Source organism: Cnephaeus nilssonii (assembly GCF_951640355.1).
Source record: "Cnephaeus nilssonii genome assembly, chromosome: 1".
Lineage (NCBI taxonomy): Eukaryota > Metazoa > Chordata > Mammalia > Chiroptera > Vespertilionidae > Cnephaeus > Cnephaeus nilssonii.
Window position 1 is genome coordinate 114,383,410 of NC_137072.1, and position 142,300 is coordinate 114,525,709.

Sequence of the window (142,300 nt, forward strand, 5' to 3'; positions counted from 1 at the left end):
AGCCTCCAGCCTGGGGGGACGGGAGAGGGGGGACCAGGCTGCCTCACCTGGCCTCAGCCTCCAGCCTGGGGGGGCGGGGGGACCAGCCTGCCTCACCTGGCCTCAGCCTCCAGCCTGGCGGGGGGTCAGGGGGGGGACCAGGCTGCCTCACCTGGCCTCAGCCTCCAGCCTCCAGGCTTTGTCACTGCCTGAGCTGAGGACAGGGGAGCCTCAGGGGTGGAGAGAGCCCGCCTGAGTGTGTGGGGATTTCTGGCGGAGCTGGGCCTCGCTGGTCTGGAAGCTCAGGGGGAGGGGCCAGCACGGAGGGCTTCTCCTGGTCCTGACCCAGTCTCCGGGCCCATCTCGCCCTGAGGCGCAGGTGCAACCGGGCTTCCTGGGAAGCTGTCACCCTCTCGGCCAGCTCCATCCCTCCCGGAACCACCCAGCGCAGCCAGGACCAGAGCCTCCCTAGCAGGCGCTCAGGCTCCTCTCGAGGGTGTGCGAGACACGCACACACAGGCACACATGGCATGTGCACACATACAACACACACGTACACACACATGGACACGCACATACAGTACACACGTGCATATACACATATGCACAACACATGCACAATGCAAAATCACACATGCACACGCAAACACACATATGTGCACACATGTGCACACACAAGCGCATACATGTGCACGCCCACATGCACACACAGCCCCAGTGTCACCGAAGCTGGCTGCCACAGTGGCAGAGCAGGGGCTCCGGGTTCGAGTCTGGGCCGAGCCACAGGTGGGGAAGGGCTATGACCATGCCTGACTGCACACATCCATCTCGAGGACGCTAATCCCTGTACAGTCTTAACACGGAGCCTGTCATGTGAATGCCATCGAGTGTCAGCCATGAGCATCCCGTGCCTCAGAGTCATTCTGCCCCCCCACCCGCCACCCTCCCCACCGCCACCAACTGCCAACGAGCAAGCATTTTGGGAGCTGCCCACGCCCCTTTCTCTGAGCTGTAATTCACCTGCCACAGCACTCACCGCCAAAAGCACGCGAGGCACCGGGTGTATTATGTTCCCGGGGCCGGGCCACTCTCGCCTGCCTCAGTGGACACTATCTCGGCGGCACCCTCCGCCCCTCCCCCGGCCCGCCCCGCCCCGCCCCCCACCTCCTCTCCGTCTCGTGGGTTTGCCTGCTCCGGGTGCCTCCCTGCGGGAAGCGTGGCCTCTCACGCAGCACCCCGGTGAGGCCCGGCTGTGTCGCTGCGGGTGTCGTGTGTCGTTCTGTGACCTGCCCGTGTTCATCCTTCGTCAGCGCGGGACATCCGGGCTGTTTTCACGTTCCAGCTTTGTGATCAGGGCTGTCATTCGCACTCACGCACCGTTTCTGTGGGACCGTGTTTTAATCCTCCCCCGGGAGCGGCACTGCGGGGTCCGGCGGGGTGCACCGTTGTACATTCCCGTCAGCAGCGCGGGCCTTGTCTTCCCATCTCGTCGCCACGCGTTCCTGTCCTGGTGTTACAGCCCTCTGTGCCCTCCGCGTCTGCGGCCTCTCCTCTCCACGCCTCCCACACTCACCTCCTCCCGCGGGGCGCGGGCCCGGGTTCCTGACCTCAGCCGGTGAGCGCCTTCCCTTTTCCTCTAACACCTGCAGAGCCTTCTGGGCGGCGGGGAGGCGGGTGGGGTGGGGTGAGGAGTACAAACATGTTGATGCTGTTTGTGGCTCATTCCCTGGTCTGTCGCTCAGTTTCCCCACCTGTAAAATGAGGTGTCGGGTGCGATTAGGGTCTCACGCTCAAGGGCCTACAGGGGCCAAGCGGGTTAGGTGGCCCCAGGTGAGTGACGCACAGACCCATCCAAGGCAGGGGCGAGGCGGGCAGAGCCGGGCAGAGCCGGGCAGAGCCGGGCAGAGGCGGCCAGCCATTGTCCCGTTGCTGCCGATGGCTGCCATATGGCAGTGGTCGGCAAACTCGTTAGTCAACAGAGCCAAATATCAACAGTACAACGATTGAAATTTCTTTTGAGAGCCAAATTTTTTAAACTTAAACTTCTTCTAACACCACTTCTTCAAAATAGACTCGCCCAGGCCGTGGTATTTTGTGGAGGAGCCACACTCAAGGGGCCAAAGAGCCGCATGTGGCTCGCGAGCCGCAGTTTGCCGACCACTGCCATATGGGAATGCCTTGGTTGTTAGCTGACACCACTCTTCATAAGAAAGCAGGCGCCCCAGCTGGGCGGCTCGGTTTGGTCGTCCCGCACACCAAAAGGTTGCAGGTTCGATTCCTGGTCAGGGCACATACCTGGGCTGTGGGTTCCACCCCTGGTCCAGGCAGGCAGCTGAGCCATGCTGCTCTCTTCCATCGATGTTTCTCTCCCTGGCTTCCTCTCTCTCTCAAATCAGTGAACGTACCTTCCAGTGGGGATAAAAAACAGACCAAAGGAAGTGGGAGATCTGGGTGTGCTGTGAGCGCTCTGGCTCTCACACATCCCCCATCACTAAACGCAACGAAAAGATGCAAAGAAATGAACCGTCTGCGTGTCCAGTGGAGCCCGTGTGCAGAATTCCAGTTTGCAAACGGGACCCTGCGCTTCTGAAACCCGAGTGTGCGGGAGCCGCCCGAGGGCTTGTCGAACCGAATCTGGGGTCCAGCGGGCCCGGGGTGGGGCCTGAGCATCTGCAGGTTTACGTTCCAGGTGAAGCTGATGCCACTGGTCCCGGGACCCCAGTTTGAGAACCACGGCCCTGGACGAATGCTCTCTGAGTCCCACCCCAGCTCTGAGGTGCAGGCGCGGGCACTGGCCTGGAGGGGAGGGAGCCGCCGCCCCGGGTGAGGCTGGGGCCAGGGCCCTGGGAGTGCCTGGGACAGCCGGGGGCAGGGACAGTGGCTCCCAGCAGGTGCACACCTTCAGCTACCAGCTTGAAGCACGGAAATTCACGCTTGGGCGTTGCTTTGCACGCTCTAAAGAGCGACTTAAAAAATGGATGTGATGCTGAAATATGTAACGGGTTAAGCTCTGTACTGCAGAAGCATTAAGTGAGCGACTGGGGCGGTCGGACTTCTGTAACGGTTTCCTTGGGCTTTCATCATGAAGGACCTCAAACCGGGGTGGCTTGAAACCACAGGAACACCTTCTCCCCGGGTTCTGGGGGCTGGAGTCCAAAACCCAGGTGTCAACAGAGCGGGCCGGCGGCCGCCCCGGCCCCCCAGCGGCGGCTGCGCACCCAGCTCCGCCCACTCCTGCCTTCTCTGTGCCTCCATGTCCTCGCTTTGTCTCCTGAGGAGACACTGGACCAGTCATTGGACTTAGGGCTCACCCTAAATCCAGGGTGATTTCATCCCAAGATCCGCAACCAATTACATGTTCAAAGACCCAGTTTCCAAAGTTACACCCTGAGGTTCCAGGTGGACATGAATTTTTAGGGGACATGATTGCAGCCCTCTTACTCTTCTTTAAAAATACTAGAGGCCCGGTACACGACATTCATGCACGGGTGGGGTCCCTAGGCCTGGCCTGTGATCAGGGCCGATCAGGTTCCCCGCCTCCCCGCCTCCTCCTTCCCTCCCCACCCGCATCCGTCGCCACCCCCCCCCACCTCCCTCACCCCCCGCCATTCCCCATCCCAGCCTGGGGCCCAGCCCTGATCAGGTGATCGGGACCTGCCGGCTGAGGGGAGGGACCGGGAGGTTGGCCAGTAGGCCTCATTGGTGATCGGGGCCTGCGGGCTGGCAGCAGTTCCTGCGTTGAGTGTCTGCCCCCTGGTGGTCAGTGCGCGTCATAGTAACCAGTCATTCAGGTCGTTCTGGTCTTTCCATCATAAAGGTTGCTTAGGCTTTTATCTATATAGATATTTTTATTGATTTCAGAGAGGAAGGGAGAGGGAGAGAGAGATACAAACAACAACGATGAGGGCGGATCATTGATTGGCTGCCTCGTGCAGGCCACTCACTGGGGATCAAGCCCGCAACCCGGGCATGTGCCCTGACCAGAATCGAACCCGGGACCTTTCAGTCTGCAGGCCGATGCTCTATCCACTGAGCAACACCAGCCAGGGCCTTCGTCATTCTAATACATTTGGCGATTAGAGTCTGCTCACAGCAAACTGGAAGGAGCTGATGGGGCGAGTGGCGAGGATGGTGGCAGCGACACTGACCAGGATGGAGGTCCCAGAGACACCAGGGAAGGCACGTGCCCTGTGCCCTAGCCAAGCCTGGAGCCTGGGGACTCGGGTGGGCGGTCCCCAGCCCTTCGCCCCGTCCAGCTGTTTCAAGCGACCCCACTCTTTCCAAGTCCTCTGTGTTGGAAGGCAGGGCGACGTGCCTTGCATTACAGAGCGACTCTGGTCCAAAATTAGGGAAACTAGACCTCGAGGGGTAAAGATTCAATCTCTTGGAAAATCTGATCATGAGGAACTCACCCCCATGCCCCAGCTGGACCTGAGAAAGAGGGGACTGTCCCACAGGGGAGAGGACACACAGGGCGGGCGTCTGAGAAAGAATCCCGCCCCCGCCAGCAGCCGGAGCTCAGCTCAGAGGGGGCCGGGTCAGCTTCGCGCTCTCTCACTCCCATGTCTCCCCAAACCCCGGCCCCGGCCCCAGCCGCGGGACGGAGACAGCACAGACAGAAAAGGCCCCTTACGTCCCACCCAGCTGCCACCCCATCTGCCAGTGCAGCTCAGCCCCGCACAGAGCTGCCTCCAGCACCCCCCGGGGGCCCCGTGCATTTCAGCCACTCTCCCAGGGACCCTGGCTCCACCGAGCGTGAATGAATTGCCTTCGCCCATCTGTGGGCTTTTAAAAAATCCAATAATTAATTCGAGCGGACAGTGATATCGCTGCTATTAGGATTTGGCCTTCCTGTGGTTCTTTACTTTGGCAAAGTGCTTTTCATCATTTACCAGCTGAATAATTTAACACGAGCTACGGCTGTGCGGAGACCCGGGGTTCAGCTGGCGCGGGGCGATATTGGAAAGCTAGGCGGGGGAGGGCCGGGTAAATGACACAAAGGCCCGCGTTTCTCCCCCTGGAACTGGGCAGCACCTCGCGGACCTCCACCTGCCCTCTGTCCTCGGTGCTGACCCATCGGGTCGTACTTGTGGTGGTGACAGTGACCCAAGTCAGGGGGGTTTTCTCAGCTGGAGGGGAATTAAGTTATTGCAACCCAGCCCCTCATTGTATGGGAGGGGAAACTGAGGCCCGGAAGAGTCGGGGCGTTGCCCAAGGCCACTCTGCTGATATGACTCACCCACTAATGAGAAAGGCCCGAACTCAGGACCTGGGGGTGGGGGGTGCAGGGGGCGTCAGGTTTAGTGTATCCTCCATTTGGGGGCCAGCCGTGAACTTGGAGTCCAGAGGTGAATCGGGGGTCCAGCTGGGTTCCCCATCACATGGTATGAGTGCGGGTGCAGGGCAGGGCCTGGAGCAGAGGGGAGGGGCTGCATTTGGGGTTGGGAGCCCACCCTGTGACGAGCTCTCAAAGTGTCTCTCCCTTCTTCTGCCAGCGTATTTTCCGACCACCGTCTTAAGGACCATGTGTCATCCAGCCTCAGTGGTCTCCTCTGCGAGATGGAACCGTAATGGGACCCGCCCCAGAAGGAGGTCTGAGCTCTCGTCAGCACTCACACATGTTCGCTGTGATTCATACAGTGGCTGCAGCCAATTCTGATGGCTCCGCTCTCTGTAAAATGGGTATAATCATACCTCTCTTTCCTCTTTACACTCCGTACAAAGCTAGGAAGAAAAAAGGTACCGGCAGAGAAAGTGTTTCTCCATCATCATCTTCACCGAAGCTCTCCCTGCAGGAGGGTAGGAGGGGTGTCTTTCTGGAGGCTGCAGAGGGTGCAGGCGGGGCCCAAACATTCCCCCTCTGTCTGTCCCTCGGCCCGAGGCCTCAGACGGGGAGCTGGCCTGGAGCTCTATGTCAGGGACAGTCTGCAGGGGTGTGGCCAGATGTCAGCCACCTGATTGGGCCAGCAGGAGGGCAGGGGGAGGGGGCGGGCCCCGGAGGACCTGAAGCTGCCACAGAGGAGCTGTGACTTTCCCTGAGGGACAGGAAGGGGCTGAGGCGGCCTGGGGGCAATTCCCACTGGTTCCCACTGGCCGGAGGGTGTGGGGTCCATGAGGTGGGCACGGGTGTCTGCAGGCAGCTCCCGCCCGGGGAGAGGGTGGCACGCGGAGGGGTCCGGAGGGCGCAGGGGGCATCAGCTCCGCAGACTCCTCCGTCACTCGGAGCACTAATCCTGCCAGGACACGCGCCCACCTCCTCGTCCCGGCTCTGGCCTAAGCCTCCAATAGAAACCACAGGGTATGGAATTAGAGGTCAAAGCCGTAATCACAGCCCAAGCAGGCACTGTGTGTGTGTGCGCGCGTTTTAAGATGTAATAATAACCCCTTTGATTCTCGTAACACCACTATGATGGAGGTATTATCATCTCCATTCTATAGATGGGGAAACTGGGGCACAGAGAAGTTAAGCAACCTGTCTGAAGTCACACCGCGAGGAAGGGGAGACACAGGATTGGAAATCAGACTGAGCCCCCCTGCCTCCTGCTGTAGCAGTCAGCACTCCAAGCGGCGGGACAAGGGAAGTGGCGACAGGCTTGGACTTGGAAGCCGCGTCCTGAGGCCGGGGGAGCAGCCGCTGGCTGCCCAGTGCGGGGTGGCTGGGGCCGGGTGGTTGCTATTGCTCCAGCAGTGAGGGGCCGGTCCCAGGATCGGGAAGCCTAGGAGAGTCTCTAAGAGTCATTCGGAAAAACCCAACGCATGCCGAAAGCCCGGCGAGGTTCGGGGGTTAGAGACTGTGGGCGCTCGGCCCAAACCAGGGTCCAGCGGGAGCCCAGGTCCTGTCGACCTCGCGCTGTGCGCTGCAGATACCTACGCCTGCCTGTCCCGCAGCCACCAGTGTCCACTGTCCCCACGTCTGTGACTGTGGCCTCTTCAGCCCGCCCTCTGGCCCAGACCCTGCCCCTCTCAGAGCCACCCGCAACCCCGAGTTCCCCAAACCCCTGCACCCACGCAGTCTGTGCCCACAATGAGCTCCATGCTGCCGGGACCTGGAGCCACACCTCATTGGCAAAAGATGTGATTAGGCCGAAACCGGTTTGGCTCAGTGGATAGAGCGTCGGCCTGCGGACTCAAGGGTCCCAGGTTCGATTCCGGTCAAGGGCATGTACCTTGGTTGCGGGCACATCCCCAGTAGGGGGTGTGCAAGAAGCAGCTGATCGATGTTTCTCTCTCATCGATGTTTCTAACTCTCTATCCCTCTCTCTTCCTCTCTGTAAAAAATCAATAAAATATATTTAAAAAAAAAAGATGTGATTAGATTCAGGACTCTGGGGAGAGAACCGTATTCTGGGTGATCAACGAGTGCCTTCATGAGACACTGTCTAAGGAGGCGCGTGACCCGGAGGCAGAGGCTGGAGTGATGCGGCCACAAGCCAAGGCATGCGGGGGGTACCCGAGGCTGGGAGAGGCAGGGACAGGCTCTCTCTACAGGCAGTGTGGCCTGCGGACGCCTTCATTTTGGATCTCTGGCCTCCAGAACCTCGAGACCACGCATTTCTGTAGCTTTAAGCCACCAGGTTTGTGGCGATGCCTTGCACATTCTGTTCCCCACCTGGAACGCCTTCCCTGAGCACGAAGTCTGCCCCGCTGTCCCCCAGGCCTCTCCAGGGGACCTCATCCTTCATCCACAGCCCCTGCGTGCAGGTGACCAGTCCCCCCACTCCCCCCGGGCTCACTGCTTCCCTCCAAGACTGGCCAGCGGTTTCATCTCCCTCCCCGTAAGCTCCCGGCGGGCGGGCTGCGGGCCACGCCTTGGCATTGCCTGTGTCACTGTCACGGGGCCTGGCACAGTTTGGGCACCCCCAAAACCCACAGAACGCAGGTGCCAAGTCCCAGTGAGCAGCGCCAGTCAGAACCGGGGACAGCACCGTGACCGTCCACGGCCCTTCTTGTCTCTATGTCCTCGGTTGACAGAGACCATGAGGGGGAGAGGGGTCCCCTGGAGTTAGGACAGCCTGCCCTCAGCGACCCGGATGGGATTCTGACCACAGCGTGCGTGTGCCTGTGAAACACTGGCACCTACGATGGGGACAAAGCCACTCCCTCCCTGAAGCCCTCGGTGATAGATCCTCCCTTCCCCCAACTGATGGACGGAGTATGACGTAACCTGTACCTGCAGCATAGACATTCCTGAGCACCTAACCAGGCACCTTGTATGGACTGTACATTGAACCACCAATCAGCACCTGCCAAATACCCTAAGCCCCCGATGCCTAAGTCCCTAGGTCCCTAATCATGTGCCTTACATGAAACCACCAATCAGCGTGTGCTGAGCGCCCTAAGCCCCGTCCCTTCCCTTTCCTCCCCTCAAAAGGCGTGCTCTTTCTCCCTCTGGAAGGCAGCCCGGCAGGGTCTTCTCCTCCAATAAAGCCTGTGTCCTGGTCTCCTGGGCTCCGGCCCTCTGCCTCATCTTTCACTCGGGTGCCTCCTGACCCCTGACCTTAGTATGCCAGGACATAACCCAGCCGGGTCCTGGGCAGCTTCTAACCACTCGTCCTCGCCCGCTGCCTGGGCCCACGTAAGACACCGGCACACAGAGCCGCCTCGTCAGTGCCAGAGTCCCTTTCCAAGGGCCTTTGAGGAAGGATGCCGAGGCCGGCGCTGAGGCTGCTGGCAGGGGCGGCCGCTGGGACACCGCCTCCCAGGCTGCCAGGGGCAGTGAGCCGAGAGCCGAGCGCCGGGCCCTGCAGGCTGCCCTGTATCCAAGGCCCTCGGGGGGCTGCTGGGGAGCTGAGGTGGTGAAGGGGAATCAGTGACCTCATCTGTGACAGGGGGGGGGGCCCTCTTGGGGGTTTTGAAATCAGGGCACCCCAGCCAAGCGACTGCTGTCATGGTTCCGGCTCAGGGCACAGCGGGCAGAACCAGGCCCCCTGGGTTTAGTGTGTGTGTGTGTGTGTGTGTGTGTGTGTGTGTGTGTGTGAGTGTGTTCTCTCCCGGTTCTCCGTCGGCTGGTGGGAAACCGGGGGCCATGCCAGGGCAGGGGGACCCAGGCAAGGTGGTGAACATACGACTTCGGGGACAGCATTTCTCCAGCAGCCGCCTTCCTCCCGGGCTCCTCCATGGGGCTCCCACAGCCCGGCTGGTTGGAAGTCTGCAAAATGGGGCCTTACTGTGGGCAGTGGCGCCCCTCGCTGGGCGGGTGTGTGGGGGCGAGCAGGGCAGGCTACACCCGCTCCTTCATTCCAGGCCGTGCCTCCTCCGGAGGCGCAGGGATGCCGGAGGCGGAGGTTGCGGAGAGGGGACCAGAGCAGAGAAACCTCTCCCTCTCCCCCCAACCGGTGTGCGCGCGCGCTCTTTGCCGGGAACACCCTCCCTCTTTCTACCCGGGGCGACCGTCCCCAGCTCTGCAGAGCGCCCCCCACCCTGCACCAACATGGCCCACCTCCTCTCCCGTCGGTGCCCCCTCTATCCACGGACGCGCCCTCTTTGCTGCCTCCTCCCCACCCAGCTGCGCACCCAGGGAACGCTCCCGTCCCTGCCGCCTCCCTCCGCCTCCTGTAATCTCCCCAACCTTTCACATCCTTCAAGACACCCCCCCCCCCACGCACCCTCCGTCGGAGCGGCTGCAGACGGGGCACCCTCCCCCCCTTTCGGGGGTCACTCCATCCCTAGGATATCCCCCCTTTTCCGCTACGACTCGCCTTGCGCCCCGGGCACCGCCCCAGGGCTGCGCAGCCCTCTTTCCACGTCCCGCATCCCCGGCCCCCAGCTCCGGGGTGCCCTTCGCCGCGGCGACCCCGCAGCCGGGAAGCGCTCCCATCCCCCCGCTCGCCCCTCCCCTCAGTTTGCAGCGTGGGGTCTCCGGGGAGCGCCCCATTCCCGCCCGCCCCAGCTCCTTTGTGCGCCGGGCGCGCGCTGCGTCAAGGCGGGGGGCGCCCGGCCACACGCGCACACTCACCCGCGCACGGCACCCCCGGGAGCGGCAGGAAGGGAGGCGGAGGGCGGGGAGGGAGGGCGGGCGGGGAGGGGAGGGGACCGCCGAGCCCAATCGCTCGCTCCCGCACGGCCGCGCGCGCCGCCTCCGCCATTGCTGCGAGCAGAGCGGGGACGCGGAGCGCGGAGCGGGTCGGAGCCCAGACCTGCGGGAGCGGCGCGGTGAGTGCGGGCGGCGGCGCCGGGGCTGCGGCCGGGCCCTTCTCGTCGGGGCGGGCTCGGGGTTGCGGGTCTCCCCCGGCGGGAGGGGTGGGGGGGTCTCCGGGCCCTGCGGCGCCGGGACCGGGGACGCGGAGACTCGCCGGCAGAGGCAGCGCCCCACACCCTCCCGCGGGGCGCCCCGCGCTTCCGCCCGCGGGACCCGAATCTGTAAAGACACCGCACCCCGCCCCGGGCCGTGACCGCCGCGTCCTGCCACCCCTCCCCCGGGAAGAGGGGGGCTGGCGAGTGGGGGACAGCGGTGCGTGCCCCTCGCGGTGACTCCCGCCCGGCCCCTCCGCAGGCGGCACCTCGGTCCCCGGAACCATGGTGAAGTTGGGGAACAATTTCGCGGAGAAGGGCGCCAAGCAGGCGTTGCTGGAGGACGGCTTCGACACCATCCCCCTGATGACGCCCCTCGATGTCAATCAGCTGCAGTTCCCGCCCCCGGATAAGGTGAGAGGCCCCGCGCCCCGCGCTGCCGGGTGCGAACCCCGAATCTCGGGCGGCGGCTGCAACAAAAGAAACCCGCCGCGTGCGCTGGGGACGCGAAGTGGGGCGCGCTGGGGCGGGGGGACCCACCCCCAGGATGGGGGTTCCGGATCGGGGAGCCGGGCCCTGAGAGGACAGCTGCGCGCAGACAGCGGAGCGCCCGGGAAGGTCCCCTCCTGTCCGAGCGGTGCCCTGCCCCTGCCCTGCCCTGCCCCTGCCCCTGCCCCTGCCCCTGCCCCTGCCCCTGCCCCTGCCCCTGCCCCTGCCCCTGCCCCGCGGTGCCGGGGGCTCTGGGTCTGGGGTAGCGCAGGCGCCGCTGCCCCTTGTGCCTTCCCAGGAGGTTCCCTTTCAGCCGATTTGCCCCTTTGCGGAGGGGAGGCCAGCCTGTGGGCCGGGGGTAGGGGAGGGGGTGGGGGTGGAGGTGGGGGGCCCTCCCAGGGGCTGAGCCCCTCCCGCCGCCGAGGATGCTCTCAGCGCTCCGCTTCCAGCCCCTCCTTTGTTCCTTTGTGAAACCTCCCAATGCCGCCCCTGCCCCTCCGCCTTAGCAGCCCCAGAGGTGGTTTCCCCTGAATTTAAAGAATCCTGTCTTTTGCTGAATGCAGCATCCAGTCAAGTCATTTGTGTTCCTTAGGGATAATGTTTTCAGGAATTATCGCTTAATCAGGTAACTAGGCTGCTTAAAAGTCGACACAATTGTAAAACACGAACCTAAACAATAAACCAGTGTCCGTTCTCACCCCCTTGCTGCTGCTTCAGCCCACCCCGGCCACGGCCACGGCCACGGGCACGGCCACGGCCACGGCCACGGCCAGGAGGGAGCACGCTCTGTTCCCAGCCAAGTACAAGTACATTTGCATTTACTGTGTCATTTAGTCCCTGGGGAGGAGGTTCTGGCTGGGGCTTGGCTGTTTCCTGGGCCTGTTGGCGGCGGCCGTGGGGCTGGGGATTCCTTGGGGGGGGGGGGGGTCCTCGCTTCCAGACCACCCCTTTACTGCCAGGGGGCCCTCTGAGAGGGTCGCTCAGCCCTCCCGAGGGGGCTGACCCCCAGCTGTATTGTCTGTTCGGTTGGGGCGGGCTGGAGCGAGGTCGGCACAGGAGTTTCAGGTGAGGAAGGCCACACCTGGGCACCTGGGCACGGGGAGCCACTGGGGCCCCCCTGATGGTCCAGGAGAGGCCTGGCAGGAGGGGCCTGGCTGCCTGAGGCCTCAGCCTCCCAGCTCCTCGGCCCTGTCCAGGCATCACGCCTGCCCGGTTAGCACAGCCTGGCCCCGCTGCCCCCGCCTCGCCCTCCCGCCTCACCCAGAGCAGCGGCCTATGCCAGGCCGCCGTGCCCGAGGCGGCCTGTCCGGTGGCCCCCTCCTTCAGCCGGGCCCTCCTCTTGCTCCCTCAGTCTGTGCCATCCCAGGACCGGGTGGCGAACAGTTGGCTTCTATCAGGGAGGAGGTCAGGGAGGTAGAACGTCCGGGACACCCAATGGCGTGGCCCCGCAAGCTAACGAGTCCCCCATCTCCGGGCCTGTGAGAACCAAGGGGCACCTGGCACGGACGCCCGGAGACAGGAATCGAGCGGGGACTGAGCGCTGGTCTCGCAGATTCCTGAGGCCACAGATGAGGAAACTGAGTCTCGGAGAGTTACGTACAGGACGTGGTCCCTGGGCGGTGGACAGGCCCTGCGCCTACGGGCCGTGTGGCCTCGGCCCATGAGCCTAACCCCTCCGCCCCTCAGTTCCCACAGTCCTCCGGGGCTGCTGTCAAGGGTCACTGACCGGTCACTTCTCGGCAAGGCCTGGCACCGAGGGGGTGGCCAGGCGGAGGTGGCGGTTCTGGCTCTGCCGGTGAGGGCTTCCTGGCGAAGCGGCGACCTTGGGCGCGAGCCTCCTCCTCGGCAGGTGTGTGTGAAGGCCCCCGGCTGCCCCGCTGACCACACGTCTGCTTCTCCCCTGGACAAGGTGGTCGTGAAAACTAAGACCGACTATGAGCCCAGCCGCAAGAAAGGCAAAGGACGCGCCCACAGGATCGCCGAGTTCACGGTCAGCGTCACCGAGAGCATGTCCGAGAGGTTCAAGGTGAGTGGCGGGGGCGGGCGAGGCGCTGCTGGGCCCCGGGAGGGTCCCGAGCCGCAGCGATGACCCGGCGGGGACTGGATAGGACAGGTCTGGGCTGACCCAGCTGCGCCAAACCACTGGTGGTTTAGAAAACTTCTTCATCTTCCCAAATGGTCACATATTGCTTAGTGTTAATCATGGGGGGAACCCACCCCCAAACTCTCCTTTAGACAAAGGTCGTACACGTGAAAACCACTCAGCACGCAGCAACACCGACCCCACAGGCCGCAAGGAGGAGTGGCAGGAGGGTGACTGTTGTCCGTGTTCCCTGCCCGACACAGACCGCGCCCTCACTTGCGCCAGCTCATCTACACAGCCCTCCCGCGGGCGGTCCTGGCGGGGTGACCCATTTTGCAGATGGGGAGATCGAGGCACAGAGCAGTCACAGCTCTACGTGGCAGGGCCAGGGCCCAGAGCTCTGTGTTAGCCTCTCCTTGCCGCGCGCCCCACGTACACGGTGTGAGGGTGAGGCTGGCTGCCCCCTGCTCACCCCCCCCCCCCAACGCGCTCACTTGGGGAGGGAAGCGATGCTCTGGGCGGTTTCCCAGGAGGCCCAGCTGCTGAACGGTGGGTCCCCGCCAGGCCTGGGGTGCTCTGAGGGTGCACACTGCTGTGCTGCTTGAGGGACAAGGTCGGATGCTGATCTGGAAACTTCTCTTTGGGAAACACAGATGGTGAAAGGGAGGCCCTCACTGGATTGAAAGGCGTCGCCTGGCCCTGAGGGGTGGCCCGGGCGCGCTCCTGGGCGCGTGAGCTCTGCACTAGAGTGTCTGCGCATGGAGTCCAGTCCCAGCTCCGGGCAGCCCGGGGGTTTTGGTTAATAGTTGAGAGCGAAACCGGAGGAGGTGAGGGGGCTTGGCGGGTGATCTTGAATCCCTCCCCTTCCCGTCCCTCCACGCTGCCTCACTGGGTGGAGAAAAGCCCTTCAGAGGCCTGCCTGGCCCAGGGGTCCCATCAGAGGTGCTGGGGGACGGGGTGTTTCCCGTGTGAGCTCATCTCCTCCTCCCACAGCCCTCCCCGAGGTAAGTGCTGTGAGTCAGCCCACCCTGCAGGCGGGGAAGCTGGGGCCCAGAGCCGCCTGCAGCCGTGGCTCCTGCCGGTGGGCTAGGGAGGGCCTGCGGCTGGCGCTCTGACAGCTGCTGGCTGACGGTGAGGCTCAGGACGGGACCAGGCTGCACGGAGCCGGGGTCAGCACCGCTCTCTCTCCCTGGCCAGCCGGCTTGGCCTCACCTGCTGCCCTGCTGGGCCTGGGACCGTCTCCCGGTTGAGGCAGAGGTGACCTGGATCTGAAGGTCACGGCGGCCATCATCCCCTGGGGGGTGCCACCTGCACACCTGAGTCTGTCTGGGTTTCCCATCCCCGGTTGGACCTTCGCCTCTCCCGGCGCCGGCGTGTCAGGTCCACGGGGGGGGGGGGGGGGGGGCGGGTGCTTGAATGGCTGTCCCTTCATCTGCCGAGTGTCCCTGGGTGCCAGGCGGTCCCCCAGCGCCGGGTCCTTCGCGGGTGCCTCTCCCACACGTTCAGCTGGTGCAGGTCCCCAGGCCCCTTGCTGAGGGCATGGGTGACGCACCTTGGCACCGGGGCGCTCGGCAGCCACGGCGGGGCCTCCGGGTGGTTACCTGGCTGCGGTTGCCCAGAGCCTGGGCTCAGAGGACCTCAGAGGCCTGTGCCCGTCCCAGGGGACCGGCCGCAGTGGCAGAACCTGAATCCTCTCTGCTCTGTTCCCACCTGGGGGAGTGGAGGAGGCGATGCGTGCAGTCGGTGCTCAGCACCTGCGCAGCAGGGACCCCGTCCCCCCGCCTCGTAGCCAGCAGGCCACGCGTGTTCAGGCGCTCAGCACCGATGCACAGCCACTACGAGGGCGCATCATGAGCCCCTTTTACAGATGAAGCTGTTGAGTCCCAGGTGGTCCCCGGTGGGGAGATGGGGTGCTCCCCACGACCCCCTGTCACACACACCTCCCCGGGCCTCCCCTTCCAGCTCAGGAATCACCGCCCCCGGGGAGCCCTGGGGATTGACTCGCCCTGTGTTCCCACTGCCCGAGGTGAGGAGGTGGCCACAGGTCTGACCGCGTGGAGCGCTCTCGTGAGCCAAGCTGGGTCCAGCCTGTACGCGCATTATCTCATTCGTGAAGTGTGCCAGTGACTGTCTCTGTTGGACAGTGGAGGGGAAACTGAGACAGAGCTTGAACCCAAGCAGCCCGCCCTGACTGGGACACCCGAGGTCACGTGACTCCCGGAGCACCGTTTGCCGGGGAGCTCTCACCAGGCCCCCTTGGGGTGACTGTTCTGCACTAGGGACCCTCCCCCTTTGCTGACTTGACACCTGACGGTGAGCCCCACAGAACCAGGTCACCGTCCTGCGCCCTCCAGACGTGTGGCCTCCCCGGGACCCCGAGCCCTCCCAGTGTGAGCATCATTTTCTCTCGTACCTTCCTGCCCTGTCACGGGTCCTGGCCCCCTCCTCTGGGGCTGCCCCCGCCTGGCACCTCCTGCTGGGAGGCCTGTGACGGTCCTGGCGAGGTCCGTGGGGCCCCCGGGAGTGGAATCGGCACATTTCGGCCCCTGTGGCCACGTCAGCCGGGAACGAAGGCGCCGGATCCTGGTGGGGACGCATCCCCTCCCGACGCCTTCCCCTCAGCGCCGAACCCCCCATCCCAGTGGGACCCCTGCTGATGACTCTCAGGCCGCACCTGGCTCAGGACTCGGGGAGGCGTGCGGGGCCCACGGAGCCCCCCGGGCCTCACGTGCGTGTGCGCCCCTCACAGGTGACATCACTTCGCACCCAGTGGGGCCGGTGCCCCGCCCAGTGCCACGAGGTCAGCGAGCGGCCAGGCGGCCCAGGAGGCCCGCGGGCGGGCTCACCCAGGGGAGCGCCCTGGTCCCCAGCGGCACCGCGTGCCTTTGCCCCAGGCCCTTCGGACGGGGAGGGGGCACCTGGCTGCTCCCTGCGCACCTGCCGGGGGGACTAGCATGGGCCCGGCCCGGGAGGGTGCTGTCACCAGCTCTCTAGGTGACCCCTGTGGATAAGCCGGGGGGGGGGGGTGTCCTAGCCCCAGGTCACGGCGGGCTCGGAGGGCTGGCGCTTTCTGGAATCGCTGAGTGCTCGCCCTCCCGGAACATTCTCTCGGCCTTTCACTGCCGGTCTGTTTCTGGCCTCTCTGAAGGCACTCCCCTGGGTTAATCCTCACCCCAGGATATTTTTCCATTGAATTTTAGAGAGACTGGAAGGGGGGCGGGGGGAGAGAAACATCAATGTGAGAGAGACTCACCGATTGGTTGCCTCCCACATGGGCCCTACCGGGGCCAGGGCTGAGCCTGCAACTGAGGTACATGCCCTTGACTGGAATCGAACCCGAGACCCTTCCGTCCCAGGGCCGATGCTCTCTCCACTGAGCCAAACCGGCCAGGGCGGGTGGGGGGGGGCGCTCTATCTGACGCCGGGCACCCCTCTTCCTCATCCTCCTGGTGACGGCCCCCCGTGTGTCGCCTCGCTCTCCGCCTGTGCGAGTCTCAGGAGGGAGACTGCCTCTCAGCTGCGAAGCAACAAGTAAATCGCGTCCCTTTGTCCCCAAACTGGCTTGAGCCTGCTCTCCGAGTGCCGCTGGTTGGCATCCTTGAGACCAGTGTCCTCTGGGCGGTACTGCACGGTGATCACTCGGGGATTAATCCCTTGGCCGCCAGGTTGCTAGGCTGGTTGCTAGGTAACGGCTGGCTGGGGACAGGGCTTCCTGAGGCTCGGCCACTCTGGGATGGCGGGACGCGTCCCCCGCGGCGGCCAGATGTCAGTGCCAGCCAGGAAGGCCGTCGTTTCTGTGTGGAGGGTGTCTGTGCCGAGAATAAACATTTTTAATTGCGCGCCTGGACTCACCCACGCGGGCGGCAGTCGGCGATGCTGGGGGTTGCTGCTCCCCGCCCTCCCGTCCAGGCCGCAGCCGGGCCTTGGCTGGGCAGGTCGGAGGCCGGTCCACGGGGCTCGCCAGCCCCTCTGTGCTCTGTGGCCGCCTCTCGGCCTCCGAGGTCCGCCCGCCCTCTCCCTGTGAGCTGTGGTTCGGCTGAGCAAACCACACCGCTCCCCGCCCACCCCTGCCACGTTGCCGTCCGTGGGCTGTGATGAGATTCCAAGGTCGGCCCTGAGATTCCAATGTCTTTCACGGTCCGCCCAGAGTGGGAGAACGTTCTAGAAGGAGAGACCACGTTGGTGCGGATGGTGCCCATTGTTGGCACTTCTTTTTAAAAATATTATATTTTATTGATTTCAGAGAGGAAGGGAGAGGGAGATATGGAAACATCAGTGATGAGAGAATCGTGGATCGGCTGCCTCATGCATGCCCCCTCCTGGGGATCGAGCCCGCAACCCAGACATGTGCCCGGACCGGGAATCGAACCCGGGACCCTCAGTCCACAGGCCGACACTATCCACTGAGCCACACCGGCCAGGGCCATTGGCACTCGCTGCTGCAGTGGTGGCGTCTTCCCCTCGCGTCCCTGAGGGCCTGGAGCACCCTCTCAGGTAGCCCGGGCGTGTTCAAGCCGCCTCTGTTACATGTTCATGAGCTCGGTCAGCGGGGCCCCGGAGCCCCTCGGGGTGCAGCTGGACACCCCTAACCTCCACCAGCTTCCACGGGACTCAGTGCCGGCCGGAGGGTGCCGAGCCCACCTGTTCTGGCCCAGCTGTCGAGTGGGGCTTCCTCCAGGAGGGAAAAGGAGTGGGTTGAGTTATCTCGGGGTCTGTGCTCACCTTTGGCGGGTTACCTAAAACATGAAGGCAAACAGCTGCCGACACCGGACAGGGTCAGGATCCGTCTCATTTTCTCACGGTTTGTTGACTGCCTTGCTCAGCGGACAGGCACGTCTCCTTCCCCTCCCCCGAGTGAGAACAGCCCAGCCGCCATCCCCCCAGCGCCCCGCGGTCCCAGCTTCTCCAGGGCTGTCTCTTGTGCTCTCAGTCTCCAGGGTTGAGCTTGCTGTCCTGATGTTGTAGGGCAGTGGTTGGCAAACTGCGGCTCGCGAGCCACATGTGGCTCACGAGCCGCGGTTTGCCGCTCTGTTGACTAATGAGTTTGCCGACCACTGTTGTAGGGGATTATGGTCCGGGCGGTTAAGGAGCAGCCAGAGTGGAAGTAGACTGGGACCCAGTCCCTCCGACACCGAGCCCAGCAGCTCTGTCCCCTGCACCGTAGCTGCAGACATCACGGCTCCCACCCTGCTGGGCAGTCACCCCGGGAGGCCCCGGGACGAGAGGAGGCCCCGGGAGGAGAGGAGGCCCCGGGAGGAGAGGAGGCCCCGGGAGGAGAGGAGGCCCCGGCTAGGAAGAGCGTCGGGAACACAGCACGTTCCCTGCCGCTTGAGTCCGTCACCTGCAGAACGGGAGCCTCCTCATCCCAGCTCGTGGACAGCAGGCTGGCTCCGGGCCAGGCCCTCCTCGTGAGCTGCGGGGCCCAGCGGGCAGGCTGAGTGAGCGTGGGCGCAGGCCTTCGGGGTGCCCGGCCAGGAGCCGTCCGCCGGGACTGCCCGAGCACCTGGGACACATCCCCTCCTCACAGACTCCCTGTCCCGCTCCCACGGCCCACGTCCCGTCTGCGATCCATTTCTGGCTGTTTTTTCCAGAAAACGCCGAGACTGCTCTTGCCCCCGCGCAGGGCCGCTCTGGCTGGGCTCACCGTCTTGTCCTGACCCCGCCTCCTCCCCGTTGGCAAAGATGGTGGTAAAATGTACATGACACTAGGGGTGCCCTGACGAGCGCGCCACTCGGCGACGGCCGGTGCATCTGCGGGGCGTCCGGCCACAGCGCTGTGCCCAGCCCCAGGCAGCGCCGACCGCTCTGCCTCGGGGCTCCCGCTCCGGACGCTCCATAGACACGGAGCCACAGCGCGTGGCCTCTGTGACCGCTGCTCTCACCAGCGTCGTGTCTTCAAGGCCCTTCCGTGTCGAATCGGGTCAGCACGCGTTCCTCTCACGGCCACTTTGTGCGTCTATGGTCCGCGGTGGACACGGGGTGCTCCCGCCTCTGGCCCGTGTGACCCGCACGGCAGTGGGCGTTCTGTTCAGGTTTCTGTTTGGACGCCTGTTTTCGGGTGATTTCCGGGAGTGCGACTGTTCCTTCACGTGGTGGTTTCCCGTTAACGTGTGGAGGGGCTGGTTCCACGGCAGTGGCACCTCCACCTGCTCGCCGGCGAGGTGGGGGCTCCATCCCTGTCCTTACCGGCTGGCCCCTTACCTGTCGGTTTTATTCCGGCCGTTCAGGGCTGACTCTGTGCCGGTGGTTCACGTTCCCCAGCGGCTGCTGACGGCGAGTTGTTTTCCGTGGCCACGTGCTCCCTTCCTTGCAGAAGCGTCCACTTTCAGTCCTGGGCCGTTCTCACGGGCTGGTTGTCCGCGGGGTCGGGCTGTGGGAGTTCCTCGTCCGTCTGGACACAGAACCTCACCCAGTGGCACGTCCTCTGCCAGTCTGGGTGTCCTTTCACCTCCTTGCCAGTGTTCATCAGTGCACACAGCTGCTTCATCCGGGGGAAGCACAAACCTATATAATAAGGAGAGAATATGCAAATTGACCATCACTCCACCACAAAGATGGCAGTGCCCACAGCGGAGGCAGGGGGTTTCCGTAACACAAGATGGCAGCGCCCACAGCGGAGGCTGAGTTCCTGTAAGGAGCCTTAACGAGCAATCAGCAGGGACCTGAGGCTGCGCCCTCCCTCTGCCCCCATGGGGCTTGATAGGACCTCAGGCTGCGTCCCCCGCCCTGGCACCAGGCTGGGGGACCTCAAGGTGAGCACCCCCTGCCCCAGTGCTGGGCCAGGGGACCTGAGTCTGCGCCCCCTGCCCGGCGGGGCTTGACAAGCGTGAGACCAGCTGGGTCTGGGTCTCGCACAATTTTGAGGCACACGTGGGTGGGTGGGGACTTGACTCTGGGTCCCGTGGTGCACCCCAGACTCTGACAGGAGGATTTTCATATACGTTTTACTAATTTTCTTTCATCTCTGACACCTCTATTATAGAGAAAGGGCAACTAGCAATATTAAAATATTTCTTCTGATTCATCCCCTTTTAATGTGCATGAATTTCGTGCACCAGGCCACTAGATTATTTACGTTTGTTGTTGCGTGTGCTTTGGGTGTCATGGCTAAGGCACCAAACCCAAGGCCATGAAGATTTAATGCTTAGGTTTTTTCCTAAGAGTTTTATGGCTTTCGCTTTTATTTATTTATTTATTTTATTTATTATTATTTTTTTAAAATATATTTTATTGATTTTTTACAGAGAGGAAGGGAGAGGGATAGAGAACTAGAAACATCGATGAGAGAGAAACATCGACCAGCTGCCTCCTGCACACCCCCCCACTGGGGATGTGCCCGCAACCAAGGCACATGCCCTTGACCGGAATCGAACCTGGGACCCCCCAGTCCGCAGGCCAACGCTCCATCCACTGAGCCAAACCGGTTAGGGCGGCTTTTGCTTTTAGATTCAGGATCTTTTTGTTCCGTTGTGAGTTACTCTCCGTGTGTGGCGGGAGGGGAGGGTCCAGTTTCATTCTTCTGCAGGAAGATGCCCCGTCGTCCCCCCGCCGTCTGTGGAGGAGGCTGTTCAGCCCCATCGGAAGGGCTGGGTCCCCGAACTGAAGATCATTTGACCAAGGACACGCGTGTATTTTGAATCCTTGCCTGAGGATTGACTTTTGTGAGGGTGAGGAAGGGCTCAGTACAGCTGGTTTTCTTTGCATGTCTAGTCCCAGGGATAGTGCCTCAGGCGTGGGGAGCAGGCTTCGGGCGGCCAGGGATGCGACTGGCACACGCCCGGGGGACCCTTCCCCCTGCCCGGCACTGTGGGCAGTTTAAAGCTGTGGGCGAGGGCCCACCCTGACAGCCTCAGCTTCATCACAGCTGCAGAGACCCTGTTTCCAAACAGAGGTGGCCCCAGGTGCCTGGGTTAGGACTTCTGTGATTCGGGGAAACAATTCTCCGACACATGCCGTCCACCCTGTCATTCTCCCGGTACACGTGTAAGTGAGAGGCGTTCCCCTCGTGGAGGTGAGGTGCGCGGGCGACCAGTGTCACTCGCCTGGCAGGTGCAGGTGACGGAGCCGGGATCCAGTGCCGAGCCCTGGGGCTCCTTCTGCAGAGGCCCGTGGCCTCTCCTCGGACCACGGTAGCCACAGGGGGACTAGCCACGCCCTCCTCTTCCCACCGCCAGCTTCCGAGGCCACGGGGTTTGCAGAGTGAGGGGGGAGCGAGGCCACTGGCTGCAGGGAAGGGCTGTGTCTGCCGCTGCCTCCTGCTGACTCCGGGATTTACTTCCTTGCCCTTCTCCCTCGCCTGTTCTGGGGACTGTCCCACTCTCACTTCTCGGCTTCGTGAGCTCCTGGACCATGAGACCCAGGATCCCGGATGTGGGGAAGTGGTTCCTGACAGCCCATGGGGAGAACTGGGATTATTTTTATTATCTTAAAAAGGTTTTTATTGCTTTCAGAGGGAGAAGTGGGGAGAGAGAGAAGAGAGAGAGAGAGAGAGAGAGAGGGGAGGGGAGGGGAAGGGAGGGCAGGGGAGAGGAGAGGAGAGGAGAGGGAAACATAAATGATGAGAGAGAATCATGGATTGGCTGCCTCCTGCACGCCCCACACGGGACCGAGCCTGCAACCCGGGCCTGTGCCCTGCCCGGGAATCGAACTGTGACCTTGTTCATAGGTCGATGCTCAACCCCTGAGCCACGCCGGCCGGGCAAGCTTGGGTTATTGTTAAACCTAAACAGATGGGGTGCCCCGAACGGAACTCTGACGAGGCTCCCAAGTTCCCGTGACAGGTTTAAGGATGCCCCTCCAGGACTGGAGGTCGGATTCCGTGTGGCTTTAGGCCGAGATGTGATTGACAGGAAGCATTCCGTCAGCTTCAGGAGCGCCACGTGAGGTTCAGTGTGTGCACACCGGGCAGTGGTCACCACGCCACGCCCAGTTAACATCCGTCACCTCCCTTTTTTTTGTGTGTGTGATGAGATCTTTTAAGATCTGCTCTCTCAGCGACTTTCAAACACACGTACAGCGTTGGCACTATGTCCCCATCTGCACGTCATATCCCCGGGACATGCGCCAGGTTCCCCCACGACCTGAAAGCAAAGGTTCCTGTGGAACCGTCTGTGAGCTGGAATGGCCTAAAGCAGAGGTGATTACTATTGACTTACACTGAGTGGCCAGATTATTATGATCTCTGAACGCATAATAATCTGGCCACTCAGAGTGTGTGTGTGTGTGTGTGTGTGTGTGTGTGTGTGTGTGTATTAGAGGCCCGGTGCATGAATTCGTGCATGGGTGGGGTCCAGCCAGCCTGGCCAGAGGGAGGGGACATGGGCAGTTGGCCAGCCTGCCTGCTGGTTGAACTCCTGGTCGAGGGGACAATTTGCATATTAGCCTGTTATTATCTAGGATGTACACTGAGTGGCCAGATTATTATGCGTTCAGAGATCATCATCATCTGGCCACTCAGTGTATATGGACAATTTTTGAGCGTTCCCAAGACCCCGAATTCAGTGCACACGCAGTGTCTTGATTTGGTTCATGGCGCTCGCAATGCCTGATCACATTCAGTATTATGCTGAGCGTAACACCCTGAGAGCGTGGGCTTTCTGATAGCGCAGACACATCTTGCTGACAGATGCACCGAGTACACGGAGATGAAGCCAGCTGCTCAGACAGCTCACAGCTCGAGGGCTGGATGCTGCGACGCTGGCGTGGTTCTGAGGAAGGAGCTCTCGGCCCTCTTGCTGCTCGGGGGAGGCGGGGGGGGGGGGGGGGGGCTGTGTCCTGGCTCGCTGCAAAACGAACGCAGTGCTTTTTCTGCTTTTCACCTTTGCTCACAGAAATGAGAACCCTCTTCCGATTGCTTTCCATTAGTGAAGACTTCGACCCCATTTACTTGTATTCTGCGACTTAACTGAATTGTTGACGAATTCTAACAGTGTTTTGGTGGAGTCTTTAGGGTTTTCTGTGTATAATATCATGTCATCTGCAAATAGCTTTACTTCTTCCTTTCCAGTTTGGATGCCTTTACTTCTTTTTCTTGCCCAGTTGCCCTGGCTGGGACTTGCAATACTGTGTTGAATAAGAGGGCAAGAGTGGGCATCTTGTCTTGTTCCTGCTCTTAGAGGAAAGGCTCTTAGCTTTTCACTGTTGAGTGTGATGTCAGCTGTGGGCACGTCATAGCCGACCTTTATTATTATCTTGAGGTATGTGTCCTCCATACCCCCTTTGTTGAGTTTTTATCATAAATGTCTGTTGACTTTTGTCAGATGTTTTTTTCTGCATCCTTTGAGGTGATCGTTTAGTTTTTATCCTCCGTTCTGTTAATGTGCTCTGTCACAGTGATTGGCGTGTGGGTGTTGAGCCATCCTTGCATTCCTGGAATGCATCCTACTTCATCGTGGTGCATGACTGATGGACTGTGTTGTTGAATTCACTTTGCTAGGATTTTGTTGAGATTGTATTCTCACAGGGGTTAACCTGTCGTATGCCATGGACCTTTTTGTAATAGTGCACCCAAAATATAAAGCGTTACAAAGGAGATCCTTATAATGCAGCTCTCCCGACAGAGCCCGGGTGAGGCAGCCCTGCTGCTGTAGTCTGTGGGGACCCCCGGAAGCTGCCTCATGGCTCCGAGGGCTGCAGCAGGGGCTGGGTCCCTGGCAGGGCAGATTCGGGAGTGAGTGTGGGGAGGGGGCTCGGGTTGGATGGGTGGTGGGCTTGGGGGAAGCTGTGTGGCCGACACTGAGAGCCCAGCTCTGCACCTCCCAGAGTGAGCGCGGGAAAGACAGGTGACAGCTGCAGTGCAAGAGCAAACGCCTCCTTCCTCCTCCCTCCTCCCTCCTCCCTCCTCCCTCCTCCCTCCTCCCTCCTCCCTCCTCCCTCCTCCCTTCTCCCTCCTTCCTCCTTCCTCCTTCGCAGCGTCCACTGGCCCAGGTGCTGGCCTCAGCGGCCCAGGTGCTGGCCTCAGCAGTGTGCATTGGGCCCTCGGCTCTCCCGCCAGTCTGGGAGCTGGGTCCTCTCCCAGCCAGTGGCAGGCAGGAGCCCCAGCCCAGAGGAGCTGAGCGACAGGAGCCTGGCTGCAGGGGCTGAGTCTCTACCTCGCCCCTCCGAGCTCCTGGCCTGCAGGGTTCCTGCCCTTGTTGGAAAGCCCTGAACCTGCTTGCTGCTCCCTCTGGGACTACCTGCCCCTGGGCCCACTGCCCCTCCCATCTCTGGACAACTTCACCTCCTCTGTCACCCAGCCTCACTCTCTGCTCCCTCTGCAGCCTCCCTGGGCTGCCCGGGGCGAGGTGGCTGTGTCCCTGCCCCCGGAACTGGATGGCACTTCCCCTGACCCAGCCCCGGCTCCATCCTGTCAGTCTCCAGTGCCAGGCACAGGGTTTATATGCAATAGAGTCTGGGCCCTCAGGGAGGGTCACAGCCTGACCGTGAGCAGCTGCCAGGCCCAGGTAGGGTCCCATTGTCCCCCAGGCCCCACGTCCCCCAGCTGGGGCAGGACCTTCCACCTCTGTGCTCTTCCCACACGCCATTGTGCATGTATCTGCAAATGTTAGCTGAGCATATACTATGTGCCGGCTGGGCACGCGGCCTGCAGCGGGGATGGAAGCCGTGTCCTTGCTCTGGAGACTGCCCTCTGTGGTGGGGACAGACGCTGACCGAGCAGGCAGGACACTGGAGGGCAGAGGGGTAGGGCCCGGGGCTGCCTCCCGCTCGCTGGGCCTGCTCAAGGGCACGGCCGGCGGCCAGGCCTCAGGAGACGTTTGAGGACAGCTGATGAGCTGGTGGCTGCTGCGTCACCTGGTGATGGCGGCAGTCAGATGGGCAACCATCCATCACGTGTCTGAGTGTCCATGAGGCTTAATCCTATTTGTGCCGCAGCTCTCACGGAAGGGCCTGGAATACTAAAAATAGCTAATTTATAAAATGAAGGTGACATGTGGGTCTGGTGAAAACGAAAGTGGTCTGAAGAGTTGTTCAGTGAAAAGTGATTCTGCTGCCCTCCTTCCGAGCTAAGACAGTCTCTGCACACACTGGTGTGAGTGTGTCTGTGTGCGTGCGGCTGTGCGTGTGTGTGTGTGTGACTGTGTCTGTGCCTGTGCCTCTGTCTCTGTGCCTATGTGTGTGTGTGTGTGAGAGACACCCATGTGTGCATCTGTCTGTCTGCCTGGCCCCCGGCCCCGGCCGCCCTGACGCCCGCCTGCCCGCAGGTCTCCGTGCTGGTCTTCATCGCCCTGGCCTTCCTCACCTGTGTCGTCTTCCTGGTCGTCTACAAGGTGTACAAGTACGAGCGCCTCTGCCCCGACGGCTTCATCCTCAAGGTAAAGCCGCACCCACTGGGGACCCAGCACCTGTCTCACTCGCAGGTCCCTGGGGAAGTCCTGGGGGAGGCCCTGCGGGGGTGGGGGCAGGGCGGGCGGGACCTGGGGGAGGAGACTCCTGGGAGGGCCCGCTGAGGGCGTGGGGAGGCTGAGGCCCAGAGAGGGAGGCTGCCCACGGCCACGGGGATGTGGGAGTAGGGCTGGCACCGAAGGGGCTCGGACTGCGTCCCCTGTCCGCCTGCTGCATCGTGGCCCACGCTCGTGGGCGCTCACGGTGCTGGTGTGGTGCCTCCTACCACAACGCCGGTGCGTGGCACGCAGTGCGCACACACACACACACACTCACACACACACACACACACACACACGGACAACAAGGCAGGGAGGCAGGACATGAGGGGTGTGGGTGAGAAGGTGAGCTGGGGAAGGCCAGTGCGCTGGCTGGACCTGCTCCGGTCCCCACGCCCTGAGGCCTGGGCCCACGTTTGGTCCTGAACCTTCTAGAGCCAGTGCGCCGAGGAAACGCCATCATTTCCAGGGCGTGGGTGCCGGCATCACAGCAGGAGAGCCCAGCACACACACACACACACACACACACACACACACACACACGCACATGGTCACTTGTGTCTGGGTGTCGCGGATGGGAGGGATGCAGGGCCCTCGCCCAGGTAGCAGGCCAGGCTGGACCACGTTCCTGGCCCCGCCCCGTTCCTGGCCCCGCCCGCTGTGCGCTGTGCGCTGTGCTGCACTGTCCGTACTGTGGACTCCGTAGGGCTCCCACACGCCCTTCCCCCACTGGCACTGGTCCCTGCCCGCCTGCCTCCTGCCTGGGCTGGGGCGGCTGCTGTCCCAGGTGCTGAAGCAGCAGGAGCCGCTGGGGAAGGAGCCTGTGAGCCTGCCAGAGGCCCCCAGACGCCCAAGAAACATGAAGGCAGTTGTATACCGAGTTACAGGGTTGTAAGTGCTGGGAAAGCAAAGCAGTATGGGGCGCGGCTTCTAGAAGGGGGGTCACCTTTGAGCAAGGCTTGTAGGAGGCTCGGGAGGGAGCGAGCGGGGACTGGGAAAGCGCCTCCAGGCAGGGCGTGGGGGGAGCCCTGTCCACACCCTGGGCCGGGGCTGAGTTTATAGTCTGTCCGGAGGCTCAGAAGCCTCCATGGTTTGAAGCAGGGGTGGGGGCCGTAGCCGGTTTGGCTCAGTGGATAGAGCGTCGGCCTGGTGACTGAAGGGTCCCAGTTTCGATTCCAGTCAAGGGCACAGGCCCGGGTTGTGGTCTTGATCCCCAGTGTGGGGTGTGCAGGAGGCAGCCGATCAGTGATTCTCTTTCACTGATGTTTCTCTCTCCCTCGCCCTTAGTCTCTGAAATCAATAAAAATGTATTTTTAAAAAAAGCAGGGATGGGGAACATCGACTCGCAGGCCATGTAAGGCCCGCAAAATTGTTTGGTCTGGCCCTGCCAAGGCATGAGGGTGAGTTAATTAAATGACCAAATACAGCAGGCTGGTTTTTTTTTTTTTTTAAATATATTTTATTGATTTTTTACAGAGAGGAAGAGAGAGGGATAGTTAGAAACATCGATGAGAGAGAAACATCGATCAGCTGCCTCTTGCACACCCCACACTGGGGATGTGCCCGCAACCAAGGTACATGCCCTTGACCGGAATCGAACCTGGGACCCTTGAGTCCGCAGGCCGACGCTCTATCCACTGAGCCAAACCGGTTTCGGCCAGCAGGCTGGTTTTTAAGTTGATTTTGTATGGCCTGAGGATGATGTTATAAAAACCCAGATGGCCCTTGGCAGAAAAAGGTTCCCCACCCTGGTTTAAAGGCAGTTGTGAGGAGGGGAAGGCTGGCCTCACCCACGAGCTGGTGAGCAGACCCTGCGGGCTGAACCGGTGGTTGGGGGAGGAGCAGCCCACACAGGTGACGGCAGGGCGTGCTGGCCCAGACGGGGGTGCCAGGCAGAGGTCCCTGGAGGAGGGGAAGTGATGGGTGGTCCTCGGTGGCCTGGGAGGCTGCCGGTTGAAAGCCAGCGACAGGAGGCAGCGAGGTGGCCGGGGCTGCTGCTGTGGACCGGGAGGAGGAGAGGGTCTGGACTGGCCGTGTGCTGGGCACAGAGGAGAGACTCGCGTGACATGGGCCTGGACAGAACCTGGAGGCAGGGGTGGGCAGGAGGTGGCACCTGGTCAGAGCTGGGGACTCGGAGGGGCAGGGATCTCACAGGAGCCATGGCCTAGGGGACCCCATGCACAGAGGACAGCCCGTCCCCAACCAGACAGACGGCTCACAGAGAGCAGGACAGCAGCCCCACCAGGGGCGTCTGGGTCTCCTTTCTGCTCCTTCTCCCTGGGGCTGGGACACTCCCTGCTGGGGGAGGGGCAGACCCCTGCATGGCATCGTCTACTGGGTGCCGCCCGGTGATGCTGGCGCACAGCCAGCCCTGGGCATGTGGCGGCAGCCCTGAGGGATTGTTCTGCAGCTGTCTCGGGACTGGCATCTTCCACTGGCATCTCATGGGGAGGTGCATTCCTGGAGAACGCGGTGGGGGGCCGGGAGCTGCTGGTCCGAACCCCAGGCCCTGGTAAAGCTGGAGAGGGGCGGGTTGAGTGTGGGAGAAAGCCCCCCCCCCCCGCCCCTTTCTGCATGTTTGAGTGCAGGCTTCCCAGGGCCTTCGCCCCAGATCTCCGACGGCTGCCAGACACCGTGGGGGAGCTGGACACCCCACTTACCACAGGAGGACGCAGGGCAGACAGTCGTGGTGCCCCCGGCCACGCCAAGGCCATCCGTATGTTCAGCATCTATTTCCTGAGTGTGGTCCCCGTGTGGTGCTGGGAGTACCGTGTGGGCGGGTCAGCCTGGGCCCCACCCTCACAGCAGCAGCAAATACCGACAGCTCGGGAACTACCATGTGTCAGGACGCGGAGAAATCAGGGGACCCCAGAGCCTGGGCCCCCTCTTCCCTGCCTCAGAGACAGCAGGGACATGGCCCAGCCCCACAGGTTTCCTTCTGGGCACGCCTGTCGGCTCTGCCCGTGGCCACACGAGCTCTCCTTGGTGGAACTCGCGTGTGCGGAGACTTGATAGTGGGGACGCACTGTGCGGGGCTGCTGGGAGCACGCTTCCTTGGGTGGCCTCACTGGCCCAGGCCGCCTCCCAGCATTTTCTTCCCGCAGCCCCGTGGGGTGGGCCGCACCCTAAGCGGCTGCTGGTCCCACCCTGGGCGCGTGGCGCCCGGCTCGTTGCTCAGCAGGTGTTGCCCGCCTCAGGTGGTCTTGTGGGTCCTTGTGCGGGGAGCGGCAGGTGGACAGAGGGAGGGAGGTGGCCGTGCAGGCCGGGCACCACCAGAGCCCCCCAGGGCGGCCGGGGCAGCGTGCTGCACTTCCCGGAGGCCCCGCCCCCCACCTCCACATGGCCGGGGTGAGGACGGGAGGATGGGGGAAGGGCTTCACTCGAGGTGCGCCTTGCGGCTCTCTCTGTCCTGTCCACCGTGGACCGTGGCCACGCCCTGGCTTCTTCCCTGAGCTGCGGTGCCCTGACCTTAGTCCTCGCAGCACCCCGGGAGGCGTGACTCATAGCCCATGTTAAAGGGGGGGAGCAGAGGCTCAGAGCGCGGCCTCGGAAAGCACAGGCCCGCACAGGCCCGGCTCCAGAGCTGGCTTCTCCCAGCCCCCAGCCCCCAGCGCCCAGCCCCCAGCCCCCAGCGCCCAGCCCCCAGCGCCCGGCCCCCAGCCCCCAGCGCCCAGCCCCCAGCCCGGCGATGAACGCACTGCCTTTGCCAGTTCCTTGGTCCCTCGGGAAGCAGCTGCTCACGGAGGAGCCCGATCTCCCGCAAAGTGTCCAGAGAGCAACGTTTCACACGTAACCTGCCCTGGCCTGAGGCCTGTGGGGACAGCCTCTTCCTTGTCGGGGAGTTTGTGCGTCCTCTGAGGACCTCGGTGACTTCCTGCTGTGCTGTGGACGGCAGCTCCCACTCCCCCTGCCCAGCAGGCCCTGCAGGTGTGGCCTCACCCTCGGACCCTCCCCTGGGCTCCCAGTGCTCTCCCTTCGGTCCCTTTCCTCCTCACTCTCGCTCTCGCCACACCTCCCCCTCCCCTTTCCGGCCTCAGAGGTCTCCTTTGCTTGTAAGCTCCGCCCCCCCCCCACCCCGCTGCTATTCCTGGTGGGCGTGTCAAAAGTTTCATTGTTTTCCAGATTTAAAATAGGTGACAACTAGTGTAAGGTCTTTCGTGAAGTGTGAAGTGGGAGGGCCTGTCTCCCACGCCCCAGGGGCCCACGCACCTCTCGGGCCTGCCTGTTAGGTCAACTGTCACATGGTGACTCAGGGCTGCGGGCCAGGGCAGGAGCCCATGGGAGGCGGCCCCTGGCCCCTGGTGTCCGCGTGGCTCAGTGCCTCCTGTCTTGCAGAACACCCAGTGCATCCCCAACGGCCTGGCGGCCTACTACGCGGAGCAGGACCCGCACTCCCCGGACAAGTTCTACGCGGTGGTGAACCACTACAACCTGGCCAAGCAGAGCATCACCCGCTCCGTGTCGCCCTGGATGTCCGTGCTGTCGGAGGAGAAGCTGTCGGAGCAGGAGACCGAGGCCGCGGAGAAGGCCGCCTAGCGGGCGGGCCGCTTCTCACGGGGGCCGCCTGCAGGCAGCAGAGGGACTCAGAGGGACATGTCATTAAATATAACTACCGATAATTTAGAGGTTACTCATTATGGTGCAACCGCTTCCGTCTGCTAATGCTGCTTTGCAAATACAACTTGCTGCAGCCCACCCCGGGCATCCCTGGCGCGTGCCGCTCTGCCTGGAGTGCTGGCGCCACTTCCCACGGGGGGAACCTTCACGTGGCTACTGCGCTGCCATCTACTGGATGCGGCCAAAAAACACATGTACACTGGACATGCGAGGGGTTTGGGTTTCAGACAAATAATGCGTTTGCGGAATTCTTTTTTTTAATCCTCACCTGAGGATATGCTTTTTAAATTGATTTTTAGAGAGAGAGAGAGAGAGAGGAGCATCGACGTGAGGCAGAAACATGGATCAGTGTCCTTAGTACTCGCCCTGAATAGGAATCAAACCTGCAACCTCTGGTGCACGGGATGACGCTCCCACCATTGGGCCACCTGCCCAGGGCTGGCATTGCTGCTTTAGACACCTGCGCTTCTGGGCCCAGTGCCCCAGCCACGTCTAGAGCGCGCCCCTGCTTTGCTCAGAGCCAGCCGTGCTCCCGCCCCCGTCAGGCGGCACCAGTGGGGAGCCGTGCAGAGAAGGACGTGTGCCACCAGGCCACTGTCAGGCCAGTTCTGAGTGCCTGTCGCTGTCAGTGTGTGGGAGGAGGGACGCGGGCAGGGGTGACGGGCCCGGGCTGCAGAGCGCCGTGTCCCTGTAGTCGTCCTGCGCGTGATGTGTTCAACAGGAACGCAGCTCACTGGCCCCTTGTTCACCTCTGTCATGAAAACGCGTGCACCGAAGGCCCTGTTAGCAAGCTGGTTTTAACAAGTAGCTGGGTGGGAAAGGGAAAGTGTCGCTGCTGGAGGCCACGGCACTTTAATTTTAATTCTGTGAAGCAGATGTAACTCCTTCGATGTCAAGCAGGCAGAAAAGGCGGGGGCGGGGCTGGGCGGCACCTCGCAAGTCCAGTTATGACATTTCAACTCACAACCTTTGTAAGAATATTGTTTCAGCCCGAATCTTGACATTAAAGTATATGTTTATGAAATTGCCAGTTAGATAAGTGTGTAAGACGATTAAATAGAACAGACATTCAGACATTCCTTCCGTGTTACTTGAACGTGTTGTTTCTGGTGGACGTGTCCCAGGTGCCGTTTTGGTGGATCAGAAATAAATGACCGTGAGACCTCTGCGAGCACATGGCTTCCTGAAGCGCGCTGACGCCGACGATGCTTTCTCCCCAGGCGCGTCCGGAAACACCGCCTGGGAAGGGACCGCGCCGCAGGGCAGTGGGCGGAGCTGTCGTGCGGCTGCGGAGCTGTGGGGGTGCACACGCTTGCGCACACAGTGCTGACCACAGGGCAAAGGGCTCCCACACCTGCTGTCTGTAGGCAAGTTCACGGGGCCGAGGCAGCCCAGCTGCAGTTTCGAGGACACAGACTTTATTGGCTGTAGTTTATTTACACAGAGCGCGAGGGTCCCCGAGACCGCCCAGCAGACTCTGCACAGCATGCCCTTCAGAGGCCCAGGGCCGGGCCGTCCACACTGAGTGGCCCTGGGCCCCAGGACGCCGGGCACACGGGGCTCCAGTCCGTGCCTGCCATTGCACACCGGGTCCCATCACGTCTCCCGGAGCGTCGATGCACAGAGCGCAGCAGGCCCGCTCTCTGGGGCCCTTCCCTTCTGTGAACAAAGCTCCTGGGCCCAGCGGCAGGAAGTCAGGCCAGGAGGCAGGCCGGGCCTCCTCGGAGCCCCGAGATGCGGGTGGAGCGAGACCTGTGGTGCCCTCCGGGCGTAGCCCCTCCACACTGCCCCCCCGCCCCGTTAGGATAACCACCCCTCCCATCCCTCCACCTGCCTCGTGTTCATGGTTTTCTCGTTCAGCTGCTAAACGGGCTTAAAACTCCAGGTTGGTTTGTGTCCCTTTAGTGGAGTGTGTCTCTGCGCCGCCCGCTGTGGCCAGACCTGGCCGGGACGGACCCCAGGCCCACGGGGAAGCCGGGCCGTGCGCCTGCTGGAGCGGGACTAGCTGTCGTACCAGTCGAGGAAGAGCAGGGAGAAGGAGCACATCACCAGGAAGAAGAGCACCCACACGCGGAAGCCCGCGTTGTTCTTGATGGCCTGGGGACAGAGATGGGCGTTTCCTGGGGCCCGGGGCTCACGGACCGCATCCCTCCTCCCCACCCCATGACTGCTGTCCGTCCTGTGCTTACCCTGATCCGACGGCTAACTATGAAGCAAAACCAAAGGCTGGCCTTCCCTCCCTGGGCGCCATCACCCAGAGGTCCTGCAAGACCCTCCTGGGGACCCGCCCCCCCCGAGACGGCCCCGAGCCAGGGTTGAGACTGAAGGCACGGACTCGGTACCACGCTCCTGGCTGGTGTCCCAGCAATAGATGGCGTGGCCTCGGAGCAGTCCATGCCAGCTCAAACCCCAGCCACACTCAGTGACAAGGTCCCTCCACAGTCGGCTGTGGGGCCTCCATACACAGCGCCCGGGCTCTGCCCCTCGGCGGGGCTCTGCCACGTTTCAGGAGCACCCACCTCTGGTCCAGGGAGGGGTCAGACCCTTGTGGGAGCACCCACGCTCCTCTGGGTAGTGAGGTCAGACAGCCTCACTGGGCGGTGAGGTCAGACAGCCCTGCCAGGGAGGCTAATGCTACTGCCTGACCATGTGCCTATCGGCCTGGGGCCTGGGCACCCACCTCTCTGATGTCCTCGTTGCCCTCCTTGATGTTCTCAGTGGCCCCCACGACCAGCTGGTGGATGCTGTCAATCTCTGCTTCCTGGAAGGAGAGGGCGGATGAGCGCTACCCCCACCCCCTCCCCCAACCCCCCAGCATGTCAGTACAGACAGCAGTGGCCGCTCACGAAGGGCCGGTTTACACACACGAACCCGTGCACCCTCACAGCACCCCCACGGTACAGACAGGGAACTTAAGGCTCAGAGAACTTCAGTAAGTTGCCCAAAGTCACACAGCCACCCAGTGCAGGACAGGATTGGGCCCCAGTTCTTGTACCCTGCCCAACCTCGCCTGCCTCCTCTCCCGCCCACGGCCAGGGGAACAGGTACGAGGGGGATCACGGAGCGGCCCCCACACCGGGTGCCCCCGCTCTCACTCTGGGAAGTGCGGAGAAGCAGCTTCAGATGCACGTGCTCTCAGCCACGCGCTGGCGTCACGCACACGCACTGTCCCCCTGTGGCTCAGAGGTTCAAACTTACTATCACAGTGGGATGCAGGGTGTCTGCAAAACTCCACCCCCAACACTTGGGGCGCTTCAGAAAGGCGGGCCTGGGCTTCCCGGGGAGCCCCTGGCCCAGGAGCCCCCGGCATGGCACAGCCAGGAACGGCACAGCCAGGCACGGCCGGGGGCTTGGGGCTTGGGGCCGCCTTCCTCTAGGGGTGGGGAGAGTGTGAGTGTGAATGTGTGTGTGAGCGTATGTACAGTGGGCATGTGTGTGAGAGTGTGTACAGTGTGTATGTGTGTGAGTTTATGTGTAAAGTGTGTGTGAAGCATGAGTGTGTGTACAGTGTGTGTGAAGCATGAGTGTGTGTACAGTGTGTGTGTGTGTGAAGCATGAGCGTGTGTACAGTGTGTGTGTGTGTGAAGCATGAGTGTGTGTACAGTGTGTGTGTATGAAGCATGAGTGTGTGTACAGTGTGTGTGTGAAGCATGAGTGTGTGTACAGTGTGTGTGTATGAAGCATGAGTGTGTGTACAGTGTGTGTGTGAAGCATGAGTGTGTGTACAGTGTGTGTGTATGAAGCATGAGTGTGTGTACAGTGTGTGTGTGAAGCATGAGTGTGTGTACAGTGTGTGTGTATGAAGCATGAGTGTGTGTACAGTGTGTGTGTGAAGCATGAGTGTGTGTACAGTGTGTGTGTGAAGCATGAGTGTGTGTACAGTGGGTGTGTGTGAAGCGTGAGTGTGTGTACAGTGTGTGTGTGAAGCATGAGTGTGTGTACAGTGTGTGTGTATGAAGCATGAGTGTGTGTACAGTGTGTGTGTGAAGCATGAGTGTGTGTACAGTGTGTGTGTGAAGCATGAGTGTGTGTACAGTGGGTGTGTGTGAAGCGTGAGTGTGTGTACAGTGTGTGTGTATGAAGCATGAGTGTGTGTACAGTGTGTGTGTGAAGCATGAGTGTGTGTACAGTGGGTGTGTGTGAAGCGTGAGTGTGTGTACAGTGTGTGTGTGAAGCATGAGTGTGTGTACAGTGTGTGTATGAAGCATGAGTGTGTGTACAGTGTGTGTGTGAAGCATGAGTGTGTGTACAGTGTGTGTGTGAAGCATGAGTGTGTGTACAGTGTGTGTGTGAAGCATGAGTGTGTGTACAGTGTGTGTGTGAAGCGTGAGTGTGTGTACAGTGTGTGTGTGAAGCGTGAGTGTGTGTACAGTGTGTGTGTGAAGCGTGAGGGAGGGAGGGGGACTGTCCAGAGCGTGGGCTTGGGGCAGCCTGATGGGCTCCGTGCTGTGGGGGAAGCAGCCTCCAGCCACCTGACCCAGCAGTGAGTGGACACAGGACACTGGGCGCTGCCTGCTGCTGTCACCCTCCTAGAGTCAGGAAGGGGGAGCTTGAGAGAATCAACGTGAGCAACTGGGCAACACAGGTGAAAACCCCTGACGGACCCGACTTTCCTCAGGTCAGGAAACCAGAGAGGCCGGGGAGGCACCGCCTTCCAGACCCTGCACACCCTGAGGCTCCGACAAGGGCAAGTGCAGCAGGTCGGGAGGCGTGGCCAGCTGCTGGCGGGAAGCTGTCAGAGCTGCAGGCAGATACGGCGGAAACCACTGATGAGAACCCCATCTCCCGGGGGACCCCACAGCTGAGGCGGCCTGGGCCGGCACCTGGAGGGCCCATTGGCCCTGTGTCACTGCTGGTTAAAAGGCTACTACCCATCGGCCGATGCCAGCTGGGCGCTTTCCGCAGGTTATCGCTGACCCTACAGCGCAGCCACTCCGTTTTCTAGATGGGAGAGCCGTACTCGGAGGGGCTGCCCTGCGGCTGGGGGCCTGCGGAGCCGAGATCACGCACCTCCCTCCCGGTCCCCGTGGCACGGGCCTGGGCCAGCGGGGTCCACAGGGGGAGCTGCCCCACAAAGGCTGCCTGGAGACCGAGAGGCTGTGGCCAGGAGCTCCGCCGCAGACGGACCCCTTGGGAGGTGCCCGAGCGCTCGGACCTTCCTCTCTTCCCCTAAAACAATGTTCTCTTACCTGCTGTAGAACCTTTTCTGTGAATATCTCTTGGAGTCTGGAAATTTCAACCACTTTCCCTTCAATCTGCCTTCATTAGAAAAAGAGATCACAGATGAACTATTAGTACTCGGCAATCTTCACAGGAAGGTCACACATTTCTAAAGAAATCTCTTTTAAGTGAAGATGTGTGAGAGGGAGGGGGACACTCTGTCACTGGTGAGAGAGGAGGGGTCCCCGCACCAGGCTGGGGAAGGGGTGGGCAGTTCCCCGGAATGTCTCCAGCCCAGTGGGGTGCTGATCCCATGCGCCCCTGCCTCTGGGCCAGCAGGTGGGGCCAGGAGCATGTGGCTGCACCCCGTTACGAACAGCAAAGCCTGTCAGGCCTGCGCCTCGACTGTGCCCAGCGACACATGGAGGGAGAAGAAAATGTGAGGATGCTGAGAACCCCTTCCTCTCGGGGGGTCGGGGAGGGTGCATTTACCTTGGCCGCTCCCTGTGGGGAGAGGACCCCCTCTGGCCTGAGGGCACCCCACCTGGGTGGCGCCTTCCCCTGCCAGGGGCAGCAGCGTGGGCGGACGGACAGGGCACTGGAGGTGACGCTGTCCCAGCACAAGCAGTGACGGGGGCAAGAGGCGGGAGGCTGCGGGCAGCAAGCGGGGCGCCAGCCCAGGCGAAGCAGCGATGTTCCTGCTCCTCCCAGACCAGCCGAGGGCAGCGCAGGAGGCACGGGTGGAGCTGCCGGGGGGGAGGCCTGGGAGGCCCACAGGAAGTGGGGGAGGCCCGGGGCTGGAGTGGTGACGAGGCCACGAGCCGGCAGGCCTGCACACATACCTCACTTCGTCAAACAGGCTGTTCATTTCACCGATGAGGCGCTGGTTTTCTTGTTCAAACTGCAAGGAAACAAACACGTTAGCCAGGAAGTCATTCTCAAGTCTCAAAGGCGACGCAGCCAGAGGCGCATGCCAGCAGGGCCTGCACAGAAGCCTCGGTGCCGGATGCCACCTGGGGACCAGCATCCCCTGTGCGCAGGGGACAGGACTGGGGCAGTCTGCCAGGGGCCAGCGCTCGTCTGGACAGCGGCCCGCACTCCCGGGCGGCCAGTCAGGCTGTGGTTGAAAGCCACAGACCTGCCTCCCCAGCTGAGCGCAGGGCAGCCACTCAGTGAGGCCTGGCGGGCGCAGGCGAGCGGGGAAAGGCGGCGCTGCCGACAGCACCCACTGCCACCGGGTCTCAGGATGGCTCCCCAGCACCTCCTCTGGGAAGTCGCCCAGAGCTGGCAAACTGGCAGCTGGAGGACAGGTAGCTAAGAGATGTCACTCTTGGCCTCGTTCAGTCGTTCAGTCGTTACCATGCTTTCCTCATGTTCCCATAGCACCAACGAGTCACACAATTAAGAGGCACCAGAGCAGCAACTACGAAAGAGCATTTAGTCTCGAAGACATTTACTGCTGCTAGAAAGGTAGCTGACATCGGTGAAGTTATTCCAAGGCAACTTCTCCTTGAAGTATGCGACCGCAAATGTAAAATATACGAAAAGCATACTAAGAATTAGGAAATCTAGTGGACAAGTTGTATCTAAAATAATTGTAACTTTTAAAACTTGGTGTCAGGGCAAGGGCGTGATCTCCTCCTGAACAAAGGCCTTGCTAACGGGTGGAAACCGAGCGCGTAGGCAAAGAACAGCATCACCATCTGTATCTCCTCCGGGGAGAGCTCATCTTCGCCTTTGCCGTCTCCCCAGCTTCCCAACTCGGGCTGCGCTTCAGCTGGAATCTTTTCTGTTGAAAAGAATGAAAAATAAATAGAAGACAAATGTCCATTTTCGAACAGGAGGCTTAGGACGCGGACATGAGAACCGGGGGAGGGAGCAGTCTCACGGGCGCCCACCTTCAGGTACCGGCGGCCACCAGTCAGGCCCGGCAGCCTGGCTCCTGGACGGTGTCTAGACCCGTGTGTGTGTGTGCGCGTGTGTTAGTGTGTGCGTGTGTGTGCATGCGTGTGCGCGTGTGTGTGGGGGGGGTGGAGGGGACCCGTACACAGTTTCAGTGCTGCACTATTTCAGTGATGGCTGTGAGCCAAAGGACCTTCTTCCGGACCGGCCTGCTCATGCTATTTTACCTCAAAACACACCCCCTGCCCTATGCTTTTCGAAGACTGCAAAATGTATGGGCATGTTCATTGTCAAAGAATCCTCTATCCACACAGAGTACAGGAACAAACCACCCCCCTCCAGTCCCTCTCCCAGCAGGAACCTGCTATGCTCTGACGTAGCCCCATAAACTTTAGGCACACTCACAAACAGGCACCGATTCCCTGCCTCCCCACCCCACCCCAGAACGAGGGTCTCCTTCCGTGTGGTGGTTTGTTTCACTAAGAGCGCAGTGGTCACACACTCTCTACAACTTGCTTTCCGTACTTAGCATGTACCTCGCAGCACCCTGTGCAGGTGCACACAGCTCTGCCGCATCCTTTAAGTCGCCGCACAGGGTTCCACTGCAAGGACCCCGGTTCCTATGTCACCGCAGCCCCCCGCCCCTGACCACTTCGCTGCTGCTTCTCACGGATGATGCACCGAGTGCCGGTCCATGTGCACAGGCTGGCGGACTCAGCACGGACCTGGCGTGGGTGCTGGACAACTGTGTCCTCCACGAAGCACCGAGCACAGGCTGCTAGACAGGGCTGCCTGCCGGGGCCGGGGCCGAGGACCGTGCAGTTCACACGGGTGGACGAGAGAGGGGGTGCGGGGGAGAGGACGGAAGGGACCGCTCCTCCTTGCTGGAGACCACGACGGGGTCTCTGTTTCCGGAGGTGGCTGGTGTCAGCGGTGCCTCTGACGGCTGCCAAGTACTCGAAGGCTGATCTCAGCCCTCAAGACGGACAGAGGCAGAGCTCTGCTCTGAGACCGATCGGGCACAGGAGCACCGTGATACACAGAGCAGAGAAGCCGACTGGGCAGGCCATGCGCACAGGGTGGGGTACTCGGGTCACATCATCACAAAAAAACACGCTGCCTGCGACTTTGTGCAAGGTTTAAAGTAATGGCTGCATGGCTGTTTTTGCCAGACTGTTATCATATCGATAAAGGACACATTTGTATGTAACTATAAAATATACAAGTAAAATATCTACGTATAAAAGACATTTCCAGAAGACGGCTGGAAGCAGCTTTGGAAACGGATGTGTTTTCTGCGATGACATCTTCAGGTAAGAACACCTGTGATTTCCCTCATCCCACCTGGCCCCAGAGCTGCGCTCCCCTGCTGACCTCATTACCATATTCAGACAAACTTTTCCTTCTATACTTTTAAGGATAAGAACACAAAATTAGGAACACAGAAGCCAGCGAGAGCCAGCGAGAGCCAGCTCTGAGCTGGACTGGTCAGCGTGTTCAGGAAGCCGCTGCTCAGAGCACCAGCCAGTGCTCGGCCAGACCTCCCGCACCGCCCGACGCCAGCACACAGGCCGGACTCCTGGCCCCACCCCTTTCCGACCCGATTCCCGCCCTCCACCCGCGTGTGCCTCGTGGCCCACAGTGCTTTCTTCACTCTGAGTACTAGTCATGCTTTCCTCTGCCCTAGCAAACAGGGCAGCACCTCAAAATCGGGGCTTCCCCCACCCCTTGCTCCACCCCGAGGCTGGAGGTCAGCTCCACGCAGGCCACTGCTGACAGTGCCCAAGGGCACGGGAGCAGCGCACAGCGCCCCCTCCTGTGACTGACACGCCAGCCCCTGGAGAAGAGATCTCGACGTCTCCTCCTCATGGAGCCCAGTCCCCGCCGGGCACAGCAGTGCCAGCCTGCCCCTGGGCCCCGCCAGCTCCCGGGGCTGGGAGTCCTCCCACCTTCCCCCGAGCGGCGGCCATAGATCCGCTGTGACCGGGCAAGGCTGCCGCTTCCCGCTCCCTCTGCTCTAGGGGGACGTCACCAGCACGCCTGTCGGGCTGTGCGCCTGCCCTTCCGCTTTGTGTTTTTGCCACCAGGTCATCGGAAGACACAAGCACGGCTGTGAATCGGATTGCTACCTGCATGCTCCTCGGCGACAGGCTTCTCTCCAGAGCCGGGCGCAGGGTCCAGGGAAACGTCCTCAGAACCGGGCTCTCTTGTCTTTGCGGTTGCCTCTGGCTCCAGCTTGGATCTGAAAGGAATCGCAGCCACAGCATTCACTTACACAACAGAATTCCACCTCGACAGCAGGAGGGAGGCACGCGGCCCGGCATGCTTGTTCTGCGCCTTCCTGAGAGCAGAGCTCCTGCCTCGGCCCAAGGACCACCCTGACGCCCTCGAGGGGGCACTTATTCCAAGGCCCTGCTCACCGTGTGCAGGGTGCGGGCAGGGGAGGGGCGGTCAGCATGTGCTGGAGCAAAACGCAGGAACCCGCCCCCCAAACTGACACCACAGCAACACGTGGGCAGCAAGGCGCCTCTTCCAGTTCAACAAGTGCAGCAATGCGGTGTCGCTGAACATGCCGCACACACACGTCTGTTACAGGACACATACAAGCAATGTAGTATAGTAACTTGAATGTAAAGGTAACCTGTGAATGTCCGCTGGATGGACCAAGCTGTCTCAGGAACCGCACCGGCCCTGCCCCAGCCCCCCCACGGCTGTGCTGTGTCCCACCTGCCGGGCTCGGCTCAGTCTCACCTGCTCAGAGGCCTCCTCCCACTTTCCTACCCAAAAAGGCCTGTCCACACCCCGGCACCCGCCCCTGCTCACGGCTCCTGTTCACGGCCCGTCTCGCTCCAGCCCGCGTGCTCTGAGAGCAGGGTGGGGCTCTAGGTCCTGTTGCCGTGCATCTAGATCCCGATGAGGTCTGGCATTCAGCGTTTAATAAATACGTGTTGGATGAGTGGACACTTTAGAGCGTCAGTAAAAGGCCAGTAACAGAAACAATTTGGGTTGTGAAACACTGAGCCTCGTGGTAGCTTTATGGACCCACACAGCGCTATGGAAACCAGAGGCAGAGCGCTCAACGGGTCTGGGGTCACGCCCACAGCAGCAGGCTGAGACTGTGCGCAAAGCAGCCGTGAAACACACTGAGGGCGGCAGCGGTGCCGGCAGCTGTTTACTGAGCACTCCCTAAGCCCTTCACGTGGGTGAGTGTGATACCACCACCCCCAGGAGGCAGGCACGAGTGTTAATGACCTTTCTGCGGGGGGGAAACAGAGGTCTGAGGACGTTAGGAGACCTGTCCTGCCACAGGGAGCAGGTGGCTAAGCTGGGAGGTGACCTCGGGAGCCTGGCCCGGAGGAGGCCATGCCCCTCCCCGCCCTCCCCCGGGAGCGGTGACAATATCACATCCTAAGAAGAGCGCGTGGGCTGGGGCAGGTTTAGGTGCAATGGTCATCTCTGGAAAATGCAATCTGCTATTCTAAGTATCACAAACATGCAGAGATATAGTTACAGGATATTCACCACAGCACTGCTTATAGTAACAAGAGAAATGACTTACATGTTCGTGGAAAAGCGCCTGGTTTACAGTTAGAAGATATAATAAAAGAGAAACTCCATTTGCAATGCCAAAACAAACGACAGAAAACTAGCAATAAAAGATTTAAAAAACCCCAAAAACCCTGCAGCATAAACTAGCTACTTAACAAAAAATTTAAAACCCATCTGTGAAAAACTAAAAGATGTTCTTAAGAGATACAAAATATACTGTAACAGATGAGAAAACAGACGTTCTTGGGTAGAAAAAAGAAACACCATAAAGATGCTCACTCTCCCTGAGCTGCAGATGCACTGCGACCCCCTGCGGGCAGAGACGGCCGTGATGAGCCCATTGGAGCATGCGGAGGGTCAGGGGCACCGAGCACCACAAGGACCTCCAGCTCACGCTGTGCGTGTCAGGGAAGAGGACCCATTGGAGCATGCGGAGGGTCAGGGGCACCGAGCACTACAAGGACCTCTGGCTCACGCTGTGCGTGTCGGGGAAGAACCCATTGGAGCATGCGGAGGTCAGGGGCACCGAGCACCACACGGACCTCCGGCTCACGCTGTGCGTGTCGGGGAAGAGAACTGGCTTTCCCCGCCCTCCGCTCTGCGCATGGAAAACCTGGCTGCCAATCACATATCACTCAGAGCTGTTGCAAAGACTAAAGAAAACAGTAGCTATAAAATGCCCCATGCCAAACGTGCTTTACGAATTCTTACTACTGAACCGCTCTAACCCACGCGAGGTGGCATACTGGTTTGCTCATTTTGCTGCGGAACAGTCACACAGAAAGCCTGCGGCAGGTCAAGGGCCATCGGAAGCGAGAGGCCCACCTGACGCCCTCCACCTGTGAGCATCTTGGTGCTTCCGAACACAAGAGCTCCCTTCAACCCGAAGACTCCCATCAACACCGGGGTTGGCACAGCTCTTCGGTCCCCTGTCCCATGACCTGGAGACAGCGACGTGCCAGTTACCCAGTAAGACAGCCTCCTTTGAGTGTGCCGGCCGCTCCTGTGGCTGGTTCAGGCCTGCATCGCTGGCATTAACACGGTGCTATTCCATTCACCCTCTCCCCCTTGCCTGCCGCCAGGCTGTGCGTGATTCCACTGTGCCCGCCTGACGAAGGGGTGCCGCCGGGCTTCCCCCCTAAGGCCACCTTTCCCCTTCGTAATGAGGAGGACGGGGAGGGACGCTTTGACTCTATGTCATTATCAACTTCCAACTTTCGATTTGTCCATTCACTCCTTCCTGTCGGGTGGGCGCCTGGGGTCCTACGTAACTCGGTGGGTTACAATCAATCGGCTGCTGCCATGGATGCTGTCGCTCTAACTGTCCCCAGTGTGGCCAGGAGAAGCCCCTTCAATCAAATGGCTGGTGTCCCTCTCGCACGCCCCGCCACTCTGAGCCCTCCCGCGCTCTCTGGCTCACGTTATACTCAGCCTGCCCCCGAGTCAGCCACCTCTCCCGGGCCCGGGGCCTGGAAGCTGAGAGCTATGGAGCAGCCAGGATCGGAGCGCTGCCCACGCTATTGCCACCAGGGTCACCGTCCCGGCCCCCTGCTGCAGCATACCTGTGCACACACACGGACAGCCATGTTTATTTCTACATCTACCTGTGTACACTGCAAGCCGAGCCCACACCAGTCTTCCCTTCTAACCAGCACCGCAGGGTTCCTGCTGGCTGGCGCCTTTGGGGTCTCCGGGAGACAGAAGCCCGACTGCCCTGGTCCTCACACAGCGCTGACACCGGGTCAACCCCTCTGAGCGCCACCGGCCGCACCGCCACCGCCACCCTCCCCCTGTGACCTGCTCTGGGAGCCCCCGCTCGGGACACCCTCCCCCTGCCCCACTCCACCTGCCCGGGGCACTGTTCACAGGGCGACGGTAACTGACTTTCACACAAAGGGCCCTCTGCCTGGCAGGCTGTGTCCAGGGGCGCCACGGCCAGCCTGCAGCTGGAAATGAACCAAGGCAGATGTGCGGCAGGCAGGCTCCGACCAGGCTCAGAGCCTGCTCCTAAGTGACAGAAACACGCCTGAGTGTACACAGACTGCCCACGGAAACCCCTCGGGGAGCTGCAAATCACCTAGTGGAGGCAACTTGAGAAAAGCCATTTAAAAAGTTGTCGGAAAGGCCAGTCTATGCCCGTGACTTATTTAAGTTGATTTCTCTGACGGGAGGCGGAGCCATCGGCAGTTCCCACCGGGCCCACGTCTGTCTCTAAGTCCCCTATCAGAGGAACCTTGTGATTCTAGTTACCATTTTAAAGGAACAGGGCATAGAAAAGAGGATGAGAAATGGGTTTTTCAGTTTTGAAACAAGAAAATACGAGGGAGAAGTTCCTTGGAAACCTAAATAAAGCCCTATGCAAATCTCAGAGAAAAGTAATTCATATACCGGCACGGCACTTCTTTTATGCCCCGGTAAAGGCTCTGGGTAGGAAGAAGGCGTGGTTGACGTGCAATAAGATGGCATGATCATTTCGAAAGTGGCTTTCACACTGCGGTGCCCACCCAGCCACAGGCCCCGAGCACTCCCAGGAGCAGGGAGCCTGGCGCTACCTAACCAGCACCGGCCCCGCAGTCGTCCCCTCGCTGCGCAGGTGTTGTATCCTGCGCGCGAGAAGGCGTTCAGGCCGGTGTGCTCAGCGTGGTGCGCGGACCAGACCAGACCAATGAGCTGCTGTCACTGCTCTGCTACGAGACTGTACAGAGATGAAGAGTAAGCCCTGGAAACATGACGGCAAGCTGACACTGACAGCTAATCGTGGCTCATCTCCAGCTCAGGGCCCCCCAACTCCTGGGTGGGTCCCCTGCGGTGTGAGCTGTGAACACACCCGTGCAGTGGACACACCTCAGTCCACGGCAGGTGTCCTCAAACTACGGCCCGCGGGCCACATGCGGGTGTTTTTGCTGTTTTGTTTTTTTACTTCAAAATAAGATATGTGCAGTGTGCATAGGAATTTGTTCATAGTTTTTTTTAAACTATAGTCCGGCCCTCCAACGGTCTGAGGGACAGTGAACTGGCCCCCTGTTTAAAAAGTCTGAGGACCCCTGGTCCACGGCGACCGAACAGAACAAGCAACGGAAGCGCCCTTGGCCCGGAGCTGCCCTCGCAGGCGGGCACACCTCTGTGAGGGCCAGCGGCACCTCTGAGCGGGGGAGGAACGGGCGAGAAGGAGGTGCACCGTCGTGAGGGCCACAGGCACCTCCTCAGGGCCTTGTGCTCAGAGTAACTGGCACAGGACACCTGGCAGCAGGCCAGGCTGTACTTCACGTCCAAATGAGAACAATTCCCATCTGACTGGCTAATTTAGAAAACCTCACTGAGGAGGCAGCAGCAAAGCCTCTTCTTGCTTTACTTGGGGTGCTTTTAAGGCTCAGTGCCAGGCCGCCTGGCACAAGGCAGCAGAGCCTGGCATCTCTCCCTCTGGGGGGTGAGAGCCGGTGACCACGCCATCTCAATGGTAAATGGCTCATCACCAGGGGCCGCCCTCTCCTCCCAGACCGGCCTGGCGCACTGCCCGACCGCGCCTTCCCTCATCACTTCCCCAGACACGGTTCTCTCAGCACCAGCACCAAGCCCATTGCAATCTGCCCGACCACCCTGAGGCTCAGTCTCACCCAGCTGTGTGATGCTGAGCAGTCTCCCAGGTTCTGAGCCTCCATTTCCACAGGTTGCTAATGTTTACTAACAGAGTGGTTGTGAGGATTCAATTAGGTAAATTAATATACTGCCTGACACGTGATAAATGCTTAATAGTATGTAACAGTGCACATTAACATATGGTAACGGCTCATACGAGTGTTCCACCTACATCAACTCACTTGTTCCCCTAACAACCCCACACGGTGGGAATGATGAATGCTTCCCTGGGCACAGAAGGCAGGCAGGCTCGGGGAAGCTAAGTACCTCCCCAAAGCCACACAGCGTGTCCGCGGCAGAGTCAGATTGGGGCACAGGCTGTATGGCGGCCGAGCCTGGGCTCTGAGGCACTAGGCCTTGCTTCTTGGTAGCTCCACCCCCGACCCCCCAAACTTGGTGTGCCTCACTAACTATGACACACCCTGACGAGGCTGGCTCGTTGTCCATGTTTATGCAGCAACCCAGCTGCCTCTGAGCTCCCAGAGGCCGAGACGTCACCTCTGGCTTCGCTCTGCCCGTGCTCTCAGGGCCTGTACTACAGTTCCCGCTGACGGGTTACTTGGCGCACCCACCTCCTCTTCCACAGAGCGGGGCTGGCATCGGCAATTTCACACCCGCTTCACACGTGTACAGAAGTCATCACCGCAGGCGGGAGGCTGCTCACCTTGGCCTACTTGCAGTCTGGCCCGGGGCTGGTGCCTGGGAACCTGGACTTGACTCCCAGACCCCAACTGAGAAGGCTCGACGTGCTGAGCTGGGGTGGAGGCCGTGTGGCCAGGCTGCCCCCACTTCCTGTTGCGAGTCTGCCATGGCAGTAGGCCAGGCAGCAGGTGCCCACCTGACCAGGCACCATGACAATCCCTGAGCAGTGAGTCTCTACTGAGCCCCCTGGCGTCCAGCTTCACACGAGCCGTCACAGCCACGCCTGCTGGCCCCTGGAGAGGACTCTGGAGCGTGCCCCTGGTTCCGTGCACTGGCCGGCGCCTGCCCCTCGCTGCTGGCTCTGCACCATCGCACTGTAATGACTCAGCCCCAGGCAGGCTGTACGCCAAATCCTGTAAGTCCTCCCAGTGAGCCACCAAGCCTGAGGGGGGTGCTGGGACCCCGACACAATAAGAAAATTTGTCCCCAAACACTATGTACTGTATCTTCTGAAAGAACGCCCTGAAATCTCCCAGAGTTAGACGCGACCAGGAGTCGGGCCTGGACCCAGCTCTCCACGTGTGTCAGGATGCAAGCCTGGCTCTAGGGGCTGGCACCCAGGCCCCAGGAAGGACAGACAGGGGACAGACAGGTGCCGTGGGAGATTGGGGTCGGGCCTGCCTGCGTCCTGGCTGTGAGGCCTCGGGCAACTCATTATACCTGCTGGAGCTTCGGTGTGCTCACCTAAGCGGGGTCCGTGCTGGAGTGGGGCGTGTGTGTGTGTGTGTGTGTGGGGGGGGGGGTGCGGAGCATGGCGCAGATGCCTGAGGAAGGCCTGGCGGGGGACCCTGCCCGCTGTGCTCGGCAATCCCCTCAGGAACCCCCTTTCGGGGACAACAGGAGGGCTGTGGGGGTCAGAGGCCCAGGCAAAACAGCTGAAACTGTGTCAGCCTCAAGGGTTCCTAAGACAACAAAACGGGTAGAGGCACAAACTGTGGACCTAGGGCCTCTGCTCCGCCTGGCTGCACCCTTGGGGGGAGGTACCTGACTTCCGGAGCCGCAGCCTCCCATCCGTAAAATAAGACAACAGCCCCGCCTCCCGGGGCTGCTGTGAGCGAGTGAGGCTCAGTGAGCGCCCGCCCGGCATCTGTAGGCTCCGCACGGCCCGGCACAGCCCGAGCGCCACGCTATCACCGCCATCGCTGCTGCTAAGGGCCCCACCAGACAATACTCACAGCCTCTTCTTATCCACCACTCGTTTCACGCGGATGGCTCTTTGCTCTGAGTACAGTTTGCAAACTCCTGTTGCAGGGGAAGCACCAGAACACAGACCGATTAAAAGGGCTTCTCGGCAAAGGGCTCATCAGACACAATGAGACGCTGTGGTCTTCCCCCGGCAGAGCTGAGCGCGCCTCTCACCCACGTGAGACGCCCCGTGATGCTCAGGGCAAAGACGTACTTCTCAGGTAGTCCTGCGTGAAGTCCAGGACGGCGCTCCTGTGCTCCCTCACCTGCTGGGAGTGTGTCTCCTTGTGGGCTGCAACAGAAAGCACAGGCTCAGGTCTCTGCACGCACCTCCGCCGAAGAGCAAGGCGGCCACCTCCTTGCAGTTTCTCCACTGAAAGCATTTAAAATCCCGCTATGGAACAAGAGCGGCGTGGGCAGCTGCATTTTTAAAAGAGTAAGAGCGTCAGGCTTTACGAGATGGGAGATGAGCCTGCAGAAAAACCAGTCACACAGCTAATGGTCTGGCAGCACGTAAGAATGGTGTTTGGTGCGCCCACTTCTTGAGAGCGGGCCACACGCTCCCGGTGCCTGGGACGGTGCGTCCTCTCCCCCAGCCACTCACTGGGTCCCGTAGACGTGGAGTCCACCCTCCCTGGACTGGATGCCGTCCTCCTGCAAACTCGCATCTCTGAAGCACGAGCCACTGACCCTGGCAGGTCAGCCCCAGGTACTGAGAACTGAGCACCGGCTCGTACTTGACACCCATCACTGCTAGCCGCCGACACTGTCATCTGAGGCAGCCATGGCTATGCTTACTTCACACACGAGGAGACTAAGGCCAAGCCAACAGGCCCGGCCACGAGGGTTGGCACTCGGCTCCTGGTTTTACCAGGTTCGTGTGTATGTTCTAGGTTATGTCAGCATAGACCCTTAGGGCACGGAGCATGACTTATGTGATCACTAAGGGCTGCCACACAAACACAGGGGTGCATGCACACACACACACACACTCACACTCATCTTCTCTGACCCTGGCCCATTAGTCAGCTTTCAGTTGCTTGGAGAGGTCCTGTTATTTAACTTAGATTATGGCCTTTTCGTTACTTTTACCCGCTTAGGTTAAAACACTGATCGGGAAAAGAAGGATTTGGAAGCTTAAAACCTGACTCTAAATGGGTGCACAGAGGAACTGTAACTGGCGGTACCGTGAGGAGCCCAGGACGGCCATGGCTGCCTGTCGGAGCCCCAGGACCTCACCTTGATTCCTCAGCTGCTGAATGGCTTCTGAGCAGGTCCTCATGAACGTCTGCGCGTCCTGGTCTATCTGGTCTCGCTCTGCGTCTGTCATCCTCCCATATTCAGACAGGATATGGCTAAAAAGAGAGAGAGCGAGAGAGTGGGCGTGGGGGCGAAATTAAAGGGCAGCAGCAAATGGGCACGTCACACAGCCCAGTGGCCTGAGGAAGATCAGCGTCCCTGCCCGAGTGACAGCCACACTGAGGCTGGAAGGAGGGGCGGGGCCAGCCGGCTCAGAGGTGAGAGAACGGTCAGGGAGCGGAACCCACACTTGAAAGGCGTCAGACAGAAAAAGCGCCTGCCCAGGCCACGCTGGAGCCGCCGTGCAGACAGAGGGACGTGGGCCTGGGAGCTCTCCGGGGGCGCACGCAGCCCTCATTAAAAACGTGGCTTTGGCCCTGGCCGGTGGTACTCAGCGGTTAGAGCATCGGCCCGCACACTAAGGGGCACAGGTCCAATTCCCAGTCAGAGGCATGTGCGGGGTTCGGGCTTGCTCCCTGCTCCTGGCTGGGCTGGCGGGTCAGGGACAAGGACAGAGAAAGCTGCTCACTTCCTGTGAAGCGCGCCTGGGGCCAGAGCAGCCCTCTAAAGACTAGCTCCGAGAACATTAGGTTAGCATCCGCCTTTGCTATATTTTGACTTAATGGAACCTCAGCTCAGTGAAATGGAAAAGTCCTAAAGGTTAATTCGATAAAACTGATGACTCAATTAAAAGGTTATGTTTCTTTAGGGCACATTTTACGTTAACCTTTTAAATTGGAAATTAGCGGTAAGGTTATTCTATTAGTAACAACAGCAGAAACCAAGAGAGTCCCCCCCGCCCCCCACCCCCCCCCGCAGTATTGTCTTGTTGCCAGGATATTGCAGAAATGGTCCATCTACCAGAAGTGGAGGACTTATTTTTAACTAAAATCATTTAGGAGACCCAGCCAGAGGCGGCCTAGGTTGCATGCTGTTCTGCTCTAGTAAAATGTCATTATTAAAAAAAATTAAATGGGTCAATAAAGTCGGAGCTCTACATTATGGAAAAAATTACAGCTTCCTAATTATGTCCAACTAACAGAGCCTTATGGGTCTGAACGCAATATTTCTAAACATGTTCTTTCAATTGCACCATCCTACTCCACCCAAGCGCAGGTGGGGAGGGGGAGGAAGGCCTCGCAGCCTCGCTCTGGGCGGGAGCGCTGACCGGGAGGAGGAAGGGGGCCTCTCCGTCTGGAGAGAACCTAGGGCACTGAGGGCAACACTTCTTCCTCGTCCCGGGCTCTAGGGGCGTCAGTCCCCCAGGACTCCCAGCCTCCCCCTCAGCCTCCTCCCTCCCGCCCTCCCGGACTGACCGCCTGGCAGAGGGACTGGCAGGAACGTGGCCCCACGTCTAGCCACAGCTCCCCTCTGGGGGACCTGCTGCTCGGATCGCAGAGGCTTGGCTCTGTTCCTCTCAGGGGCTCTAACGGGACCTGCCCCGCTCTCTGCGCTCCAGGAGCCGTGGCTGCTCAGTGGCATCCCGGCTGCGTGAGTGTTTGACTCAGGAGCCTGCGTCAAGGCCACCCGCCCGCTGACCCAAGCACTGCCTGCCACCCTGGATTTTACTAGCGATAAAACCGGTAAGGCGCCCACGGCCCTCCTGCTGGCCTGTCTCCCCCCTCCCACCTTTCCCCCTTCCCCTCCCTCCCACCTCTGTCTGGCAGAAGACGGAGGCGCTTTCTTTTCTCAGTGATCACCCCCAACTGCATCACAGCTCAAATGGGGTTCCAATTCAACTTCTATTCACCAAGGGGCTTACGTGTGCCGAGAGCGCTCACATCCAATCCTTGTGAGAAACACCGTCCAGGTTTTACAAAGAAGCGAACAGCCGTGAAGTGAGCTGCACGCACACACGGTTAACACTCGGTGGGCTGACGCCGGCTCCTAGCTGTGCCTGGCCCCAAAGTCCTCGCTCTTTCAAAAGGACTGAAACAGGGTTAGGAATGGAACTCAGAGGACATTAGCTGGCACCGACCGGTTGCGACCAGGAAGCGGGTGATGGATTGGTCAAGACTAGGAAAGCCTCAGGAGCTACAGCTCTGCCTGACCCTCGAGCGCACAGCCAGGAGGTCCCCGCATCCGCCGCCGCTGAGGCTGGCCCGGGACGGCTCAGGCAGGGCCCGCTCTCCTGAGGGCGTCCGAGGAAAGGACTTGGGGTGAGCCTGGCCTGGCGGTCCGGGAACACTGGCACGGCGTGGGGGCTGAGCGGTGCGAGAGAACTGCCTCGGTGGCACTTTATAATCCCAAGTTCAAAACCACTGCAGCTACAGAGCAGCACCTGGCACAGCAATCCGGTGCTGACCCGCTGCTTTTTCTTTCGGCACCAAATTTCAGCTGCATTGTCTTATCTGAATCTCTCACAGCTGTTGAGTGAGCAGCACCCTGAGTGTTTCGAGCAGGGCTCCGCAGACGTTTTCTGAAAGGGTCTGACAAATACATTACACTGAGGGCCGCGTGTCGGCCACAGCCATCACAGAAATGCACGGACGAGTGGGCACGGTGCTGCTCTGATACATGTTATTAACGGACATGAAATCAGAACTTCACAGAGTGTTCATATGTGGTGAAGTTTATTGTTCCTCCCTAGCCATTAAGAACATGAAAACTATTCTTAGCTCCCGGGCTGTTCAAACACAGGCTGCAGAGGCTGAGCCTGCTGGGAGGAAGACACTGGGTCTACAGGCTGAGGAGGAGGTGGCTCGAACTAACCATCGTTTAAAGCCTTCACACAGCCGGAGGCCTTTTCACGGCCAAGGGAAGTTAACGATGGATTCCCATGGAAGCGCGGGAGACTGAAGGTTTACACAGTGTGGTTAAGTTTCCCAAAATAACCGTAGCTTCCATTTTATGGACCCTGGGATTAGTACTTGATACTCAAACACACCTTTAGAAATAGTTTACACTGCCATCTAGTGTTGACCAACTATTTGAACTAAGAACTTAAAATTTCCATCTTCTTGGTACTAGGCATTAGGGTAATAACTTCAGAATATTTTTAATTATTCAAATGAAATACACTTAAATGTATAAAGTTGTCTGTTTCAGTAGACAAAGTGGCGAGGGTTATTTAGAATTCCCCCGAGGTGTAATGGTGTTCTCTGGTAAAGAGTTCATACAGAACATTCCACCTGTACACAGTGACAGGAGGGCTGCCTTCCCACTCTCCGGCCTGGGAGAGGAAGGGGTCTGGGCCAATCCCCTTGTCTCACTGTCAGGAATCGTAAATATCTGTTTTCCGATGGTCTTAGGCGACCCACAGGTTGAGAACCGCTGCTGTAGAGTCTAAGACCATCGGAAAACACATATTTACATTACGATTCATAACAGTAGCAAAATTATAGTTATGAAGTAGCAACGAAAATAATTTTATGGTTGGGGGTCACCACAATATGAGGAACTATATTAAAGGGTCGCAGCATTAGAAAGGTTGAGAACCATTGATCTAGAGGCTTCCATCAAAATGCTTTATCTTTTAAAAACAACCTAACCACAGCCCCCCGCAAGCGCTCATCTCCACGGCATTTTCACCTTCTTACTGAGTGAGACGCTCTGTCCCCGCGTCTGAGTGCCCAGCAGCGAGGTGCACAGAGACACCACCACCTGGGCTATCCGAACAGGACATGCTGCTGTGGGGGTGGCGGGACGCTGAGGAGCCCAGTGCTCGGTAGGAGCCCTGCCAAACTGATCTCCCCATTACGATTCGGAGTCCCCAAGTACAAGGAGAGGCTACCGGTATGGAACAGAACATCAGCAAAGCCACGGTAACAAGTATGCACTCACCTGTGAGCATTGATATAGTCTTTCCTGTGTTCCAGAAGAAAATCTCTCAGTTTGCCAATGTGTGAAATCTAAAAAAAACACACAAAACAAATGTTTATATAGCTAGATAGATGTTATAATCACATGTAATGTTAACATAGAGCGGAAATCCGATTGTAGAAAGATTTTGAAACTACAAACTGGACAACTTTGGTTTCAGACTTGTGTATAATCACTGACATTCCTGGCCTTCTTCCTGTGACTGCTGTGGTCTATGACATTTTGGAGAAATGGTCTCTAGGGAACTTGGAGGTTACGCGGGATAATGCATGTCTGTATACACACAGCCTATGCCCAGTGAGGGCCAATTCCCCGCTTTCTGTCTGTATCTGAAGTGGACCCTAAGGCAGAGCTCTCCCATTTACAAAAGGGCCCTTGCCAAGCAGTTACAAGGTTCAGGGCCACGGTTTATCGCTGCACAGCCGGCCCCGTCTCCCCCCCCGCCCCCGCCCCCCGGCCCCACCAGGATGAACAGAGAACACACAGCGGAGAGGATTCCATTTGTGACAGCCAGTTTCCAGCATCTTCAAAACCGACTCTAAAGCACCTACCATGTGTCAAGTACTGTGCACGGAGCTATGAATAAAAAAACAAAGTAAAACGAGGAAGGAAGGTAATAAATGTGTGTTGCTCTAAACCACTGAGTTTGTGGTAATTTGTTATAGCAGCAATGGAACTCTAATACACCTTGTCGAAGTCAGCCTGGGCTGCTGTAACAAAACACTATAGGGTTTTACACAACAGACATTCATTCCTACAGCTCTAGGGGCTGGAAGGCCACGATCAAGGTGCAGGCGGATTCAGTGTCTGGTGACGGCCCCTCCTGGTTTGCGCACGCTGCCTTCTTGCTGCACCCTGACATGGTGAAGAGAGATATCTCCTCTCACGGCTCTTCTGAAAGGGCACCAATCCCATCCGTGGGGCTCCACCCCATGAACTAATCACCTCCAAAGGCCCCATCTTCAAATACCATCACGTTGGGGGTTAGGACTCCAACATGTGAATTTTGGGGACACACACATCCAGTCCATAGCACACCTACTTAAGGGCCTTAATATCCAAATCAGGATTCTTAGGAGTCAAAAAGTTTTCCATAAAAAGCTTTAAAAGGTCCAAGGAAAGTTTTAAAAGGAATCTACTACACAGGCTAGACCAGCTGCCACCACCATCTTTAGCTAGGTCTGGTCTCCCAGGGGGACTGGTGTGTGTGCCAGGAACAAGGCGGCCCCAGGAGCATCTCAAAAACATAACTGCAAGAGGTTTCACTTAAAGTCTAACATATGTGATCCCCATTTCTTCTGCTCTGTCATGGCAAATGTCTATAAAATGAATGTATTAAAATGGAGTTAAGCTTATTCAGGATTAAATGGAATTCTTGGTAACTTAAGAGGTGTTAAATAATTACAATATCATCAATTTAACTCAATATTTAACATGAGCACAATGTATAAGCTAATATTTCAAATGCCAAGGATACAAAGAAATAAATGAGCACTGAGATTTCTATAGGTATTTGACAACCCTGAAATTTTATCAGCTTCCTAAAATAAACACACGCACAAATCGCAACACATCAATAACAAGGAAAAAATCCCAATAGGCCTTTGATTTACCTAAATAGACAACATAAGCCCCCAAACAGTATCCCAGGATAGGGTCATTGTCTTGAGGAAGGATCTGACAGTTTAACCACGTGACCACCACCATCTCTGAAAACTCCTGGCCAACCTCTCATCTGGTTACTGTTGTGCTTAAGCCCTATCTTTTGAGAATAAACTGCCCAAACAGCTTATTATATGGGTGTTCCACACAATTGTGATATGCCCGGATGTGTGCAAAGTTTTAGAGAGGTTGCATAGTGCCTGCTTTGGATGGTGAGTATTTCCACAAACAGAGCTAATTCTGAAAAGAGTTCTTACGTGTGTGTACCTACAGAGAATAACTCTTCCTTTTAAAGGAGAAAGGCCATCATTTCAAGTTGGACAAGAACATCAGAGTAAAATGGAAGCACATCGGCCCCATTAAAATCTAAAACCAGCGCCAGTTTCCTGGTCTTGATATCACTGAACGACAGGGACAGGGCTCCTAGGAGGAAGGGAGGGGTCACTGGGCAAGTGCCCGTGGGGCCAGGTGGGTGAGAAGACGCAGGGCTAGAGTCGGGAGTGCTTTGGGGCTGAGCCACGAGTGGGGCATTTCACAGACGGGCAGTGTGGGCGCGCCGTCCTCACAGCTCTGTGCCTCTGCGAGTGCTCGTTCTCTGCCTGGAACAGCCTTCTTCCTGATGCAACCCCATGCCACCCCAGAACCCAGCACATCCTTCAGGTTCCGCTCAAATGCCGCCTCCTCCATGAGGCCTTCCCTAACACCTCCCTTAGTATTTTGTAGACACCTGCCAGCACTTTCCATGTGATAGAAGTATTTATCTACGACCCCCACGAGACTTCCATTAAGTTCTCTGAGGTCTTACTCACTGCTGTATCCCCGTAGTACCTACATGTTGGATGGGGGAAAGGAGAGGAGGGGGGGACAGAAAAAGGCTTCAAGATCTGATGACTCCTGACTTACGAGTTGAATCAAGAAGTAGCAAAGCTATCACGAGGTGGCACCCGGATAACTGTGAACAAACAGACGAAGCGGCACACACTGGCTCTGTGCAAACAATCCTCCTGGCATGTCAGTGAGGGGCGTGCAGGTGAGCATCGCAGGTAAAAGCGCTGACAAGGTGCGTGCTGACGAGCTGCAGAGAGAGGATCTGTTCCCCAGTCGAGCACTTCCCCGGGGAAGGGTTTTATAGCGGGAGCTGCGTCCTGACCACACGCCACACTGTATTAAGTGTCTATCGGAGAGGACAGATGTGGCTGAAGACAGAATCCTTCATTTCCAAGATGCACCGTGATTTAAAGCAAGAACTGAGCTGCAGCTGAGAGAAAGGCAGGCAGTACTAGCTACCGTCTCCTCCACACCAGCCACTTCCAGTGGATATTCATCTCATTCTGACACCCGTGGCAATACCTTCCTCATGGCCCGCGAGGCGGAATCAGCCAGAGCAGAAGTGGGACCCTCCTGACACTGAGCTCCAGGGGCTCCCAATACACTGACGGACACGCTGCTGTGTCGTGTCATTTGACACTGAAGTCACTTTAGTGCCTGCTGTGTAATTATTATTCAACTGGTTTGAAAACCTCCCACTTAACATTTAATGATGTCAAGTAATTACAGTGAGTTTTTATTCAGGTACGATAACAGTATTATGTGTTATGATTGTTTTTAATATTTTTGTTTTTAAAATCCTTATCTTTTAAGGATATGTGCTGAAAAATTTACAAATAAAATGACATCCCTGAGGTTGCTTCAAAATTACACGGGAGGCGGGGAAGGGGAGCGGATGAGACAGGATCAGCCCTAGTCCACCGCTGTGGAAGACGGGCGCGGGGTGCATGGGGTCCTATCCACTGTCCCCTGCAGTGCATTTGAAAACGTCCTTAGAATATTATTTTGAAAACTCTCCCTCTAAAGCACTTTCTTCTCTTAACCTTCTTAGTCATTTTGAAGTGCAGATTTTCTGCTGCCAAAACAGCAGTAACCACACCTGAGCCAACAACCAGACCCACTACACTCCCGGCTGCTTCATTTCTAAGCTGGGATTCTCCGCCTGACGCTCCTCTGAACAGCCTCACGGCCACTTCACCCATCGGCAGCGCCTTCTTGGCGAGTTTGCTGTGACCCAGTCAGCTCCCCAGAGCTCCGCGTGCACAGCAGCCCGAGGCAGCCCGCCGTCACCCCGTTGTTCAGGTGAGAAGGTGCGTCCGAGCGAGGGCCAGTCATCTGTTCAGGGACGCAGGGGTGAAGCCCGGAGGGAAGCCAGGCACCTGAGTGTCGGGCACAGATGGAAGCGCAGGTTCCTGGTCGGTCACGACTAGTTTTCGGCCCAGGACTCACAGGGGACGGCCGGGGACTGCGAACAGCAGTGAGTGAGCAACATCTGGCTGCGTTCTCCCCTCACATCTGGATCAACAGCGCACTGCACTCGGATGTCCTGGACCGGGGCTGTCAGCAGAGACCAGCCACGTGTGCCAGGCCTGACTGCTCGCCATTCCTGACAGTTACTCCCCACAACATCCGGATGAATCATCATCACCCCCATTCCCTTGTAATTGGCATGGAAACTGAGGCCAACACAGGTCACGAGGCTAGTGAGGGCGGAGCTGGGATGGATGGCAGGCCTACGCCGCAAAGGCGACGTTACTTATCCCACACTGTACCGCCAAGGCTAAGGAAACTGCTCCTGGTTCGCTTCAGTTTGAGGTTTGTCTTCAGGAAGGATGAGCAGGGCTCCAGGTGAGAACGTGTGTGTGCGCGGGCTTACAATGTGTCTCACTGCGTGGACAGAGGAAGACCGCGCCAGAGGCTCCTGTGTCCCCACACACGTGCTCGTGTCCAAGTCCTCCTGTGGCCCAGTGAGACGTGCCTGCCCGAGAGGACGCGGCCCCGGCGGGAGGCCGCTGCTCCGAGGCGGCTGCTCCCCAGGAGGCTTGGAACTGACGGCCAGGGGATGTTGCGAGGCCGAGTCTGAGCAAGGAGACGGAGGCGGGAGAGACTGGCCAAGGTGACCAGTGCTCCCGAGTGTCAATCAGCAAACACCGCCCACCGGGCTGGAAGGCGCCACGAAGGCAACTTCCAGGAGGGGTGCTGCTCCCCACACCTGAGCTCCTCTCCACGTATCTCAGGACGGGGCAGAGCAGGCTCGGGGCGAAAGGCGGTGTGTGGGGCTTGCGTGGAGCAGGGCAGACAGGGGGCGCTGGTAGGAACACGGGGAGCTGCCGGATTCTGTGGCTCTGATCTCCTTTGGCCGCCTTCTGCCGTCCTCAGGCTTCGGGTGGGAGGACTTCAGCTGACGAGGCTCCAGACCTCTCCCAACCCTCACCCTTCTCGGAGGGCGGAGGGCGGAGGGCGGAGGGCGGCGAAAGCGCTCTGGCTTATGACTTAGAGGAGGTGGCGTGCTCGGTGGCCAGCCTGCAGAGGGGGCTCTTCAAGTGCAGGCTCCACCCACATCTGGCCACAAAGCGAACTTGGCTTTTTGTGTTCCGACTCCTGTATTTCTCTTTCAGGTGGTTCCAAAGTTGGGCTGGGAAGAAAGGGGTGTTTTATAGCTCTGCTAACTCTCAGGCTTTGCCAACTGGAATTCTGAGCAAGCCGCTTAATATCCTTGGGCTCCACTACAAAGGGAGGGCTGTAAACATGACTTCTCACAGACAGCAGTAGCACAAGTTAAAAGGCAGCTTTTATTGAGTGCATACTATGTGGCGGGCACCGGGCTAAATGCTCGGCATCCCTGACCTCATTTACTTCCTGAAACGATCGAATGAGACAGAGTCCACTATGACCCACATTACCGATGGGAAGGCACCGAGGCAACACAGTTCGTAAAAATGGCTCAAAACAAGCAGGAGACACATCTACCCACGAAGATGCCCCCACGCCCCCCGAGCCTGGCAGTTCTCTGAGGGACGCTTTGCCAGGAGTGTGGCCAGCACCCGCTGAGGTCAGAGGTCCCCGCGCTGAGGTGCTCTGCCCACGGAAAGGCCCGCTACAGCTGCCGGACAGCACGGAGCGGCAGCCACGCTCAGGGTCTGCTCGCCCAGCCTCTCCCGAAAGCTGCTGCTCACCCACCGGTTTGTCTAAACTCCGTCCTAAAACTCCAGCTATTCGGAGGACCCACCCTCTCTTTCTCCGAAGATAAACGGAGTCCACTTTTAAGCGGCTGTATTTTGGTAAGGCTAAGTCCCCAAATCAGCCAGACACGGCAATCCTCCACAAGACCCACCCACCGTAAAAGCAGCTGGTTATGAAGCAGTAGAGGTGTGGTCCCTACAGTGGATGTGCTTGAGGGAAAAGCGCGCATGACCTGTCCTTACGCATCACGGCTTTTCGAGGGGAGACCCAACAAAACCCCAACAGCCCACCCTGAGCTGCTGGCGGGCCTCACCCAGGCTACGGACAGGGCGCGCTGCTGAGAGGGGGAACCACAGCTGCCCCAAGTCCGTCGACATAAAATACATGAAACGCGTACCTACGCGGTTTACACGCACAGAGAGGACTCTAAGGCTGCTCATCAAAACACCGATGGTTTCTGGGTGGCAAGATTTGGAGACTTTGCTTTATACTTTTTTTTAATATATATATTGTATTGATTTTTTACAGAGAGGAAGGGAGAGGGATAGAGAGCTAGAAACATCGATGAGAGAGGAACATCGATCAGCTGCCTCCTGCACACCTCCCACTGGGGGTGTGCCCGCAACCAATGTACATGCCCTTGACCGGAATCGAACCCAGGGCCTTTCAGTCCGCAGGCCGACGCTCTATCCACTGAGCCAAACCCGTTTCAGCAACTTTGCTTTATTCTTAACACCTCTTTGTACTTCAAAAGTTTTCTATGATTAGTGTGTTCAATCTTGGCAATCAGACTGAGAACTTTTTTAAACAAAAAGGTCAATCTTCCAAGGACTCCCCTAAGTGCACATGGACCCGCAGGGTCGAGTCCAATTCCTTAAGCCCAGGCCCTCCGCGACTGTCCCCTGCGGACTTCCCCAGACGCAGAGCCTCCCCCTCCCATTCCTAGTCCTCTGACCCTACTGGCCAGGCGGCTCAGGCGACAGCCAGCCTCCGGGAGGCCTCCTCTGCCTCTCGCAGGCCAGGGTGAGGGCCCCCTGCACGTCACCGCCTGGTTCTAAAAGGTGACATAAGCTGCGCACTGTATATAAGGATTTAAGCTCTGAACTGAACTGCTCTTCCAGGCGCTTCCTGGCAGGGAAGGAGTTAATAGCAGGGGAGAAGGACTCCCAACAGGAAGCCCGCCACACACTTTACATTAACCACGAGATGGCAGCACAAGCATCTCAGCTGCAGCAATAACGGGAACTCCAAAGTCTCACCATTTTTTCCCAAGGGCTTTTAAAGTTCTCAGGTTCTTTGTTCTTCTCTAGACTAAGGGACGGTGAGAGGTGAACTGTTGTGCCAGGCCGGGGCCAGAATGACACTGTTCAGAATACACACGTGCACTTGGAGAGCCGGAGAGGGCTGGCACCACGGGGGTGGGTGTGGCCCGGCTTTATGTCACCCACAGATCAGTCCTGCTAGCTGCTCCTTCGTGGGTGTTTTGTAAATGACCGAAAGGAAGATAAACTGTAAAAAATCATCCCTGGTACAAAAGGGCAGGGCTCTTCTCCGAGGACACGAGCTGCAGAGCTCACAGCGGTCACAAGTGTCCCTCGCGGGGGCTGCCAGCGCCCACCCCTGGGAGGAGAGGCGCTCTGTCCCGCTGGCACTCCTGCACTCCCAACAAAGACCCGATTGATTATGAAACACTAAGTACCGATTTGCATAATTTGCCTCTGCAAGAAACGGCCATTGTTCAAGATTAAAGAGACTCCAGTAGGTCCCTCTGGCACATTGTAAAAAGTCCCCTGAAGCACAGCATCATTATTTCTTCATTCCATCAGTGGACACAGCTTGCTGTTCAGTTGAGTAAGCAGCCAAAGGCACAGCCAGCACCACCCCTGCTGTAGAAATGTTTGCCAACTACTGATAAGCTGAAATGGTTTTTCACAAGGATCATGTTCCCCGGATTGATTGGGAGGCCCACTAACCAAATCCCGAATCCCCCCCCCCCCCGCTTCAGCATCATTGAAAAATGCATCAAGGCCAATTCCAGCTACAAGTCCAGGACCAGCGCACCTCTTGGGGCGCGGCGACCGGCTGAAGTCGCAGTGGGGTGTCGGAGTCCGGTCCCTCTTAGAGAAGCTCCCAGCGGCTCGTCACCCACAAAGAGCCTGGCACCGCCCCAGATGTCCCCCGGTGCGCGGCTCCCAGCAGCCAGCCTGCTGGGCTCACAGAGGTGAACCGCTCCTGCCTGCTCGCCTTCACTCCAGCCCTGATTCCGTGCTCAGTGCTACGGCCTCTCCTTCCTCCCTCTGTCCCCCCTGCACGATGCCACCCGTCAATGGTGCGGGCGCTGCAGGGTGACAGTCCTAGTGGGAGCCCTGGCCACTTCCTCCCAGTTCGTGCAAGTTCCACCGCTGCCCTCCCTGGGCTCCCAGGACCCCACTCCCTCCAGGTCCTCTTCTCAAACCCTGACAACTTTCCTTCACTCACCGCCCCCCGGCCCTTCCCCAGCCTCTGAGACTTACGGTCAGCCCTCACACATTCCTGCTGAACAACTCACTCCCCTCCACAGCTTTGCCTGCTATCTGCAGAAAATGCCCACCCAGCCCCTGCCTCTCCCGCATGGTCCAGGTGAGTGGGTCCCCCCATCCATGCAGGTCCCACTCGGGCTCAGAAGCAACCAGTCCAGAAACGCTAATGATCCGACCGCTCCCTCTCCATCCCTCCTGGCTTCCTCACTGTCCCTCCTGTCCTGGTCCCCCAAGCGAGGAAGAGCGCTCTCTCCATTCCCCACGTTAGAAAATCTCCCGTTTTAGGCCCGTCTTTCCCTCTTCTCACCCCCCAAGTTAAACTGGTCGGCTGGGCCTGTCCACTCACCTTGCTAAACCTCCGCCAAAGGAGCTGGCACCGACCGCTCCGCACCCACACCCTCCCACACGCCGCCGCGGAGCCGCCTCTTTCTGCCTCTGCAGAGGGCACCGGCCTCCTCTGCCCGGAAGGCCTTTCTCCCCGGCCAAACCTCTATGCGGATGTGTTTGGCCCAAGAAGGTTTAAGCCTGGCCTCCTGGCGTTCCCTTCCCATTTTCTCTGCGGAGCTTTCCTGAAGCATGCTGTGTCTGCTAGTTGAGTGTATGCGTGTCATACACATATGTGTATACATAGTATTATATGTGTTCGCTGAACGTATGTTCTAGCCCATCGGTGGAAACTTCATTAGGAAAAAGACACAGGCGGTGTGGATGTCAGAAACACAGCTAGGAGCTGAGTGAGCGGTGGTAAGCGCCCGCTGAGAACCATGTCAACGCTCCGGGACTGCAGCTTCCAGAACGGAGCCTGTGCTTTTAGGAGAGACAGGGAACCGTGCAGAGGAGACGGCTTTCCTAGCCCCCCTTTCTGCTGGGCCAGCTTCAGAGCCCTGGCCACCGGCAGGGGCGGCTGGACAGAGGGGACAGGGCTAACGGCAGCTGCGATGAACTCCGAGGTCTCATTTCCCACATTAGCAACCGACTTTCTAACAACCTGAAAGGTTACTCCTTCCTATTCAGCCCCGTCCCCTTTTAAGAAATTCAGAAATTGGCCGAAACCAGTTTGGCTCAGTGGATAGAGCGTCGGCCTGCGGACTCAAGGGTCCCAGGTTCGATTCTGGTCAAGGGCATGTACCTTGGTTGCAGGCACATCCCCAGTAGGAGGTGTGCAGGAGGCAGCTGATCGATGTTTCTCTCTCATCGATGTTTCTAACTCTCTATCCCTCTCTCTTCCTCTCTGTAAAAAATCAATAAAATATATTAAAAAGAAATTCAGAAATTGGAGAAAAGTAGAATCTTACGTCCTTCGTGCTGATGACACAATGAAAGAGCTCACGTCTTACTTTTCAAAGCCGCGCCGCGCCCTACGGTGTGAATGACCCGTGACCAGGCCGCTTCCGTTTTAAACAGGTCTAGGCCCTTCCGCCTCCAACAGCAAGCCTGTCGTTCTCAGCCGTCCTCCGCACTCCTGGCCCCAGTCCCTCTGTCCATGTCACCGCGGCCACGCTCACACTTTAACCCAATCCAACTTCCCGCTCCGGACCCTGCCCCTCTGTACAGTCACTGCGGCCACACTCACACTTTAACCCGATCAAACTTCCCACTCCGGACACTGCCCCTCTGTACAGTCACTGCGGCCACGCTCACACTTTAACCCAATCAAACTTCCCGCTCCGGACACTGCCCCTCTGTCCATGTCACTGCGGCCACGCTCACACTTTAACCCAATCAAACTTCCCGCTCCGGACACTGCCCCTCTGTCCATGTCACTGCGGCCACGCTCACACTTTAACCCGATCAAACTTCCCGCTCCGGACCCTGCCCCTCTGTCCAGTCACTGCGGCCACGCTCACACTTTAACCCGATCAAACTTCCCGCTCCGGACACTGCGTCTCCTGAGCACACTGCGGAGACCAGCCGCTGTCCCCCACCTGCATCTTCTCTCCTCCCCACCCAAACATCCTGTCCCCTCACGAGTTCTCCATTCTCCTCCGAAGGCAGCAATTTTGGAGCTCGAAAATCAAAAACGCCCGAGAAGGGACTCGCTGTCCTGTGCTCCAGGAGGGGGTGCAGAGGCGAGCAGAACTGTGGCCTCCCTGGTTCTGGCCTCAGCCTCCAGGGATGTCGCCTACGAGCACGCCCACTGGCATGTCACTGAGTCAAGGTGACTTAACATCAACTCATTTCTTCCACTGCTGCTGATAAACTGTGTGCTCATTATGCTCACTTCCCCCTGGTTTCCTGTCATTTGCCACTCTGATCCTTCTGCCACTAAACACATCTGAAACTGAGGGCAACCTGGGCACGTGCCCTGACCAGCAACCTCTCAGTGCATGGGACAAAGCCCAACCAACTGAGCCACACGGCCAGAGCGTAATGTTTATTGGGTACTCACTCTGTGCCAGGCACTATTCTAGGAGCTTTACATACATTTAACTAATTTAACCCTCACAACAACCCTGTGCGGTAGGCACTGTTCTCACCCCCCTGAGGCCCAGGGAGAAGCGAAACACGCTGCCCACGGTGGGTGTCAGCTCCAGGACCGCAGAGCCACTGCTCTGGGCCTCAGTCCTCACTGCGCGGCACAGGTTAGATAAGAGGGTCTTTACTCGGAAATCCCAGGTAGCTGGCTCTGCTCCAGCGACTTACCAGTTCCTGTGACCACACCCCCTCACTGCTTTCTGCCCCCTCCTCTGGTGCTTCCCCAAACTCCCAGCAGGAGTGAGAGCCACGTGCCTGGGATCCTCATTGATTACGGTTTTCTGACTTAGGACAATTCCGGTGTAGAACCTTAGTAAGTCTGGTCATAAAAAATTAGAAATGCTTATGACTGTTCACACGTCAAGAAGGTGTAGGTGAACTAGACAATAAAAAACAAGCGATAGCAGGCAGCTAACTCGTACATATAAATGCCGTGGGGTACATATGCAACAAAAGCGAGAGCAGCGTTCACACAGCACTGACTACACGCCAAGAAGAGCGAAAGGCCTTTGTGCAACGGCTCCACGTCGCGTCCTTATGACCCTGTGAGGCGGGCACCGTCACAGTCTCCTTACGGGTGGGGGGCTCAGTCCCTGGCGCGAGGTCTCGCTAGTAAGGGAGAGCTGAACTGGGGTCTACTCTGGAGCCTCCATGCCTCACTTTTCCTTGCTCTCATGATTCTTCAGAACGGGGCAAGAGGAGGAAGAGGGAAAAACATTCCATTTATATCTGAGTCCTTCAAATTAAAATCTCAACTATATCCCCAAAATGATTTATGTCTCATCTAAAACAGAGTGTACGATGCAAATCCGTATAGGGGTTATATTTCTAACCTCTTGAGTGGCCTTCCAGAAAGAATCATGAACATCTGAAGTTCAGGTGACCTTTGGGGGGCACAGAGGCCTTTGAAACTCTGACAAAAGCTGCGTATCTGAGCTCTTCCCTTAAGCAAATGGATTTCCCACCGATACAAAAACCTCCCGCCTCCCACTATGGGCTTGCGAGGCTCTGGGCTGTCTGGGGCCCAGGGTAGGAACCTCTGATCACAAATGTGATTCAATAAGCAAGTACACAAACGCAGAGGGAACCCCCTTCTGTAAACGCCATGTGTGGGAGGAAGTGCTGCCAGCCCGGCATGGGAGAGAGCTGCGGGCCATCCTGCCGTGGAGTCTGTCTGCACAGGGGCTGGGGGGAGAGGGGGCAGGTGTGGGGGAAAGACCGGTGCACGGCGACAACCACACCTGCCTTACAGCAGGCAGAGCCACCCTTACCCTCGTCAACATGTCGTGTTCACTATGTGCCAGGTACTGCATCAAGCCCATTGGATAGATGATCTCTTTTATTCTCATAACAAACGAGAAAACAGTTCAGGCAACTGAGGCACAGAGCCCCTACGTAGCTTGCGCCAGGCCATACAGTTAGCAGGTTGAAAAGCCACGGTCCGTACTCCAAAACAGACTCCAGAGCCTGTGCTCTTAAGTTCCTCACTCTGTGCCTCCAAGCCTGGGCTGAGGTTAAACCTGAGCTGGGAACCAAACCCAAGAAGAGTTATCAGGCAGCCTCCTACCACTTCCCACACACCAAATGCGTTAAAACGAGCCACCATTTCATTCACCAGCTTCTCCAAGAGCATTTGTGAAATGTCGTCTAAATTCTCCAATCTGTGGCAGTAAATACTAAGCAAGTAAACACACTTACACTCCACCATAGAACATGTCATATCCTAGGAATGCATTCACTCTCATTTGTGGTGAAGAGCTAAAAGACTTTTAAAAATTGTATGCCCAGAAAGAACTATATCGTGTTCATTTTGGATTGCCAAAGCCCAGCAAGCTTCCTAGCTCAACAAATGTCTGTGAATGAGTGGTACATTTTATCAAGAATCTATCATCCTATCTAATAAAAGGGCAATATGCAAATTAACTGTCACTCCGTCACAAAGATGGCAGCGCCCATGGCCACAAGATGGCGGCCTCTCAGCCTGCCGGAGTCCTCCAGTCCCGGGGCGGGCGGGGAGAGCGGGCAGCGTGAGCGGCCTGGCAGAATGCTTGCTTCATCGCCGCGGCGACGAGGCAAGTGTTGCGCGCCCGGCCGCGGATGGGCCTCTGGCCAGGCCGGGGCGCGGATGGGCCTCTGGGCCGCGGAGAGCCTCTGGGCAGTGGGCACCGAGCGGCCAGGCCCTGCAGAGAGCTGCTGGTGCACGGATTCATGCACAGATTCAAGCAAGCAAGTTATAAAATAAACATTAAGGAACAGCTATACCTAAAACCAGTGATTATGATGTATTAAAGGTTTTTTAAAGTATGGAATTTTCTCACACCATTTTTGCAAATGTTTCATTATACACAAAAGACACACACTCTCTACAACAAGCTATGATCCACAGTTAATAATTAGCATCAACCTCTCCTCTCATAAGATGAACAGCTTAGCAGAGTATAAAGTTTGTGACAACAAACAAATTCTACCCAAATGTAGTCTCTTATTACTATGATTTTATCTATCTATCTATCTATCTATCTATCTATCTATCTATCTATCTATTCAAAAACATGAAATCCCCAAAGACTAAAGGCTGTCTTGTTGACATTTTATTTATTTTTTGATATCTTTTTTCAATATATTATTATTGATTTCAGAGAGGAAGGGAGGGGGAGAGAGAGAGAGAAACATCAATGATGAGAGAGAATCACTAATCGGCTGCCTCCCGCATGCCCCCCACTGGGGATCGAGTCCGCAACCCAGGCATGTGCCCTTGACTGGAATCGAACACGGGACCCTTTGGTCCACAGGCCAATGCTCTATCCACTGAGCCAAACCAGCTAGGGCGGCATTTTTAAAAAGTGATCTTTTTATTTGAATTATAAGATCATCTATAAGGAGAAAATGTTTGTGAAGAAGGCCAGGACCAGCACTTACACCTACAGAAGTGAGAAAACCACAAACAAAACTGCCATCGCACAACTGCTCATAACCTCATTCTCCTAGGGTCCTAGCACTGGGGAGAAACTGAGCTTGGAACAGCAGAAAACCTCACTATGGCAAACCAAGGACAAGAGCTAGTCAACATAGACTAGTTCCCTCAATTTACCCCCCGCAGCAATGCAGTTCCTGTCCACTAGGTGGGGCTCTCCACCACATTGTTCCTGGGGGAACAGTCTAGTACATCAAAATGACAACAGCCTGGTTTTAAGATGATTTGTCTCCTGAGGATATACATTTGGTTTAAGTTTCCACTGCAAAGTTAAAGTTCTTAAGATAGGTCATGCAGATCAATTGCTCCTGTAATCTGAAACTCAAAAGAGCAAGTAATATCTAAACAAGGGGAGGGGGAAGCCCCGAGCATATAAGGGTCTCTAAAAGCCAGGAGACAGTCAGCCTGGCTACCTCTAATCTCATCATCAAAACTGTTACCTTGTCCAGTTTCTGCTTCACATCAGCAAAGAGAAGAGTGAAATGAACTGCGGGTGGTACAAAGGGAGAACATGCATTCAACTTCCATACTTCTTGATAGATGCCAATAATTTACACTCAACAGAAAACGCTACGTGATAACATTTGAACCCTCAACGTTTAAGTGCTTTGCTCTCCTAAAACATAGTTTTTCTCTGTGAGTAAAAACAAAAGCCCAGGAACCAGTGTGTGTTTTATCATGAAGCTCTGAGAAAGCGGCTGGGTAACAGGATACAGAGCCTTGCCCCCAGAGCCGTCTTTCTGAGTGAGTGGGAGGAAAATGCAGAGCACGTCGGCCTCGACCAATAGTACCACTGCTCAAATTCCAAGCAAAACCCGGGCCTTGTTTCATCACTCCCGTCTTCCAGAACTCAGATTCCTTTCCCTCATTACGCTGTTCTTTGGAGTAAATAGGCATGAAACTTAAAGTACTTCCGTACACATGCCAAAAAAAAAAAAAAAAAAAAAAAGGCAGAAAATATTATTCCAAGAAATAAATTACAAAAAATTCTAACATCCTCTCTGCTTGGAAAAAAAAATAAAATTTAGTTGTTTCTAAAATTTAAAGAAACTGTAGCAAACTACTAACTGCTAAGTTTTATAAAATGAGGACAGACTAGTCTGATGAAAATTGATTTTTAGGTAAGTGTTCAAAATAGCATAATTAGTCCCTAATTATAACACTTGCCAGAGAAAAATCTGTGTGTAAAATAACCAGAAAAATAACAGTTAGATCCTGAGCTGTATATTACAGATCTTGACTTTGAGAATCAAAGTTATCTTTTCATCCTACTTTTAAGATACTATACTGTTTTACTAAGACACAAAAAATGTTTAACTCCTACATTTGAATTTTATATTCAGAACTCATTTTTAAAGCTTTAAAAGTTAAACCAGTATATACAATTTAAATCTCTTTAACAGTTTCTCAGATCATTAGGTAAAGCCTTTAAAACATGACACACACAAAAATTTCCATTCTTATCACAGCAACAAATTTCAGGTTAACATCACATATCAATTTGTAAGCCATAAAAGCGTCACCAAAACGTAACACTGACTGTCCCCTAAACACACACACGCTTTTAAGGGACAATGTAGTAGCATACCGAGGAGAGGAGATTCAAACTTGACAATGTTCAAGAACTCCTTAGGAACTCGGTAGCATTAGTCAGTATCTGATTAAAAGCTGGCATGACTGCTATTTCCAAAGTGCCCGTATGTAACAACTGGCAAATACCTTTCCACACGTAATGCCAATGTGCGACTGTGAGGTTAATGTTATAACAATGAGATTCAAAGCACATTTTAGTGAAGGTTTTAAAATTTTATTTGTACTCTCTATATTGTGGTGTATTTCAATAATTAAACCAACTAAAACATTTTTCCTCTTTACAAAATAATTTCTTTCTATGCTAAAATGGAATGCTTATTTTATAAAAAATAGTTTAAAATTTCCTGGCAACTAAGTAAGTATTTTGTTTTTCAAATGGAATCTATAAATATATATGTGCTTTCTGTGCCCATAATTGGAAAGGGGCATTTTGGGGAGTCCTCTGACAATCACGAAGGTCCTTTTAGAAAAGCAAACGCCCATGTTGAAAAGTTCACATGGAACCCTTATTTTCAAGTACAGCCCACGCCTTTGTTTCAGATCCACAGAAATCCCCACTCTTCTCTCTGGAAATGAGTTTTGGAGAAAACATTATTAAATGTTACATCTGACTTTAATAGAGTCTCCCAATTTGCTTTTGCATGTTTATTATCAAAGTCTAATCACGACTTTCCCAAACTTATTTATACTTTCACACAAACTCCCAAAGTTTTCCAAACTTAAATAAAAACCCACAAAAACTGTGGGAAATGTTTCGCTTGAGAGATAAAAGTAAATTGGTCCAAATGTACATTTGCAATAATCAGTGTTTACTTTCAGCTTACAGCACTTTCAATATCTGCACTCAACTTAATTTTCTTGTCTCTTAGAAAGAAGGAGGGAAAGTAGTTTTATTCCCCCCACTTCGCTCTCAGAATATAAACTCACTTAATGCTCAGCACTTGCAGCAGGCGGTCTCCCACTGCCAGCGAGCCCGGTCTCCCCAGCGTGCAGGCTGCGGACCCAATGATTTCCTTCAAGACCGCGGTCGGAAGAGTTTATGAATCTGATTTCACGTTTCCTAATAAAATGAAGGTGTTTGACTATAAAGACATAATTAAATGTTAGTAAATGAAAATAACAAAAGAACTGATATGACAAAACTAAAGTGGGAAGGAGGATGAGTATTAACTCATTTAGTTAAACAGTTGGGTTTTCCCCCTCTAAGTGTCTCTACAATAGACTTTGAACTACATTTATTAAAACATGACAAACTTTTAATCTATCTGGAAACAATTTACCAGTTAGCATTATCTCCTGCAAGAGGAAGTATACTCTGGGTAAGTAAAACACTAGAAACTATTTGTGCTGCCCTTGTTCAAAGCTGCTGAGAAAATGGCTGTGTGTGCACTTTAAAAATAACCATGAAAAACCAGTCTGAAGGGTAACTGTGACATAGTTAATCCACAAGCCAAGTGATGCCACTTAATTCCAGAGACAGAAATTTGTCTCTCAGAGGGGACCTAAGCCATCCATACAGTAATACATGTTCAAGTTCATAAAACTATAAAGAAATACTCTAACAGAATGGACATATTTTAAAGTTTGTATGACTGGCAACAGAAAAATTTTTTATCCTTTAAAAAAAATGTCTCCTGACAAGAGATTCTAGTTTTGAAGTATGTCACACCCCAGTTCCCCAGCCACGACTCCCAGTTCATTTTTTAAAATGAGGTCTATTTCCTGTAATTTTCGATATTTTAGAGTACAATTATTTTACATTTTTATGATGCCTTTGGGGTATCATTACAAATATTTTTATGTGTTTAAACTTAGGAAAGTAAAATTAAGTAATAGCTTCTCTTAAAGGGAGCTGTCAACTCTCTCCTGAAGAAAAATCTTTGTTTTAAAGCAATCTAGAGATTTATATCCCAAGTAACCATAGAAATTAATCTTAAGCTTTAGGGGAAAAAATTGCATAAAATGCCCTTTATTTAATTAAAATCAGAGCTCTGCCCTTAGAAATAAGGACCCTCTTTTGAAGAGAAAGAACTTTCCACAGAGTAGGATTGTTTTAACTCAAGGTGGCACTCTTTGTGATAAATTAATCAAACACGTTTAATTGACTCGAATTTTTGTGCGCAGAAAGTGGAATACTTTGTGGCAAGGTTTTGCTCAGGAAATCCATCCACTGAAAGCTTAGAGTAAGAAAAGAAAGCCGGGGCCCCGGACCCAAACAGTGTTTGTAGACTGTGAGCAGAAAAGGACAGAGGGAAGGAAAGACTTTAATAACAACGAGGAGAGCGCTCACAGCGGAAGTCACTGTGTTTTCATTAGGAAACTAAAAATACCATTCACCGGCCTTAACACGAAGATCCATCAACACGTCGTAACTCTGCATTCTGGCGATGACTCTCACTTTCTGTTTCACATGCACTAAAATAGAGACGTGGCCCGAATTCTGCTTATCACCGTTATGACTCAGAAGTTCATTTCAGCGAGAAGGCGGGGAGGGGGGGCACGCTGGGGGAATGGCAAGGCCCCTCTGCACCCCTCCCTCCCGGGACCGAAGGAATGCGTGCGTCTGAAGGGTGGTGAAGACAAACTCTTCAAACGTTTTGAAAAAGTCCAAGTTTCAAAGCTTGTAAAATTCAGGTTTTGATGAAATTTGTGTACTACCAAATTTGATTAACTTTTATAGCTTCAAGTTTTTCTCTACAGTGAATAATTTTAAAAGCTAAGCCACATTCTGTTTCCATTATATTAAAAAAAAACCAACCCAGACATTTGGACTTTTCTGGGGAAAAAAAAGAGATAAACACAAAAAAGCTTAGTGTAGCACCAGGAAGCAAAGATACTGACGGTCATGTAAGAAACAAACACTATTTATTTGTAAAGCGCTCACACGGCGCATTGTAAGCACCAACTCAATCCAAACGGCAAAGCTTTCCGCTCTCAGACGCCCAGTCTTTAGAGGCCAGAAAGGCGCCTCTCGCCGGGCTTAGGTGCTGGGAGGAACGCTACACATTTCTCATCCTCTTCGCTAAGCGACCCCGCTTTTAGGAAGAGCCGGCATTTCCTCCCACACCACCCGCGGCTAATTTTACAGCCCGACAAAGGCAGCAGCTCCTAAGCATTTAAGAGATCAAGACGTCGCGCGGCTTATGGAATGAGCTGCAAAATGGGCGAGAAAGCGCTGAGGAATCGTAAATGAGCATGGGTAGCTTCCCTGTGCTGACACAGTGTGTTCACCTCGGTGGTTCTAAAACTACTCCTCTATGGGAAAAGAAAGAAACAGGAGCCCAGGATTTAGATTCAGAGATGAGAGAACGACACCGCTTGCCTGTTCATTCCGGGCTGCACACTCCTCTAGCCATTAGTCCCACAGTCAACACCGTGTGTGTCCATGAGTCACTTTTCACTTTTAATTCAAATTAAAGTAATAAATGAGGATAGAAATCTAAAACTATATTCTAAAGTATCAATAGAAAATGTTTATAATAGCTTAAAAATAATCTCAAAGAGTAATGCTGTTTTGGAACTTTTACAATGTGACGTGTAGTAAAAGCAACATCAACGTTCTTTTAAAAGCATCACGGGAATCACTTGCCCTCAGCTAACCGTACACGTGCAAGCACGTCCGAGAGATACAGCACCCATATTCCCGGGAAACACAGCACTCTCACCCATGCACTGTCTGTCTGTGTGCTTTTCACTCTTCTCCCCTCATGCAAAAGCCAACAAGGTAAATGCAGATCTCCTTGTGCCTCCTGAGCCCCGCCCCCAGGGCCGGCTCCTGTGGGATTTCAACAAGCAAAGCCCTACACGGGTCAGACAGCCAAGCCTGCAAAGTTGTCTGGAGGGCTCTGGAGCATACGCAAGAGGACGCGGAGGAGCTAATGCAAACGCCGTGAGGTCAAAGGTAACGCTAGCCACAGCGGCCAGGAGGCCTGTATTCACCACCTCTGTGCACAGGGGACACAATGGGCCCGCAGTGTGCCCTTGGTCAAGTCCCTTCCTCAGGCTCCGGTGTCCTTGCTTGGAAAACGAAGGGACTGCATTCCCTGGTCCCTACGGTCTATTCGAGCCCCAGAAATTCCACGACGTCTGCATTTGACTGAAAACTGAATATTTTATTTTTTAAATTGAATTTATTGGGGTGACATTGGTTCTCAAAACCATAGTTTTCAAATGTACAACTCAATAACACCTCACCTGCACACTGCATCAGGCGCCAGTGCCCCAAGCAAAGGCTCTTTCCATCCCCATTCCCCCCTTGGCCCCGCCCCCTTTTCCCTCTGGCCTTCACCGCACTGTTGTCTGTGTCTATGGATTATACATATATGTTCTTGGTTAATCCCTTCACCTTCTTTCATCCAGTTCCCCCAACCTCCCTCCCCTCTGACAGCTGTCAGTCTGTCCCATGTATCCATGCCTCTGTTTCCATTTTGTTCGTTAGCTTATTTTGCTTATTAGCTTCCACATGTAAGTGAGATCATGCAGTGTTTGTCTTTCTCTGACTGGCTTATTTCACTTAGCATAATGCTCTCCAGGGCCATCCATGCTGTCACAAAGGGTAAGAGTTCCTTCTTTTTTACAGCCGGGCAGTACTCCATTGTGTAGATGTCCCACAGCTTTTTATCCACTCATCTATGATGGGCACTTGAGCTGTTTCCAGATCTTCGCTATTGTACATAGCGCTGCAATGAACACAGGGGTACATATATTCTTTCGAATTAGTATTTCAGGTTTCTTCGGATATATTCCTAGAAGTGGGATCACTGGGTCAGAAGGCAGTTCCATTTTTAATTTTTTGAGGAAACACCATACTGTTTTCCACTGTTGCTGCACCAGTCTGCATTCCATGAGTGGTGTATTTTAAAGTGATTTTTCATATCCAAGTTTTATGTGTAACTGTGCTTAAGTTACAAGGGGAAAATTTAGCATTTATTTCTGACTACCTACTACATGACAAAGCATGTTCCATATTTTCACATATTTCATTTAATCTTCATAACAATCCTCTGATATCATCACCTTGCCCATTTTATAGGCAAGAAAACCGAGGCGTAGGTCTGCTAGCGTTGATAAAATCAGATCTGTCCAATGAACTCCCCACACTCTGCCACACATCGTGGGATCTGCCCTGATGCAGAATGCCAACAATGTACTGACCCGCCACGGAGTGTTATGCGTGTGTAAAATGCTGTGCAGGGTACACACAGGCAGGAGGCATGTCCCTCTCTCCACGGGCCCTACCTTACACGGCCAAACCATAAGGCTATATGCCCTTGACTGCAAACCTACATGTGCCATGAAATCAGCAGAAGGAAAGGTATGACGGACTAGAAAAACATGGAGGGAGGGATGCGGGCCCTGGGAACGGCAGAGAGGGAAGAGTGGTCTCAGGGGGCCAGGGGGCATTTATTTCTGTGTCTGGGTGACTCTAATGGACAGCAGAGCTGAGAACCCCTGGTGTGGGCACAGGAGAGCGAGCGCACTGTGGAGTGGGGCTGCCGGCTCCACAGAGCTCTGACAGCCACCAGCTGCGGGGCCATCCCCCATTACTTACCCTCCCTTCGCCTCCGTTTCTTCTTCTGTAAAATGGGAACATGGCAGTGCACACCTCCATGGTGTATGAGGATGAAACGCGCCATGTTCTGTGAAGGCTCAGGAAAGGCCTGCAGACACGTCCTGGCGAAGGCTGGAGGCCCTGGCGCCCAGGGGCGGGGTCCCTGCGAGCTGGTGGTGCTAATGTCCCCTGAGGGCGGCAGCTTCCTCCTCCTCCCCTCTCATATGTAAGTCGTGTGTTTACACGCAAAAAATAAATGCTAACTTTATGCCCATGCAGGACCAGCTCCAGCTCTCCCCACCCGTGTCTGAATTTTTAAACAGGAAGAAAAACACGATAAAATTCACGTTTAGGTCAAGTAGCCTGTGGAGTGAACTGTAACCAGACTTTTTAAAGGAGGTTCCCACAGGGTCCTGGTGTGCAGACATGGAACAAGGTAAACGGGGTCTGAGCGCTGGAAATAAACGACAGGGCACCGTGATGCCACCTGTGAGCACACACCAGGCTCCACGCATGTGCACAGCCAACACATGGGGCGGGAAATGGAGCCCGTGATGAGCGCACGGGCTTCTTTTCATCCTATTGTTGAGTGAGGAAACTGAGTCCGAGGGACTGCCCAAGGTCACCGTTAAGTGAGACGAACATGGTTCCTTAAATAGCAGCCCCAGGGGAGAGGCAGGGGGAAAGCAGAGGCCTGGGCAGCAAACAGAAGTGTCCACAACTGTGGAGGACTCTCTCACGCCGACACCCCTACCCTGCACCCCCCCCCCGCCCTCACACAGCCCCCTGGGCCCTGTGGCCGCCATTCCTGTTCGCTGCTGTGAGCCTGAGACCACCACTGTCTTCTTGGGCCGAGGCCTCACGCCCCATGGCTGGTCCCTGCTGCCCACTGAGCTAACCAGCCCATCCGTCAGCAATCCCACGGACTCCAGCTCTGCAGTGGCTCCTGAATCCTGCCCCTTCTGCTCCCCCCTCGGCCTTGACGGTGGATTCCTCATTGCTGCCCTGCTTGGCAGGCTCTCCCCTTTCCGGCCCCACGTGCACCCTCGTGCACCGCCCCCCGCGGGCCCGGCCTGCATGCCCGGGAGGAGGAGCTGAGGCAGGGTCAGGGTGCTGTTTCGCAGTCAGTAGCTGGGCCTCCATTCTCAGCCTCACACATGGGGATGCTGCTGCCCTACCCGACGGTGGGGAGAAAGGCTGGCGCTTCACCCCACCCCGTCCCAGGCCGACTCACTGCCGTGCTCCGTTACTCTGCGACAACACCAAACACACCAGCAGATGATACGCGTCTATTCGCCCCGTCAACAGGCATGGTTTAGACTGTCCTACAAATGTTAACTCGATTCTCGGTCACAACTTTACGGGGCAGCTTTATTACCTGTATTTTACACACGAGGACACTGAGGCGCAGAAAGGTTAAATACTGAGCCCAACACCACTCAGCTCACAGGCAGCATAGCTGGATGGAAACGCAGCGCATCTGGCTCCAGCCATTGCTCTTCTCTGCTGTCTATCCTGCCTGTCCTGCTAGACCTCGAAGATCTGCCCCTGAAAAGCCTCCTTGTCCTACCAAGCTGACATACACCTGTTATGCCCACAGTGATATCTGATTGTGCCTGCTGAGTTAAACGAAGATCAGCTTTATCTTCTAACACACAAGCATGTAAGGAGACATGCTGTTTGTGCAGATAGTGTACTGCAAGCATGTCAAACTTGCGGCCCATGGGCCACATGCCTCGTTCATTGGCCCGTGTTAGCCTTTGAGTTTGACATGCTTGGTGTGCTGTGAGGTGCTCACACCTGAAGGTACCGCGTATATCCGAAATGGTATGATTGCTGATTACTGCAGCAAACCCAGGTGCTTTTCTACCTACCAGAAAAGCCACGTGAACTTTAATACAATATTAACTAAGACAATCAAACGCAATTCTTGCTCCACAGAACCTGAGTGCCTGCTGTTGGTCACCACAAATTTACAGCTCGTTTATATAAGCCTTCCTTCACTTTGGAAGACCTTTTCCTTCTTTTCAGGATAATTTTTCTCTGGAGGGAACCAGTCCCAGTAAAAGAAGCAAATATAGTTGAAGTGACTCTTCTACTTGTTTGCAAAATATAGTAAGCCCAATTGTGATAATAAACCCCAAATAACAATATTACTGCTAATATGTCAGGAAGGTCTCCCTACTAGACTTGCTGGCCTTTGAGCCACTTAATCTCACCATTTTTTGAGCCTCCAATTCTCAGCAGTGACTGGCACAGAGTCCCATGGGTCCAAAAATACTTACTGAATTACTAAGTAAAAGAAGTTACCTGTGTTTGGACTACTTACACCACTGGTCCAGTGCAAAACCAAGACTTCATAACCCTTCCAATGAAAACAGCTCTGCTACTAGTTCACCAGAACTTAACACCATTCATTGTTAGGACAAAACCATCAGCTAATAGAATACAGGCAGTCGGGACTTCTAGGGCGTATAATAAGAACGGTTAGTTTACGTCCATATGGGTATAAACTAGTAATCCAAAGTACTAAGCAACTAGCAAAGCAGTGTAAGTGTTAAGAAAAAGTTCCAGGTTTCACAGGTGAAAGCAAAAGAGAAAATAGATGCGGTCAATGAGAGGAGTCAACACTGGGCAGGCAGGCTCTGCTGTCTTCTCCAGAGGCCTTCACTGACACGGACAGCACCTGGTCCCCGGGGCCGGGGTCACTTCTGCGTGAAGACGGGAGGCTCGCCTCGCCAGCCTTACGCTGGCCTTGGTCACAGCATTTGAAGAAAACACACAACGAGGCCAAACAGGCAAAGGAAGCAAAGAGGTGGCCCTTCTTAGCAGGAGGATCACAATTGGAGGCGACCGTGAATTTACATAAAACAAACCTTTCAAAAATGTATCCTGGTGCCCAACAAACTCTCCTTGAAAGATCTTTTCTTCTAAATTAGAAACAGTAGCTTTATTAACGCACAACCCATTTCAAATTTGAAACACAACTCTAAGCCATACCTTGTGGAATGGAAAGCCGTAATTGTAACGTGGAACGAGACCAACTGAAATCAATATAAGAAATTTGAAGTAAGCAAATACTTGTTTTTCCTAGGGGTAGTATAAAACGTATGAAATTACAGTAGTAAGTTATTAATTTGAAATTATAAAGTGGAATTGAGGACTTCAAAAAATACTCATAGATTTTTCAAAGAATTTTGAAAGCAAAGAAAACCGTCCTGCTCTGGAAAAGCTTACCTTTCAGCGAAGCGGCCCTTCGTCTGCGCGGCTGCCGGGCCGCGCCGCGGGCAGCACCCCAGCCCCGCGCTGCTTACAGCTGTATTCTCGGGTTCAGGGGTAGCACACGGTCTAGCTTCTACAGACACCCCGTATTTAACAGTTAACCCGATTTAATCATTAAACCCGAACCAGGGGGGAACAGGGCCTGTGTCGAGCTGCCTACATGACAGAACACTGGCACGCAGGTCTGGGGAAATTTCAGCAACCGAACATTCCCTCACGTCAGGACTAACTGTGGGCCTCATTTGCTAAGGGAAAGAATAAAGGAACGTTCGTTCAACCGGGGGAAAGGCTTTTCAAATCCACTTTCCCCTAAGCAGTGACTGCGGCTCCTCGGGATCTCGCCCCTCTGCCCGCAGTCCAGCCCGGTCTCTGTCCCCCGTGGCTAGGAGCCAGGCCGTGGGGGTGGAGCGGGGGCGGCGCAAGCGGCAGACTATATCCTTGCCTCAGTGAGATTTTAAAGTGGTTTTTCCATCACTTGGCATTACAAAAAAAAAAAAAGGCCTCTTCAACTACATTTAAAATTTTTTACAACCTTATTTTCTGCTTAGAGTGGAGAGTTTGTGAAATTGCACAATATAAAAAAGAAAATAAATTCAACCCATAATATCCTCACCTAGAAATAAACTCTTTTACTACTTTGATGTATTATTGTCCATTTTATGTATATATATCCTTTATATAATTGAAACCATATTAGATGTACATTCTATTTTCTGCTTATTTTAATTAACATCATAACAAGCATTTCCCCATGTAATTAAAATTCTTCTGAAAATTATTTTAATGTCTACACAACATTTTATTATTGAAACTTACCATAATTTGACTATTTCTGTACTGTTAGACAACTAGGTTGTTTCTTCTCATTTTTCATGTGAATAAAGCACGCTGCAATGAACATCTTTTTGCTAAGCCATACCACAGTATTTTTGTATGCTAAACCTTTATCTGGTTTTGTCATTCCTTAAGATGAAGTCTTAGCAGAGGAATTACAAGGTAACAAGTTACACACATTTCAGAACCTTGACACACATGTCCCAACACTGTCCCGACAGGAGAGGGCCATTGTCCCGGCGCAGGCCCCGGGCAGCAGGCCCCTCCCTTTGGCTGCCTGCTCAGACCGCCGCCTGCATTTTAAAACAGCCAACAACAGTTATCCGAATACCATTAAATCCAATTCCTTCTGCCTCAAGTTAGTGATCGTTTTCATGATAAAATACAGGGCAAAAATAAGACTGCAGTCTCCTCGTCTGGAAAATGAGGAGAGTCAGGCTGAAGGACCTCCGACACTTTCGAGTCTAACATTTTCTGGTTCTTGTCTGTCCCCGTGCAGACACACACACCCGTGCACAAGCCACTGTCAGGAGGGTAAAATGTAAAGCTGTTCAGCTGTTACTCAATCTGGTTTCTCTTGGAGCAAATCATGAACAATAACTCTGCAAATTGGAAATACTTAAATACAATTGCCATACTGTTTTATAAAAAGAAAGATAACATTCACTTCTGGTACTTAAACACAACCTACTTTTTGATTCTCAATTCAGGCTCCATAAAACTAGATGCCGCAGCTGGAAATTCTGATTCAAAATTATGACTTCACAGAAAACCAGACGCTGTATCGAAGATAAGGTTTCCTGGAGAAGTGTAGCATTTTAAGAGGCCATCAAAAATCTGTATTAGATTTTCTGCAGAAACCTCCAGGATACTACTGAGCATTAAGAATCTACACATTAACAGGAAGATAAGGCTGCCAATCTGCTTTATATTTCTTAACAGCAATATAACACATTTATTTGATGCATGCACGCAGACCTCTATTACCCTATAGGTGAAACGTGCTGAAAAGTAGCCACCAGATTCCTCAAAACCACTGGACAAAAAAGAAACAAATGACAGCACTTTTTTTTTTTAATCTTTGAAGATTAAATCAGTATAAAAAGGACCAAAATATTTTAAACATTATTTCAGTGGAGAATTAAAGCAGAACCTTGTTACTTGAAAAACAGTAAGTTACCTAAAACAATGTAATTGGCAAAACAGAGAAAGAGAATTTAGGGAAAGCTACTGAGTCAGAAAGTTTACTGGTAAAATAACATAACATTTTTATTCTTGAAAATAAAAAATTAACTTCCTAGCATACAATACTATTCAGGTATTTAAAAATTATCCCTTTCGTATATTTTCAACAGAAACTGAAAAGGTTAATAGATTTGGAGTCAAACTTTACATGAAAAGATTTTCCTTGGATTCAATGCCAGTGAAATACATGTACTGAGTTCTCACTAAATGCCTTGAACTGAGGAAACTGGGAAAGAAACAAACAGTATTCAGCCCTGGCCTCGTGGTGCTTGAGCCCTAGTCTGTCCCCACGACGCGGGTGGGAGAAAGCCGCCTCTGGACCCTCATCTCCTATGTCCGCACCTCCTGAAGCAGGTCAGCTGAGACTCTGCGACCCTCCTGGTCTCCTTTCCTTCCCGCATGCCCTCCACGGGCATCCTCTCCACACCACACCAGGCAGACGTAGCTCTCGCCAAACCTGCACTTACCCAGGTGCACTGGCCTGGCCACAGCCCTCTTCACGAAGGGACACCGAGAAAGAGATGACTCTCACGACTGGACAACAAACCCCTTCACTGGGCTGGGGAGGGGGTCCCAATTGTTTCAACAAAATTTGAGGGGATCTACCTGAGTTGTCATCTGACAGGTCATTAGGAAAACGTTTTGATGACAGTTTATATAAACACGGTTTCTTATGTCGTAAGAAATAAAAACTAAGAATTCAGCTGATATTGAACCCTGTCATGTTCTAGAAAAAAGTAATAGCCATCCACTTGCACTTGATCTAGTTAGAAAACAAACAAACCCATCCATTGCCTTACGGGGCTTTTCTACTAAAAAATGTATTTTTTGTTTTAATTCATGTACACTAGTAATTGCAAAGGTAGTTCAACACAGAACAACTCAACACGGTATCAGAGGGCAATTACAGCCTTTTGGTGATCACTACAAATTTTTTAAAAATTAAATTTCAACTTGCATACCTATTTTTGTGCCTGGAAGTATGATAGAATGATCAATACAGGATTTCCAACCATAAACGGAGAGAGGATACTATATGTGGGGAGCAAAATAGAAATCAAGTTCAAGGAGAAAAGTTTTTTCACGGATATTTTTCCCAATAAATGATGGTTATCAAACATAGTATTAAGATTCCATGGAATACATTTTAAAAAGTGATAAAAAGTTTCAGTTTAAAATGTCAAGTTTTATAGTATACTGGAAAGTATATCCTTTGCAACTATTTAAATTTATGATGAAAAATTACAGCTGTCAGCTTGAAATATATATGTGAGCAATTACCCAGTGTTTTTCAAAATTCTTTTAGAGAGTAAATGAACAAAAATACTTAAAGGGCACTGGCTCATGGTCTGGTGGGGTAAAAACACTGAACATACATAATTACAAATAATTAAAGTTCTGTGAAGCAAAAGCAGGGTTACTACATGAGCACAAAACAGAAGTGCCCAGCCTAGCCTGGGGGAGGGGCAGAAAGGGTTTCTGTGTCTACAGGTAAACCTCAAGAGGATAAGGATTGTGTCTGTCTTGTTCACTCTGACATTCCCAGGGTGTAGAATGCATGAATAAAAATGATGTTTCAGCTAGGAAATAAAAATAAGGAGTTGGGTGGCAGAGAGTGGAGGAAAGGTGTTTCAGACAGAGGGAACAGTATGTGCAAAGGCTACGAGGAAGAAGAGAAATGTTCAAGGAATCAAGCTGGACCATGCCATGCTTAACCATCTATATTAGAGATTTTTTTTTCCTCAAGAGGTAACTGGAAAGAAACATTTTAATCAGAGAAGTGACCTAATCAGGTTTCCTTTTATATATTTATTATCTCTCAGGGAAAAAAAATCTGCTACTAATCAGTAAGGAGCAGGAACTCATTCATTCATCCATCAAATGTGAACTGAGTATCTGTTTTGTGCCAGATACTGTATTAGGCTCTGAAGCTACAGGAATAAACAGACAACCAAGCCCTCACAGAACTTACAAACCATCAAGAAGTATTTATTTTAAGAGAGTTAAAGCACAAGCTAAATTAGGGACTGAGAGAAAATACTTGAAAATCATACATCTGACAAAGGACTTGTATCCTGGACATATAAAGAACTCTCCAACTTAACACTAAGAAAACAACTCAATTTTAAACTGGGCAAAAGACCGGCACAGACACCTCATTATGGAAGGAGAGTACCTAGCATATGAAAGATGTGACACCATTAGCCAACAGGGATACAAACTGACAATGAAACAGCACCACACACCCATTAAAACAGCTAACACCAAACAGTGACAATACCGAGTGCTGGTGAGGCTAGGAAGCCCCTAGAACTCTCGCACACTGCTGGTGAGAGCACAAAATGGGACAACTACTCTGGGAAATAGGTTAGCAGCTTATTTAAACAAAAACAAACAGTCTTGCCTGGCAAGTGTGGCTCAGTGGTTGAGTGTTGACCCATGAACCAGGAGGTCATGGTTCGATTTCCAGTCAGGGCACATTCCCGGGTTGCAGGCTCAATCCCCAGTGGGGAGTGTGCAGGAGGCAGCCAATCAATGATTCTCTCTCATCATTGATGTTTCTCTCTCTCTCCCCCTCTCTCTCTGAAGTCAATAAAAGCATATTTTTAAAAAGTAGCAGCCTTACCCTATATAATAAAAGCCTAATATGCAAACTGTCCCCTCGGGCAGTCATTCAACCACTCGCTATGACGTGAGCTGACCACCAGGGGGTGGCATGGAACATGGCAGAGGTCAGATGGCAACCAGCAGCGGTGGCGGGGGTTGGGGGGGTGGGGGAGGCGGCACTGCTGCCCAGCTCCCAGGCACTGAGGGAGCCGGGTGGGGGGCCCAGGCCCTGACCTATCTCCCCAAAGACGGCGACCAGCAGCTGGCAGGCCCTGATTGCCCAATCGGGGCTGGTCCCAGGCTAGGACAGGGAACTGGGGGTAGGGGGCTGCGACCTCTCACCGGCTACCTGGGGACAGGGGTAATGGGGACGGAGGTGCAGTGAGGATGTGGGGTGTCTGCCGAGCTTGTTCTCACTTCCCCTGCTACTCTCCCCTGGGACGCCAGGGCTTGTGCTCAGGTGCTGGGCACCTGCAAGGAGCCCGCCCTGAACCCATGCGGCCTCTTTTGGGTGAGCCGGCGGCAGCAGCGCTCACCGCATCTCCGTGTGGGGACTCGGGGTCCAGAGGACAGCTTGGACCTACCCTTCCACGGCAGATGCTCACGCTTCGATCACCGGCCAGGCCTAGGGATCGCACCTGTGCATGAATTTTGTGCACTGGGCGTCTAGTTAAAATATAATTTAGGTAGCATATCCTTTACCCATTTAAAGTGTGCTTTTCAGTGGTTTCTAGTATATTTACAAGTTGTACAACCATCACCCCAATCAACTTTAGGACATTTTGGTAACCCCCCAAACCCTACACCCATTAGCTGTCACTCCCCATTTCCCCCAGCCTCCCAGCCCAGGACAACCAATCCACTGCCTGTCTCTATGGATTTGCTTATTCTGTACATTTCATATAAATGGCGTCAGACAATATGTGGCCCTTGGTATCTAGCTTCTTTCACTCTGCATGTTTTCAAGGTCCTTCCAGGTTGTAATATCAGCACTTCATTCCTTTCTATTGCCAAACAACCTCATCGCATCAATGTAACGTTGTAGTTAACCATCAGCAGCTGATGGACAGTTGGTGATTTTCACTTTTTGGTCATTATGAATAACGCTGCTGTGAACACGTACTTTTTAAATAACATTAAACATACAGTTACCACCGGTCCCAGCAATCCCACTCCTGGGTATTGGCCCCAGAGAAATGAAAATTTAAGCTCACACAGACACCCGTGCACACTGTTTATGGCAACTCTATTCATAGCCGGGCGTATTACAACTTCTGTATCCTGATTGTGAAATGGTTACACCAGGAAGATGGTAAAATCCACAGAACCGTAGCGCAGGAAGGCCAATCTTGCTGTATGTTAACTTTGAAATAAAGTTCAAGTTAAGAAAAAAGACGCTAACTGGAAAGAGGCACATTCCTGTCCTGGCGCTGGTGCTCCGCCTGAAAGTAAACCTTCCATGTGTACTGACTGGGGGTTTGCCACTGGCCAGAGCAAGTGACCCTGGCCAGCCCAACGGGACAGAAGAGGCACTGAGCCCAAATAAAGGTGTTTTAAAATGTAAACAGTAGCTGGCTCCCATGGCTGCTGAGAATGGTCCTTGCGAAAGCACCTGCTTTTAGGACTTCCAATTCCGGGCTCATGTCCCAAGCTGCTGGTGGGTTGTTTGGTTTTGGCTTGGTTTTGTCTGTTCATGGTGTCTCAATAAGTCTGTCATGTGGGCCTCGCCATACTCCGCCATTTAAGCTGCTCTGGGAGAAAATGGCCTATTGTCTGGACGGCCCCTTCTTGCCTCTCATTTATGCTCTGCAGCCTAGGTTATACCTGAGACCATCCCAAACGTAACTTCCAAATTTAGTGAAAATCCAGGGATTTTCTGTGTTGCAGAGAGAGGCACAAAGCAACACTGGTTTAAACATGCTGTAGACTGTATATAAGAAGTTTACACTTTGAAGCAAAGACTGAGCCCAGAACTTCAGGAGACAGGGGAAGGAAGTCCCAAAACGTCAGGATTATTCTGAAGTCAACAAGGAGGAGCTGGTTTGTAACAAAAACTGAATTGAACTTGGAATCAAAAGACCCCCATTTTGAGCCAGAAAATCTCTGTTGTAGGGAAATTATTTGGGGGGAAGCTGTCCTATACATGGTAGGACGTTTAGCCACACCCTGGCCTCTACCTTCTAGATGCCAGCAGCACCCCCTAGTTGTGACAACCAAAAATTGCCAAATGTTCACTGGAGGCAAAAGTGCCTGCAGTTAAGAACCACTGGTTCTGTGACTGAAACAAGGGAAGGGCTGTCCTGGCTGATGTGGCTGGGTTGGGTGTCGTCCTGTGCACCGAAAGGTTGTCGGTTCAATTCCTGGTCAGAGCGCATGCCCAGGTTTCAGGCTTGATCCCTTGTAGGGGGTGTGCAGGAGGCTGCCAATTGATGTTTCACTCTCACACTCAAGTTTCTGTTTCTCTAATTCCCTTCCTCTCTAAAAATAAATTTTTTAAAAAGTTTTTTTTTTTCCCTAACCAGTTTGGCTCAGTAGATAGAGCATCAGCCTGTGGACTGAAGGGTCCCCGGTTCGATTCCGGTCAAGGGCATGTACCTTGGTTGTGGGCACATCCCCAGTGGGGGGTGTGCAAGAGGCAGCTGATCAATGTTTCTCTCTCATCGATGTTTCAAACTCTCTATCCCTCTCCCTTCCTCTCTGTAAAAAATAAATAAAATATATTAAAAAAATAAGTTTTGTGGGGTTTTTTTTGAAGCATGGGAAAAGCGAAGATACAGCTGGGCCTCTCAAACAACTGGCAGCAGACATTTATAACTTCCCTATGGCTCCCTTGGTTTCGAATCCCCTTTTCCTCTGCATTTTAGATTTAATTTTCTCATTGCAGCTCAGCAATGGGGACGTGGCCACCAATAGCTCCTGAGTTTTGTTAAAATCCAGGCCTCTGGGCAAAAAAAAAAAAAAAGACTTTTTTTTTCTAATTCCAATTTGTAAACAATCCTAGGGGAGGATTCTGATTGGCCTGACTTGAGTCTTGGACTGCCCAGCTCTGTGGCCTGGAGGAGGAGGATGTCACATACATGGGAACAGAGCAGCTTCTGCTGAAGTGACAAGTTCATAGTCTGAGGCAGGAGATGCTCCCCAAAGCAGGAAGGCGCTGCTGTTGATAGAGGGTGGTTTGGGGACAAAAAAATAATAGGTATCCCCCAAACCCATGTAATACTGAACCATAAGCAGGCAGGACATTAATGGCTCTTCATGAGTGAACTAGACTTACTTTCCCCCACTTGAGGCATGCTTGTGAGTCAGGTATTCTGGGAGCATTTGAGGAACACTGGGAGACCGTTATTAATCTTTGGATAACTGGGCAACACAGCACATAATATCTCTGCTTGGCCATTTTGTCACTGATGTATTTTAAAGTGAACTTCTGGATGAAACATTTAAGTAATCCACAGATGAAATTTGGGAATATTACTAATGCTGTGATATTACTGCCCACAGTCAGACATGACAAAGGACTGACAGTGGTATGCTTTGTGGGCTACTAACAAAATATACTTTTAAAATGCGACCCTGCCTAAGTCAACAGGAGACCATAATTGAACAACCATTGCCCAATTTGTGGGCTAACAGAAAACCAATGTTTGCCTTGAAACTTTCCAACTGAGCTCAAGAATAAAATCCAGGAATATGATAATATACACATCAAACGGACACGAAAGCATCCAATTCAGAATGTAAAGGAAGCAGTCTACGTTCCCAAAGACTAAAAGGAGAGAGGAGACAGGAAGTCCTCCCGTTTCTCTCCTTCGCAAAGGGCAGAAAGTGTGTCTGTGCGTTAGAGAGAGGAGCACTGTACCCTGTGAGTGCGGTCAGAAAGGGGGGGGGGCTCTGGCTGGACCTCACACCTCAGCTGAGGCAAGCCGGAGCTCACAGGGGCGTGCACTTCCTCTGTGACCTCCCGAGAAGTAGGCGCAAACGCCTGATTACAACCTGAGTCCAGGAGAAGCACCCCTCCCGTGGGCCAGGAGCCAGTCATAACCCAAGAAAGGGCAGCGACACGGGTTGGAAGCAGCAGGGGAAAGTGTGAGGGATTTCAATTGCAGGTGCATCTCAGTCACCTTCCTGGGAATCGGGGCTCACGGTCACAGCCCTCTCTGTTCTGTTTGGGGTTCACTATGTTATAGTTGCTTTTAGGGGCTACATTCCCCAGTGAGAAACACACAGGAATAGCAGTATTTTCAAAGTTCATCATTGGATTACTTAACTGTGGCACCTTGAAAAATGTCCAAAATCCCAATGTTAGTAAAAATCACATTCCTACCTTTTAAACAGGCACCCGACAAAAAGAACTAACCAACAAGATTATTAATCCTCTGAGGGGTAAGAAGTACCCCAGCACTCACATCCCTGCAAAGCCAGAGGCCGGGCAAGTCTCCTTGCTGACGCAGTAGTAACGTGCTAGTTGGTTGCAATAGATAACCATAAACTTCTACCTGTTCTTGTAAGAGACTGATGTTCAATCATTGCTTCTATAAATGCATGATTTCTTTCCATTTCAACCCGAGGGCCTGGAGGGACACCACGCATATATCTCAGAGTCAGTACTGGAGGGAGAGCAGGGAGTCCACCTTCCGCTGAGGGAGAGAGTCCAGCTTAAAGAAGGCATGACATCAATCCTCAGACTTCAAATTCCATGAGACGAGGACCCGCACGTTATGACTACACAGCACCTTGAAGTGCACAGTGACTGTGTATTGAGTGGTTATTCCTGCAATGACTCAGGAGACATGTAAATGTACACATCAGAGCAGTGTGATCTTCTCACTGCAGATGGGGAAGCAGCTGATAAACTCAGTTATAAGTTAGCAAGCCACTGGTCAAGCACAGCAACAGATAGTGCAGCCTCAACGGGAAGTAGACGGCTTCATGAATCAAATTCACTCTGTCGTTGATCTTATTGTAAGAAATAAAAATAAAGTTCTTTCTGTCCTCGCTGGGTGGCTCAGTTGGTTAGAGCATCATCCCATTCACCAAAGGGTTGCAGGTTCGATCCCCAGTCAGGGCACATACACATACCGATGGACGTTTCTCTCTCTCAAAAATCAATAAAACATATTCTTGGGTGAGGATTAAAATAATAATAACTAAAGTTCTTTCTTTCAGCTATTTGGATATGGCAAGAGAGAGCTTAAATTTTATTTAGATGTACCGTAATTTCTATTTAGATTCTTCTCTCATGCCTTTCAATACTAAGAACCCTAAATGAATGATCCACTTTGTCCCTATTTTTCAACACATTGTTTATTTAATCCTAAACGCTTACAACTTGGCTTCTCTCTTAACTCTTCACTAACAGTATTCTCCACGTGATAACCCATTAGCCTGGGGAAGCCTCCTGGTCTTCCCTCTGCCTCATGATATCCAATTATTTAACTAAAATTCTCTCTTCCTTGGGATCATGGTACCCTGGCCTGGAGTCTTTGTTCTCTGAGGGCTCACCCCGGGAACTGTCCTTAGCTCCTGGCTAAAGAGCTCCTCCTAGCACCTTCCTCCTGTACACCTGACCTGTGGGGCCCATGTAGATCTATGAGGAGTACACACAGGACATGCTGGATAGGTTTTGCTGAGTGCACTCCTGAGTGAGTGCACCGTGGCCTAGAAATGCTCTTCTCCCAAACTAAGGGTTCATGTTCACTCTTCAACTGGGCATGCTCACACCGGCCTCACTTAGCCTTGGCCATCTGATTATTACAGCAACTCCGGAGTATTTTCTACTGTTTTTATAGCTATACACAATTAGTTATATTTATGTTTACTTATGGGTGCCTACCTTTATGGCCAGTGACCTTATATGCTCTATGTTAATAAAAGTTGATACTTATTGAGCACTTACTATGGGCCAAACACTACTCTAAGAATAAATAAAGGGCGGGGCAAACGTAGGTTTAGAACTGTTCATATGGAAAATAATACAGTAATTAATAAGTTATAATACAAGAAAACTCCTGTCAACCTACTTCTGCCCCACCCTGTGTATTAACAACCCCATGAGGCAGGTACTATTACGATACCTATTTCACAGATGAGAAAACTGATACACACAGAGGTAAAGTAACTTATCTGGATTGCACCGGCAGAAAGTGCCAAAGCCAGGGCTTGAAGTCTAGGCTGACTGAGTTCCAGCATCTCTGTTCTTAACCACCACACCGTATTGCCTTTACATTACCCATTGTTTTCTTTTAGATTATACACTCATAAAGGCAAGCATTATTTTCCTCCCAACCACTTTTCCAGGGTCTAGCAGAGTGCTCTGAAAAAAATAAGGGTATATAATCCAGACCAGTTAAGGATTTCTACTTTGATTGCATTTCTTTTATTTCTTTCACTTGATTCGCTACAGTCTTTCAACAAATGTTTTTTGCATTACTACTAGGACCATGCTCTGTGGAGTGGTAATCAAACAGGACGTGGCCAGTGCCCTCAAGAAGCGAAAGTGGGGAAAAAGGTCAACGACTGCACTATAGCTCAGTAAGACACACCGCAGACATCACTACCGGCTGCACCACATCCACCACTGCCCAGACCAGCACCACCTCTGTGTGTTCAGATGCACATAAAAATAAGACTGAGAAGATATTTACAAAGAATCCTGATGTACCAGAAACAACAAGGGTCTAGAGTGAATTCTGATCTGAATTCTTGTCCTGGCGCTTTGGGGTTTACGACTCAGTCGAGTCAACTTGGGTTCTCTGAAGCTGCCTCATCTCTCTCAAACAAGGAGGCCTTCCTAAGAGGATCGTGAGAATAGGTGAAAACGGCAAACTGAAATGCTTTAAAGAGATACTCGATATTATTTACATACTTAGACCTCATGTGAGCTCCATCTCAATACAGCCCCAAAGACTACACTGGTCCATATCAACAGATCAGAAAACAGTGTCCTCAACTACAAGACACAACATCTCCAGGGCTATGTCCAATGAAGTGCAGACACCGGGCAATAAAAGTTATAAAAAAGAAGATGCAGCTTGCAACAGCAAGGTTTCCAAGGAATGGACCCTATTTTTAAAGGAAGAGTAACTGGCTGGCTCAAAGGAGAACGGTGGAGGGTGTTCTGGGCAGGCACCAGCATGGCTAGAATGATGAGGGAAATGCGAGGTGCATGCGGACATGGTGCAGAGGAAAAGGAGAGGAAGACCAGCGCTGGGCTAAGAGGGGCTTGGAGGATTTGAGAGCAGCGTACGGACATGGTGACCTAGCCAGGGAGCCTGGGATGAAAGTTGGGCATTCATCATTCAGTCAGGGCCTGCCACAAGCCAGGCATTGTGTTGGTGCTGGAGCACAATGTGAGAGCACACAGCCAGCCTTTGATCTGCAGGAGCTTCCAGTTCTGTGGGAGTGGCACAAATAGGTTAAGAAACAAATATAAAAATCTAAACCATGTGAAGTGCCATGGCCGAGTAGCTTCAGGGCCACAGATTACGTAACGGCAGCAGAAACTAGGAGCCAGTGCTGTCTGTGAAAGGATTAGACAGGGGCGTGAATGAGACAGGACCCACAGGGTCTCTCAAGCTCACACTCAGGAAGACAGACCCTTCGCCTTCTCTATGAAGAGTCTAAGAAGCACGGGGGGCAGGACGATAGGAGAGAAATCATATTGCCCTAGTGTTCCGAACAAAAGTCTCATGAAAACATGAAGCATAAGGTATTTGTAATTCTTTTTAAGTCTCATTTTCCCCATATAATTTCTCAGAAAGTTACACTCATGCAACTGAATAAATCTACTTTTCTCCCTCATGACAGAATCCTTAAAACTTTCCTAAGATGGTGAGACCTAAATGAACACAACTTTTAAAAAATAATATAGCATGCTGGTCATAAAATTTCTAGAAAAATTCATGGTCTATATGCAATGATTACATCCAATAAATACCCCAAAACATTTGTTTCCAATGCTAATTGGAATGTGAATGACTTGAATACTAAAAAATGGGGAGATGGGGAGCTTTGACCATTGCGTAAGCATTCTAAAAAACTGTGGTCATCTTTTGTTTGTTTTGTATTTTAAGAAAAACTTCACTTGCCAAGATTCCTAGATAAAATTTAAATATGTGAACTGGCTGTGGCTGTTCATTGCAATTCTCACAACGACTCATCAAATCATAAAAAGACTTTGAGAAACTGTTTGAAGTGGATTATGAATATTATCCACAATATCTAATGGATACCATCCTGATGAACAAATGCAATAAAAAATGTATAAGAGGAAAAAAAACTGTAAGACATATGTAATAAGAAAGATTTGTTTTATTAGTCTACACGTATTTTACAAAACATATTCTTAACTGTACAGAGGAACTGAAAATTTCTGAATTTAAGAGGAAAATAAATTATTTTTCCTAACATAGAAAAGAGCTCTAGTCAGCAGCAGCAGCAGCAGCAGCATCATTTTAAAGGCAACTTTTAAAAAGTACTACTCCCGGGTATAATCCCCTCCCCCGCCCCACGCGGTCTTTTCTGCAGTGCAAATTATTGATTTGCAGACAAAAGCAGGTATTCAGAAAACAAACATCTGATTACAGCATGCGCTTTTGCTGATACTAACGCTCCTGTGATGAGAAAGGTCAGTATCTCAAATCTAAGAAGGTAAAACACCAAGTAGCAAAAATGAATACTTTAAGAACTATCAAACTAAACAAAAAACAAAATTAGATATAAATTCAAGTTTTAGACTGTGGTCAATTGAGGTCTAGACAAAACCCTATGTTTGCTCACTGCCGAGTCTCCAGTCTGCTCCAAGTTTGAAAAGGTAATTGAACACAGTCTGTAATTACTGGATCAGACACAGATGGGCTCTGTACATTTCAGGGGGAAAAGCCCTGTTTTGATTCATTTTATGATTGCCTGTAAGGTCAGACTTTTCAAAATGTACTTTCATCTGTTAAATGGTTTCTCAGATTCCCTGGGGTATATCTTCAATAACTGTGATGTTTTAAGCAATTTGGGCCTATCAGATCCTGTCTTTGAATGTAACTAGCGGCCCATTTTCTAGTATTATAAATGTGCATGTAGGTTAATTGCTACATCTCTTACATATTTTCTGAAGTTGCAGTTTTGGGGGGAAATACTGAAAAAAACTGTGCCCCTTTTATGATAGGAATTGGTCATACTGACGAAAATTTTCAGGTAAGAGAAAAAAACTTAGCTACTTAATAACAAAGGATTTAGTGTCATCTAAAGTCCGTGAAAAATATTTTCTAACCAACTCAGGTGAAAAACAGAAATAGGAAAACAACGTTTTGGATGAAAGTTGTAAGTAAAGTCCGTTTAGATTCTTGCAACTGAATAACTTATAAAACATACTTGACTGAAATCCTATACATTTTTCTTAATAACTACGTATAAAATGACTAGGAAGTATGTTGTCTGTGCTCAAACACAAAAAAGAAAAACTATTTTCTAATCTAAAGGAAGAAAATCCCTAAAAATACCACTCTGTATCACTTACAATAATAATGATGTCATTATATAGCAACGTATTATAAATTCATAGGGGAAATGATACCTAACTTGGAGATTTCGGTATTTGGTCCCTTCAGTGTAAAGCCTATCCTATTTCCAAACATCTCCTATTAAAATAACTTATTCAATAGAGCAAGACACAAAATTTTTAATTATGAAAACTTGTGGCATACCCAACAGCTTGGGTTAAAATGCCAGAAAAAGCCTTCTTCGCTTAGTATCCTTAACACAGAAAGTGGGTTCCAAGGCTACAGACTGGGTGACATACCCCCAGAGGAGGCTGCGGCGAGTCCCAGGCTGCTGGGCACCAGCAGGCGAAGCTCCGGTCCATCCATCTCACTCCCACCTCCCATAACATCACAGCCTGACACCAGATTCTCCAATTTTAAAAAAATCTCCTTTCCAAATACAGCTTCCTTTCTATGCCCCAAATCCACTTTGGTTAGCTACTCTGTGATCCTGATAGCCCAGAAACATCCCAAAACCAGAAAAATAAAAAAAGACTGTAGAACGGGGAATAATTTCAAAAAGTTTTTTTATATGTTCTAGGAAGTAGGTTGTGTGTATTTTAACACATATGGAAAGGGGAATTTGTAGTCATGTAAAACCTAAGTTGATATTCTTCAGGCAATTACACATGCAAGTATTTATACTCAAAGACAACCACGTTCAAGAAAACACAGTTTTACTGACGCTCTACAAGATGCATAAATGTGATCTACTTACAGCCTCCTGTCACAAAACCAAGGGGTTTCTGAACCACAGATACTCTTGTGTTGTTAAAAACATGCCAATTTGAAAAGAAGAGAAAATTTGGGGGAAACAAATGTTTATATCACTATTTACACAAACACAGCAATCATTTCATTTATAAGTGTTCCTATAAAATGTTGCAAATATAATGATCTCACATGTACTAAGGAAGTGGTTTTTAACATTAAATCTATTATATATGTGTTATATCTTTATACGAAATGAACAGCTGCTTCTTCTATTTTATATTGCACATATATGTGGATTTTCTTTGTTAAACATAAGATAGATCTCTATTAAGTGACTAGAAGCTCCGAGTTCCATGTAAATGCTATAGAAAATTATTAACAACTTCCATCCTTGCTCTCCTCAGAGCTCATAACAAAACCAAAACAGTATCAGAATAAGAAAACCATGTACAGGAAACCACGACAGAGCTTTGGCCTGTCACCGGGCTGTTTTATGCTTTCTTCATGAGGATGTATATAAATTGAGCGCAACAGGCCAACCGAAATGATAAAACTGCCAGGAGGGAAGTTTCTTTAGGTAAAATTATTGGTGAATCTAAATATGAGTTTCTTAAGACTGGTTACCAAACACTTCACCTTAATATCGTTTATAGACACATAACTTAAAAGAACTGAAAGGTTTTTTAAAAAGATGTACATGCAATAAATTACTTCCGTTCTTCCTTCCTCCCTTCCTCCCTTCCTCCCTCCCTCTCTTCCTTTCTTCCTTAATTTCATTTCCAAAGTCACAGAAAACACATTTTAAAAGATTAGACTATAATGAATTTGACCTAGATTATTCTGAATCAACATCGGTTTCTGCCTAGCTGTAGCTCACAACCATCTTTATTTACAGACACACACACTTTATTTTTTAATATAAATGCTTTAAACAAATTGAGTTTAAAATCATGAAAATGAATATAAGAAACAAAAGAAAGCCTGAAGAGATTTCTTCTTAGCCTTTCTCAAAAAAGGCCCTTCCCTGTTTAAACAATTTACATGATGTTTGATGGTCCTTTTAGAAGAGAATTATAGTAAATGGCACTCCGAGTGGGCTGTGTGAACCCACAAACCACTCCTCATAAAAACTGCTGTAATTTTCTAGGACAGGGACAATAAAATATCATACATAAGCCAAAGCTAAATCACGGTGTGACCACAGTAACAAACACATTATTTTCACAAAAATTAAGCATGATAAAGCTAACAGAGAGATGAGGGGGAAAACTCCTCACAGATTTTCCCAAGCACTTACACAAGCATTTACAGAATTTTCCTGCATTCCTAAGTGGCTTGAAATCCAGGTGCTAATCTTATATCCAAGTTTTTATATGTAGTCCATCTATTTTCAATAAGGGATTAAGAAAATAAGTAACTTCAACTGTTACTCACAGAACACTTTAAATAAACTCATCAGCCTACCTAAAAATTGGTAACATTTTTGTTTCTAATCAAATGTTAAGCTTTATGGAAAGTTCTAATGACATTTTCAAGAGATGCATTTCCCACTTCAGACCACTAGGGACCAATAAGTGTCTTCCATTCCCAAGCCAGAGACTTAATAGTTAATAGAACTAACATGCGGCAAACTCTAGCAACGTCCTCCCTTCTCCCTAGTAGAACCAAATCCGTTATCTGTAAAAGAGCTGAGAAGACCCCCCCTAACATTGCACAGAAAAAGGGATGATCAAATAAAAACTTTAAAAGATGGAAGTAGTTCAAAACGGTATAATTCTTTATTCATCGCTGCTCTGAAAAACTTCCCCCTTTTTCCTTCCCCTTAGAGTTGTTCAACATGAAAACTGAAAACAATATGAAAACCATGCTTTTCTCACTCGGGGTGGGGAAACTGCAGTACCACACTGATCGAGAAAATAAAGCCTGCCTAATACAATTCACTGCAGCAGATCGCTGCGGCTTACTGCTAAGTCAGGCATAATACTGAAATTAGGATCGGTGAGCCCCGCCAAAATACCTCTGAAAGAATATCATTTACACAGAGTTATCTTATGGTGCGGTAACAGTGGTAAAAGGAAACAGCATTTTCTACTTAAATCTGCTATTATTAATTCTGGTTAGAGAGAACTATTTAAAATATTTGCAGCACTCCTTTATAGCAAAACATTGGAACGAAATAATAGCAAGCCCCAAAACAAGTTAACTGATGGAAACTTTAGATATGTTTTACTGCTTTTCAGATTCTTACGCTAAAATGGATGGCTCTTTCTAGAGTAACAAATTATGTTAAACTTACATAGTATTTTTGCATATAAAGTTCCCAAGTCTTTCCAAAAGGGCACCGTTAATTAGCATCTCAAATTTCTAGGAGAATATGGCGGTGATTCAAATAATCTGCTAAGTCTACATCGTGCACAGAAATTTCCTCTCCCTTCTTTCACACACACAGTATAAAAGAAGAATAATTCTAAAACAGTAAGCTAGAGAACAAACGTTAAACACTGGGAATGTATGCTTGTAAAATTCTTTCAAATAAAAATGCACTTTTCATATAAAAAATATTTTTGCTTCTAAAACAAACTTTAAGAAACAGGACACTAAAACATTGATACTATTAGATATAAAGAACAAATCAATCACATTTAAATAGTGTGCTATTAAAAATGAATTCATTATTCACATGGTTCCGGTTTTATGTGATAAAATATGTCGTCGTGTTTGTTCAGACAGTCTAGTGGGCCTTTGTTTGTGTTTATTGGAAATGCCTTCCATATACTTAGGCCCCAAATCAGAGCTTCCCAAGTGGGATCTGCCGAGAAAAAACACGGATTCCAAAAAGAAGACTGTGCAAACAACACACAGCTCCAAGATAAATAAATCTATCCAAACCAACTGAACTGTCCCCCAGGTCAATCAACGGCTCTTTTCCTAGTGAAATATAGCTTTCAGAAAACGTAGGTTGTCCATATGTCAAAGACTTACAATTAAAATGATCTTCAGCATTTAAACATTTTCATTAGCCCAAACACAACAATGAACAATGTATCTAGTCTTGCAAATAGATTAGAAGAATCTTCGAAGATGCAAAATGTCTTCACCTCATCCTGCAAAATCCAACCTGACTCTGATGACCAAAATCTGCCCACTCACCCATTCCCCTTCCACCCCGGCCCGGCGCCTTTTCTGGACTCTGTGTGATTTGCCTACGAGGGCAAAATCCTTCTAAGCAAAAAGAAGAACATACTGAACCTCTTCTCGCCCCACGGCCTGGGTTCCTTTAGGTCCCCTCACTGACATTTCTTTGGTCCCACAGCATGGGGGCGCAGGCCATCTGCATGGCTGGCGACACAGACGTTCACGAAGCCTTTACAAGTGACCACACAAACACAATACCACAATGCAGGTCAGCTTGTGCATTCACAGGCCAGCGCGAAACTTACATGGAGGTAAACTAAAGACATGAATTTAAAAGGGTAGAATTCCACCCAATGATCCTAAAATTATTTCAAGGAATCAATCCCCAAGAATGCATCATGAAATCAGAAGAGCATCCGAGGGGAAGGAGAAAAAGAAAGTGAGAGGCTCTAGGAGAGGCAGCGAGGTTTCACCAGTCATCACACCACTGAAAGGGCTCAGACGCCAGATGAAGCTGGAATACAGAAGACTGTAGAAAGGGCATTTAAAATTATTAACTGATCAAAAATTTGTAGTTGTCATTAAAAAAAAAATACAACTTAGCAATCCAGTTCAGAAAGAAGAATATCCCCAGGAACATACAACATCTGTTTAATATTACAAGCCAACTGTCAACATCCTAAGTGAAGTTTTAATTTAATATTTTTTCTTTCTTGATGTTTTACCTTTAATCAATGCCTCATGAGAGTATCAGCTTTCTATAAGAAACTGTTAAATATAAAGAAATGTTATTGTAGCATGTTTATAAAATCATAGTTCGAGAACTTTTTATTTTTCCAAAGCCTGACCACAACTTAATTATCTGCAGGACATTCCAGGCTCACAATTGCAAGCTCCAGTTCCCAAGCAATTTTAAACAATATCTACTGTACGGGACAGAGGGTACACAACAGACCGCAACATGGTTATATTTCCAAAAGTCAGCATTAGGCCCTTTAGACATGGTTTTTATTTTCATTAAACAATATTTGTTTCCTCACTAATCATTAAATGGTTTTCATCACTATTGCCTGTTTTCCTTTCACATGTCAGTTGCTAGTATCAGTGTTTGTGTTCATAATAAATAAAAAAGTGACCCACCCAGTTATTTAAAAATGAACACACACGATGTCTGGTTCAATGATGTTAGAAGTTCAGCAACATACTCGCACCCTGCATACTGTAATCTAGACTTTAACAAACTTTAATGGAATAACAGAGTCTGTACAATAGTCCTTTAAATCAGACTTAAGCTCCGTGCCTGCTTATGTTATTGTGGGCAAATAGATCTAATCAGTGGTTCAAGACATTTACTTGGGAAAATGGAAGAGGAAGAAGAAAAGACAGCAAGTTCATATTCCTGACCATAATAGGGAGGAGCTGAAAATACTGCCAATTCCTCCAGATGGATGAGAAAAGTAGCCTGATTAAAAGTAACATGCCAGGAACTGGCCCAAATGTGGGGAGCAACTAACACAGCATTCCAGAACGTTAGGAATGATTCTGGGGAAGGAAACTTTAGAACAGAAAGGAGGAAGAAGGGAAAGCTGTATGCTAGGAGGGATTATGAAATATTTACAAATATGTGAAGTGTACAAGAAACAAAGAAAAGTACATCAAAGTCAGAGGTACCATTCATAGCCATTAGAAAAAATAATTCAATCAACACTCTGGAAAACCCTCGAGAAGTCAGCACTTGCGTTGCTGCACTGGAACCACCAGTTTCCAGAAGAGCAGATTATTAAAGTTCAAGTAAGCCAACTGTGGATTTCAGATTAACTAGCCAGTGAGCCAGAAACAGACAGATGCACAGATGCAGGGCACACAGATGTGTTTCTTGGTTTCTGGGTTTATTCAGCAAACACTTTATAGCACTTTCTATGTGCCAAGCACTTTCAAAGTGCTTTACTCACTGAATCCTCCAAAATCAGATACTACTTTATTCCCATCACACAGATCAGGAAACGAAGTTAAGTAATTTTCCCACAAGTCACACACCAGTAGCCAGAAGAGCCCAGAGTCCATACCACAAACCATCCAGCTGACATTACCTTTATCAAGGTCAGAAGAGGATTATATGGAAGGACCCATATAACTAACTTCTCCACAGCCCCCTTCTCTGACGCCTAGGCCTCTGCCGGCCTCTCTAATGCCGTTGCCCAGGGATTACTGGCCAATGCTCCTTCCTCAAGCCTTCACCTCCACCTCCATGTCTCTCGATCTGCAGCTCCAGCTCAGAAACCTTTCCTGAGGTCTGTTTCTGTATTTACAACTGCCTCATACACATGTGTCCGCGGTGCTCAGCAAGCATCTCAAATAACATAAAACTGAGCTCATCCTGACCACCTGGTCACCCACACTGGGTGAAGGAATCTAGAACCGTTTTCATCTCCTACGCCCAACAAGTCCCAAATCCTGTCAAATGCACCTGGAAATCTGTCCTGTCCCTGTGGCCACTGGTTTAGTTCAGGCCTCTTTGTGTCTTAACTGGACTCGATAACTGCAATAACTCAACTGTCTTCCTCCTTGCTGGCCCTCGCCTCTGCTGAGCCCACCAACGGCCAGAGAACGGCCTTTCAAACACCCACACCTGATCCTGCCAGGCCCCTGCTGAAAACTTCTGAGGGTTCACCATGGCCTTCAGAAGGCCCTTCCTTCCCCATTCTAGAAAGTTCCTTTCACCCTTCCAGGCTCAGCTCAAAACCTCACCTGTCCTCGGAAGCCCTCCTGTGAAACCCCTCCCACCGAGTTCTTCACTTCTCCCTCTGGATGCACACAGCTTCGATAGCAGCACTTACCACATCCCGCTGTAACTATTTGCCATTAGGCTGTCTTTCCACTGGGCCGTGAGTTTCTCCTAGTCAGGGACCGTCTCACTTGTGTTTGTGCACCAACACCTGGTTGCACGCCTGGCGTATGCCGGGTGCTCAATAAAGAGTGATTAAGTGAATGAAAAATTCATTCTCAGAACCCTCTCCGTTCAAAGCGATGTTAATAACATAAGGCGGAGTGAGAGCACAATTTAGAGCAGTGGTCGCCAACCGGTGGCCCGCGGACCACTGGTGGTCCGTGAGGTCCGAAAGGTTGGCGACCGCTGACTGAGAGCAATGCACATCTGTTGTTGGCCACCCACACCCACCGCTCCCTCCTTCCAGAAGCAGCTCCCCTAGTCTCAGCCATGTGTCTGGTCCTCAGCAGGCCAAGCAGTGTTCCTCCCCTCGGAGACGGGTGGATTTCAGGACAGGCACACGCCGCCGTGTGAGCTTGTGAGCCAGTGAGAATGACTGAATCCGAGTTTCTGGTGGGACCCCGGAGCACAGAGCCTCTCCCCTCCGGGTGGGGCCCTGTGGGAAAGCAACCCGCAGAACTGCAGCTCTTCCGCTAAGGAGACGAGACGCTGCAGAACAGGGGCCTCTGGAGACGCTGCTTTGTCCACAGGTCCAGCCATCCGGAGGTTCAGTCGTACCACTAGACTTTTCAGGGTATAAGTCAGTGCATCCCCTTGATCACCGAAGCAATTTACACCGGGTTCTCTGTAACTTGTCACCAGAAGACTCCTGATACAGCATGTTAGTGTTTGTGGGAAGAATATCAAGCTCCACATTTAAAATGCACACACACACAAGGAGCAGGTGAAAGTGGACAAGTTACATCTGACAGGCAGTGGACATTTTTCAAAAAGTCAACAGGGTAGTCCAAAACACAAACAGAGACTGAGACCCAGAGGCCTTCCATCCAGACAGTACTCGCCAGGCCCTCAGGGGGTACCCTGTGGTACACTGATGAAAAAATCAAGTTTTATAAAGAACTAGAAAAAGAAATAATGAATGCTTATTTTTAAAAAAGGCCTTTATGAAGAAAAAAAGGGTTTAGGGATAATTTCATCTGGAGAAAGCAAGTCCTAGGCAGTGGTTCTCAACCTTTTTAATTCCGTGACCCTTTAATACAGTTCCTCATGTTGTGGTGACCCCCAACCATAAAATTATTTTCATTGCTACTTCATAACTGTAATTTTGCTACTGTTATGAATCGTAATGTAATATCATAATGTAAATCGTAATATAAATACAATTTCTGATGGTCTTAGGCTCTACAGCAGCGACCCACAGGTTGAGAACTGCTAGCAGGGTCGCCTAAGACCATCGGAAAACACAGATATTTACATTATGATTCCTAACAGTAGCAAAATTACAGTTATGAAGTAGCAACAACAATAATCTTATGGTTGGGGGTCACCACAACATGAGGAACTGTATTAAAGGGTCGCGGCATTAAAAAGATTGAGATGCACTGTAGAGGCTATTTAACTTGTTGAAAGGTTATTTATAAGGAGGTGACTAAACAGCTGTTCTCCAGTTTCACAAGGAAAATAATTAGAGGAAACTGATTTCCATTTAGGTATGAAGTGAAGGCAGGCAAAAGGAAGAAGTGCTTTAGGAAGAACTATTAATGAGGAAAAAAGCTCAGAGAAAAACCTGGGTTTTTATTGCTTTTAGAAGACGTAAAATCCCCTACGTTGATTCTTTAGTCAAACTAGAAAACAAATGTGTGAGAATGTCCTTTATTCATGTACTCACACACCACATACGAAATGCCTACCATGGGCGGGCATGACGCCAGGCGCTGGACACGCAGAAATGACCACGATGTGGTGCCAGTCCTATCTAACGGCTGCCACACCAGCTCCAAGAGCCACTGAGGAAAACCCCCACCAGCATCAAGCCAGAGTCCTACCCTCCTTTCCCAGCCCCATGCTCAGAAGCAAGCAATGTAGTTTGGGGGACAACATAACAGCACTCTGAAAGGTAAGCAACGATGCAATCATGAAACAGCAACGCAAAACCACAATGCGAAGGCTGTCACGGCCGCACATGGTCCCTTGCTTACTGAGGAATACTAGCAGCAAATGATCTGAGTTCAGGAGACCAGTATAGGACACGCTGTCCCTTTAAAGATGGTAGAATGTGAGTATAGGAAAGCATGGCATCCAAGCAAGAGACACAGCAGGAGACACAGGAGGAGGCAAGGCAGCAGAGGAGGCGCCGAACAGAGGGGCCCGTTGAAGGTGGGAGGATCGGGGGAGTGTGGGAGGTAACAGGAAAAGTGGGTGGACTTTACAGAGCTACGTATGAAGACCTCTGAACAGCAGCCCAGCACCCATCGTGGGGAATGAGCAGTACCGAGCGCACTTGCTTTGGAGCACCAGGCGGAAAGCGCATGTGTGCACCGGGGCTGGGCCTGGCTGTGGAGGGGGCTCGTGTTGTCAAGCTCGGGCTCGCGACGGCGAGGGTCTGAACCCACATGGTCACAGGTGGGGGAGGGGAAGCACTGCACTCATTTCACCAATGTGTGTTCCCGCTGTGCTGTGCCGGGCTGAGGAGCACAGACCCTGTCCTGTGGGTCTGGAAAAGGGAGACAGAAATGGCGCTCAGTGTGGCCGGTGTCTGGGAGCCTCCGATTCCTAGGACTTTATTTACATAAGCTGGAACTACAACAGAACGCCAAGATATAAACAGAAAAACCAACCTCCCAAAATACCACCTCCTGTGTGTCATGGGAGATACTGATTTTTGCTGACAGTTGAGTCATGGAAAAGTATAGAAGCGAATATGCCTGTGCTGACTGAACGGTGCCGAGTGATGGATAAGAGAGAGAGAGGTCTTTTTTAGCGCAGAAATGCTTCCAGATTTCATATTTTGACATAACTGAGATATATCCACACATTTGCCACCTGCCCACAGATAGGTATTTAGACACTTTCAGAGAATTCATCACCTCTCCTTGATATTTTTTTTTATTTCCTTCCCTTAATTTAATTTTGATTTAACTTCCTCTTGTCACTGCTTGCTTACAAATCACGGCCTCTATGTCTGGAGTCAATTAGGGCTATAAAGCACCCCACCACGCCTTCATCTGGGGACCCATTTATATATATTTTCTTATTTCAAGAGGTAGAACTAAAAGCCTGTAACTCCAAAAGTTTCCAATCAACCATCACATTCTATTCTTTGGAAAAGTATGCTTCTCTCCGCCGTTAAGAAGAAGACATCAAACTACATATTTTGCAAGAATATTTCCTTTCCACCTATATAAAGATGAACTGTGCTTTGGGAATTCGTTTGCAAAAAGTGGGTTGAGTGTGTGTAATACATGCTTAATAGCAATAACATTTAAAAAATCTTTCTACCATTTAAAATTAAATGTAATTTCCTTATTACTTTAATGGAATCCCTTGGAGTTGAAGTATTTAACTAGTCCCTTCACATCAAGTATTCATTATATAATTCCCTCTTAATATTAGGTATATTAGGTATGTAAACTGCCCACTGACAGAATAAAAACACACATTTCCACTGAAACAAAAACAGGCGAGAGACAAGGCGGCTTGATTCAGAATCTGATAATGGGTTACAGACTCCATTCCAGTTCAGATTTAGAGTCCAAAATGCCACAAGAGCCATTTACCACCTCTCACCTTTCAGAGCATATTTGGAAGAAAAGCATAAACTGCCACATCGCTAAGAGAAAATCTGTTTGAGCCTCAAATTATTGACTTTTGCCTGTTGGAATGCTGAGCTAGAAAGGGAGAGGAGAAATATATCTCCTACAAAACCACCTTAAGTAAAGAGGCAGAGATGCATGGTCCCCAGTCCTGCCCGTGAGGAGGCGGCCCCTGTGGCCCTGTCTCTTCGGGTTGGGGCTGCAAGGCAATCCCGTCCACTGCTGGCTGGGACCAGCCTGTTGGTTAAACTCATCCTAGCCCGAGGATGCTTCACATACACAGGGAAACACTGCAGGGCTGGTGGGCAGCCACCTAACCGGAGCCACAGCCTGTGGATGCAAAGCCTCTACCCAGTTCCCAAACCAACACCTCTCTTCCAACTCTCCAGTCTCCTGCTGGAGCTTCCCATTGGCTAAACCCAGTCGGAAGTCGGACAGCTGTAAACTCATCCTGAGAGAGAAGTTTGCTCGGACAAGAGCAGAAAGGAAAGGTGGGGGTGGATCAGGAAGGGCCAAGGGGTAAGACAGGGCACACCCACTACCCGCTTCTACTCCTCCCAGCTACTCTGAGCTTTCCCACCGGAGCCTCTGTCATGTTCCTGGCCTGCTCCTCCTTCCTGTTTCCACACGGAAATGGATGAGGCCAGCCTAAGTGTCACCTCCCCCAGGAAGTCTCCTCTCAACCTCACCCGACTAACCTCTCTGTCCTCTGAATTCTTCAAGTTCCTCTGATGAATTCTCTAATTACATGAGTATGTCTTATACTTATGAGTTTACTTACCACTACCTGACATACACGTTTTTATGTATGTTCCCTTATTTACTGTAAATTTCCCATTAGCACATAAGCTTTATGAAAGCAGAGATTTTCTCTTATTTTTGCTCTATCTCCAGTGGCAAAGACAGTGCAGTCTACAACAGGTGCTCAACGAATAATTATTGAATGAATGAATGAATGAATGAATGAATGCCTTTTCCAGATTGTAAGTCTATTAATGGCCAGGTGAAAGTCATACTCACCTTTCTATCCCAAACAGCAATCTAGGTGCCTTCTTTACTCAGGACTTAATATTGAGTATTCAGCAAATATAAGCTGACAATGTAGTTGCCATTTAATGAGAACCTATACTGTACAAGACAAATGCTAGCAGCTTTCCATACAGTATGGCATTCAATCCCCACAACACCCCTAAAGGTAGTGTGGCAGACCTGTGCCTTCAGGAGTGAGGCCCTCATTTCCCTCAGCTTCCAGGAGAACTGCTTGCTGATGGCCCACAGCAGAAGGAAGCTGCCTCGCCCCCCCTCCGCCCCCCCCGCCCCCCGGGCATGGCCCTGCCCTGGGGAGCCCACATCCAAAGGCCAGCCAGTGCGGTGGCGGTGAAGGCCTCGCCCCTGCCTCCCTGGGCAATTCTGAAAAGTCACCTCAGCCGAAGTTCTCCGTAGGGTGACTGTTGGATGAACAAATAAACAAAAAACAAAACAGTGCCCCAAAGACGAAAAAGACTTACACTTTTTTGTATGGCTGTGTGTTGGGTCTTCTTCCTTATCATAATTTCACTAACTAAAACCACAACTTTTTCCCCTTTTCCCCAAAAGTGTACCTCAAGACTACATTATTAAAATACATTAACTATTAAAATACAGAAAAACAAATGAATATGTAGAAGGTAATTGTTGTTTTTTTTTTAAAGTTTGGTTTGGCGGCAACTGTATCCCCCTAGTCAGGCACTTTCAAATGTATATGACTTATGGTCCAAAATATGCTCCTAAAGACAGCAGACGCTCTGACAACACGCCAAGGAGGAACCGGCCAGAGACCTAACCTGTGGAAATGCAAATGAAGTGCAGTCCAAAGTCCTGGGGCAGCACTCACCATGTGCACACCCTGCATTCAGGGAGCCTGGAGGGCCGCAGGCAACCCGAGGTACACGCACACTGCCATCATCGCCACTTCATCCTGGGCAGGTCACTTAACCTTCTGAACTTGGTTTCTTCATGAGTAAAGGGACCTAACTTGCAAGGATAGTCAACTCATTTACAAAGGTTTCAGCCAGTGCCAGGTAGAGTAGGTGTTCAACAAGTGGTAGCTATTATTATCATTTATTATTTTTTAGAATGACAGCCAGAAAGCTAAGACATCGATGCAACATTTGTAGGTGATTTTCTTGGATAAGTTAAGAAAACTTGAACTGAAAATCCAGCTGAGTTACAGGAAAATTACTCCCTTTACAGGTTTCACCGCAGTCTTCCTTTAAGGACGGACCCCCTCCACTGTGCATTTAATATTTAGATACTCCTTACTCATGAGTTTTCTAATCAAAAGGTATTAATTCATTTCCTACTGCATCTCAATAAAAACTTGTCTTTCTAGAGTTTTAATTGTTCTGTTCTGCTTTTCATTTCAAAAGTAATGCAGCCAAATAAATTGGTGACACAGAACAATATACTGTATATTGATGTGGAAAATGTCCATATTACACTGTAAGTAAAAAAGGCAAGAAAAGAAAAAAAGAGGGGCTTTCTAACATCATCATAGAAAAAAAAAATGCTGTTTTTATTTAATAGGAAAAATGTCTGGGAAGATATACATCAAAATTATAACCGTGGCTATTTCTGGTCAATAATATTTTATGTGAACTTTATTTTCTTCTTTATTCTGTTTAGTGAGCTCTTCCTACTTTAAAAAAAAAGTGTTTTTATTGATTTTTAGAAAGAGAGGAAGGGAGAGAAGGATAGAGAGATAGAAATGTTGATGAGAGAGAAAAATCATTGATTGGCTGCCTCCTGCACATCCCCTACTGTGAATCGAGCCCGCCACCCAGGCATATGCCTTGACAGGGAATTGAACCTGGGACCTCTTGGTTCATGGGTGGACGCTGAGCTGGGCTGAGCTCTTATGACTTCTATAATCAGATTTCAAAATTAGTTAACCTCAAAAACATGCCCCACTGATAAAAGTCCATTATAAGAATACTAGAGGCCCGGTGCACAGATTCGTGCACTGATGGGGTCCCTCGGCCTGGCCTGCTGGGATCAGGCTGAAACTGGCTCTCCGACATTCCCCGAGGGATCCCGGATTGCAAGAGGGTGCAGGCCAGGCCAAGGGACCCCACCAGTGCACGATGGGGCCGCAGAGGAACCGTGGGAGGGCTCCAAGGTGTGTCCAGCCTATCTTGCCCAGTCCCGATCGGTTGGACCCCAGCATCAAGCTAACCTACTGGTCAGAGCGTCTGCCCCCTGGTGGTCAGTGTGTGTCATAGCCCTGGTCGAATGGTCGAACAAATGGTCGGACACTTAGCATATTAGGCTTTTATTATATAGGATACCAGGGGCCAAGTGCACAAATTCATGCACCTTGAAAGGAACTGTGTGCTGCGAGGCTGCAGTGGGCACAAGGGCGGGTCTCAGCCCATCCTCCGCGCCCCCGCCCAGTCCCTCCCACTGCGGCCCCCAGTTCCCTGTCTGACTGCAGCCCCGCTCCCGCCACTTCCGTTCCCACAGGCTGACGGCGCCGGCCCCGTTCACACCCGCTGATGGCACGGAGCAATTGGGGCCAGTGGAGTCAGTGGGTGCGAGTGGCGGCTGCTGCCCCAATCACCCCTCATGAGCAGGGGGAGGTGGAGAAGCCCTCAGGGGCGATCAGGGCCGGCAGCCGCTGCTCACACCCGCTGACAGCACCGAGTGATCGGGACTGGTGCCAGCTGCGGGTGCGAGCAGGGCCAGCACCGGCAGTGGATGTGAGAGGCAGCTGCTGGCCCCAATCGCCCCTCAGGAGCAGGGGGAGGTAGAGAAGCCCTGAGGGGCCATCGGGGCCGGAAGCCGCTGCCCACACCTGCTGATGGCGCTGAGTGATCGGGGCCGACACTGGGCACCGGCAGCAGGTGCAAGCGCTAGGCGGATGGCAGCACACAGGAGCAAAGAATTTTCAGTAACCACCAGAGGCTTGCCCTGATGACAGCAACCGGCGTCCTGCCTTTGTCTGGCGCCCCCACTTACCTGCTCCACCATCCCGCCGCGGCTGGTGCCCGCCATGTTCTGCGCTCTGCCTCCTGGAGGTCAGCGCATGTCATAGCAACTGGTTGCTCCGCCGTTCGGTCTATTTGCATATTAGGGTTTTATAAATATAGATAATCACTATTAAATCAAATAATTTGTGGAAACATACCAAATGAGAACTCTGAAAAACAAACTCATTTTTTTCATCTAGGTGAAAAATTCTGAGTACATAGGAACTTGGGGTGGGGAAGGAAGGCAGAATAGCAAAAGGACTAGGTAGTTGTCATTGCAAAAAGCATCTCTATTTATAAAAGCCTATGCGACCAAACGACCGAACAACCAGTCGGTATGATGTGCACTGACCACCAGGGGGCAGACGCTCAACACAGGAGCTGCCCCCTGGTAGTCAGTGTGCTCCCACAGTAGGAGCACCGCTCAGCTGACCGACCCCGTCCTGGCAACCCACCAGCCTGGTGGCAGCCACTCACTCCCTCAGTAGTCCTACAGGTCCAATCTCCAGAGAATGGGCCAGGCATTGAGGGACCAGCGCCGCCAGCATGATCCTGACAGGACCGCCGGCCTCCTGAAAGTCAGCCTCCGGCACTGTGGCCGCTTCCCCTCCCTAGACGCTCCGCAAGAAAGAAATGATATAAAAGCGGCCGTCAGGTGGCTCCCAACAACCAGCATGAACATCAGTGGGATGGATCCAGATCCCGGGCTGGCAAGGGCGTCCCACCACCCTCCTGGAGGGCCAATTGTATCTGGCCCCAACCCCTTGGGACCCCACCCATGCATGAATTCGTGCACCAGGCCTCTAGTTTAAAAATATATCTGGCACCCTGTTCCTGGATAGCTCACTTGGTTGGAGCATCATCCCATACACCAAAAGGCTGACAGTTCAATTCCTGGTCAGGGTGTGTATAGGAAGCAACTGATGGATGTTTCTCTCTCTCTCTCCCTCTCTCTCCCTCTCTCTCTCTCTCTCTCTCTCTCTCTCCTCCCTCCCTCCCTCCCTCCCTCCCTCCCTCCCTCCCTCCCTCCCTCCCTCTAAGAATCAATAAAAACATCTCCTTGAGGGAGAACACTTGGAAAGGAGAGCACTGAGTCATGGAGCCCCTGTTGAAAGGTCCTTAAGGATTATGGAGCCAAAGCCTCTCATTAAACAAACAAGATGAAAAAATGAACCAAAACAAAAGGGAGTTTAGGTGAGGTCTCCAAAAACACAGTTACCATATTTTCCAGCGTATAAGACGACTTTTTAACCCAGGAAAATCTTCTCAAAAGTCGGGGTCGTCTTATATGCCGGGTGTCGTCTTATAGGGCGGGTGCTGAAACTTCCGAGCCGGACTGGAGAATCTGCGGTCGCCGCATACGGTGAGGGGAGCTCAAAAACGGCCGCACTCCATTCATTTCAATGGAGCCGGACGGAGACTGCAAGTGTCTCTGGCCGGCTCCTTTTTGTGCCGCATACGGTCTTCGTCCCGCTCCACTGAAATGAATGGAGTGCGGCCGGGTGCTGGCCGAATACGGCAGGGATGCGGCCGCGGCCATTTTTGAGCTCCCCCCACCGTATGCGGTGACCATGTGAAAGCAGCAAGGGTGGCACTGTACAAGTACGGTAGAAGAAAATCCACTCACCAGGATTCGTGGAAAGAAGTGACTTAACGCGGTCCCGATGACAAGGTGAGGGGGCGCCTCACTGGGAAGGTGTAAGTGAAGGGTGGAGCAAGCTGCAGGCGTCCGTCTGGGACTCCCGGGGTATGGAAAAAAGAGATAGAGCGGCGCTGTGCCCAGAAAAACACATTTAAAGATCGCATTCGAGAACAGTGGAATGAATGGATGGTTAGCGGCAAAAAGTCATTCACAAAAGGGGGAAACATGCGTGCTCCACAGTTGGATGTTTTGTGCAAGTTTGTCATAAAAGCCTGGAATGATACTGATGCAGAAACAGTAATCAAGTCTTTCAAGAAGTGTGGCATATCAAATCCATTAGATGGTATGGAGGACGACTACTTGTGGCAAGATGAAGAGGAAGCCGAAGCTGAGACCACAGCATCTGATACGGAATTCGATCCATACGATGACTGCCTTACACATGTATCACAAGATGTCATTGATGTACTTATGATATCAGATGACGAACAGGAGGATTTTGAAGGCTTTTAAAGGGAAACTGTCACACCTGCAAAACCTGTAAAAATACCGTAGCTTGCAGTTATGATGGGCGCTAACTCGCCAGGGACTTGCCCGGCACTTGCTCTCTCTCTATTGTTTGTTATCTTCCTCCTATCATCATCAGTTCCAGTTTGGTTGACAGCTTAGAAAACAAACAGCATGGCAGCTCCCATGGGTTTATTGTCTTATCCTTCCTTTCAGCTTTAGAGTGAATTAGGAAAAGTTTAATCCACTTGCACTGTTTTATGTTTACATGTTTGATGACAAACAGCCTTATGTTTATAAGTGACAGTTTTCCTGCTAAGTACCTGCATGTCATAAGCATTTGAATTAAAATTACCATATTGAAATCAAATCTGATGTTTTTTTAATTTTTATTTGGTGTACGTTGGAAGAGGGGTAGTCTTATATGGCGAGTATATCCCAAACTCTATATTTTAACTGGAAAAGTTGGGGGTCGTCTTATACGCCGGAAAATACGGTACTTAATAGCAAACTCTAAAAGTACTTATAATGAAAACTTATGCTTTTTAATTATTTTCTCACTGTCTCTGAGTCAAGATATGCTGCTGTCACTTGTACTTAGACTAGAAGGCAAATGTTCAGTTTACCGGGGTTTGCACACCATCTGTCTAAAGGTAACCAGGAATTTGAACAGTAACGTGCGCACAGCTCAGGGCTCCAGAAGGAAGTCCTGACAAGCAGCCTCTGTTCCCCTGGGACAAGTAGGAGCTGGCACACTCCAGGATTTACAGACTCCGAGACCCTGAAAGTTGGGAAGAAAAACGTGCTATTGAGTTTAGAATTACAACTGTGCCACAGCTTTTCCTATCTGCGTGACATGCGTTCATTCAACACGTCTGACTTTCACTCCTCTGTTCACTCACTCCCTATTAGAGGTTCCCCAGGGGCCTCTTTCTAAGCCAACTTTCAACCTAATATGTCTTAAACACATTAGGTTTTTCATAATACATGCCGTAATTAACCACTGTAGACTTTGCTGACACTTCACCCACCAGAGGGAGCCCATATGGATTTCCATGTAAGAAGAAACCTCAAACATCAAGTGTGTATGAATTCTAGAATATTATTCATAATACAATCAATATTGTAAAATCACACATTATCTTCCCAACCCCCAAAAAGAGAAAAATTAAATGAGATCAGGTATGTAAAGTCCTAACGGAGTTCCTGACCTACAGCAGAAGCTCAAAAATAAACTGATTTTGCAAAATTTGTATCCTCCTATGAGTCATAGTGCTCAAGGTAAACAAGTAAACTTGTATTCTGACTTTAACACAAGCTGGTGTGAGCTCAGTTGACAGCTATCCTGACAGATGATTCTACCCTCAGCGTGTTGACGAATCTGGTTCTCCAGCTTTTGAGGCAGAGCCAGACCCTGGGCAGGAAGAATTGACAGCGTCACCCCAAGGAGACCGCTTCAGCAGCCCCACCCAAGTACGCGACACGATGCACTGTTGGTGCCTGCCAACTAGAAACCCAGGAAGTTGGGAACTCGCTGACCGAGTGCAGATTTCTCTTGGCATGAAGGAGGAAATGGACTGACCATCCCTGAGCACCATGCTGCTACGACATGGGCTGCGATCATTACCACCAGGATGCATTTCCTTCAAGGATTTAGAAAGCGCATTGAGAAGAAGACTCTGCACAAGAGCCTGGCATGCAGAAGGGCCTAGCGCAGTGGTCGGCAAACTCATTAGTCAACAGAGCGGCAAACCGCGGCTCGAGAGCCGCAGGTTGCCGACCACTGGCCCAGCAAGTCTCTGCCCCCATCTGCAGTCCTGGTGGGCGGGGGGGGGGGGGGGGGGGGCTCACATGCCTGTATTTCTCACCAGGTGAAGGGAGGCCCTGCCCAGTGCTGGCTGGGCTTGGGAGGCAGACCTCAGCTCTCCATACGCTCAGCCACTGGCCACACTGGCCAGGCAGGGGCTCACTATTAATATCATGAAAAGTCTCCAGCACCGAGTTCTGCTTACAATATACACTCGGCTATTACAACCCATAAGAACATAGCATCGTGCAGCTAACAGAGGCCTTGGAGAATGTTAACACAATGGTTTCTAACCTGTGTCCCTGAGCCCTTCGGTTGGCTCCAAAGGGGCTCAAGAAGGGAGTGGGGTGGTAGAGAGCAGGCTGCCTCACCTCCCACACCCTAACCTAGCCTTAACCAAAGCTGCTCCTTATTTCATCTGCAAAAAGGTTTCTGCATTAAAGAGAACAACAAAAAAGATACGATTCAATATGCTCACGTTCTGTTCGAGGCCTGCATCCTAAACCTACGGTTTCCTGATCTACTCCTGTCCTGCTTGGCCCTATCACCTGTCATTCCGGCTTCTCACTGATCTCTGGCACCTGCTGCCTGATGTGGCTTTTTCAAACCCTGCTCTCTTGGCTGAAATGCTGTTTAAGTAGAACTACACTTAATCCTTGAATAAAGGCTATTTCCAGCTGCCCTGGTGGTCCCAGCCCAACCTCTAGGTCCCAAATTTGGCACAGAGGTCAACAAAACGTCTCAGAAGCAAACCAAGGAGGACTGTGGAATCATGCTCAGAGTTGCGGCTGTCACTTATACCTGAGTTGTTATACTATTTATGTGTCTGCTTCTCCATGAGACTGAGGTAGGAACACATCTTCATAATCGAATACATTTATTTCATTTCATAAAATAAAAGCTACTTTTTATCTAATGCTTACTCCAGGTACTGTGTACTATTAAGGAATGTTAGGATCACTCATTCCTAGAACTGGAAGGAGCCCTGGACAGATATCAACTAGCTACAAAACTGAAAGCAAAGTGACCCTGTGGATTAACACTCCTTCATTCATTCAAGAAATATTTATTGAGTACCGATGTCCTTAGGACCTCCAGATTCAGTGCTAAAAAGCACAAAGTCTTTGTTTTGAGGAAGCATATATTCTATAGATAAATGATAAATAAATGGATACCCGATGTGTTAGATAATGAAAAGAATAAAGCAGAGTAAGATACAGAAAAAGGGAGCTGCTTTATGCAGGGCAGTGGAGGAAGGTCTCATTCAGGCAACATTTGAGCAGAAACCTGAAAATCAAACCATGTTGAATTTGGGAGAAAAATGTTCACGTAGAGGGAACAACAAATGCAAAGGCCCGAGGCAGAAATGTGCCCGGTGGTGTGAGAAAGGCAAAGAGGCGAGGGGGTGGGAGTAAAAAAAGAGTGAGAGGAGGTGAGGTCGGAGAAGTAGGGACCAGATCATCTGGCTTCGAATCACTTTGAATTTAAGATAACCAATTCCTAAGAAAATAAAAAATAAACCACATTTAGCTTTCATGAAAGCAATGTATAATAGAGAGAACGTTATCAGCATGCCTACTCTGAAAATAGAATTCCCAACAACTCAGGGCCACTATTACCTTATATGTAATCAAAACATCTTTAACAGGACTCACTGCCGTCTAAGCTCTCAGTCTTACCAATGTGGATCCTGAGGCCCTGAGAGATTACGTGGCCTGCCCTCTCAGTCTTGCCAATGTGGAACCTGAGGCCCCGAGAGATTACGTGGCCTGCCCTCTCAGTCTTACCAATGTGGAACCTGAGGCCCCGAGAGATTACGTGGCCTGCCCTCTCAGTCTTACCAATGTGGAACCTGAGGCCCCGAGAGATTACGTGGCCTGCCCTCTCAGTCTTACCAATGTGGATCCTGAGGCCCCAAGAGATTATGTGGCCTTCCCTCTCAGTCTTACCAATGTGGAACCTGAGGCCCTGAGAGATTACGTGGCCTGCCCTCTCAGTCTTACCAATGTGGAACCCGAGGCCCCAAGAGATTATGTGGCCTGCCCTCAGTCTTGCCAATGTGGAACCTGAGGCCCCGAGAGATTATGTGGCCTGCCCACTTAGTGGCTGGCCTTGAGCTACAACACAGGTCTCCTGTGCTTTTCATTGACCCCTGCTCCCTGGACAGTCTGGCTGCGTAGAGGCGCCTTGGTTTCCCGTGTGGTGCATTCCCGGCCTCGGTAACCTTTTAAGTCAGTAAGAAAATGAAGAGCTGCCCCGTGAGGCACCTCCAGGCACATCCCCACACCCACAGCCTGTCATCACAAGCTCCCCATCCAGTTTTTCATCCCCCCCCCCCGAGTTGAAGACCACCAGGCAGGTAGAATGGAGGCAAGTCAGGCACCGTGCTAGACACTGTGAAGCTGTTTTTGTTGGATTTGCCTGCCCAACATGCCTCACTCCATATTCCCAGAAGTAGCACTCCCCTCCAAGGTCCTGGTAGGGCAACAACCATAGTATTCAACCCACCCATTGGAGCAGACATATGACCTGGGCCATTTGAAGAATCTTATTCCTCTGATGCCATAAACGAGAGCTCAGGATCCAACCGGAACCAACCAGAGTCCTTTCCTGGGGTTGAGTCCTTTCCTGGGGTTTTATGGAGAAGATCTAGAAAAAGAAGCTCCAGTCTGTTTCCCAGCTGTCTGAGCTAAGGCATCTCCATTTTGCTCAGGTTAATTTACATTATTAGATTATTGTCATTTGCAACCAAAAGAATTCACACTTGTGCAGGCACTTGCATACCTTCTCTCATTCCATCTGCATTACAACCTTATATGATTGTTATTACTCTATTTTAGAAGTGAGGAAACAGAGGTTAAGGATCTTGCCCAAGTTCATACAGTAAGTAAGAGGCATTCCAATTCATAAAGTAAGTAAGAGGCATCCAATTCAGGTCTTTCTGCTCTAAATACCATTCAGTTTCCAGTTTTGAATTCAGTATTAACTTTAGAAGACTCACTGCCATTCTAAAGCCCCCAAAATGAATTTTTGGTTTAAAATTATAGTGGAAATTAAAGGTAGGAAGATGGCGGTAGGGGGCATAATAAATAGCATTTGAGCACCTGGCTTCTACTTCAGACTCTGTGCCATGAGCTCAGACATTAGGACTCTGGGCAAGTCGTTTCACTGACCTGGGTATTAGTTGTCCCACCATTAAAATTAGAAGCCTGTACAACACGAACTTAAGACCCTTTTAGTACACGAAGAACATAAAGTGCACGTGGTTCAGCTTTAGGTATACAGGTTCTGTTTCTGCTCTGTGTCAGGTCAGATGTCAAGCAGATTGTAACTGGAATGTCAGGCCCAAGAACAGGTAATGGCTGTCTGGGGCATGACGTTGTGAAGGGTTCTGAGCTGTACAGGTCTGCTGGGAAATCAGCAGGCTCCCATGGCCACGGGGAGGAAGAGAGGAACAGCGGCATCCTGGCCACACGTCTGCCATCACTGACCAAGCGTCTCACTTGACAGAAGAATGCTGCTGTCTCCACTATTGAGTCTATTAGTACCCACACGGGATTTTCACTGATTCCTTCATGAACTTTCTTGGTTCCCCCTTTGCGAGCAAGGAATGAAAGTACAAGAAAGCTAAGTGGTTTAGGGAAGATAGCTTGACACCAATGACGAAAATAGTCTAAACAGCCGACGTGGAGTTGAGGTAGGGAGTGAAGAGGAACAATAAGAATCGGTATGGTTCTTTATGATACATGCGGTCTCCTAAGAGCCTAAAGATTTGATTATCAGTGAAAGTATTATCATGCCCCTTTTATAGAAAGGGAAAACGAGGCTCAGGTAACAGGACTTGGCCAAGTCACCCACTTCTAAGTGGCAGGACCCAGTTTCAAATGTAAGTCTTCTCAATCCAAGTCCTAGTCCTCTCTCCACTCCCAGGGTCCCCATCAGTCCCAGTAAGTTAAACTAATCAAGCTCATCATTGTTTGCAGCTGTTCAGATATAAGTTTCTCCCTTATAAAGCAAAATTTGAAATATCATTACCAATTTGTTTGTAATCTAATGGGTAGACATGCACTGAGTACATATGAAGCGAGCATAGTCACCTATCTCCACACCTTCGTGTGTAACTCTTCTCAGCCTGCGGTGTCCTTCTTCACCCCGTCGGCCCTGGAACCAACTATTCCTCTTTGAAGGCTTGTTTCAGGAATCACTGCCTCTACACAGCCGTTCCTGGCGCTCAGTGAACACATTTCCTCTGTGCCCTACACATCTACTAGGCTTGATGGCACTTGTTTGGTGAATATGTTTGTTTCCCCCACCAGTCCTTTTAAATTGTGCTATAAACCCATCAGTAAACATCTGGTCAACCTCTGCCCCCTGCCAATGCTTGAATATCCCCTGCAAACTGCCACTCGTTAATTCATGCATACATATATTCATTGAAAAAATATGAGTGTCTGCAAAGTACCAGGTATTGGACTGTGCCAGTGATGGCGAACCTATGACACGCGTGTCAGCGCTGACACGCGTAGTCATTTCTGATGACACGCGGCCGCTGAGGCGGCCGCATGCCGAGGATGAAACATTTGCCGCTCCTGAGGATGAAACATTTGCGAAAAAAAGTTTTTTCCTCAAAGTGACACACTACCCAAGTTTTGCTCAGTTTTTTTGGCGAAGTTTGACACACCAAGCTCAACATCACTGGACTGTGCCAAACAGAAGTGGATTTACCATGAAGCTAGTGAAAGGTAAGCTTCGCTTGAACCTCCCAAAGCTCTGAACCATCTTTTGGAATTTTGCATTTTTATTTCTTAAAGAGTCCAGACAGAGCTGTGTATGTGTGGGGCTACACAAAAGCAACATCCCCCTGGTGCCAAGGACACAAGGGTGACCAAGGCCAACACCCCTTACAGAGTGTCCTCTCCCCCTGCAGAGTTTCGTGGGGAAGACCGACAACCATCTGATCATTTTTATCTTCACTCGATACTAACCATACCCTAAGCAACGCCGGCCCCGTGGGGCCCTGGGATCCTGAGGCCAGGCCCACCCTGTCCCCGCCCTGCGTGGGGGAAGGTCCCTGCTCTCCTGGACGAAAGCCTGCCGAGTCCAGGGCACAGAAAGCAGTTTCGATGGCTGCACCGTGGAGCGTTTGTGAAAGATGACCCTCCACCAGCCTCCAGACGAACTGATCCCTAGAGGAGCCCTAATCGACTGCAGGAGGCCAGGGGAAGGGAGAGGTCAGCGGAACGTGATCTTTGACCTCAACGCGCGGGGGGGCGGGCTGCGGGGCAAGGGAGGGAGGAGCACGAAACGAGAAAGCGCTGGAGGCGAGTGCACTGTGGTCAGTGCAGCCCCAGGAAAGCGGGGGCCGCGGGGAAGTTTCCCGGCGTTCAGGGCTGCGGTGACAGCGAGCTCACCCTCCCTCAGAGCGGCCCCTGAAGCTGGCGAACTGAGATTCCCCAGCGTCTCCCCCCCCCCCCCCGCCCCGCCCGAGAAATGTGCTCCCCAATACACGTCCCCGTCCTTCGAATCGAGGCTGTTCCCTTCCCGAGACAGCTGTGGGCTCCCTGGGGTAAACCCTCCTGTCCCCCTTCCGGACCCCTTTTCTCCAGGCGCTTCTGCCACACACGCTCGTGGGACAGGGTCTGGTCTGGGGTCCGGGGTCCGCGTCGCGGGCCCGAGCCCACCGCCTGCCCGCCGTTTCCATAGCAACCAGCTCACCACTTCGCGCGCCCGGCAGGAGAAGTCGCCCTTGGGCCGGGGGCTGCGGCGGAACAACTCGTCGCGGCTGCCATCGACCCCGCCGCCCACCGCCACTCCCAGCGCTTTGTTCCGCGTCTTCACGGTCTTGACGCTGGCCCGGAACAGGAGTGTGATGTCCACCGCCATCACGCCCCGCACTTACAGCCCCGCACCCGGCTGGCCCACGTCAGCAGCCGGCGACCACTGCGCGAACCCGGCCGCTGGAGGACTGGTCCGTCGCTGCACGCCTCCGCCCGCCAACGGCGACGCGAGCACCAAGGTTCCGGCCTCCGCCCGCCAACGGCGACGCGAGCAGATAGGTTCCGGCCTCTGCCTGCCCGCGACCGCGGGCGCGAGGCGGGTTCCCGCGGCGCCCCGAACCCTGAGGCGCGCACACCCGCGCCCTCTTTCCCCCCCATACAGCTTTCTCTTGCCTATGGAGAAAGAGAGAAAGTGAGAAAGAAATGACAAAGCTCTGCCAATGATTCTGCATTGCATAAATGGTCCTTTGTGTAATGGAGACACTAGTGAGTCTTTGCCTTTGAAGGTAAGGCTGGGGCAGAGCAGAAGAGAGGTAAAGAGCTCTGCGTAATGTAGTGACCGGGAGTGAATTAGGGTAAGAGGGGGGCCAGAACCCAGGAAGGAGGCCAGGTCTTAGGGAAGGGTTTTGAGTGGGAGAGGGCTGAGCTACACCAAACCTTCAATGTGCGTAGTGTGTTTGGTGCAGTTGTGGAGTTTTGTTGTTGTTTGTTTTTGGGGCGGTGCAGGGCGGGAGGCACAGGAGGGTCGGAACAAAGGTCTAAGTTTCCTCTGGATCTGCAAGAGCAGAGAAGATTGTGGAGATAACACACAAGTGAGCTCAAAACATCAGGCTATACAAGGCACACGTGACCACAAGTACATGCTATCCCTAGGAAAGTCAGCGGGGAGGCCATTCATTAGTCTTTCCACAGACCGTGGGCTATGAGAGTTCCTTCTCATCCTTCTTTTTATTTTATTCTCTTAACCTCAGAGAGCAAGGGACCTTCAGTGGACAGTGGGCTATTTGAAATCCCATAGAGCTGAGGGGATGTGGATGCAAAGGAAGAGCAGGGTTGGAGGGATGCTACAGGCTGCCCAGCACCTAAAGGAGGTTTCATCGGGAACAGTATTTCATTCATTAGGCCAGGCGCTCTTCTCTGGAAGACAGCAAGGCAGAGGGGAGTTCCCAAGCACAGGCCCCTCCAGCCCCACCTCTGCACCATCGGGATCGATGCAGGCAGCGTGGATTCATTTGGGGACTTTCACAGACGTCCTGAAGTGCAGCTTCGGCCAGAAAGAGTGTATGCTGCAACCCAGGACAGATGTGTGCTGTGAGTGAGAAATAGCCGCCAGCCACCCAGAAGTCATTGTCACATCCCTTAGAAAGGTTGCTTGTATGGCCCTGCTGCCTGGGGAAAGATGGTGTAAGCAGGCTTTTGCTGCATGGAAGGTGCCCAGTGCCCGGAAGTGGGGATTCTTGTGGGGTAGCACGGGACACCCGAGTTTTCTGGACCCATGGAATCATGAACGTGCCACGATAATACAGAAACTGGAGACCGTCTGTGGTGGTCTCTGTCGTTCCCCAGAGGCAGGGTCTCTCCCCAGGAGAGGGTGATGGTTGCTTGACCTACTGATGACTGACTTGGCCATAACAAGCAGCGTGTGTTGCAAATTTAAGAAATCCCACGTGCTTCACTGCTCTCTTTACCTTCTGCCATGACAACCCATAATAGTCCAGTGTTCATCGGCCTGGTCCCTGGAGAAGAAGCCATGGGGCACGGCCAGCCAAGTACGGCCTTTGTTCTCGCTGTCCATGGAGATGTGTGGCGGTTGCTACTGCAGCATAACCAGACTATAAAACCCACATCCAGATACCTGCCAGAGCAAGACTATTGGGCGCATCCTTCACTTACCACCATTCCTGCATGGGAACTGCAAGCCGGGACACGAGGCCGAGACAGGCCCACGGGCTGCTGAGCACCCAGGGCCTGCTGGTATGCAGTCCCCAGGAGCCACAGAGTGGACACCCGTGAGCAAAGCTTCAGAAGAGAATGGGAAGCTACTGTGTTAACCTTCATCCGTATCGCACCTGTAGCTTCTGGACACGAGACATTTCTAGTTTAAAAAATAAAAAAGGAGGAGAAGAATCCCAGGACATAGCCAAGAATGAGTAATAGGAAAAGCAAACGAACTAACAGAAAACACTTTGAGATTTGGAAACTGAAGGATCTGGGTTTGAATTCCAGCTTCCCTGCTCACCAGCTGTGTGACTTTAAGTGAGCTGCTTTACCTCTCTGAGCCTTGTCTGGAAAAGGTATGAAAAACAGGAACACCTATTCACCACTTCTGCTTCTGTGAGCAGGGATTTCTTCCTAAATACATGTTCCACCTCCCCACGCCCCCACCCCCTGGAGCCAGTACTGGTCATCTGGCTGTTGGACAACGGCCAGCACCCTGCATTTTTCGGTTGGTTGGAGCTGATCTCTCAACGTTTCTGAGCTGAGGACCTGGGCTCTTCTGCTGATGTCAGCGGGAGGAAGGGATTGGGCGAGAGGTCTGTTCTGCATACTTGTATTTCCCCTTGGGAGGGAGCTAGGCACTAGAACGCTACCAGGCCTCTCTCCACCTCTCTCTCCCTCAATATAATTATCTCTGCAAACCAGCCTTCTCTGGTTCTCACTTCACGTGGCCGACCACGGGCCACCATCAGCTCCTGAGTTTATTCGCTTCTAGTCACAGCTGCATGGATTCCAAGCCCAGATTCTGAGCAGGCAGGAGAACATTGGCCCAGCTTGGGACAGACATCTGCGCCTGGTCCAGTCAGCTATGGCTCAGCATCCAGAGTCATGAGGTTCAAACGTGACTGTCGGGACATATTCTGACAGTTGGGGCTAGTTTTCCTGTGACAAATTAGCACAAACATAGTAGCTTAAAGCAAAGCACGTTTGCTAGCTTCTAGTTCGAGAGGTCAAAATCTCAAAATGGGTCTCACTGGGCTAAAGTCAAGGTGTGGGCAGAGCTGTGTTCCTTCTGAAAGCTGTGGGGGGGAATCCACGTTGCCTTCTCTGGCTCCCAGAAGCTGCCCACCTTTCTGGGCTCGTGGCCCCTTCCTTCGTCTCCAAAGCCTGCGATAGCGGGGCGAGTCCTTCTTACAACCCACCAGCCTGACACCTCCTTTCTCTTCCACATGTAAGGACCCTTGTGATGGCGTGGGGCCCACCCAGGCGGTCCAGGATAACCTCCCGCTCTGGAGGCCAGCTGATGAACAACCTTCATTCCATCTGCCGCCCCATTAGCCCTGGCCATGAATCAACATAGTCACACATTCCAGGTGTTCCGATTTGGATGCCTTCTGCCTACCACAGGGGGTCCATCCAACAGAAAGGTGGGTGATCACGAGCTGGGCTCGGACTCCTTGCGTATCTCCCCAGATGAACAGAGAGATCCACGCTTTTCCATTTCTCTCACAACAGCCCCGGGCCTGCTCCTTGTAACACTCCGAGGGGCTACAGAAATCAGGGAGACGGGAGCACTGCCCTTAAAGGGTTCCTCCCGGAGGGGGCTTTCCCGTGCCGGAAGGACAAGGCAGCGTCCCTCTGACCCCTTCCGGCCCTGTCTGCCTCTCCTAAGGAACCATCCCACTTTGCTTAGCCCGTCTGAAAAGACACAGCTTGTAACAGCGTCATTAACAGTTTCCAAAGTTCAAGTCCTCTCTCTCCCTTCACCCCCACAGGTTTGGAAGTTGGTGCCACTTCTTCCCAGCACTCACTTCGTCCACCCCAGGAGTTTCATAAATCACCTCATAAAAACTCATTTACTGGTTTCCCCGACATAATGGCAGAAATAAACTGCTCGGTGCGCACTTGGCAGCTCGCTCCAGAAAGCGTGTCCAGCCGTCGCCGGCTTTGGCGATGGAGGAAGGGCCAGCATCTTGGTTTCCAGCCTGGACTCCTACCCCCTGTGCTTGCGGACAGTATCTCCCATAATTAGGACGACCGGGTCCTCGACTTTTTATTGAGTTGGATGGCAAATCACAGAATAAATGCTTTCCTTTGCACTTTAAAAGGATTTAATAGGAAAATATTTTTTCCTACATCCTGTTTCAAGGGGAAAATGTGATTTTAGGGGACATTTTATAGTTCACAACAGGATATTGAAGGGCATTTGGTTTTGCTTAGTTTATTATGACTGTGTTTCTCCAGCATGAAGTGGTGTTTTTGTGCGATTATTTAGATAAGTCTGATTGAGGTGGGTGGATCGCCATAGAATTATGGAAATTTAGGACTGGAAAGGGCCTCAAATATCACCCACCCAACTTCCTTATATTTCAGATGAGAAAGCAAGTGGCTGGCCCAGGATCACACCTTGAGTTCGTGGCAGGGGGCGGGGGTTGGGGAGGAGGAGATTAGATTCTATATCTCCCAACTGTTCAGTGCTCTCAAACCAGGTGTTGTTGTTTTTTTGGGGGCGGGGGGGGGGGGGGGGAGTGACATGCATACAAAGGGATCCGTATGTATCTAACTACTTTTGAATTTGAGAATTGGGGTGATTAAGTGTGGACTGTGTATGTGTCATCCATTCACCCATCCATCCTTCCTCCCATCCATCCATATATACATACATCCACCTATTGATCCACCATCCACTCAGCCATTGTCAGTCATTCCCTCACGCATCCACTCAGCCATTGTCAGCCATTCACTCATATTACAGACACGTTTTGTCAGTAAGTGGCACTGTGTTAGGTACTGAGAATATAAAAGCAGCCTTACAGTCTCCACCTGGGAACAGGTCAGACTAATGCGGCAGACAGATGTATTCATAGACAGTTACCATGAACCACGACAGGTGCGCAAACGGAGCTTGTTGTTCTTAGACAGCTCTGAAGAATTACATTTAAAAACAGCTTTATGAATCACCCACCCACTCTCCATAGATGGGAGAAGACCATGAATTAGAAAGGGGTCTTGACCCCAGAAATAAGGTTATTCTTGTGGTCCTTTGCAGCCCTTTCAGCCATCCCAGCCTTGACGGGAGTCTGGAGCGGAACCAGGGCCTAGCCCAGCGTGGTGGCCGGGGGGGGGGCTCCGAGTCAGACAGCCCTGAGTTGGAATCCCAGTCACTTATTAGCAGTGAGATCTTTAGAAGGTATTTCTTCACCCATGAACTAAAGATAAAAATATCCATCCATTCGAGCATTGGCCTGGGGACTGAAGGGTCCCAGGTTCGATTCCAGTCAGGGGCACATGCCTGGGTTGTGGGCTCAGTCCCCATTGGGGGGCATGCAGGAGGCAGCTGATCAATGATTCTTTCTCATCATTGATGTTTCTCTTTCTCTCTCCCCCCCTTCCTCTCTGAAATCAATAAAATATATTTAAAAAATATATCCATCCAACAGGGTTGTTGTGGGCGTTAATGAGATGATCTGCAGAGGGTGTAGCAGCTCTGGCACTGAGCTGGTCCTACAAATGGAACCACTGCCACCAAGGGTGTTGAGGACGGTAATAGATTACATGTCACAGCTGGAAGGAGCCCCCACATCACCCAGGAACGTGGGGGCGCTCCCGAGGAAGGCTGCACCAGTGCCTGGGGTGACTGCTGGAATGAAAGGAAGCGCTTAGTAATTGGCTGCCGTGGTTGGGGCCAGTCTCCGAGAGTGTTGCTGGGAGTAGGAGGACTGATTCTGGAGACAAGATTCGGGCAGATGAAATAAGGGCCCTCCCGTGTGAACCAGGGGGTGGAGGGCAGCTGTCCCCTGTTCTGCTCTGGCCTGGGTGGGAGGAGCTGAGCTCACACTGGCCCTTGGGGGATCCAGGCTACACGGTGAGAAGAATGTCCCGGATGCTGGTGGTGGTGCACTTGGGGGTGTTCAATGGCGGACAGTGTCTCCCGGCCACGCCTCTTCACGTGTGGGAGCACTCAAAGGCTGCGCGCAGGGACGGCTCCACTCGCCAGCCCTTTCCTAACCGGGGCGCCTGTGATCCAGGCAGAACCCTCCAACTCAGGGCCAGGAGTCCCAGCCAGATGAAACCACTGTCCCAGACACCGGCTGGCAGCTCCCTCTGGCCATCGCCAGGCTGAGCATTCCACAGATGCCACCATCGCTTATGGAGCTCCTCCAGCGACCACGCAGCGCCCCTCCTGGAAGTTTATTAAGAAACTCTCTGTAGGGCTTCTTTCACCAAAAGTGCATTTAATAAAGCTTGGAATTTCCTCGCAACACATTTATTCTGGTTGCTGCATTTTTAGGTCTCCGTTATTACTTGTCTTCACCTCTCGGCTTGGTAGGCACGGGGCAGGCCAGCACAGCGGGTTCCAAGCCTTGTCAATAACCAGGAATCGCCCCATGGCTGGAGTTCTCCCCAGCCCCCCCTCAGAAAGGCCAAGTTTCTCCTTGTTCACCTAGGAAGCTTTTAAGCCAGCCGCTGCTTTTAATAATTATTCATTAAAAAGGCAGGCAACTTACAGCTCTACGTGCAAAACTGAACACGAAAATCTCACAGTGATCATCAGTGGGAATAGTTTTGAGTCCCTTCCCATTCCTCCCCCCCTCCCCCCCAAAAAAAGTAGCCTCTGATGGGTTAAGTTTGTGTTTTAAAAATAGATTGGAAGTTGAGTGGCTGTAACTTGGAAGAGATTTTAAACAAAGAGCCTGTATGTTGGTCATTCAGCAGTTACCAAATACGCCCCATACACCTTAAAGCACTTCGTTAGAAATGCCTAATTTATTATAGTAATGCACTAATTGAATTTATAGAAATCCCTAATTATACCCACAGGGCTTTCACAGGCTCGATGCCTCCGTGACAGGGCATCATTCCGAGTGAGCCCAGCCCGGCCTGTGCCCCTGGTTGTGGAAGGAAGGCGTGAAAGTTCCCCACACCAAACGCCTTGCTCTTATCAGGCACGTCTCCCACAGAGCCCCGGAGAGCATGCCAGTCCTGGTGGCACGTTCCTGTCCACACAGGGCTGTAAAGGGAGGAGAGGCCGGGGCAGCTGCTCGGCCCAGCGTCCGCCCAGCACGGGACCCAGCTCTCCGTTCCTGAGGCGCCCCATGGCCACCCTCTGGGATGCCCTCAGACCGTGGTTCTTCCCTTCCCTTCCTCCTTCTCTGACTCCTTGGTCTATGGAAGCCCTGGGGTCCTGCCATTGATTGGGTTCCATCTAAGCATTCAGTGCACGCTCTGCTGACTCCTTCTCTACCCTGTGTCTCCTCATCCTCCTCCTCCCCTTCAGTTGTAGTCCCTCTATTTGTCTTCGCCTTGGGGAGTATAGATTCTAGAAAATGGCGGAGGAGAGTGGAGTAGAACATCCCATTCCCTACAAGTAGATACTGAAAATTCGTGCTTGGGGGATTGATTGTCGTTAATAGAGGTAGGGGATGAAGAAGACAATGGCGACGATGATGACGAAGATGATGAAGATGATGATGATGACAAAAATGATGAGATGGATAGCTTACAAGCTCTATTTCAAATGCTTATGGATAGTAAACCACACAACCCTAAGCCGTAGGTAATCTTAGCATTGCCATTTTATAGATAGGAAAAATAAAGATACAGAATGGTTAAGCTCCTTGCCCGAGGTCACACAGCTAGTAAGTAGCAGAGCAGAGTGGAACCCAGGTGGCAAAAATCTGAACGGCCTCCCACGAAGACCGTCATCACGGTGGGAGTGTCTGGTGGCCAGCCAGGTGGGAACGGGGAGTAGCTGTAGCAACTCGGGCTTTGAGACCAGAGGTGACCCCGAAGCCAGAGCTCAGGGGCCCTCTCTCAGGCTCCTGGGCTGGCCAGACCTCCCGCTGGGCTGCTCTTGCAGCCCTGCCTTGCTGGCTGATCAACCTCTTCTCCGTTTCTCCATCCACTCACTCCCACCCACACAGCCTCCTTATCCAAACCACTCAGCCCCACCCCAGGCACCTCCAGCTTCCTTTTCAGCTCCTGCCCTCAGAGCTTCCTCCTGGGGCGGAGATTTCTGCCTCACCATCACTCTGTTGCCCACCCATCAAACTCCGGGCTCCCTTTCCCATCAGCCTCCCCAAAGCTCACACTGTCCACAGCATCCCTGAGGGAGTTTGGTTTAGAGTGAAGATGCAGGTGCAGCTGCCATCTTGCCGGAGCATTCTCCAGGCAGCTCTCATTCTGCTCTGCTCCCTCCCCCTCCCTCCCCCCCCCCCCCCCCCCCGCCCCAGCTGCTGGAGCAGGGAAATGCCACAGCCCCATTCAAAGAACATGCTTTACATAGAATAGTTTCCAAATTTATGAGGGAGGGCAGACAGCAAAAGGACACCGTAATCAGGGAGTGTTTGCACACATTCGATACCTCCCCACCGGCTGGAGTATCGGCTTCCTAACTGAATGAGGTCTGGACAGAAGCGGGAGGACAGAAGTATGCTCCCTCTTGGTGAACGGTCAAGGCTCCGGTGTTTATCATCCTGGAGGGGTCAGGCGGCGGGGGCAGCCTTGCGGGGGGGGAAGAGGGAGGGGCAGGCCTGTTTGGTGAGGACGTGTGGTCAGGCTGAAATTGCAGGGCTGACCCTGTGGGTACAGACAGGAGGAAGAGCCTCTGTTTGCATGTAGCTAGCTATCTACCCATCGATTTCACCGTCCCTCATCCATCTCTCAGCTAGCTAACTCACTGGCCACCCATCCTGTCAACACGGATATCCCGCCTTGTTTTCAAAAGCCAGAGATCTGGGCGCAAGCACAGCAGGGGAAGACCAGGCCAGGCGGGCCGGGTAGCAGGAAGAGCCCGGTCAGTTTCACTGCCCCCTGAGGACGAAGGGGGAACACTGGGTTTGGTGTCCGGCACCGCTGGTTTTGAATCCTGACCACCATTGACTAGTCCTCATTTATTGCTCTGTCTTTAAGATCAGAATCGCACTTAACCACTGATGTGCTAGTACAGTGGTCGGCAAACTGTGGCTCGCGAGCCACATGCGGCTCTTTGGCCCCTTGAGTGTGGCTCTTCCACAAAATACCACGTGCGGGCGCGCACGTACAGTGCGATTGAAACTTTGTGGCCCATGCGCAGAAGTCGGTTTTCGGCCTGGGTGAGTCTATTTTGAAGAAGTGGCGTTAGAAGAAGTTTAAAAAATTTGGCTCTCAAAAGAAATTTCAATCGTTGTACTGTTGATATTTGGCTCTGTTGACTAATGAGTTTGCCGACCACTGTGCTAGTAGGTGAATGGCACGGTTAGTAATAGGCTCATTACCTGACACCTGGCATCGGGCAGAGAGCGATACCTTACCCCTCCTCTAAGTACGTTCTGAGCACAGACTGTAAGCCAGGCACTGCTCTGGCTGCAGAACTAGGCCGGGGAAGACGCTAGCCCTGTCCTTGAAATTTCTTCACGCCCTTAGGGGCCTCGTGAAAAACCCAAGGTACAAGACAACATACACTTTTTCTAAACCTTGGAGACCAAGCAAGACGGAGTATCAAGACGCAGAATCTCAGAGACATGCTCATATGTTTTCATTACAAAAAGTAACAAGAGGTTTTGCTGTTTGTTGTTTGCTTCGTAGGAAACTTATAACTGTTTATAGAAAAGGAAAAGTAAATACAGCCCCATGCTCCGCCTCAGGCGTGTTTCTGAAACCCACAAAGGGGCGTTTTTTCACTTCCCCAGAATGTCTCCCCCCACCCCAGCCCACCCCACCCGCGCCTGGCTTCCTTTTTCCTCCAGTGGAATCATATACACAAACTCTCCCTCAGCATTTGTATGGAAAACACGCCAGCCTAGAGAACACGTCATCCCCAACAGAGCCCAAACAGTGCGGGACTCATTCATTTGTTCACTCATTCATTCGAGACATGTTTACTAACAGGTGCTGTGGGAGTGTTGGGAACAAAAACCGCCCGAGACAAATGGCTCAGGCCTCAGGGAGGGGAGGCTGGCACACAGGGACAGTGAACTTGGGCCACAGTGACGCTCTAACGGGGTGACACGCCGAGGCGGGGCCTCCTCCTCGGGGGTGGGGAGAGGGGGGACTGCTTCAGGGGGTCCAGGGCCCTCGCACCGGCCACTGTTCCTTTCTCCCCGCTCCCTTCTCTTTGGAAATCACTAACAGAAAAGAAATGTGTCTGAGAGGCAGGCATGGTGAGGGCATAGCTCTCCAGACTCATGGAATAAGATTCTCAGGACTTGGAACTTAGCTTCTATTTCCAAAACGTCATAGGATGCTTGGCTCTCTCCTTGTGAGGCTGGAGAGTAAGGAGGTAAGAAAATTCCTTGGCTCGTGGAATGGGGAAACTGACGCAGCTGGACACACGGCCGAGCCACTTACAGCCAGATACAGGCGTCCCCAGGGCGGAAAGCCCGGGGCCTAGCAACGGGCCAATCGGTGGCCTTCCTCCCCTGGCATCTCGCTGGTCCTGTGGTCCAGACCCCTGACCTTTGCTCCCTGGAGGTAACATCGAGGCTCGGTTGATTTCGGCTCCAGGCCCAGCAAAGCAGCAGAACCAGGTGGGCGATGCCAGGACCAGCTGCGATGACTAATGACCCGCTGGCGCCGACCAAATGGGAGACCACGGCCCTGAGGGGCACCCCTGGAAAGCTGATGGGCTTCTACCGAGACCCTCCCTAAGCCGCCCTTCACCCACGGCCTTTAGGAGCCTCCGAGCACAGGCCCCGGGCCTGCCCGTCCCTGAGCAGGCCACGCCTTCCTCCCCCTCCTCTGTGTGCGGCTCCTGAGCACTAAGGGACCCCACAGACTCGAAACCAGGGGAGCACTGGGCAGCTGGACATCGTCCTGGGCTAACCCCCTGAACCTGCCCCCCAAACCCCTTATCCTTGACTCCCCCGAGAGCGGACAGCAGCCCGCCTGGGCTCACTCCCTTCCTCTGAGGTTTCTGGGCGGCCAAAGCCGCCGCCCCGCTCTCCCCTGCTGCTGCCTCTGTCCTCGGCCCCCCTGGTCTCGCTGTCCCAGCTCCCATAAGCACCCCCTCCTCGCCACCTGGCCCTGCTCTGAGCGCTTTCCTGCTCAAAGTCAAGGGCCCACGCAGGCCAGGCCAGGGAGGCAGCCCCGCTCGGGCCAGTCTCTTTCCAGTAGCACCAGACGCCTCCCGCAAGGGGCTCTGTTGCACTGAAATGCCCCCGTGGGTGGGGCCTCTCTCCTTTCGGAGAAGCTCTTCCTATTTGGGATGCTCCGTGCTGTGCATGCAGCAGATATTCTTCTGGTTGTGTGCGGGGAGAACCCAGGCGCCCCACCGACCCGGCCAGGCCCTCCGGCTGCTCCCAGCCTCCTGGCTTCCTGTAGGCACTCTCTGCCTACTTCCCCTTCCCTCGCGGTGACTGGCGTTTTGTGTGGTCACCATTTGCCTGGTTTCTCCCCAGAGCTGAGCCCCAGGCGCCAGGTGTGGTCTGACTCACGGGCCCCCCGGGTCTCCGGTCTCCGTGTGGAGCAGCGGCTTGGGGGCTCATGTTCAAGGCTCAGGCGCTCATTAACGGGTTGGCGGCCGGTCCAGGCCTGACTCCGGCGCTGCTCCCCAGACTTCGCTGCCTGTGCTGCCGCTAAGCCTCCTCCCCCGTCGCCTCCCGGTGTGGGGTAGTTTGGGACAAATGTTCTGAGTCCAACACCTGCCCTTGTTAAACGGGCTTGTTACACGAGTCCCCTTGTTTTAGCTTCTCGAACTTCTGAATCTTGTTTCTGTCACCCAAGGAGACCTCAAAAGCTCCACACACTCTGCTGTTGAGAGAGAATTTGCACCTACACACGTGGGCGCAGCTCTGAGGAGCCCACCCGTAGCCTTCTGCCCACTCCTCCGTGAATGCCGCTCATTCAGACACAAGTTTATTCGCCCTGCAACGCTTACTCCGCGTCCCTCCCAAGACCGTTGCTCTGAGAACTTTCTGCCTAGGTATTTCAAAGAGAAGGGAGCGAAGTAACCCACACTAGGGAGGGAAGGAGGGGTAGTCTTCACTCTCTTAACTAGCTCAGGTGTCTGCTGTTAGCCCAAATGAAACCCTTATTGGGGAGGCAGCAGACAGCAATCCAGGAGTCAGTGGGCACTCGTTTCCAAGTGATCACTCAGCTGTGAGGGATCCCTCAGCGCCCACCCAGTCCCCCACCCCCACTCCGGGGGCTCTGGAGAAGGGCCTGGCTACCCCCGGGTATAGAAATGTTCAGGAAACCTCCAGCGTGCGCCCTGCTCGTTCCAGCTACCCACCAGTCAGCCACACTGAGCTCAGAAAGGCTGTGGTGAGCACAGAACCCCCAAATTCTCAGGTCTTTCTCCAGCCTCAACTCACAACTTTCTCCCTTGGTATTGGAAGGCATGGCAGACTCTGGCTAAAATCTGTTCCACAAGGCGATGTCTTGCCCAGACCATCCCCAGCTAGAGTAAAACTCCTGCTTTCCATGTCGTGGTGAGTGCAAATGGCCTGGGGTTTGTGCCTCGTGAGTCTTGGGTAGAAATGGAGTAGCAGAGGTCTAGCGGATCCGGCCTTTATCCAGGGCTATTTTCCTACTACGGTTTGCCTTTGGCTGTTGTGAATAGTGCCACCATGGGTAGGCAACTACGTTTGAGTCCCCACTTTTCATTCTTTTGGTGCATACCCGGAAGTGAACTTGCTGGATCATGCAATAATTCTATGCGTCCTGCCTACAGTGCACAAGGGTTCCAATTACCCCACATCCTTGTCAACATTTGTTATTTTCTGTTTCATTTTTCTTTCTCATACTAGCCTTCCTAAGTGTGCTGCTTTTTGACATACTATCTACTTTGATGTTTTTCCTCTTTCACTAGAACGCGGGCTGGGGGAGGAGGGTGCACACGGAACTTTGTTTTCTTCGCTGTAGCTGGACACGCAGAAATGAGAGGCCAGCACGGGCGATGGGCAGTAAACACGGGGGCGGTGGATGGCGAGGGGAGCTGAGGCTCGGGGTGCGCAGCCAGCAGAGCCGGGGAGGCGGGGGGCGGGGGGGGGCGCTGAGTGCGGGCCCTTCCTGCGGGGCCCACAGGACAGCGCGCTCGCCTTGCTCCAGGCCCGGCTGGCTGTGCTGGGCGAGGCAGACCCAGAAATAAAAAACGCAGTGGAGTGTTTTCCCGGCCATGGGGAGCTACTGCGGTGGACCTGTGGGTGATCTGCCCAGAGCCCTCCCCTCCGCCCCCCACTCAAAGCCCACCCCAGGCTTCTGTGTGCTCTGCTCTGGAGGACGCACACCTGCAGCCTTCAGGGGCTGCCCGGCTGGCTGCTGAGGTCACTTCTGCGCGGGCAGCGAGACCAACCAGCGGCTCCCCCACCCCCACCCCCAAAACCCCGCAGTAGCCCAAGACTGCCAGGAGAGTGGGAGTCGCCTTCCTGGCCTCCAGACAGGACAAAGGCCGAGGTGTCCCTGGGCTCCCTGCGGGGTCGGGCTGATTGGAGAACACCTCCCCCACGTCCCCAACACCCCCCCCCAGGTGTCCGCTCGGTGTCCCAGCCGCCCAGACACGTGTGTGCAGAGTTCAGTCCCACCAGTGACCCGCCCGAGGTGCCCAGGGGCGGCTTTGGTCTCAGGACTAACCAAGGGGCCTCTTTTCCTCCCGAGAAGGAGACATTGAAGGTGATCACGCTCTCGGTTTGACTGAAATGGACAAAATGCGTTTCATTGCCGGCCCCCTTGCGGGCAGGCGTCCCGCTACCTCGGACCAAAGAGCCGCGAGCCCCTGCGCCCCGCCCGCGCCCCCTCGGCGTCCGGGACGCAGCGGGGCGAGGCGGCCACCGCGCCTCTCGGACTCGGCCCCGTCGCCCCACGGGCGCGGCCCCCTGGGATCCCCTTCGGGGCGGGGGTCGCGCAGACTTTGAGGTGCGGCGGGGCCGGGCGGGCGAGGGGCTCGCGGGGCCGCGGGATCGGGCGTCGGCGCTGGGCGGGCAAAGGGCGCCGGCCACCTCGCGGCGCGGGAGAGCGGGACAGAGGTGGAGGCGGGCGCGGGGCGTGGCCCCTCGGTCCCCGGAGGCCCCCAAGAGTTCTCCCCAGGCGGGAACTGCAGCGCAGGGCACCCCACCCGCCGCAGGCACGCGCCTTTGCCGCCCCGGCCCGAAGGAAATGGTGACAGTGGGACCTTGAGTTTCTCCCACGAGGCGTAACGTTGCCACGGGCGGGGGGGGGGGGGGGGCGGCGGTCCTTTCTTCGCCCGGTAACATAAGCACCTGGCGCGCCGAATTGCTGGGCGCCCCTCTAAACCCGTTAGCTTTAAAACCAGCGTCCATCTCCCATGACGCCCCGGGGCGGGAGGGATGGTGGCCCATTGTACAGATGAAGGAACCGAGGCACGAGCTAGACGTGGGGCTGCCCGGCTGGCTCGCCCCAGGCCCCCCACATCAGGCTTTTATATTTGGTCTTTGGCCTATCTGGCACCCCGCTCCTTTACCTTGCTTTACACACACACACACACACACACACACACACACACACCCTTTATCAAGTTTTTGCGCCTCTTTAATTCTGCATCCCAAGAGTGCGCCTGTCCTGCTGGAACCCACTCGTCCCTCCCCTGGGCTTACGAGGCCTTTGGATTCTCACAACAAGCTCCTGCAGTTGGGGTTACTGACCCCCCCCCCCCCCCCCCCTATTTCAGAAGGGGAAAACCAAAGCGGAAAGTGCCTTGCCCAGGGATTGTGGCAGGCCAGCCCGGCACCAGCGCGGAGCGAGTGCAGGCACCAAGTTCTGGTAAGCCCGGCTCTCCTCACAGCAAGCCCCTCAGAGCAACCTCACACGCACCGCACGGAGCCTTTTTATTACAAAGTTTTAAAGGATTTTAAAAAAATAATTTTAATTTTGCTTTTACTTGGTTACGGGGCCCTAATTTACCATGGCTGTGATTTCTTAGGACTGATTGGGCAAATTGGGAAATTCTTGCAAAGTGAGAAAATCTAAAATCGTTTTCACGTGTAATGAAACTTTTTAGGAATAATTAATTTAGCCATTTAATGATGTTGACACGGTGCTACCTTCTGTAGACGTTTAACTACGCATTTATTAATTTTGACCTCGCAGTTTCCTTTTCTCGCGGTAGAGCCAAAAACGACTTTTCCAGATCGCCAACGTTTTTGTTGGAAAGCCCTCCAAGCGGCTCGGGATTCCCAGGCAGTTTGCCTGAAGTTAATCCTAGGGTCATCTTGCCCACCGACGCCCCGCCCACAAAGACCCCGCCCACCGAGGCCCCGCCCACTCCCGCCCGCCCCCACACTGGTCCAGGGCACCTCCATCCTTCCGGGGACATGGCTTTCAAGGAAGCAGAACTTGTTTGGCTCAGTCCTGCTACACTGAGGGCCTTCCCCAGGGCGGGGCCTAACTGTGATCAAGTCTCAATAACCCGCCTCGTTCAGGGAGAGAAAGAGGACCCCGGTCAATATTGGCTGAATGGTGACTTCCTCATGGGAGGAAGGGAAAATGGATGTGGGATAGAACGCGCCCCAGAAAAGGTGCAGGGAGTCCGGGTGCTACTACTAATCCTGTGGGTCCCTAAGGCAGTGTCCGCCCCTCTCTGGGTTCCCCTTTCCCCGTCTGAGAGCTGAAGATGGGCCAGGAGACGTCTCACCTGGTGCCCCTTTCAACCTACTGACTGGCCACAGCCTTCAGGAGCAAAGAGAACTCTTCTCCTCACTCAGCCCCACTCCCCGCCCGCCACCTGAATCAAAGGCCCTGGCGACAGGCAGCTGTCTGTCGGGGAGCCGCGAGCCGGGTGCTGGTTCCCGCTCTGAGGCCATCATGCTGGGTGACAGTAGTTCCTCCCTGTCTCTGAGCCTCTGTCTCCCTGGCAGTAACCGGGATGCTGGGCTGGAGCCGTGCCCATCATCCAAGGCCTCTGTTGAAACGCAGTCGGATTCCGGGGTCCGGGGCAGGCCGGAGGGTCTGCATGTCTAACAAGCTCCCAGGCAGTGCCCTGCTCCTCCCAGTCTCTGGGCCCACTTGACGCAGCAAGAACCTAGAGCCGTGGTCGGCAAACTGCGGCTCGCGAGCCACATGCGGCTCTTTGGCCCCTTGAGTGTGGCTCTTCCACAAAATGCCACGGCCTGGGCGAGTCTATTTTGAAGAAGTGCGTTAGAAGAAGTTTAAGGTTAAAAAATGTGGCTCTCAAAAAGAAATTTCAATCGTTGTCCTGTTGCTGTTTGGCTCTGTGGACGAATGAGTTTGCCGACCACTGGCCTAGAGGACTTCTGAGGCCACTTCTGGCTCGGGAGGGCCAGACCTTGAGCCCCGGCAGCAGGAACACGGGAAAGGACAGAGTGGCCTAGGTGTGGGCCCGCGCGGGGGACGGTGGGGGTGAGGCAGGAAGGGGTGACCCAGAATGGGAAATGACCCCGAGGGGTCCCTCCAACCCGCAGTTACAGAAATCGTCACCACCACCACCGTCGGCATCAACGAATATGGATGCTGGGCTGCTCGCTGGCCCAGGCAGCTGTCACATCCTTGAACCCAGCTGACCCCGCGCGCACCCTGGTGGGAGGGGAGGAGCGTGCTGTCGAGTCTATTCAGTCTGAGCCGGAGGATCTGGGCCAGAGCACAATAGGCTTCCAAACGATTGTTTCCCAGCGGCCCTTTGATTCCCCGAGCTTGTTTTCTTTGGGCGCCTGCTCTCTGACCCCTTCCTCCTTTGTCTCCTAGTGCCCGCCTCCCCCTCCCTCAGCCTCCCCTCCCCCAACACACTCTTCCATACACAATGTCAGGGGGAGAAAACCGGTGTATCCACCCCCAGATTTCCCACTTTTGATCCTCTCCAAGCAGAGCCCAGCTCGGGGCTGGGATCCTGCCTCATTGCGGGGTGATCTGGGGGCAAATCATCTCTTAAGACCCCCCTCATCCCGTCTGTAACAACGGTCCTTTTCCCTATGGGACGAGTGGAGGATTTACATTGTCAAGGACACTACGCTCAGGGACTCCACCCCACCACAACCCTAGGAGGCAGGACCCGTCAGGATCCCTATTCAGTGGCTGGGGAACAGGCTTCGTGGAGTTTACCTGCTTCGAGCCATCCAGCTGGTCTGTGACGGAGTCAGGACATCGGACCTTGGCCGGCGGACATCAGAGATGACTGTAGATTCACACGCAGTTGTAAGAAACAGTTCAGAGAGAGCTCGCGCACCCTTCATCCAGTCTTCCCGAGGGACAGCATCTTGCAAAGCTACCGTACACTGTCACAACCAGGACACTGGCATCGATACAGTCCACCCATCTCATTCAGGTTGCCTCAGTTTTACTTGTACTTATGTGTGTGTTACAGATACATGTATTAGTGCTCCGTGATTTTAGCATATACGTAGGCCCGTGCACTTAGCACCACAGTCAAGGTGCAAAACCTCTCCATTACCCAAGGACTCCCAGTGTTGCCCGTACTAGGTAACCACACCTGCTGCTTCCCCCATCCCACATCCTTAACCCCTGCTCGCACGGCATCTGTTTCAAGAAGGTCCTATAAATGCACGCTTGCACTTGTGTGCTTCTGGGATTAGCTTTCTTTCACTCAGCACAGTTCCCTTGAGATTTACTCACGTCGTGTGTATCCATCGTTGGTTCTTGTTCGTTGCTGAGGAGTATTTCAAGACATGGATGCACCACAGTCTAATCGTTCACCCACTGAAGGATGCTTGGGTTTCCAGGTTCCACCAGCGATACAGGCACTGACCTGAGTGTGAGTGTAGCCCTGTGCAATTTGGTTACATGCGTGGTCTGCATAGCCACCACCACAACCAAGACACTCAACTGACCGTCCCCACAGGACACACTTATGTGACCCTTCAGAGCCTCACCCACGCCTCTCTCCATCCTTAACCACTGGGCACTGCTCATCTGCTCGCTCTCTCTGTTATTTTACTAATGTTACCGTAGTGGAATAGTACAGTGTTAGCCTTTTCAGCTTAGCTTTTCGCACTCTGCATAACTTCCTCAAGGTTTCCAAGTTGTTGCGTGAATCAGTAGTTCATTCCTAGTTATTGCTGAGCAGTGTTGTGGGTTAAGTGGCAGTTTGAAGTCCTAACCTCATTTGGAAATAGAGTCTTTGCCGATTGAACCAAGTTAAGATGAGGCCTCTAGGGAGGCCCTAACCCCATATGACTGGTGTCCTTATGAGAAAACAGAGAGGAGGATGCTATGCGAGGACACAGAGACAGGGCCACAGCGGGAGGGGGTCACGTGGAGACAGAGGCAGGGATGGAGTGAGGCTGCCACAGCCGAAGAAGGCCTAGAGCCGCCAGGAGCTGGTTGGGGGCTAGGTGAGATGCTCCCGGGAAGTTTCGGAGGGAGCAGGGCCCTGCCAGTGCCTTGGGCTTGGACTTTGGCCTCCGGGACTGTGAGCATCAGCTTCTGTGGTGCCAAGCCTCCCAGTTTGTGGCAATTCACTCCGGCAGCCCCAGGATGCTGCCCGTGGTTCAGAGGTACCACCGTTGGTTTGACCATTTACCCACCGAAGGCAGTCTGGCTCACCTCCAGTCTGGGGCTGTTATGAATAACCTGCTATGTATTTTTGTGTACAGATTCCTGCATGAAAAGAAGTCTTCATTTCTCTGAGAAAAATGGTTTGCTTTTAAAGAAACAGTTCATCCAGTGAAGGAAGGTTGCTTTTCTTTCTAGTCTGCTAAGACTTATTGTGAATAGGTGCTGAATTTTATCCAACGCTTTCTATCTATTGAAGACCTTTCACCAACATATTTTTAATAGAGTGAGTTATATTGACATTGATCGATTATAGGACAGCGAAGCAATCCTGAAATGAACCCAACTCATTTATGATGGACTTTCTTTTTTATGCTATAAAGCCCTGGATTTACCTTCCTATAATTTTGTTCAGTATTTTTTAACATATGTTCTTATTTATTTATTTCAGAGAGAGAGGAGGGAGAGGGACAGAGAGATAGAAACAGTGGTGAGATGAGAGAGAAACATCATCGACTGGCTGCTTTCTGCACGCCCTCTACTGAAGTCTGAGCCCTCAGCCCAAGCATGTGCTCTGACCGGGAATCCAACTGGTGACTTCTGGATTCCTGGGTTGACGCTCTACTGCCCTAGCTGCACGGGCCCGGCTTGTTCAGGATTTTCACATCTACGTTCATGAGCGAGACTGGCCTGTCGTTTTCTTTCCCTGTAACGTCCCTGTCGGGTTTGGGGATCGCTGTAACACAGAGAGTGCCCCTGTCTTCCATTCCCTGCAAGCATTGTCTAGACGGAGGGTATTTCTACCTCCTGTGTTGGTAAGACCAACTGTGGCGGTCAGTTGGGCCTGGAGGTTGCTGTGTGAAAAAGTTTTATTTACAGACTCAGTTTCTTTAATAAATACAGGAAATTCAGGCTTCCTGCATCTTCCCACATAACATCAGGAAGTTTCAGTTTACAGTCTATTTGTTTCCAAATTTACTGGCATAAAGTTCATAATCTCTTTTATCTGTTAAAAAAGAAAAATGCAGAATTTGTGATAATGTCCCCTTTCAGGTAATGGGAATGTGTGCCTTCTATCCTGTTTTCTCTTCAAAATTCTTGCCTTGTCTACCAGCAAGAATTGGTCCTGGGGCCAAAAAGTGAAAGATACTGTGACCCAATCTGAGAAACGGAGGCAGGCCGAGAGGGGAAGGTGTCGTAGTGTTCTCGGCTGTCATAACAAAATGCCATGGACTGGGCCGCTTAAGCAGCAGACTTACAGGCCTGGAGGCTGGAAGTCCAAGATCAAGGCCCCACATGGTTGGCTCTGGGGAGGCCTCTCTTCCTGGCTTGCAGACGGCCACCTTCCTGCTGGGTGCCCCCACGGCCTTTCCTCTGTGCACACAGAAAGAGCGAGTGCTCTGGCATCTCTTCCTCTTCTTATAAGCACACAGTCCTATCACAGAAAGTCCCTCCTTCATTATCTCCTTAAAGCCCCCGTCTCAACACAGTCCCTTTCTGAGCAAGGTTCAAGAAGCGAGGACTTGGACATAGGAGTTTAGGGAGGAGACACTTCACCCTGTAACATCAGGGCTCTCCAGGGTCCTGGTTAGTGATAGAAACGAGACTGGAGATGGCACCGCCCCTGGCACCACCCTGCCCCCTTCCCCCCCCGCCCCGCCCCCAGCAGTGAGCGCCTCCCCGGAGGGCGTGTCTTCTCATGTCTAGCGGCTGTTCCGTGAGTCTCTTATGGAGCCCAGTGGAATGAAGAGTCCCAAGGGGGATCTCTTCTCACTGTATAGTCTTTCCTTTTCCTAATGTGAAAACGGAGGCCCAGAGAGGCCAAATGGCTTGCCCATGATCACACAGCAAGTTGGTGGCTAGAACCCAGGTCTGCAGCTTCCAAACTCGGTGCTCTCTCCCCTAACACGCCCTCCTCCCCAAGGTGGGCTCCTGCTAGGCCCTCACTCCCTGCCAAAATCGGAGAAAAGGGAGCAAATCCGCGGGTCGGGAGCCGGCACCAACTCATTTCCTCTCACAGGATATTTGTGCTGAACTCTCTGCGCCAGGTCGGGGCAGAGAAATCTAAGCCATGTGTGGGCAGGGGGCTCTCTGTCCCACGGGCTGGGAGGGTGCGGCTGAGGCTAGAGGCAGGGCCGCCCTGGGAGACAGAGCTGCTTGGCCTGATTTTCCTGCCCCCAGTCCCTGCCCCAGCCTCGCTGTCTGATGTTGATGTGAGGGAACGTGGGTGTGAGGGTGCGTGCGTGTGAGGGTGTGTGTGTGTGTGTGTGTGTGTGTGAATGTGTGTGTATGTGTGTGTGTGTACTCAGAAAACTGGAAAGTTGGACTGTATTTCTACATCCAACACTATGGTTTTTCAACCCCAAATCCCAAACCCCAAATGAAAGGAAGGCCAAATTAGCTCATGTCTCCATTTCCAAGTTATAATTTGAAATAATAAATGTTCAGGAAAAGAATTTCGGCTTGTAGGATGGAGTTGAAAACGACGCTGCCCGGAGCGAGCCGCTCTCATGGAGAGGAGCCGCTCTGAGCGCTGCCGCGGAGGAAGCTTCCTGAACCTTCTGGGTCGGGCGGAGGAGGCCGCTCTGGGCCTTGCCACACCCCGGGCTGGCGTTGGGCGTGCCACGGGTCCCCTCTGGGCTGTGACTTTCACCTGGTCTGGTCTGGTCTATGGCGGGGTTTGTGTTGGGGGTCCCTCCTGTGTTACAGCATGAGCTGGGCAGGAGAGCCCCATGACTCTAAGCAGCCCTCCCCCCTCGCTGTGCCTCAGTTTCCTTGTCTGTAAAGGGGACCACGACAGTGTCCAGCTTAGCGGGCCTCCGGGAGGATGAAGTGAAGGAACTCTCGGATGGCACTCTCGGCCCGGGCCCTGATGGCTCAGGACGCGTTCTCAGCAGCTTGAACCCGCGGGCAGGCAGAGAGCGAGCCTCTCCTGCGTTGCTAGCGTCGGGGCGGTGTTGTTTTCAAACTATCCTGGAGACGGAAATAGTTCTTCCTTAACATTGTGAGCACTGAAATCTGTTAGCTGCTAGCCCCACCCCTAGAGTTCAAGTCCATACGTCGGAAGGGTAGGAGCAAGGCCCTTTGGGGATAAGCAACAAGCACCAGCTCCCGCCCCTTCGGCAGATGGGCAACCTCTGGGGTGGCCGTCGGGGCCCTTAGAGCCCGCAGGAAGGAGGGGTGCAGGCATGGAGGGAGGGGTGCAGGCGCGGGAGCCCTGAGAGCAGCGCCAGCCAGGGCTGCTGGCCTGCGCAGACCGGAGTTCGCAGAGGGACAAGGCGATCACGGGTTCTGACGGCCGCCGTCAAACAAACTAGCGGCTTACACAACACGCGTGCAGCGGGGAGTGGGCAGCGCCCAGGGTTTTCAGGCTGGCGACACCACAGCGTGATGGTGGGATGGCGGTGCACGTCACTACACACTGTCACAACCCGGAGGATGTACCCCACCCAGAGGGACCTTCCCGGAGCCCGGGGACTCATGGCTGACCAGCTCGGTTCACGTGGCGGACGAGGACATCCGTCAGAGCCCCTGCGAGGGCCCCGGAGACACGGCGGCCGGGCCCCGGCCCCGGCTTCCAGGCAGCATTTGTGTTCATACAGATCCCCACATGAGCTGCTGGGCCGGAATCACACTGAGAGCCGCCGGCCAAGGGGGCGGAATTGCTCTGTCCCGGAATTCTCCCCCACAGCACGCATGAGGTGGGAAGGGAAGTTTCCGGAAAGATCACCGGGAGGCAGGAGCCAGGAGACACGGCTGCCAGGGGGCAGGGGCGCCTCCGTCCAGGCTGCTGTCGAGGGTTTTCCTCTGGGGAAAGTGTGTGACCCAGTCCGTGACGATGGCGCGCTCAGAAATGATGGGGGAGGGGAGGGCGAGGGCAAGTGCGGGGGAGGGGAGGGAGGAGGGGAGGCCGGGGGAGGTCAGTGGGGAAAAAAAAAAAGGAATATGTACTACTATTTGTAATACCTTAAACAATAAAATTGCCCTGACCGGTTTGGCTCAGTGGATAGAGTGTCGGCCTGTGGACTGAAGGGTCCCAGGTTCGATTCTGGTCAAGGGCATGTACCTTGGTTACAGGCACATACCCAGTAGGGGGTGTGCAAGAGACAGCTGATTGATGTTTCTCTCTCATCGATGTTTCTAACTCTCTCTCCCTTCCTCTCTGTAAAAAAATCAATAAAATATATTAAAAAACAAAACAATAAAATTTAAAACAACACCCTATGAAATAAACCCAAACAACTCATTAGAGGAGAATGGTGGTGCTATGGGGGCTGAGACTGAATAAAAGGGATAAAAAGAAAAAAGAAATGATGGGGGCCTGGCAGAGGTCACGGTGGTCATCGAGACCCATGGGGCGGTGAGTCCTGAGCCCCGGCGGAGGGCCCAGCGGCCTGGCCACACACCCTCCCGCAGGGACTGCCGGCTCCGTGGGCCCCTGCAAACGGGGTGGGGTGGGGTGGGGGGGTGGGGGGGGGCAGCGACACCATTGTTGGGACCAGTTTACCTGCGACTCAGAGCCAGAAAACAAGCCAGCAGAAGAATCTGCTTTTAATTCTCCGGACCCAGGAGCCTGGATCGGATGACCCGTGGGACCAGCTGACCGGCCGGCTGGATCCGGCCCGCGTCCCAGAGCTAATGATGTCATAGCCCTGGGCTGTGTCGGCGGTGGCGCTGTGTAGTGGTGGATGGGGTTAATCAGCTCATGTTAACATGCTGATGATCATGAAATGAAGACGCCCGTTTCCCGGGGAGACTCGGGGCCGAGGGACGGGAGTGAAATCACTGGGACTTGACAGAGGTCACGGTTGAATTATCACAAAACTTCCTTCACTCGAAGCAGATGCTTCTGAAGATCAATTTAGTGTGAAGAGCGAAGCAGGCTGAGTGGAAAAGACATTGTCCCCTCGGTTACGTCACAGACACCCCACTGTCCTGGTCTCCGGGGACGGCGCTGGCCATGCTCTTCCTGGGGGACTTCAGGGCACACCCCAGTCGCCCCGCAGTCCCTCTTCGGGGGAGGTTCTGTGAGATCTCCGTGTTCACGCGCGACGTGGGCACCAACAGAAGGGAGCATCAGTCGGGAAAATGATGATGACAGAGCCCGTCTTTGGCTAAAACCACGCGGTCAGCCATGCCCAGGGACCGGCCTTGTCCAGACGAGACACAGACGCGGGAATGACTGCCTCCTTGTGAAGCAACAGGCCTGCGTGAGGGGCGTGCGGGGCGTGGAGAGTCCGGGTCCAGCGGAGGGGCCTGGGGAGGGCGTCCGCTGCTGGCATCCCGGTGAGTGGACACATCTTCCCTCCGCACACCGCAGTGGTCACCTCCGCCCCGCCTTTCTCCTCTACTTCTAAGTAAAGAAGCGTCACTCCTCTGGTTTGTTCCAAAACGTTCCTTCTTCAAATTATTATTATTATTTTTTTAATTTGTATTTTAGAGAGGAAGGGAGAGGGTGAGAGAGAGAGAAACATCAATGATGAGAGAGAATCATTGATCACCTGCCTCCTGCACGCCCCCTACTGGGGACCCAGCCCACAACCCAGGCATGTGCCCTTGGCCAGAATGGAACCCAGGACCCTTCAGTCCGCAGCTGACGCTCTGTCCACTGAGCCACACCAGCTCGGGCGCTTCTTAAAATTCTTTTCCCTTTTCTTCCGAGACCCACTGGAGCCGGGGCCCTCCTTGCGCTCTCGGCCTCTCCTGCTCCACCCCAGGATCCTCTCCCAAAGGCAGTCATCCCTTAGCTGCTGCTGTTCTCAGGGCTCCGCGCTCCGTCTCTGCTCTCTGGGAGCACAGCTCCATCGTCCATTTTTTTTTAAATTTAATATTTTTTTATTGATTTCAGAGAGGAAAGGAGAGGGAGAGAGAGATAGAAACATCAATGATGACAGAATCATGAATCGGCTGCCTCCTGCACGGCCCCTACTGGGGATCGAGCCCACAACCCAGGCATATGCCCTGACCTGGAATGGAACCCTGACCTCCTGGTTCATAGGTTGAAGCTTAACCATTGGGCCACACTGGCCGGGCTCCATCGTCTGTGGAAGGACACGCATGTTGTTGCCACTGTCTGGCTTGTGTGAATTGTACTGCCGTAACGACGCCCGAGCCAGTCTCTGTCTGGACACGTTGTCAGTTCTTTGGGGTGTACACCTGGGAGTGGAATTGCTGAGTCCTGTCGTAGCTCAGTGTTGACCTTTCTGAGGAACCACCAGCTTGTCCCCAGCAGCCGCACCCCTTCGCATTCCCACCAGCCATGCAGGAGGGTTCCGGGTCTCCTCGTTCTCGCCGACACTTGCCATTTCCCATTTTAAAAAGGAAAGCCGTCCTCGTGGGTGCGACGTGGCATCTCGTTGTGGTTTCGATCTGCGTGTCCCTGGGGGCATCTTTTTCTGTGCTTGCTGGCCGTGGGTATATCTTCTCTGGGAAAATGTCTGTCCAAGGCCTTTGCCCATTTCAGAGAGTTGTCTTTTTTGTTACTGAGTTGCCAGCGTTCTCTCTACACTAGTCCTTACCTGCAGGGCACATGTCCCAAGACCCCCAGGGGAGGCCGGAAGCTGCGCCCGCCGGACTCTATGTTTTTTTCCTGTGCATACAGGCCAGGGATAGAGGTTAGTGTATCCATCAGGCACAGTAGAGGCTAACCATAATAACTAATCATAAAGTAGAACAGCTACAACAAGATGCTGTAATGAGTTACGTGAAGGGTGTTGGGGCCGTTATTAAGTAAAACAAGGGCTACTTGAACGCAAGCATGGGATATTGCCAATCGATCTGATCACCGATCCAGCTAGGAAGTGACTACCTCGGGAGCTGGCAGGCTTCCGGCCCGCCCTGAAGGGGAGGAGTTTGGTTATTTGTTTTCTAAGTGTGAAGAAAACACATATTCACGGGAAACAATTCAGACAGTCGGCACAGGTGTAAGGTGGCAAGAATGACCCTTGATGTCGAGCCATCACTAACACGGTGTCGGGTTCTCTATGCTCTTTCCTGTGTGCGCATCACCCCACGCGTGCCCTTTGGTTACGTGTTGGTATTTATAGTTGACTAGAGGCCCGGTGCCCCAAATTCGTGCATGGGCGGGGTCTCTAGGCCTGGTCGGCGATCAGGGCCGATCAGGTTCCTCGCGTCCCCGCCTCCCCCTTTCCTCACCGCCTATGTCCACCACCACCCACCCGCTGGTTCCCGTCCCAGCCTGGGGCCCGGCCCTGATAGGGCAATCGGAGCTTGCTGGCTGGGGGGAGGGACCGGAAGGTTGGCTGGCAGTCCCGGATTGGGCGATCAGGGCCTGCTGGCTGGGGGTAGGAGCCAACCGCCACTGAGGTGGGTGGGCGACAGCCAATCAGGGCCTGCCAGCCAGGGGGAGAAACAGGGGGAGGGACCTGGGAGGTTGGCCGCCGGCCCCAAGGAGGTAGCCGGCCCTCAGCCCCCCTAAGAAAGGGGCTGCATCCGCCACCACCCACCCCCGGTTCCCCGTCCCAGCCCGGGGCCCGGCCCTGATTGGACGATCGGGCCTGTCGGCCTGGGGGAGGGACCAGGTGGTTGGCTGGCAGGCCCCATCAGCGACTGGGGCCTGTGGGCAGCTCCTGCATGGAGCCTCTGCCCCCTGGTGGTCAGTGTGCATCATAGCAACCGGTCGTTCCGGTTGTTCCGTCATAACGGTCGCTTAGGCTTTTATATAGAGAGATAGGACGATGAGTGTGGCACACGCCATCGTGTCAGCTGCCTCTTCACTGTATAACATCCTGTGCATGTCTTTCCCCACCCACAGAGATGGGCCAGTGTCCGCATTGTCAGCGGCTGTACAGAGTCGGCTGTTGCTGGCTCCTCCTTCCTCTGACACCCCCTGTGGTGGGCATCGAGGTCCAAGTGTGCAGGTGGACACTCAGCGGCTGAGGGTGGAGGGCAGGGTTCCAGCCAGACTGGATCGGAATTAAGTAGCTTTTTTCTTGGGCCTTTGTTTTCATAAATACAACGTGTGTGTGAGGACATCTGCTGTTGCTTTCACCAGACCTCACATCGTGCCAGAGAGGGGTGAGAGGTAGCTTTCAGGCCACTGGATAGAACCCTGGGTTATGGGCTCAAAATCCTGAAATTTAAACAATGTGGGAGGTGTTTGTTCCTTCCTGTTTCACTGCGGGAACCTGGGAAAGCATGAAGCGGTGAAGTCCTCTGCACGAGTGTTTATGGCTGAGCAGGCTCGGAAGGTGAGCAGGGAGGGGCGTGGGGTGCCCTGGACCCCGGAGCCCCCACCTCTGCCTGCTCCAGGAACAAACCAGGCACACTGCCTGACCTCCGATGGCCTGAGTCCCCCCATTGTGTGAGTTGGTGACTTCACACAACACAGATTTCCTCTCTTCTGGAGGATAAAGTCCCAAATCCAGGCGTCAGCCGGGCTCCCTCTGCGGCTGCAGGAAGAACCCGTCCTGCCTCTTCCAGCGGTGGCGTTGCCGGCTGACCTTGGTGTCCTCGGCTTGTCGCCGCGTCCCTCTGTTCTGCCTGTCGTCACACGGCCTCCCTCCTCTGCGTGTCTGTGTCCAAATTCCTCTCCTTCCTCTTCTAAGTCACCAGGCGTTGTGTTTGGGCCCGTCCTAATCCAACGTGGCCTCATCTTACCTGGGCGACATCTACCAAGACCCATATTAACCGATACACCCATTCTTTGGAAGGAGGCTAATTTGGGGGAATTAGTTCCTACACACAAAGCACTTAGAACTGCTGCTGGCCCGGGGCAGCCTTACAGTGGCGGTCACTACGGGGCCAGGAACCCTGGGAAAGGCCGAGGGGACAGAGTCTGAGCAAATGACCAGCGAGGCCCAGCTCTGGCCAAGCGAGGTCCCGGCCCCTGTCCGTCGTGCGTCTTTCTGTCTCGTACGCCAGAATATCAAGTTTTCCTCTCGCCATCTTTCCATTAAAGCACGGTTTATCTGACCATTTGTTTATGTGTGGAAAATGCATAAAAATTTATAAAATAAACCCATTTATTTCCAGACGAAAGCGAGCACGTTGCCCGGAGTGAATTTTTGTGGCCGAGTTATAAAATCCCCAACGTCAGGGCTCCTAATGAAACGGCGCTGCGCCCTAATGACTCTCCCCGCCTCGCTGGAGCAAAGAATGAGCAGTGTTTGCCCCGATGCGCTCTGGGAAAAACCGCCTCCTGGGGAAGAGAAGCGAATGCCCTCTTTGTGGGCCAGGCTCTGTTTCCATTTTGTGGGGTCATTGGGCTCAACAAACATTTTATTGAGCACCTACTAAGTCTCAGTCCCTGGGCTGGGCAGTGGGGATATAAGGACATTAGTGGGGGATGGGGGACGGTTTTGTAAACGAGTCCTTGCCCGGGTGTGTGTTGGGGACTGTTCTAAGTGCCTTAGGTACCCACAGAATCCGAACAGGGTCCCCATGAGAGAGGTCCATGTCATTGCCCACCATCACGCAGCCAGCAAGGAGGACGTCGGGGCTCATTCACATCCAGGCAGCTGCGCGCCAGAGTTCACACTCTTGGGGTGCACACGCGGAGCCGGCAGGTCCTGAGCAGGGCGTGACTTGCTCAGGTTTGCCGAAGTCTGCACAGGACCCCCGACGGCAGCGTGCAGATGCCCCGGCCCGGGAGCCTGCAGGAGTGAGGGGCCGGCACAGCAGGGCCCGGGTCCCAGCACCACCTCTGGCTGACTCAGACAGTCCCGCTAGAGCAGTGGTAGGCAAACGGCAGCTCGCGAGCTACATGCAGCTCTTTGGCCCCTTGAGTGTGGCTTTTCCACAAAATACCATGGCCTGGGCGAGTCTATTTTGAAGAAGTGGCATTAGAAGAAGTTTAAGTTTAAAAAATTTGGCTCTCAAAAGAAATGTCAATCGTTGTACTGTTGGTATTTGGCTCTGTTGACTAATGAGTTTGCTGACCACTGCGCTAGAGGATGAGGGTTGCTGATGCCCCCACAGGCAGGCAGGCAGGCAGCATGGTCCCGGGCCTGGTCCAGGGACCCCCTTCTCCCTCTCCCCTTCCCCTAAGTGCGACGGGGAAGCCAGGGCTGGGGGGTGGAAGGCTCTCTTCCATCTTTTTGCCCCGGGATCATTAGGGTTGTGATAAGCGAGTATTATTCATTAAAAGGGATAAAGCGTGTGCGTCCAAGGGTGATAACCGCTCCTGTAAATCAGGCTTAATGGCGGCAGAAATTCATTACGGGTTCATTTCCTAATGATAACGAATTGGTCTGAGCAGATGTCAGATGCGGCCGTGACCGTAATTCTAATTCCGGGCTCCGGGAGTGGGACGCGCCTGGGACCCGGGATCCGAGCAGGCGCCCGCCCTTCTGGAACTTTGGGCCTTGGTGCTGCGGCCAGTGCTGGCGGCCACGCTGCGGGCTGCTCCTGGGGCCTCCGGGCCTTCGTTCTTGTCCTGCCTTCTTCCTGGAACACATTCCCCGACCATGTCCCTCGGAAGCTTCCGCTGGCTGCTGCGGGTGGCACCGGCCCCTCTGGGCTCCTGAAAAGGGTTGTTCCCCTCGGGTCAGGCCCG

At 53.2% G+C, this 142,300-nt stretch overlaps 2 protein-coding genes across 2 annotated transcripts; one reads left to right on the forward strand and one right to left on the reverse strand.

The window, feature by feature from the left end:
• Positions 1-10,063: 10,063 nt before the first annotated feature.
• NSG1 (neuronal vesicle trafficking associated 1) lies at positions 10,064-29,971 on the forward strand. Its single transcript, XM_079768514.1, has 5 exons — positions 10,064-10,131; positions 10,472-10,623; positions 12,608-12,724; positions 24,982-25,092; positions 29,497-29,971. Exons 2-5 carry the CDS (start codon positions 10,495-10,497, stop codon positions 29,695-29,697), a joined length of 558 nt encoding a protein of 185 aa, XP_079624640.1. The 5' UTR covers positions 10,064-10,131; positions 10,472-10,494; the 3' UTR covers positions 29,698-29,971.
• An 80-nt stretch (positions 29,972-30,051) lies between these two features.
• On the reverse strand, positions 30,052-113,633 carry STX18 (syntaxin 18). The gene is made up of 11 exons (XM_079768384.1): positions 113,387-113,633; positions 50,995-51,062; positions 47,152-47,267; positions 46,127-46,204; positions 45,903-45,969; positions 38,970-39,082; positions 36,639-36,727; positions 35,781-35,839; positions 34,968-35,037; positions 32,459-32,539; positions 30,052-31,875 (listed from the first exon to the last, which is right to left on the reverse strand). The coding sequence occupies exons 1-11, from the start codon at positions 113,552-113,554 to the stop codon at positions 31,780-31,782; spliced, it is 1,005 nt and encodes a 334-aa protein (XP_079624510.1). The 5' UTR covers positions 113,555-113,633; the 3' UTR covers positions 30,052-31,779.
• Between the last annotated feature and the right edge of the window lie 28,667 nt (positions 113,634-142,300).

Coding starts and splice junctions, on each gene's coding strand:
- STX18 (XM_079768384.1), bottom strand. CDS start 113,554: ATGGCGGTGGACATCACACTCCTGTTCCGGGCCAGCGTCAAGACCGTG. Junction 45,970..46,126: donor CACGCAGGACTACCTGAGAA/GTACGTCTTTGC, acceptor CCCCTGCAACAG/GAGTTTGCAAACTGTACTCA. Junction 32,540..34,967: donor CAGAAAAGGTTCTACAGCAG/GTAAGAGAACAT, acceptor CTCTCCTTCCAG/GAAGCAGAGATTGACAGCAT.
- NSG1 (XM_079768514.1), top strand. CDS start 10,495: ATGGTGAAGTTGGGGAACAATTTCGCGGAGAAGGGCGCCAAGCAGGCG. Junction 10,624..12,607: donor AGTTCCCGCCCCCGGATAAG/GTGAGAGGCCCC, acceptor CCCCTGGACAAG/GTGGTCGTGAAAACTAAGAC. Junction 25,093..29,496: donor CCGACGGCTTCATCCTCAAG/GTAAAGCCGCAC, acceptor CCTGTCTTGCAG/AACACCCAGTGCATCCCCAA.